General features: G+C 41.8%; 3 protein-coding genes across 5 annotated transcripts in view; all 3 read left to right on the top strand.

Annotated features, from left to right (window-relative positions):
- LOC308377522 (2-oxoglutarate dehydrogenase complex component E1-like) overlaps positions 1 to 45,491 on the top strand; it is a 57,725-nt gene extending 12,234 nt beyond the window's left edge. For 2 of the 3 annotated variants that reach the window (XM_080854213.1, XM_080854214.1), the window contains exons 5-23: positions 15,662 to 15,777; positions 16,080 to 16,234; positions 18,712 to 18,858; positions 22,788 to 22,878; positions 22,986 to 23,165; positions 23,486 to 23,614; positions 24,099 to 24,278; positions 24,503 to 24,655; positions 28,772 to 28,874; positions 29,486 to 29,614; positions 29,713 to 29,863; positions 30,413 to 30,540; positions 31,791 to 31,969; positions 32,104 to 32,175; positions 32,627 to 32,755; positions 33,557 to 33,629; positions 36,965 to 37,128; positions 43,838 to 43,992; positions 44,266 to 45,491. In XM_080854213.1, coding sequence (XP_080710339.1) covers positions 15,662 to 15,777; positions 16,080 to 16,234; positions 18,712 to 18,858; positions 22,788 to 22,878; positions 22,986 to 23,165; positions 23,486 to 23,614; positions 24,099 to 24,278; positions 24,503 to 24,655; positions 28,772 to 28,874; positions 29,486 to 29,614; positions 29,713 to 29,863; positions 30,413 to 30,540; positions 31,791 to 31,969; positions 32,104 to 32,175; positions 32,627 to 32,755; positions 33,557 to 33,629; positions 36,965 to 37,128; positions 43,838 to 43,992; positions 44,266 to 44,386 — 2,555 coding nt within the window. In that variant the 3' untranslated portion in view covers positions 44,387 to 45,491. Of the gene's footprint in view, positions 1 to 1,118; positions 1,164 to 2,098; positions 2,141 to 15,661; positions 15,778 to 16,079; positions 16,235 to 18,711; positions 18,859 to 22,787; positions 22,879 to 22,985; positions 23,166 to 23,485; positions 23,615 to 24,098; positions 24,279 to 24,502; positions 24,656 to 28,771; positions 28,875 to 29,485; positions 29,615 to 29,712; positions 29,864 to 30,412; positions 30,541 to 31,790; positions 31,970 to 32,103; positions 32,176 to 32,626; positions 32,756 to 33,556; positions 33,630 to 36,964; positions 37,129 to 43,837; positions 43,993 to 44,265 lie in introns of all 3 variants that reach the window. The other variant, XM_080854212.1, reaches the window with a different exon arrangement.
- Positions 45,492 to 54,314: 8,823 nt separating this feature from the next.
- Positions 54,315 to 88,602, top strand: LOC308377096 (2-oxoglutarate dehydrogenase complex component E1-like). Its single transcript, XM_080853658.1, has 13 exons — positions 54,315 to 54,742; positions 67,612 to 67,764; positions 71,881 to 71,983; positions 72,595 to 72,723; positions 72,822 to 72,972; positions 73,522 to 73,649; positions 74,900 to 75,078; positions 75,213 to 75,284; positions 75,736 to 75,864; positions 76,666 to 76,738; positions 80,076 to 80,239; positions 86,949 to 87,103; positions 87,377 to 88,602. Exons 1-13 carry the CDS (start codon positions 54,680 to 54,682, stop codon positions 87,495 to 87,497), a joined length of 1,620 nt encoding a protein of 539 aa, XP_080709784.1. The 5' UTR covers positions 54,315 to 54,679; the 3' UTR covers positions 87,498 to 88,602.
- A 10,152-nt stretch (positions 88,603 to 98,754) lies between these two features.
- Positions 98,755 to 131,858, top strand: LOC308376868 (zinc finger MIZ domain-containing protein 2-like). The gene is made up of 20 exons (XM_080853355.1): positions 98,755 to 99,301; positions 108,690 to 108,789; positions 109,507 to 109,621; positions 109,700 to 109,884; positions 111,032 to 111,215; positions 113,292 to 113,495; positions 114,281 to 114,454; positions 114,932 to 115,033; positions 120,604 to 120,787; positions 121,188 to 121,329; positions 122,129 to 122,207; positions 122,879 to 123,010; positions 124,238 to 124,343; positions 124,776 to 124,933; positions 125,074 to 125,141; positions 127,117 to 127,185; positions 127,335 to 127,603; positions 127,966 to 128,117; positions 128,214 to 128,408; positions 129,707 to 131,858. The coding sequence occupies exons 2-20, from the start codon at positions 108,740 to 108,742 to the stop codon at positions 129,812 to 129,814; spliced, it is 2,676 nt and encodes an 891-aa protein (XP_080709481.1). The 5' UTR covers positions 98,755 to 99,301; positions 108,690 to 108,739; the 3' UTR covers positions 129,815 to 131,858.
- Positions 131,859 to 144,179: the final 12,321 nt, after the last annotated feature.

Genomic DNA, 144,179 nt, shown 5'->3' with positions numbered 1-144,179 from the left:
ATAAGTCGAAAATATCAATAGAATATGAAGAAATTATGATGATGATAATGACATAATGACATATTGAAGATATCAACAAAAATTTGCATGGCCACCTGGCCACCTGGCAGCTGGCTACCTTTTAGCTCAAGCTCATTGGTTAAAGGCACCCAGTGCAACTTTATAGGCTTGAGACTCGAAAAATAAACATTTCATTTCTAGTCTTTTTTACACGTAGGAAGAGGCCATTTTTTTACCAGATGTGTTGGTGTGCTATGATGGTGTGTGCTGTTTTAACAGCATAATTACTGTTTTCGTAGCCAGGTTCATTTAAGCAGCCTGTCTCAAACTATGGGCCACAGCGCAGTGTGTAAGCTGATGGTACCTAGAGCCTCTACTGCTAAAGTCAAATAAGGATCGGTGCTTTTGGCACTCGCCAGATCATCTGCGGGACAATTGAATGGAACGCTGACAAACAAAAAAAGAAAACAAAAGTTCACCAATCAAGATATATACTTTTGGAAATAGACTATGTGTGTCATCAGCTATAGTGGCATTCCATAGGGAGTAGGGGAACACAGTGTCCCCTCTTCATTAATTTGTGTGCACTCTTAAGAGAGAAGCAGAGACCACTCTAGTTGCAGAAGACACTTGTTAGTAGGCTAAAAAGAACACAGTATTTTAAACTTGTCCATAAAGTGTCATGCTCTCAGTCACTTGATTATAAAACATGATATTTTTCCTCAAACATAGAAGTCGACTGTGAAACCACTTAGTGTTCTTAATGCAGAATGGATTCATCTAGGTTTAGTCCATTTGAGATCAAACCTCAGAATAGACATATATCTCAATTTTGATAGCGTACGTGTGTGTGTGTGGAAGGGCGTGTAGTAGTTGTTGCTTCCTGATCTAGTTTGATGAGCTTTGTGTGTAGCATACTGTGTGCAGTCTGTAGAAACAATATAGGATGTTCTGATGTGCTGTGAGCTATCATTATCAGCAACAGTGGTGCTAAGCACTCATTTCGTTTCCAGTTCTTCTGCTTGCGTGGCTTCATGAGGACCCAATCAGAGAGTGTTTGGGATACTATAGTTATTAATCCCATCGGATCTCTTTCTTTCTTCTACTGCCTTCCCCAGACATCAGAGTTGTCAAGGAGCGTCTCAGTATTCTTACAGTTGGAGGTAGGCTCTACAGGCCCATGGATGTGCGTATGTCTGTCTTGCGCTTTGGCCAATTCAGAGCTTTTCGTGTGACTTTTAAAAGTTGTAGTCTAGATCTGTACAATCGGAAATGTATTATTTCCAAAGCATACAGCTTTAGCCTGGGTGCCATCCGTTTTGTACGCGTTCCACTGATTGCTGCGTTCTCGCTGAAAAAAAACGTCTGGGATCGCTCGACGCGGTTTGGTCTGGAATTTGAATATACAGTGAGAATATGGCCGAGCGCGCTGATTGGTCCCTTCCATATGCGCCCCAGCGGGAAGGCTTCTCATTATCATAAACATGGCCGACGCGTAAGCCGAAACATGTTCTGGCTTGACCGAGAAGGCGATTTCGTCTGTTCTCGCTGATTTAGACGGAATTTCAAAGCTTAAACGTGAGCAAAATGAGGCACTGAAAGCTTTTCTTTCCGCAACTGGTTTTGGAAAGAGTTTGATTTACCAACTTGTGCCTCTCGTATGCAAGAAACTTGCCGCCGCCCAGCGCTCCCCACATGGTTCAGCTCATTACGTGACATCACAACCAGACCAAACCGGGTCGAGCGATCCCAGACATTTTATTCAGCAAGAACGCAGCAATCAGTGGAGCGCGTACAAAACCCAGGCTATGCAGTCTTTACTTTACCTTATATTTCTAAACTGAACTCATGTAAACTGTGCACTTTGTGTGTTTACACAAAATATTTGAATGGGCATTTAAAACAGAAGGTTTAAGCAATAACCCTCATCAGAGTATTTACAATGAATGCGTATGTTAAATGATTTAAAAAAGTAGATTGTAATATTAGTGGCAGTGTTATCCATACTTTTATTATCAAACATTTACACTTTGGCCTCTTCAGAAAACACAAGCATTTGTGTGTATTTCTTTACTGACTTCCTCTTCTCACTTTCCAGAATCTGATTGTGACTCCCATATTAGGGATGATGTCAAACGGGGTAATGAACATGTTCTCCAAACACATTAGAGCTTTTTCAGCTTGTGCCTGGTATCCAGAGTTTGTTTTTTGACCACACGATTAAAGGTTGCTTTTGTAGGCTTTTTGCATTCGCCTGTGGATGCTGATTTGCTCTCAGTACAGGACACGTTGAGGTTTGCATTGGGCTGTTGATGCTGATCTGCCGTCAGTACAGGACACGATCCTGGTTTGCATTGGGCTGTTGATGCTGATCTGCCGTCAGTACAGGACACGATCCTGGTTTGCATTGGGCTGTGGATGCTGATCTGCCGTCAGTACAGGACACGATTCTGGTTTGCATTGGGCTGTGGATGCTGATCTGCCATCAGTACAGAACACGATCCTGGTTTGCAGTTGTTGTTGTCTTGACTATGTGTATTTAAAGGCATGTTGCTTAAGAAGGATCTTCCTTTGACCTGTTAAGTTGAAGCCTACCTGCACCTTGGAGGGCTCCGTGTGTCTGCCTGTGACTTGGCGGTGGGTGGGTGGGGGCTGGGGGGTCCGGTGCCCTTGGACATTGTACCGATGTGTGGCAGAGTAGGGGTGGGCGATATGAGCTAAAATTCATATCACGATATTTTCCACTGTTCAGACGATATCGATATAATATCACGATATATGAGGGTAAAAAAATCAGAATCACATTTTATTAGCCATTATTAGCTTAATGATATTAGTTAAGGCAAAATATGTCATCATGAAAAGTATAAATCGAATAATGATCAAATTAAATAAATATTTCTCTACTGATATGTGCTACAACTGTAATTTCAGTATGATTCCAATCATTTCAAGCATTTTTAGAATCAGAAATTGCCTAATTTGCGCATTTACTGTTCAAACAGAGAGGAGACATGCGAGGTGAGGCAGCGCTGTAGCGACGAACAGCTCCTGATCTCAGATTGTGCAATCCCCTACTTACTGGGTTGAGCGCACGCCTTTTGCTTTCTGTAGTATTCGTGGACACTTGTATTATATGTCCAGTCCACCATTAAATAGGTTATGTATTTCACGTATGTGTAGAACCTATTTAGTTTTGCTGATCTGACATAAACCCGCAGTGAAAAAGCACTGAGGGGAGGCAAACAGTAGGTTACTTAATGAAGGGGCCGTGCGAGAGCCTGAAACTGGAATTTCAATTGAAACGTAAATGTTAAATAATGGGAGACCAATGCCGGAGCTAAAAGGTGCGCTTCAAACGACGGGGCATAAAATATCGCTATCGACTAGTCATGTTGCTTTTGATAAATGTTGGACCTTAGATTTGGCTTTGGACGAAGAGCGGAGACTAAATATTAGCATGAGCAATATTCATTAACATTACATTGATATCATAGTGAGCCCTTGCTCTGTCGATTTCCCATTATTTCTCTTACGATTGTTATATCTACTGTATATGGAGTCATTTATCATCACACAAGTGGTTGTAATCACTTTGAACCCAAGACGGTGATGGTGAGCTGATTTTGAGAAATTAAACTTTGCAGCTAAAGTTGTGTTTCCTGGTTGTTACTGGTTATCGAATTGCTGTGCTAGCTTAACCTTAGCATAAACGATTTAAATGGAAGAGTTACATTTGCATGAAATGATAGCTAGTTATCTAGCTGATGATATAGTTCGCTCGATTTAACTCATACAATTATAATGGGAAAAGGTAGTAACCCTCAGGGTGCCTTTGCAACTTCGTATGAAAGAGTTCATATTCACACATATTAACACGAGTTCATCACAAGCTAGCAGCTTCAAACTGTATGTAACTTACCTATGTGTGTTAAGAATGATGATATGAAATATGATAAACAACCAGTAGACAATTTGCAAGCTGCCAATTGAATGGTGATTTTACAGGTTGCTGGTGCCTACACCTTTGGCTAAAACAACACGGCGACTCAACTGTCTATTATTCTTTTTTGGTCGGGGATTTTAAAGCAAAACCAGTTCCAAACAACAGAGGTGCCCCCTTTCTTCTTAACCAATTAATCCTCCTTCCCTTGAGCAGCATCAATTTTGGGGTTCTATATCGTTCCTACTGACCGCCAGAGGCGGTGCTTACAGCACATGGATATCATCACACGGAACGTGCAGGTCGAGACTTAATAACAACAAAGTCAAACGTGACCTGGGTGACGTCACCCGGTGACCCCGTGACAGGGGTTAAGACACCGGTGAACCCAGGAAGTGATCCCTTTCACTTCTCGCATTTGCGTTTGGAGATTCATTGTGGACTGAAGCGCCGAAGTTTCGTACCTTATTTGGTTGGGGCCGTGATTTCACCCCCCAAAGAGACTGCGTTTTGGTCAATTGGTTTATATTTATTTCACTGCTTATTTCGCCGTTGCGCTGCCTTATATTTTGAGTGCTCTCGCTCGGTTGGGGCTGGCTGCCTGGCCCTTCGAAGCGGTGTGTCCCTCGCCGCGGGAGGCTGCCTTGGCGTTGCATTGGAGGTAAGGTTGTTTTCTTACCAGTTTGTTTGTAGCGGTGTTTCTTGCCGCTGTTTGATTTATTAGCGATATTTAGTGTCGCCCGGCGCCCTTTTTGTTGCCTTGTAGCTACCTTGTTTGTAGCCTTCTTGGTTTGCCTGTGGGCTGCCCTTCTTATTTAACTTAAGTTACCTTAGCTGTACTAACGCTGACTATTGGGGTGTGCTCGCCCCTGTGTTCTGTTGCCGCCTAGCTCTTTCATTTGTGTTGGTTATTGATAACGTAGCCTTTGTTATCATTATTTTGATTCTGATTATTGGTTGCTTGCAGGCTTAGTCTAGCCTAGCTTGTTTGACCCTTGTTATTTTTTGTAAACCTAATAATATTGTTGGCTTGTGGCCTTGGTTGTCTTTTTTAATTAAGACTAGAATACTGTTGGGGTGCTCTCGCCCCTGGGTGTCTTGTTGCCTTGGTTATCTCTTTGTTTTTTAAGACAAGAAATACTGTTGGGGTGCTCTCACCCCGGTCCTCTCTCGTCAGCTTGTCCCGTGCCTTCGCCAGACTGGTTGACATGGAGTATCTTCACTGCTGCGTGAGCTGCCGGGCGAATCGAGATGGAAGAGGGGCATCGCGAGTGCCCCTCCTGTCTGGGTCTCGGCCACTTACAGCAGGGCTTGACCGACCTTGCCTGCGCTGACTGCATGTGCCTCAGCATGGAGGCTTGCACTGGTGGCTGCGCCACAGGAAGCTTCCCTTACCCCGGCGGTGCAGGGCGCCGTGTCTACTGCAGCGACAGTGCCCAGCAGGCGCCATGGGGTGGCCTCACGCCCCGCCTTCAGGGCGCATGAGTCGCGCTCGGTCCCTTTGGCGGCGAAGGTCCGCAGGATGTCTGCTGACTTGGTGGAGATAAAGGCCCTGTTGGCTCGCCTTCCACCTCCGGCGGACGATGGTACCCCTGCGGCTGACCAGCAGCCCGCGCGCACGCCACCGCCTCCCAATCTGTCACCGGCCGGCCGCGGCCTGGACGAGGTGTCCATCCTGGCTTCGGAGAGCCTGGATTACGATGGGTCTGGGGCCAAGGACTCTGCCTCCCAGGCTGGCTCCCGGGCCACCAGCCATGGCTCAGTGGCAGTGTCGGAGCGTGGGCGCTCCACCATTCAGCCCGCCTTGAAGTCCGCACTGGCCCGCCTGGGGTTGGACTCGACTCTGGCAGGCCAGCCTCAGCAGAGCGCCTTCTTTAGAGGCTCCACGCAACCTTCCGCTTTGGCCGTGCTGCCCTCGGCCCCCTACATCCAAGAGCTTCAGAGATGCTGGACGGACCCCAGACGTTTTTCGCACCTCCCCAGCGAGTGCAGGGCTCTGGCGGACATGCAGGATGCCCCTGCGTATGGCCTCCAGCAGATGCCCAACATCGAGCCGTCTATGGCGGCATTGGTCCTGTCCCCCAACGAGGCTATGCGCCCGGACGCTAGGTGCCCCCGCGCTCAGTGCCGCATCACAGATGATCTGCTTGTCCGGAGCTATGACACGGCGGCGCGGGTGGGACGCCTTGGCAACTCCACGTCCCACCTATTGTTGGCCCTCACCCAAACATCTCGGGACGGCCGTGGGCTCTCAGGAGCTCTGCGAGGCTGCGCTCCAGGCCTTCGCCTATTCAGCGCGAGAACTGAGAAGGCTCATGTCATTCTTGACCCTCGCCCGCCGCCAAATTTGGTTAGCACAGTCGCCGCTGGCGGAGCCGGACAGGAGGGTCCTGCGCTCTCTCCCTGTTGTCCCCGGGGAGTTGTTTGGCCAAGCCGCGCAACAGGCCCTGGACAGGAGCGTTCAAGTCGTCCAGGCACGGGAACAGTATGCCGGTCTGCAATTTCGGACACCGCGATATCGGCCACGTACCCGCCAGGACTCAAGGCGGGCCGGGGACTTTCAACGGCCCTACACATCTCGGCCCTGTGGCGCCGCTCCCTTCACTCAACCAGCCCCTCGTCGCACCTATGATGACCGACGGGGGCGATCTGGACGACGCTGACGTCGTCACGCCGGCGGTCGGCCACTTCTCCAGCGAGCAGCACCGACGCTGGAGAGAGCTGACCTCGGACCCCTGGGTGCTGTTGACCCTCGAAGAAGGTTACCGCATCCAGTTCGACCGCCGACCGCCGAGATTCCAAGGGGTCCGGACCACCACCATGGCCTGCCCGGAGAAGGCCCTCGTCCTCCGGCAAGAGATCTACAGCCTCCTGGAGAAGGGTGCCATCTCTCCAGTCGAGCGGAGCAAACGGCTAGGTGGGTTTTACTCCAATTATTTTCTTGTCCCAAAGAAAGACGGCGGTATCCGCCCTATACTGGACCTGAGGGCTTTGAACTGCCATCTGAACATCCTACGGTTTCGCATGCTCCGCACTGTGGATGTTTTGCACAGCATACAAGCGGACGACTGGTTCGCCGCGATCGACCTGAAGGATGCTTACTTTCATGTCCCGATTGCACCACACCACAGGCAGTTCCTGCGGTTTGCCTTCGAGGGGCAGGTGTACCAGTTTCGTGTCCTGCCCTTTGGCATAGCATTGGCTCCCCGGGTCTTCACCCGGTGTGTGGCGGCGGCATTGGCGCTCCAGGCCAAGGGCTTGCGCATCCTGCCCTACCTGGACGACTGGCTGATATGCTCCCGGTCGGAGGCCCAGGCCCGCTCCGATGTCGCACATGTGCTCTCGCATGTTGCGGAGCTGGGGCTCAGGGTCAACCTGTAGAAGAGTTCGTTGGTTCCAAGCCAGGAGTCTGTGTTTCTCGGCATCCACCTGGACTCAAGGTCGTTGAGGGCTACTGTCTCTCCGGCCAGGATCGTCGGCATCCACCGGCTGCTCGGACGCTTCAGGCGTGGCAGGTCACTCTCCCTCAGGTCCTTCCAACGCCTCCTCGGCATGCTGACCACTGCCTCTTCTCTGGTTCCGCTAGGGCTGCTGGAACTGCGCCCACTCCAGAGGTGGCTGAACGACCTCCGCCTCCACCCGGCCTTGCACGGGCACAGGCTGGTCAAGGTCTCCTACACCTGCGACAAGCTCCTCCGTCCTTCGAGGCAGAGGGCTTACCGCCTGCAGGGTGTCCCCCTGGCTGCCGTCCCTTCCCGGCGGGAGGTCGTCACCACGGACGCCTCCCTGGAAGGATGGGGTGCGGTCTGGCAGTGCCAGACGGCCAGAGGCCGCTGAAATTCTCTGCAGCGGCGGCAGCACATCAATGTGTTGGAGCTGCAGGCTGTCTTTCTCGGCCTGCAACGCTTCCTCACGGGCCTGGCCGGCAGAAACGTTTTGGTGAGGTCCGACAATTGCACAGTGGTGTACTACATCAACCACCAGGGTGGCACCAAGTCCCTCCAGTGCTTGAGAGTGGCCCAGCGTCTGCTGCAGTGGGCCCATCGTCGTCTCCTGAGCCTCCGGGCTGCGCATTTGCCAGGGGCCGCCAACAGTGTCGCGGATCTGCTGTCCTGGCGGGGCTCCGATCCCGGGGAGTGGCGGCTCAACCCAGCGGTGGTCCTCGCCATCTGGGACCGCTTTGGCAGGGCAGAGGTGGACCTCTTTGCTTGCCAGGAATCGACACACTGCCCCTTGTGGTTCAGTCTCCACGGCCCCAGTCCCCTGGGCCAGGACGCACTGCCACATGCGTGGGCGCGGCGACGGCTTTATGCGTTTCCCCCGCTACCACTGTTAGTGCAGACTCTCCACAGAGTTATGGTGGGCCGTCATTCGCTTCTGCTGGTGGCTCCTCGGTGGCCGGGGAGAGTGTGGTTTCCTCAGCTGCTACAGCTTTTGGACGGAGACCCCTGGTGCCTGCCGATGAGGCAGGATCTTCTGTCTCAGCTGGGGGGCCAGATCTGGCACCCGGATCCGGCCCGGATGCAGCTCAAGGTTTGGCCCTTGAGGGGCCAGACCCCTTACTAGGGCTTTGCGAGCCGGCGGTGGTCAACACCATTGCCAGCTCGAGGGCGCCCTCCACCAATGCCCTCTACGCCAACCGGTGGAGGCTATTCTCCGATTGGTGCCTGGCACTGGGCGTGGAGCCTACACGCTGCCCCCCGCCTACCATTCTGCGGTTCCTTCAGTCACTGTTTGACAAGGGTCTTGCACCTTCCACCATCAAGGTGTACGCTGCTGCCATCTCTGCACATCATGCCAGGGTTGACGGACGTACTGTGGGATCCTTTCCTTTGGTGGCTCGCTTCCTCCGGGGCGCTCTCCGTCTGAGGCCCCCCCGGCGGGCACGGGTGCCCACGTGGGATCTGCCTTTGGTGCTGCAGGCTCTCTGCGATGCACCATTTGAGCCCTTGCTGGCAGCAGATGTCGCATGGCTCTCCATGAAGACGGCGTTCCTTCTGGCTATTACATCTGCCAAGCGCGTTGGGGAATTGCACGCGCTGTCGGTTAGTGAGGTCTGCCTGCAGTGGCACCCCGGCGACAGTGGGGTTACTCACAGTGGGGTGGCCAAACCCCTCTTTCCTGCCGAAGACCCTCTCTTCCGGCTTTGTTAATCAGCCTCTCAGCCTGTCTGCGTTTGCAGCAGATCAGGGGGAGAGGTCAGAACTTTTATGCCCTGTTCGTGTTCTCAGGATGTACGTGTCTCGTACTGAGGGCTTCCGTCTGAGTGATGCCCTGTTCCTGTGCCACACCGGACCGAGGAGGGGCCTGGCACTCTAGGCAGAGACTGTCCAAGTGGATAGTGGAGGCCATACGGCATGCCTACGGGCACAGTGGCTCCGCGGTTCCTCGGGATGTCCGGGCGCACTCCACTCGTGGTATGGCGGCCTCCTGGGCTTCGCTGAGGGGCGTGCCCCTCTCTGACATTTGCAGCGCTGCCTCCTGGGCGTCCAGCTGCACGTTCACGCGGTTTTACAGGATTAATGTTGTCCCTCATAATCCTGTCCCGCTGGCGGTGGTTCCTGGCCCGTCCCAGCAACACTGAGTACGGGTAGGCACTCCTCGTGACTTTGTTGGTATTGGTCATCCATGTGCTGTAAGCACCGCCTCTGGCGGTCAGTAGGAACGATATAGAATGATGGTTATGTATATAACCACGGTTCTATGAGTTCCGGATGACCGCCAGAGCTGGCAGTCACTCGGGAGTCTATGCGAGAAGACTTGCCAAGAGATCACTTCCTGGGTTCACCGGTGTCTTAACCCCTGTCATGGGGTCACCGGGTGACGTCACCCAGGTCACGTTTGACTTTGTTGTTATTAAGTCTCGACCTGCACGTGCCGTGTGATGATATCCATGTGCTGTAAGCACCGCCTCTGACGGTCATCCGGAACTCATAGAACCGTGGTTATATACATAACCATCGTTTTCGCTCTTCCTGGATTGTTAATGTTTTCCTCTAAAGTTAACATGCCTCCTAACTGCAGCTGCCTACCACTACATGCGCGCAACAAGTGCATGCGACGTGCGCTCAAAAAAATAGGTCCATATGTTAACATACATTCTTTTATTCGTAAGAACCCATAAAGGTTAGATTAAAATAAAAAGATGTAGCTACTTAGTACTATTACTCAGTTGAAATTTGGAATAAAAAATATTAATGCCAAATTCGAATTTATGAATTATAAATAAATCGCGATATCCATGATATTGCAAAATCCATATCATGGCGTGGCAACATCGCGGTATTACTATCAAACCGGTATATCGCCCACCCCTATGGCAGAGCCAGAGGCTCCGGGTTGAACCTTTTGAACTGCATTGTGATCCTCTGACACTGTAAGCCTGCTTTAGGGTCGTAGAGTCTTCTCACTTTCCTCTCTTCTCTGTACTCACTCTCCTCTCTTCTCTGTTTTCACTACCCTCTCTTCTCTGTTCTCTCTATCCTCATCAGTCATCTCTCTGATTCATATTGAAACATTCTGATCATGTGCAGATGCACTTGAATGAAACCACTTCTTTGTCACCAGCTATTGATGGACCATGGCCATCCACTGTAGTTTGATTCCAGTTGTGCTCTGCTCATTCATTTAGCTGTTTGAGTGCCAAGAATATTTACCATGTTTCAGAGCATAAGTCATAGTAGGCAAAGGCAAAATTCTCTCATTAGCCTGTGCTTGTTTCATTTATGACTTTGTTGAATTACAGGTCCTTTTTTCATTCAGATAATGAATAAAATAGTAAATGATGAATTAATGAAGTAGTAGTAGTAGGAGGAGGAGGAGTAAAAAAAAAAAAAATGCTCTACTGTCTGTCATACACACTGCATGAAATGTGGGATTTACGACAGTCTTCGACCCTGTGTATTGCCGTAGAAGCCCACATTGGTTGAAAGCCCCCCCACCCCTTCCCCTTGGCCAGGCCTAGGTTTTTTTATGTTAATTAAATTGACCTGGATTGAAAACACTTTGCTCCTTGAACGTCCAGTGGTGTAGTCCAGTGTATACGCAGGTATACGGAGTATACCCACTTATTTTTCAGTCAGCATTGGGTATAGGCCTACCCACTTCTCAAAACAGGGTGTTTATCCTGTGCTGTATGAATAAATAAAGAGTAACCTATACCCACTTCTCCAGGGACCACTAGCCTACATCACTGTGAATGTCGATATGTAATGGTATGGTGTTATTGAAACTTACCACGTGTAAAAAAGACTAGAAATTGAACGTTTATTATTCGAGTCTAAAGTTTGTAATGTTGCCTCGGGCGCCTTTACGTGAACAAAATTAAAACGTCACATAAGTCCACTAAACAATTCCCAATTCGCACGCTCCAGTAACAGAAGAGAAATACTTCAGAGGAGGGAGGAATGATAAACCAGGTACTTGGTCGCACCGACAAGCTAGCTCCTTACCAGCAAAGGTGGCTAAGCGGTTAGAAACAGCACCATTAGGTACACACAGTACCACTAACCTGAAGAGCGCAGGTTCGGATCTCACGAAGCTCGCGTAAGATTTCAAAATCTACCTGAAAAGACACAGGTTAGATATTTACGAGTGGCAAACATGTCCCAAGTTGTGAAATGACTATCTCAATATCAGAGTAAGCCAGACTCTGTATAATTACATGCCAAAAGTGAATCTCAAGAACATTACAGAGAGGAAGCTTCGGAATATGAGTGGAACAGCCTCGAAAGTACATTGCAACTCCCGAACTCTGAAAATGAAAGGCAAAGCAAGAATCGTGATATCCCCGAAATCAAAACCCTAAAGACAGAACTCTGAAAACGGAAGGCGAATCAAGAAATGTGATAACCCCGGAGCAAAACCCTAAAGACAGAATATTAATTAAACTAGAATGCGTTTCGTGAACGAACTGCGAGAGTGTGCTTGCTCTGTTGCGGCCATGACAGAGAGAACAAGTGCCTTGGAATTAGTCTCTTCCCCTCCTAGTCTCCTAGAAGAGTGAAGAAAGTAAAGAAGAGTGGAAGAAGGAAAGAAGAAAAGAAAGAAGAGTGGAAGAAAGAAAGAAGAGTGGAAAGAGTGAACAAGAGTGGCTCTGGATAAAGACAGTAAAGAGAGAGTGAAGAGGGAAAATATTGAAAGAAGGAGAAAAAAAGTGAAGCAGAGAGATGGAGTGTGAGAGAAAGTAGAGTGAGAGGGATAGAGAGAAAGAAGGAGAGAGAAAAAAAGTAGAGTATTTGCAGGGCTCTACGCTAAGGTTTTTCCCAAGGAGCACATGTGCTCCTAAATGAAAACATTTAGGAGCACACAAAGAAATTTAGGAGCACAGCAGGTTTTTTTTACGCGGAAGCAAAGCATGTCATACTCATTTGCGACCTATAGTTACAAACATTGTATTTTCCAACGTTTAACCCCATTCATGTTCAGTTATTCCAAAGCAATTTAGCTGGTAAATTGATCAAATTACTGCATTTGTTCATACAACGCTTTGGTTGACCTCTTTTTAATTGTTATTAGTAGTATCTTACATAGCCAGCTTTACTTAAAGTTTATTGTAAGATATAGCTTGTTTGACTTATTGCAGTTAGAGTTAGACTGTAGGTCTAGTATCTAACGTAAGCAACACTTTTACTGTATAGCTAGAGAGCACGTGTATCACATTGGTTTATAGTCTGTCAAATTAGTTCTAGTTATTGGTGTTCGTTGGCATAAAAAGTTAGTCTTCCCTTATAAGCCTATAGTACATCTGATTAGAGCTAGCAACCATGAAAAACCTCTTCTGAAACTAAGAAGGATAACTATGACTAAATGTGACTAAAACTAATATGCATTTTTGTCTTAAGACTGAATCTAAAATAGCTGCCAAAATTAATACATCTCAGTGTTCATTTTGGCAGCTATTTTAGATTCAGCAGCTATTTTAGATTCAGTGCATATTAGTTTTAGTCACATTTAGTCATAGTTATCCTTCTTAGTTTCAGTCTAGTTTTCGAAAACTGAGCACACTACAACAGCTACGCTGTGTCCAGGTACATCCTCAAACGTTTTTCAGATAACCTAATGATTCAAGGTCTCTCATGAATCATTACTCCCAGGACACGGGTTAATGTTAACTCACGCTATCGGCCACAACAAGTTAACCATTCTTTCAGTATAAGCAACTTTTGCATAGCCCCGCACAGCTAGGATAGCTCACGTTACCGTAGTAGGAATACAAGCCTTAGCTCACTATATCCACACAACTAAATTCATGAATTACTTCACAGGTTTACTTAACAACTTGAATTAAGGAAAATGATCCCCCGTTACGGCTAGCTGAAACTGCCAGTGGATACTCCCGTTACGTAGTGTTAGTTAGCCTTTAGCCCCGTACTCAGATGTTACAGCTGCTTAACACAGCTAGGATAGCTAACGTTACCGTAGTGGGAATACAAGCCTTAGCTCACTATATCCACACAACTAAATTCATGAATTACTTCAAAGGTTTACTTCACAACTTGAATTAAGGAAAATGGCGTCTCCAACGTTAACGTAACGTTAATTTATATACTAGCTGCTACGGCTAATACCATCAGTTTCCATTAAAATTTCAGTCAGTACACTGAAAATGCTGCCATTCAACTCACCTTAACGAAGTGGAAATACGGTAGCTAGGTTAGAAACTGTAGTTACTCTTATTCTTTCTCAAAGTTGAATTGAGAGGGACAGAGAAATACGGTTCCTCTTATTCTTTTTCAAAGTTGAATTGAGAGGGATAGAGAAAATGCGGTTCCTTGGATTTGGCGGAGGTGTCAGTGAGAAGCACAGGTGCAAGCCAGTTTAATGAGCCTATTATGATGTCATAATGCACAGAGTTCTGCCATGCAAGTCTATGGAGAAAAAAGGGGATGAAAAAGAGGAATAAAAAAGGAGTGGCAAGGAGTACCGCCACGAAAAGTCATAGCGGCTTGCACCGGATCGAGCCGGACATTTCGGTGTTTGAATGGCGTCTCTATCTCAAACGGGCGAGGAGTAGTTAGCTGCAAGAAAAACGGGGAGAATAAATAAATAAATAAAGAAAACTTGACGATAACAATACTGTGCTTCCCTTCGGGCAAGCACACTAATTATTATCGTTTACATTTTAATTTCGTTTTTATGGGGCAATAGCTGTAAATGAGGGGATACGTTTTGTCAGTTGAAAGCTGACCTATAGACAGAATCTCATTCCGTCTCATCACAAGACGTTTTAATTCAATTCCTTGTCGTTTTCAACCAATGGCTGCAGCAGGGTGTGTGTGGCTAGACTGCTGACAGTCAATATGCTAATAAGAGCATTTCGCACCTCTGTCAGCGGGAGGTGAGAATGCTAAACACATCGGCCCCCCTCCCCTCGCAGGTTCCTTTCCGGGAAATTCCGTTTGTATGCGGCAGACGGACATTTCGGGGGAATGTCCGCGATCAGCCAGGAATGGTGATCATTCGCGGCTGTATCACAGCGTATACGGGCCTGATAATCTTGCTTTTCATGCAGTGACACTGGGGAAGATGCAGTTGGGCTGTGCATTTCATTTCTATTTCCATTTCTATTATGGCTTCCAGCGATTATGGAAACGATGTCATGATAAAACTTGAAAAAAATAAATTAGTGTACTCCAGTGGACTCATTTGGAATTGTGTGATGAATCCACCGACTCATTTTGTCTTGTGCGATGAATCCACCGACTCATTTTGTCTTGTGTGATGAATCCAGTGCACTCATTTTGTCTTGTGTGATGAATCCAGTGCACTCATTTGGTCTTGTGCGATGAATCCTTTGCACTCATTTTGTCTTGTGTGATGAATCCATTGCACTCATTTTGTCTTGTGTGATGAATCCAGTGCACTCATTTTCTTTACAGCGATGCGTTTATGCCTCTCCCTAAAACACTAGAACCACAAAATCACAATTATTATTTTTGCCATTTTCAACAGTTCATTTTATTTGAGGAGTTTACTATCATGAACACGTTGAAGTCAACATAAGCCATAAATAGACTGTCAAACATCTACCACCACCATCAGATTAGGATAGTTTATGTGCTGCTATCTACTATCAGATAAGCTGTACAATGGTACTGTACAAAGATCTCAGCATGTAAATACACTACAGTGTTTTGAAAGCATACGTATCTGCATAATTGTATTTCCGTAATTGTTCTGTATAACTCAACAGTATCTTTTCTGTCTTTTTTTTTTACCTCTCACGATCATTCTTTTCACCCCTTTTACACCATTTCTCTCCTTTTCTTCCTTAAAATAACTGGGCCTGTCTTCTGCGTGTCGTTTGTGTGTTTGTCCTTGTCCTGGTTATCATCAAACAATGCTCTTTTTCTTTACCTTGCATATCTTGTCATCACATTAATAACTCTTTTTGGCATTTTATCGTTTGCTTTTGACATTATTTACACTTTTTGGCGTGGCATTTTTATCGTTTGCCTTTATTATTAAACTCACTGTGCTCCCTAATGAATCATCTTCATTTTGCACTCTCATCTAACCCAACGTTCTTTTCTCCAATGTTTGTCACCCTTGTTTTCTTTGGTTCCTGCTCTCTTTCTGTGTCCTCTCTTCCATCATGTGTGGACTGACTCCACTGTCTTTTCTGTCTCACTATCCTGACATCTGTCTTCTTCTGTTCCTGTGTAACTCTTCCGCTCTCCCCTCCACCTCATCTCACTGGGGTTGCCGGGCTCTCAGGCTTCTATGGTCTCGATGAATCGGACTTGGATAAAGTGTTCCGCCTACCCACCACAACCTTCATCGGTGGGGAGGAGAGTGCACTGCCCCTGCGGGAGATCATCAGACGGTTGGAGGTGAATTGGGTCACCCAGAACAACTGGTTACTTAACACATGCTCTGTTAGATAGCCTGCTAGCCACCACACTACACATACACATCTCAATAACAATAACCTCATCATAACTCAAAATGACAAACATACACACAGTGTACACATGTTTGATGCTCAAAAGCAGGTGTTACACAAAGGTACTGTACAGTGCAAACTGTGGCTGAATATACAGATAAACACACATATAAGTGTAAACCCTAAATGTTACTAATCCAGTCCTCTCTCTGTGCTGCCCACGAGCCCCTAATGTGTGTCTTGTGTTAGATGTCATACTGTCAACACATCGGCGTTGAGTTCATGTTCATAAATGACCTGGACCAGTGTCAGTGGATTCGAGAGAAGTTTGAGAGACCTGGTGGAAGGACCTTCAGCTTAGAGGAGAAGAGAACGCTCATGGCTCGGATGATTCGATCCACCCGGTACTTAAGACTTCCTACTTGAAACAAACACGCATGCTTTGATTTTACAGGCTGACATATCAGAATCAGAATCAGATTTTATTTGCCAAGTAAGTTAGAACAAACAAGGAATTTGACCTGGTGAACTGACTCTCAATGTGCTTACACATATATTACACATAACATACATTACAACACAATACAAAAACAAACACAATACAATACAAAAACAAACAGTGCAATGGTCTATGAAAGTTTGACAAAGTATGTACAGGAGCTGTGAATTGTTCAATAGTGCAAAGAAGAAAGTGGAGAGTGCAAGAAGTGCAGGGATAAATATATATGCTACATGGATAAATATGTATGTTACTTTGAGTTGTTCAGTAGTGAGACGGCGAGGGGGAAGAAACTGTTTTTGTGTCTGGAGGTTTTTGTGAACAGAGATCTATAACGCCTACCAGAGGGGAGGCGTTTGAAAAGTTTGTTTCCGGGGTGTAAGGGGTCTGCAGTGATTTTTCCTGTCCGTTTCCTGACTCTGGCGGTGTACAGGTCTTGGATGGTGGGCAGGTTGGCACCGTTGATCTTTTCAGCAGACCTGACTGTCCGTTGGAGTCTGTTCTGGTCCAGTTTGGTGGCTGAACCAAACCAGACAGTTACTGAAGTGCACAGAACAGACTCTATGACTGCAGTGTAGAAATGGATCAGCAGCTCCTGAGGCAGGTTGTGGTTCCTAAGCTGGCGCAGGAAGTACATCCTCTGCTGGGCCTTTTTGATGATGGTGTTGATGTTGGGTTCCCACTTCAGGTTCCTGGAGATGGTGGATCCCAGAAACTTGAAGGATTCGACAGCCAACACAGTACTGTTGAATATGGTGAGGGGGGGCAGTGCTGGGGGGCTCCTCCTGAAGTCCACTGTCATCTCCACGGTTTTAAGCGTGTTTAGCTCTAGGTTGTTGCGACTGCACCACAGGGCCGGCTGTTCAACCTCCCGCCTGTATGCAGACTCATCATCATCACGGATGAGGCCGATGACTGATGTGTCGTCTGCACATTTTAGGAGTTTAACAGATGGGTCACCTGAGGTGCAGTCGTTGGTGTAGAGTGAGAAGAGCAGTGGGGAGAGCACACATCCCTGAGGTGCACCAGTGCTGACTGACCGGGTGCTGGATGTTGTTTCACCCAGCTTCACCTGCTGCTTCCTGTCTATCAGGAAGTTTGTGATCCACTGACAGGTGGAGGCGGGCACAGTGAGCTGGGTGAGTTTGGTGAGGAGGACTTCTGGGATGATGGTGTTGAACGCCGAACTGAAGTCGACAAACAGCATCCTTGCATAGGTCCCTGGGGAGTCGAGGTGTTGTAGGATGTGATGCAGCCCTATGTTGACTGCATCATCCACTGTGATCAGCACAGACTTTCAGACAGGATGGTGTCACACCGTCTGGGCCTCCGGCCTTCCTTTTCTTTTGTCTTTGAAATAGCTGGCACACATCCTCTTCACAGACCGTCAGTGCAGGGGGGGAGTCAGGGGGGAGGGGGGAGGTGATAACAGGGGGTGCCAATGATTGTGTAGAGTCTGGGTTGGAGCGGTTGAGGGGTGCGAATGTGGGGTGATCAAATCTGCAGTAAAACACATTCAGATCGTCAGCCAGTTGAGGATTCTCCATGGAGCGGGGGGAGGTTTTCCTATAGTTGGTGATGTCCTGCAGGCCTCTCCACACTGACGCAGGGTCGATAGCTGAAAACCTGTTTTTCAGCTTTTCAGAGTAGCTTCTCTTTGCCACTCTGATCTCCTTAGTCAGTGTGTTTCTGGCCTGGTTGTATAAGATCCTGTCCCCACTCAGTCAAAGCAGGCCTGTAGTTCCAGCTTTGACTCGTTGGTCCATTTCTTCACAGTTTTAACCACAGGCTTTGCAGATTTTAGTTTCTGCCTGTAGTTTGGGAGGAGATGAATCAGGCAGTGATCAGAAAGTCCCAAGGCTGCACGTGAAACAGAGCGGTATGCATTCTTAAGTGTTGTGTAGCAATGGTCCAGTGTGTTTTTGTCCCTGGTGGGACACTTAATGTGCTGCCTGTAATTTGGAAGGTCGCGGCTGAGATTAGCTTGGTTGAAATCTCCAAGGATCATTAAAATAGAGTCCGGATATTTTCGCTCCGTGCTAGTTATCTGGTCAGCCAGTTGCCGTAGTGCATCGCTGACGCAGGCTTGAGGTGGAATGTACACACCGACCAGAATAAAGGAGGAAAACCCCCGCGCTGAATAGAAAGTATATGTTCAGGATGTCCTGTAGTGAGGTCTTGGGTTATAACATGGCCTTTCCTAATGTATTTCTTCTTCTCTTTCATAAGAGGTTTTCATGATGTTGAGATGGGAAATTTTTATCTTGATGCTGTTTGAGGAGTCTGTGATTTAAAAAAAAATCTGATTTTGAGCCAACCTAATGTCACAGTCCTTTTTCTACCATATTGTAATATCAAGCCATATGTTCTGCTGTGTTGCAGGTTTGAGGAGTTCTTGCAAAGGAAGTGGTCATCTGAGAAGAGATTTGGCCTGGAGGGCTGTGAGTCACTCATCCCTGCACTCAAGACCATCATCGACAAGTCCAGTGAGAACGGAGTGGAGACCGTCATCATGGGAATGCCTCACAGGTAAACAGAGTGGAGACCGTCATCATGGGAATGCCACCTAGGTAAATAGAGTGGAGACCGTCATCATGGGAATGCCACATAGGTTAATAGAGTGGAGAACAGGTAAATAGAGTGGAGACCGTCATCATGGGAATGCCACATAGGTAAATAGAGTGGAGAATGTCATCATGGGAATGCCACATAGGTAAATAGTAGGGATGCAACGGTACAGTGTGGCCACGGTTCGGTTTGTATCACGGTTTTTGGGCCACGGTAACGGTTCGGTTTCGATATATCAATATTATCCTGCCGCTAACACGCATTAGGTTATATTTGTCTTTTCTATTTCAAGTCAACAAGGTGCTTCTACTCACACTTGCAGAGACAATGCAAGATGCAATTCAATGTAAAAAGGGCACATATTAAGTCAAATCACAAAATGTATTTAAAACAAGGAACACTATTCTGGCCTTCTGTAAAAAAAACAGGCAATATTAAATATAGTAAAGTGCAGTATACTGTAAAGTAATGTGAAATGTAAACATTGACATTATTCAATAAACTCAAACAACAAACATTGTCATTCACACACTTAAACCCTAGAAAATACTTAACTGTTATAAATACACCCTTAAAGAACAACAGAACAAACCTCCTCTCTCCTAGTCACTTCGTACAGTTCTGGAATTATTTTGCTGCTGAAATGCATGCGGGAGGGGATATTAAAACGAGGATCAATGGTCTTTATCCTGTGACGGAATCCCGTGCCTAAAACTACTGAATAGGGCTGCATGTCTTTCCCTATGAAGACGCCCATTGAGTTGGTTATTGCCTTGTGTTTTTCGGAATTATTTGCATATTGTTGCTGAAATGCTGCAGCAATGGATGGTTGTGTTTTCGGCGACAAACCGTGCTGCTCCGCTTATAGTTACAGCCGGGTGATGACGGGGCAAGTGGCTCAACATGTTGGATGTATTACCTGTGGAGTAGGCGATCGTAGTAAAGCAATGCTTGCACACCGTGCTTTGCTTGCTGACGATCTTTTTCCCTTTATCATCATACTCCACACTGAACCCAAAATGTTCCCATACAGCTGATTTGTAAGATGACGGTGCCTTTTTCTTTTCTCCGTGTCTTGTTGACTTGCCATGATCGTGCTGCAACAGGGTAAGTTTCGTTTTCCCCACATGGAGCTCCAGCGTCTGCATTCAGAGCGCTGATTGGCTCTTGGGAAAGTCAGTTCAATTCTGATTGGTTGTTGCATGGTTGTGGAGCGCAGAACTCATCCCCTGAGTCCCAAACAGTCATGGCTATCGCCCAATACATGCGTGCATTCATTATAACCACATATTAAATTAAAAGTTTAATGTCACCCATACCGTAATATCGCGGTTCACCTGGGTCAACCGAACCGAACAAGGCGAACCGAACGGTTCCCTAAAATACCGAAAACCGTTGCATCCCTAGTAAATAGAGTGGAGAACGTCATCATGGGAATGCCACCTAGGTAAATAGAGTGGAGACCGTCATCATGGGAATGCCACATAGGTAAATAGAGTGGAGAATGTCATCATGGGAATGCCACATAGGTAAATAGAGTGGAGACCGTCATCATGGGAATGCCACATAGGTAAATAGAGTGGAGAACGTCATCATGGGAATGCCACATAGGTAAATAGAGTGGAGACCGTCATCATGGGAATGCCTCAGGTAAATAGAGTGGAGACCGTCATCATGGGAATGTGTGAAAGAAATTATTATATGTTATCATGAAGGTTTACACTAAAGGGAATGCTCTAAACTGTTCTGTGTATTGTGTTCTGATTTTAGTCGAGAAGCAGTACTTTTCCACAGAAACCACTTACCTTTAGGAATGTTTATGACATGATAAGAAATTAGGATTGCTCCATTACCTGAGACAAGACTTCTGGTAGAAGCTAGTTAGTAATTTGCAGCTGCATCTTCTTCTTACTCCATGTTGTGAAACCACTGTCGCTGCCAAATGTGAGGACCCGCCTGATGTGAGTCCGCATGCGCAAACTTTGCGACACCATTGTAGTACAACGAGCCAGGTAATGCTGGTGGTGTAGGCTACAGCATGAAGTGAAATGACAAGCGCATTTGTTTACGTTTGAAATCCACCAAGGTTTATGATGTTAAGCTTCATGTTTATTGAATTATTAGTTAAGCAGTGCATTCATTAGCCTACTAGTAACAGTAATACAACATAGCCCCATATGTTGACACTGAGCCTTATGCTGTAAACCGTTGACAAAATTATAAAACACTACGTTAAATAAACCTACATTATGCGTTAAGAGAAGCCAGATACGTTGATATTAAACCATGTATGAGCATGCACGTCTTGGATAGTTTGCTCCTGAGCCTTCTGCCGTAAACCGTTTGTGTTTGCGCATGCGGACTCACATCAGGCAGCGGCGGACTCACATCAGGCAGGGTCCTCTCATTTGGCAGCGACAACCACTGTTAATGATCAATGTATTTTGTAACCACTGATTTTAAATAAAAGGACTGTTTAGGGGAGAAGGAAGGCAGAAGCGATTCTCCGCCTAGGACCCGGGGTGTTAAACAGTCTGTCGAACTTTGCTCTGGTTTGTGGCGTCTTTATTCTGAGGTAACATAGTAAGTGTTTAGGGTTAATTCCCTGACAGAATGCCACATAGGTAAATAGAGTGGAGACCGTCATCATGGCAATGCCACATAGGTAAATAGAGTGGAGAACGTCATCATGGGAATGCCTCAGGTAAATAGGATACTGGCACCACTGCAGACATGGATGCTGTTGGGAGCTGATCGAGTGTGTGACAGTACAGTGAAGCTGCGCTTGCAAGATAAAGTCTGTAAAACTTGAACGAAAATACAACTTGATACAGGACATTGTGGAGAAAGTGTTCTGACAAATATATGTGGACTCATATGGAGATTTATTTTCTTGTTATTAACTCAGTTTGTGTCTGTAAATGGCTTTACACAGGTCTGTGATAGTGGGGGCAAGCAGCGCTGTATAACTGGTTCCTCTCGCATGGATATTAGTCAGTTTGTGCTCAAATGTGGAACATATTTAACACATTTCAAAGTCCTTCAAACAGGAGATGAACTTTTGATGACACTGTGAGGACAATGCATGGCAGACTACTCTAAAACACTCATTGCCCACATGTTTTAAAAAATGAATGTTATTACACACCAAAATGCACTGCAGTGCAGTTGGGTCGGGAATTGTATAGTATTTATTCTGGAGTCACTTAAATGTTTAATCCGAGCAATAACTTTCATTTATTATAATTCCAAAAACACCTCACAGGGTGCTCCATATAGTGAGGTGGGCCTCATGCATTTTGTGGGCCTCAGGTTGAGAATCACTGGCTTAAAGAGTGGGATGAGTACATTGGGATCATGCAGTCTGTGGGCCCCAGGTTGAGAATCACTGCCTTAAAGAGTGGGATGAGTACATTGGGATCATGCAGTCTGTGGGCCTCAGGTTAAGAATCACTGCCTTAAAGAGTGGGAAGAGTACACTGGGATCAGGCAGTCCGTGGGCCTCGGGTTGAGAATCACTGCCTTTAAGAGTGGGAGGAGTACATTGAGATATTGGGATTGACACAATCACCAGCAAGAGAAGACCAAGAGACTGGTCATGGCTGTTGGTACGCTCTCCTCTCTCCCCCTGCAAAAAGATGACTCAGATTTCTTCATTCCGTCAGATTTACATTAGACACTATACATTATTGTGGTCTTGGATCAGTATCGCAATGAGCAACAGTTCCATTGAGATACAGTCTTCTGTGGTAGTACATCCCCCTCCCTCTCCCCCTACTCCGTCCTTTAAAGATGTTTGTTCAGCTCTGGCAGTCCTCACATTCCTTCTAGCGTAATGAGTACTATGTTCAAATGCTTTTTCTGTGTCTGATCTTGTCCTGTCTCTCAAGGGGTCGTCTGAATGTCCTGGCCAATGTCATTCGTAAAGAGTTGGAGCAGATCTTCTGCCAGTTTGACTCTAAATTGGAGGCAGCAGATGAGGTGAGTGCATTTGCCATACAGAGGGCAGTTGACACCCTGTCTAGTTATACCAGCCAACAGGCTGCCATGGTTTGGGCTGATCAGGTCTTTTTGTGTCTGTTTCTCAGGGCTCTGGAGATGTGAAGTATCACTTGGGTATGTACCACAGAAGAATCAATCGCGTGACCGACCGGAACATCACACTTTCTCTGGTGGCCAACCCATCTCATCTGGAGGCAGTCAACCCTGTGGTTCAGGGCAAGTGCAAGGCGGAGCAGTTCTACTGTGGAGACACGGATGGCAAGAGGGTAAAGAGAGCCCAACAGATGGTTCATGCTCTAATAAAGGCCTGTACATAGAGTTACTAGAACATGATGGGCAGTTCTACTGTGGAGACACTGATGGGAAGAGGGTAATGCAGATCCCAACAGATGGTTCATGCTGTAATAAAAGCCTGTACATAGAGATACTAGAACATGATGGGCAGTTCTACTGTGGAGGGAAGGACTGATGGCAAGAGGGTAATGAGATCCCAACAGATGGTTCATGCTCTAATAAAAGCCTGTACATAGAGATTACATGGTAATGAATTGTGACATTAATATTGGAATGTATGTATGTGTTTCAGGTCATGTCAGTTCTGTTGCACGGGGATGCAGCCTTCGCTGGGCAGGGGATTGTCTACGAGACGTTCCACTTGAGTGACCTGCCGTCATACACCACACATGGCACAGTGCATGTTGTGGCCAACAACCAGGTACCTGATCATTAACGCCATCTCAAACAAAGCATGGTGCCAGCTGAGTTCTAACATTGTATGGCGCGAGCAGAACCAGTAGGTTGAGAACTCAGTTCTTGATAGGGTTTCTGAGCCAGGACTACTCATCGCACACATGTCACAGGACTGATGTCTGATGTATAGTGAACTCTAAGGGAACTTGGTGGGAATCTGTCAGTTTAAGGATGGCTAAGCGTTCCGAAACAGGACTGTGTGCGTACTGCAGAGCTGCACCACTGACAGGGGGAAGTTATCAACCATATTATAGTTTTAGATGAATAAAATCCCAATTTTTTAAATCCTTATATAGTCCAGATTTGCTACCTTAGGTACCCAGTGTTATTGCTGAAGTGTGAACTTTCTAGCTCTGTCAGGCCACCAGGAGAGACCTCTGGACGTCTCCGTCAGACTAATCTGCCTTCTGGACGCCTCCGTCAGACTAATCTGCCCTCTGTCTATCCAGATTGGCTTCACCACCGACCCTAGAGAATCGCGCTCCTCGCCCTATCCCACTGATGTGGCCCGAGTGGTCAATGCTCCCATCTTCCACGTGAACGCAGATGACCCTGAGGCTGTGGCCTATGTCTGTGAGGTGGCGGCTGAGTGGAGGGCCACCTTCCACAAGGACGTAGTGGTGGATCTGGTGAGTTTGTGTGTGTGTGTGTCTGCTTCAGCATGCAAACCTTCTGCCCTTCTGAGGAAACTGGAATACCGAGTGGCGTAGCGTATGTCCAGAGTGGAACGTCTTTGTATATTTCATTCTGTCTGTATTTGTGTGTATTTTGAAGACAGTGTTGTGTTTGTGACTCGGTGTGTATTTCAAAGACAGTGTTTTGTTGTCACTCAGTGTTTGTTTGTGTGTTCCAGGTGTGTTACAGGAGGAACGGCCACAATGAGATGGATGAGCCCATGTTCACTCAGCCACTCATGTACAAGCAGATCAAGAAGCAGAAGGGGGTGATGCAGAAGTATGCTGAGAAGCTCATCGAGGAGGGATCAGTGACTAGACAGGAGTATGAGGTAAGAGGATCAGACAGGAGTTTGAGGTAATGATCAGTGACTAGACAGGAGTATGAGGTAAGAGGATCAGACAGGAGTATGAGGTAATGATCAGTGACTAGACAGGAGTATGAGGTAAGAGGATCAGACAGGAGTATGAGGTAATGATCAGTGACTAGACAGGAGTATGAGGTAAGAGGATCAGACAGGAGTATGAGGTAATGATCAGTGACTAGACAGGAGTATGAGGTAAGAGGATCAGACAGGAGTATGAGGTAATGATCAGTGACTAGACAGGAGTATGAGGTAAGAGGATCAGACAGGAGTATGAGGTAATGATCAGTGACTAGACAGGAGTATGAGGTAAGAGGATCAGACAGGAGTTTGAGGTAATGATCAGTGACTAGACAGGAGTATGAGGTAAGAGGATCAGACAGGAGTATGAGGTAATGATCAGTGACTAGACAGGAGTATGAGGTAAGAGGATCAGACAGGAGTATGAGGTAATGATCAGTGACTAGACAGGAGTATGAGGTAAGAGGATCAGACAGGAGTATGAGGTAATGATCAGTGACTAGACAGGATTATGAGGTAAGAGGATCAGTGATCAGTGACTAGACAAGAGTATGAGGTAAGAGGATCAGTGAGGTAAGATGATCAGTGACTAGACAGGAGTATGAGGTAAGAGGATCAGTGATCAGTGACTAGACAAGAGTATGAGGTAAGAGGATCAGTGAGGTAAGAGGATCAGTGACTTGACAGAAGTATGAAGTAATGATCAGTGACTAGACAGCAATGTTCCCTCTAAGCTGCGCGCGCGCCCGCGCCCACGCAGGCCAGTCGAAGAGGCCGCGCAATGGATTTTTCAGACCACATAAACAGGTTTTTTTTTTAGGGTTTAACAATCTGAGCATCAAAGGGGATGTAGGCTAGGTAATAAACATTTAAAATACTGACATGTCTGACAACCAAGTCGGATGTGCGTTAGAATGTTTACATACTAAATTTCCTTTTGCTCTCTTGCTGGTCTCTGCTCCAGCAGTTATAGGCTACCATGGCGAAAAGAAAGGCAGAGCAGGTGCCCCAGAAAACGGTCTGCCTAACGTTTAAACATGAGCGTTTAGATGAAATAGTCCAAACTGACTCAGGTAGGATACAACTTTCAAACATATTTACATAGGCCTATGCTCGGAGGCAAACGCGAAAAGAGTTTGCTCGTGGGAAAACATGCAGTGAACAAAAGTGACATTATTCTGTTTGTCCTTAAAGTTTGTGAGCACTTGGATGCCCGCTTCCCCGAGCAGAGTGGGCTGCCTTTGAGCCGGACACATTGGATCGTGCAGTTAGTAAATTTGATCATGGGCTGAATGACGTGACCAATCTGGCGAAAAGGTTCGAAGCGCTTGTGGAGGAAGCATAATATGCGGTCCCGGGACGCATTTGTCGAATTCAAGTTCATGGTTATTGAAAAAAGGTGATCGCTGAAAAGTGAGCATTTTCCAGATCTGGTACAACTTCGACATTTGTGGCACATTCCAAGCTATATTTTCAATTAAACCTATTAGGCCGTATTCAAAGTGATCTTGATAACTGCAACAACATTTTGACATATGTTTAGTCAGAAAGGTGTGTCTTCCATAGGCCTGCAGACAAGATGAGCCAAACAGCCAGATAGGCCTAGCTCACTCAATGTAATTCAAATGACTTGGAATGTTTTGTAGCTTAGTTTGTTGCAAACCACTCCAGTTATTTTTTTTTTTTTATAAAGGCTACCTTTAGGAAAAAACATACCATAATTACTATATTTATTGTAAAGCACTGCATTTGCATTTTTCTTTCAATGAAGTTCTACTTAAATGTTAGCCTGACGATGTCATACTCATAATTCTAGTCAGAATATGAGTCTGAGACCGAACCATTGGGCTGTGATTATGGGGCGTGTTTCAACGAACCAGGAAAGAAAATTCCTCTTTGCTGAATTGGATACCTAGAACCAATCAGAGCAACGTAGTATTATTACCATCTGATAGATTAAACTTTTACCTGATCCCGTAGGAAGGACGGCAAAAACATCTTTTCAATCGACAAATGCCTTGATCGCGTTTCTCTGTTCCTCTTTCAAAATGAATGCGCTGTCAATATCTGTTGAGATATGCCTGCTCACGTTACTTAATTAGCACTCAAGGCTAGAAGCTACCATTTGTTTCAATGTTTTTTTTGTGTACGCGTTAGCATAACCGATCAATAATGGTCTAGAGTGCATCAATTAAGACCTACAATCTTTGGCAACACTCGTTTTGCGTATACACAACTAACCGAGTCAATGTAGACATAAAAAAAGTTGTGTAGATAGCTTAAATCATATAAAATATGTCCCACTAAGCTCCCGAGACGGCGCCATCTTTGTCCGATGTATAGGCTATTCTATCTATATCTGTCCATCAACGTATAAAGCCCGCCCTTACAATTTTATTGGTCAGATCACTTTTCGGTGGGCTTGAATCCCTCCCAACTAGCTCGACTCCAGACTGAATCTCCCAGACCAAAAATTTTGTGGGCGGAGTTCAGGCTGGTATCCAGGCTACTTAAATGTTGTACCTGCTGAGAAATGACTAAACACCTTGGATGCTTTTATTTTGTGTATAAATATATATCATTATTATCATTCATAACCAGTGAACCAGTCATAACCTCCCTAAACCTTATTTATTTTCAACCAAAGATCCTTTAAGTTCAACTAAACTGACTGGTAAAACACCATCATTAAAACGTTCCAAAGTCCAGCCATTATAAAGGATATTGAATAAATATTAACCTTGTAGACGTATTGATGCATTTGCTGTCATCTCTTTGGAAACCTATGGCTAACGCAGGCTCGTGGTCATTTTCATAAGGTCGCGTGTAGAGGTATATCGGATATATCGGTCGGCCGATGTATCGGGCCGATATTTGTCATTTTTTAATCTATCGGCATCGGCCGATTTAAAAAAAATAAATAAAATATATATATTTTTTTTTCTTGAAGTAACAACACATGAAAACATAAAATGTGATGGATTCAAGTTTTACAAACAATTTTCCCTTCCCTCCTCCCACGGCCCAGACAGCAACCCTAAAATAAAGACAAATCATAGTCTGTACACATACATATATGTATATACATTGAAGAAAAGAATAACTAAAATAATAATAACAAAAATAATGAATAATACATAAAAAAAATGGGGGGGGGGGGGGGGTTCTCTGGATTCCTAGATTATGGATGTTTGTAAGTATTAGGCTCTGTGTGTGTGTGTGTACGGGGGCACGGACTTCAGACTTAAGATACTAGTAGGGGAGTAAAATTGTGTGCATCTACTTATTATTAGTGTGACGCTTTAGCATGCAAATTAATGGGAAAACTTTGAGATATCGGCCCTAAAAATCGGCCCAAAAAAATCGGCAGCCCATACCGGCTATCGGTTAACCCTGACCTCTAAGTATCGGCATCGGCATCGGTTATAGAAAAACCCATATCGGTCGACCTCTAGTCGCGTGGTTTACGAATTGCTCACAGTGCTGAAATGTGCGCTCAGAATAAAAAATATTTGCTCAGTGCTGAAAAAAATTAGAGGGAACATTGCTAGACAGTAGTATGAGGTAATGATCAGTGACAAAACAGGAGTATGAGGTAAGAGGGCTGGTCGCGCTACAGTGTGTCTTGGTTGAGTCTAAAATATATGAGATATTCATTTAAAAGCTTTTTTTTCAAGTCAATTGAGATAACATTGTGAAAACCTGACATTGCTGCAAGTCACATTTTGATATCTGCCTCTGTACTGTTAAATATACCTTGAAGTCAAACATGTGGTACCTTCCCATACAATTGGCATGATGGCTGTGCTCACAAACCCACAAAATGTCCCTGTCCAGAATCTTTTCATAAATACTGTGTTATGTGTAGAAAAGTGCTCAGCACGGTTTAAGTGGTTACACATCCTTGCTACATATGGCCCATGGAGAGATAGACACTTTAGTGATAATGGTAATTAAATTCACCTCTTTTAAACAAATGAAACGTTGAGATGAGTGAAGGCACAAAAATGACAAAAAGACGCTTCATATTCTTCATATATCCTTGTCTTTTCCTTTGTTCAGGAGGAGATTGCTAAGTATGATAAGATTTGTGAGGAAGCACATGCGCGCTCCAAAGATGAGAAGATCCTTCACATTAAGCACTGGCTGGACTCCCCTTGGCCTGGTAAGTAGGGCTTGATGGCTGAAACCATCTCTCACTTTGGGAATCCTGGATTCAGATGAGGATGGGGGAAATCCTTGACCTTTGTTCTGCATTATTAGAAAGACAGCTGGTAACATACTGTAGGTTAGTAATGTATATTTTTTTAAAGACAGCTGGTTACATACCGTAGGTTGGTAATGTATGTTATTACTAAGACAGCTGGTAACATACTGTAGGTTGGTAATGTATATTATTAGAAAGACTGCTGATAACGTACTGTAGGTTGGTAATGTATATTATTAGAAAGACTGCTGGTAACGTACTGTAGGTTGGTAATGTATATAATTAGAAAGACAGCAGGTAACATACTGTAGGTTGGTAATGTATATTATTAGAAAGACTGCTGATAACGTACTGTAGGTTTGTAATATATATTATTAGATAGACAGCTGGTAACATACTGTAGGTTGGTAATGTATATTATTAGAAAGACAGCTGGTAACGTACTGTAGGTTGGTAATGCATATTACTAGAAAGACAGTTGATAATGTACTGTAGGTTGGTAATGTATATTACTAGAAAGACAGCTGGTAACGTACTGTAGGTTGGTAATGTATATGCATGTTTTGTAGGTTTCTTCACTCTTGATGGCCAGTCCAAGAGCATGAGCGCGCCCTCTACTGGCCTGACTGAGGAAGAGCTCTCACATATTGGACAGGTGGCGTCGTCTGTCCCTGTAGAGGACTTCACTATCCATGGAGGTAACAAACTCAAATATGTCTCTTATTTTTGGAATCCCATCACCTTTAAACACAGATGCTTCCTATGCCCTTGGTCACTCTGGTCTTCCTCCTGCCAGGTCTGAGTCGTGTGTTGAAGAGCCGAGGTGAGATGATCCGTAACCGCACGGTTGACTGGGCTCTGGGAGAGTACATGGCGTTCGGCTCCCTGCTGAAGGAGGGCATTCATGTGAGGCTCAGTGGCCAGGACGTGGAGAGAGGCACCTTCAGGTAACAGGGCATACACATCATATCTACTGCACAGATGACAGGGGTTTACAGACTCCATTGGTCTTCAAGTAACAGGGCATACACATCATATCTACTGCACAGATGACAGGGGTTTATTGGTCTTCAAGTAACAGGGCATACACATCATATCTACTGCACAGATGACAGGGGTTTACAGACTCCATTGGTCTTCAAGTAACAGGGCATACACATCATATCTACTGCACAGATGACAGGGGTTTACAGACTCTATTGGTGAAGGAAACAACAGAGAATTTCCACTTGTGAGAGATGGTTCATTACAAATGTGCGGTAGAGTTCAAAGGTCTTACTGCTTACCACTGATGTAACTCATCTGAAAAACTATTTATTGCCACGCATTTCTGCTCAGATAGGGTCTTGATGCTCGTCCTGGTACATTTACAGTGCATCAGGAAGTCAAAGCTAAGGCTTATTTTTAGGTTTTAAATCTCCTCAGCAGTTAATGTGACTTCTTTTAAGCCCTTGCTGTTTTTTGAATTATTGTTGTTCATTTTTGTCCTCTGTCAGCCACCGTCACCATGTTCTTCATGACCAAAATGTGGACAAGAGAACCTGCATCCCCATGAACCACATGGATCCCAACCAAGCCCCATACACCGTCTGCAACAGCTCTCTGTCTGAGTACGGAGTGCTAGGTCAGTGGGTACACCATCATAGTAGGGGCACCTGCACTGAACTAGGGTGGGAAAGGGATGTCTAGTGGGGGCAACAATGTGTTTTTAGTGTGTGTGCACAGCATTAATGAAGACGTTCATGTTAATAATAATAGGCTAAAACGTAAACCAATAGACTACATGCTGTTGATGGGCAGTCTCCTATTTTGCATGACCTATATAGTCAAGTAGGCTAACATTCAATTATTACAAATAAAAAGGACCTTTTTCTGAGCTAATTTACGAACGTTAAGGCTATTAACTAGGGATGTAAAGATTCACCGATTTGCATCGATGCACTGGCATAAAAGTTCACAAGGCAATTACGTCGATTTAAAAAAGTGTGCAAAGGTACACTTTGGTCTGTAGAACTAACTGCAAGGTGTTAGGCAATCCCTGCCATGGAACACCAACACCAATGTACAGGCTTAGTTAGTGTGAATGTGATTTTTGGACAAAGAAACAAGGCACAGATGAGCATGGCCTATCCAACGAGGAACAGGACTGCTTATGGGAAGCCCAGTGAGTGTGTCCAGCTGCCAGCGGAGTGCAGAGCAAGACGGATCATTCTTTCTTTGCAGCCTAGAGGTGGCCCCATACAAGGGGGCAGATAAGTGCCTGTGTTTTACTGAGAGGGAACATACTGTTGCCTGAAGGAGAGTAGCGAGGTCAATCACTGGTTTACCCCACACAGCAGCTAGAACTCTGAAGAGCGTGTTGTTAGATATCAGTCTATTTAACGTGATCAAACTGGCCTCCTGAACTTTTTGTAATCAATGGGATTTAATCAAGGTATTCATTCAGTGTGATTAAATCAAGGTCAAAGTCCTAATTAGCAATCATCCACTCAACTAGTTCCTACCTCTAGACACACCCACTACCTGTAAATTATACTGTATAAAAGATGTGAACTCATGTTAGTATGTTGAAAGAACCGTCGTGCAACATGCGATCGGATTGTCCTGTGACGCTGGAATAAACATATTTCTTATGTTGGACACTTTCCCGAGTTTTCCTGATTATCTGCAAACCTGACCTTGGATCAAAGAAACAGATCTTCTTCAGTGTGGTTGAACTAAGCGTGTATAGAGGCGTCTTCAGCCAGACACGCGCAGACATGATATCCCATACTATCTGTGTTGTACCTCATTCATCTCCTTCAGGGAACAGTGCTTATATGCCTAACCTTACCTTATTGTTCCTCTTGTCGGCCCTCTTTCATGTATCCACAGGTTTTGAGCTTGGCTTTGCTATGGCGAGTCCAAATGCCCTGGTTCTGTGGGAGGCCCAGTTTGGTGACTTCCACAACACGGCCCAATGCATCATTGATCAGTTCATCTGCCCTGGCCAGGCCAAGTGGGTTCGTCAGAACGGCATCGTGCTGCTGCTGCCCCACGGCATGGAGGGCATGGTGAGAGGAGGCGTTCTTTTCATGCGTCAACTCTCACAATGGACATCAAAGAAATATCAGAAATATCATTATTTCCCCCAATTTTTTAATATCTTGCTTTGGTCTGTTCTCTGTCACTCTACCCCTTGCTACAGGGTCCTGAGCATTCTTCAGCCCGCCCTGAGCGTTTCCTCCAGATGTGTAACGATGATCCTGATGTCTATCCGGTATGACAGAACCCATCAACACCCCATCCCCCCACCCCCCTCTATGCTGTATGAGCCAATTTTGTCCTCAGACACATACTCACACTCTCTTAGTCACTCACTCACTCACTCACTCTCACACACTCTCACTCACTCACTCACTCACTCACTCTCACACACTCTCACTCACTCACTCACTCACTCACTCTCACACACTCTCACTCACTCACTCACTCACTCACTCACTCTCACACACTCTCACTCACTCACTCACTCACTCACTCACTCACTTTATCACTCACTTTATCACTCACTCTCTCTCTCTCTCTCTCTCTCTCTCTCTCTCTCTCTCTCTCTCTCTCTCTCTCTCTCTCTCTCTTACTCTCTCTCTCTCTTACTCTTACTCTGTCTCTGGTCTCTCCAGGCTTTATGAGCCAATGTTGTACTCACTCACTCCCTCTGGTCTCCACAGAAAATCAACCCTGAGGACTTTGCCGTCCAGCAGCTGATTGACTGTAACTGGATCGTTTGCAACATTTCCAATCCAGCCAACCTGTTCCATGTACTGAGGAGGCAGATCTTGTACCCCTTCAGAAAGCCTGTAAGTCACAGTGGAGTTTCCAGTTATGTATATCCACAATTATAAAACAATTGGGTTCTAGCGCGTAATTTAGCTGTTTCTGATTGGACGAGAGACGTTCCATGCTATAGGTTAGTCGTCAACATACCTACAGTTACGGGACTTTTCACAGCTAAAAATAAATCAGTCCGCGATGAAACATTCGCATTGATGATAACCGTTAATTCAAAGTTTTCAAAATTCCAAACCAAGACGTTGACAATGGAACTATTTTTTGTTGCGGAAAAACAATGGCGAAATAAACCATTTTTAATCAATAACTTCGTGTTGAAATGTTAATTTGTTGACAGTAGAATTGTTTTATAAAAGCAATATAGCACTCGTTGGAGTGGGGTATAAAGGGATAATCCCACGGGTGTTGTTGCCTACGCCACTCGGCCTTCGGCCTCAATGGCTACGGCCGAACACCACCCGTGGGATTATCCTTTACCTACCCCACTCCCACTCGTGCTATATTGCTTAAATGTACACATGTTTACCTACTGCTTACTTACAAGGAGGGCAGTCTTGTTTATGGGAGCTTAGAATGTGAGGCTTTCCTGTAACTCTAGAATCCTGGGGCAGTTTTAGGCCTAGTATGATAGAGGTTTGTAAGTGTGGGCTGGGGCGTAAGGTTGCAGTAGGAGTGTGCAGACACTCATGCCCTGAGCAGATAGATGATGGAATTGTTGACACATTTGTTATACTACTACATACTTTCCAATGGCCATTTCTATGGACACACATGATTGTCCTTCATGCTCCATATCTTTCTCTTGGCAGCTCATTATTTTCACTCCAAAGTCTCTTCTGCGCCATCCTGAGGCCAAGTCCAACTTTGACGACATGCTTCCAGGTATGAAGGCGATTTGTTTTATACATAATGGATTTTTTTGTTTTATATCTTCTAATGATCTTTCCCTCTGATTGTAATTTATACGGTAAGCAACTGGTTAGACAGGATTTAATGATTTTCACAGTATAAAAGTCAAAAACCTCCTGGTCAACACTACCATCAAAGCATTAGCCACTAAAAAAAATATATACAAATTAGGGCTGGGCAAGTTAACGCGTTATTATCGCGTTAAATCAACAATTAATTAACGCTGACAATTAGTTTAGCGCACGTTAACGCAGGTTTTATTATTAGGGTTCATGCAGCGAAGCTGCAGGAAACCTTTTGTGTTTCTATTTAGGTTTCCTCCGGTAGGAGGTAACCTATTGTTATTGTAGGCTTTCTTATTATGTTAGTACCATGGGAGTCAATGGCAGCCCCTAGAACCATATGGTAACTTTTTGTGAAATTTGGCACACTCATTAAGGACAGTTCCTTCTTCATTCACACCAAGTTTCATGGCTCTCAATACACCACTCTAGCGCCACCAACAGGTCAAAGTTGGACTTTTGTAACACAAGCAACTTTTGAACCGTATGACCGATTTTCAAAAATGAGGTACCATTGGATTCCCTGGATCAAGACGAATTAAACCCACTCTATGGCGTCAATTTCCGGTTATATAGATTTTTCGCTATTTCCGGTTTTATCAAAAACCTTTGAAAGCCTACTCCTCCTACAATTTTTGGCAAATCTTCATCAAAATCACCAGAGATGATATTCAGACCTAACCTCACAAAAGTTATCAACAGAATTTTGATCCTCACAACCGTTTGTCCGGTACAGCCACTCAAATTCAGCTGAAAAGTTGCCAAACAGGAAGTGAAGTCATATCTTGGCAGATCTTTGTGAAATCAACACCAAACTTGATATGTCACTGGAAGACACTACAACATGTTCCCATGTGCAAAGGCAACTTCATATCTTAAAAAATGATTGATATAAAGCAAATTGGATACATTGTTAACGCTAAAATAATGCTTTACACATCAACAGGTCAAAAAGTGATACTCTGATTCAATCACAAGTTCATGTGAAGACACTTGAGAATGTTAAGTACACAAATCTGAAAAAAGTTGACTGTAAGATGAAAAGTGGATTTTTGGTGAATATTTGAAACATGCCTGCTTGGCTAATTTCTAGGGTGATTTTCAGTAGAAGGTCTCTCTCTCTGCGCCTTTGCTCCTCCGCGCGTGTGTGCTCCAGATTATCTCTCTCTCTCTCTCTCTCTCTCTCTCTCTCTCTCACACTCACACTCACACACACACACACACACACACACACACACACACACACACACACACACACACACACACACACACACACACACACGGACAGGCTCCTTTGACACGCGCAAGCACACACACACAACATTTAAGGAAATGTAGGGATGACCACACCCCTTCTCACTCTTAGCTTGAAGCCATGGCCCTTGAGGATCTTCAAAGGAATGCATTTGAAATGTAATATCCCATTGGCAAGTCTGCAGCATGGATCTTTCTATACAGTGACAAATTGTCACAAAAATACATTTTTCCCTGGTTCGCAATGTCTGGAGGAGGAAACTGCCATCGCTGCTTGCAGCTATATTTAGGTTTCCTCCGGTAGGAGGTAACCTATTGTTTCTGTTAGTATTATTTGAATTCTTGTACCATGGGAGTCAATGGCAGCCCCTAGAACCATATGGTAACTTTTTGTGAAATTTGGCACACTCATTAAGGACAGTCCCTTCTTCATTCACACCAAGTTTCATGGCTCCGACAATTGCACGGTGGTGTACTACATCAACCACCAGGGTGGCACCAAGTCCCTCCAGTGCTTGAGAGTGGCCCAGCGTCTGCTGCAGTGGGCCCTTCGTCGTCTCCTGAGCCTCCGGGCTGCGTATATGCCAGGGGCCGCCAACAGTCCGGCGGATATGCTGTCCTGGCGGGGCCCCGATCCCAGGGAGTGGCGGCTCAACCCAGCGGTGGTCCTCGCCATCTGGGACCGCTTTGGCAGGGCAGAGGTGGACCTCTTTGCTTGCCAGGAGACGACACACTGCCCCTCGTGGTTCAGTCTCCACGGCCCCAGTCCCCTGGGCCAGGACGCACTGGCACATGCGTGGCCGCGGCGACGGCTTTATACGTTTCCCCTGCTACCACTGTTAGTGCAGACTCTCCACAGAGTTATGGTGGACCGTCATTCGCTCCTGCTGGTCGTGGAGCCTACACGCTGCCCCCTGCCTACCATTCTGCGGTTCCTACAGTCACTGTTTGGCAAGGGTCTGGCACCTTCCACCATCAAGGTGTACGCTGCTGCCATCTCTGCACACCATGCCAGGGTTGACGGACGTACTGTGGGATCTCTCCGTCTGAGGCCCCCCCCCCCGGCGGGCCGGGTGCCCACGTGGGATCTGCCTTTGGTGCTGCAGGCTCTCTGCGGTGCGCCATTTGAGCCCTTGCTGACAGCAGATGTTGCATGGCTCTCCATGAAGATGGCGTTCCTTCTGGCTATTACATCTGCCAAGCGCGTTGGGGAATTGCACGCGCTGTCGGTTAGTGGGGACTTCCTGCAGTGGCACCCCGGGCGACAGTGGGTAACCCCTCTTTCCTGCCGAAGACCCTCTCTTCCGGCTTTGTTAATCAGCCTCTCAGCCTGTGTGCGTTTGCAGCAGATCAGGGGGAGAGGTCAGAACTTTTATGCCCTGTTCGTGCTCTCAGGATGTACGTGTCTCGTACTGAGGGTCTATGCGAGAAGATTTGCCAAGAGATAGCTTCCTGGGTTCACCTGTCACGGGGTCACCGGGTGACGTCACCCAGGTCACGTTTGACTTTGTTGCTATTAAGTCTCGACCTGCACGTTCCGTGTGATAATATCCATGTGCTGTAAGCACCGCCTCTGGCGGTCATCCAGAACTCATAGAACCGTGGTTATATACATAACCATCGTTTTGTATTTGTTTTGATAACATTGTTTAAGTTAAGAATTACACAAAGTATTTATTTGATGAAACTGCTACAATATAATGATAAATGTTTGCACAACAAATGTTTTGGCACTTTTGTTCATATGGCAGAACATTTAAAATAAAATGCGCTATACACTTCTTTTGAATTGATTATTGGATTTTGCATATAGAAATGCGATTAATCGTGATTAATCAGGGAAATCATGCGATTAATCGCGATTAAAAATTGTAATCGTTGCCCAGCCCTAATACAAATGTAAGATTTGGTGATTGTGTCACAAAAACTAAATGCAATTGTCCAGACACAAATATTTCTCAGAATCCCTCTAACACACCTTTGCCTCACTAGGCACTCATTTCCAGCGACTGATCTCCGAGGCTGGGCCCGCCGCAGAAAACCCAGCAGATGTGAAGCGTTTAGTGTTCTGCACTGGGAAGGTCTACTACGAGCTGAACCGTGAACGCAAGACCAGAGGCATGGAGAACACAGTTGCCATCAGTCGCATCGAGCAGGTATTTTGACCACATCCTTACAGTACATACAGGAAAACCCAGAGGGTAAAAGCAGATGATTCAAAACATGTTTGAATAGCACATCCCCATTGGCACCGCAAACCTTTATCAAACCCACTCATGGGCTCCAATCAAAACTGGTTGCCTCTCTGCTGCTTTAGGCTAAATATCCACCTAACTAGCCTATCAAATGTATCTGTGTAGATTTGAATGCTGAAAATGTGCCCAGTGAGAAATATGGACTAGGAAAATATTAGTAGCCAAATTATTGTTTTGCTTGCTTTATTGGTGTGTTTGTATTGGCATAAAACTTAAGAATCAAGTAAGTAAGTAAGACTTTATTTATATAGCACATTTCATACAAAAGTTGCAATTCAAAGTGCTTTACATAAAATCAATAAAGGCAAGCAGCAGGAGCAATACATGGAGTGAAAGATAAATAAAAATTATCAACATTGTATCAGAACCTGGTGTTAGAACCTGATCGGCTTCTAAAAGCATGATAAAAGGAATAAAAGTCATAAAACCCTTAAAACAGTTTAAAAGAGAGATAGTAAAAATAGTGCAAGTTACAGAGAAATAAATTGTGCCAGATAAAATTAATAAAGTGCTTTGGTAAAAAGAGAGGTTTTAAGCTGCCTTTTAAAGATGCCTAGGGTGTTTGCTTCCCTAATATCAATAATAAGTGTTCCATAATTTTGGGGCGTAATTGACAAAGGCTGCATCACCAATCTTCTTATGACTACTTCTGGTGACCTGTAACAGACCTTTATCTGATGATCGCAGTGTTCTAGCTGGTGTGTAGTTAGTAAGAGAGTTAGCAATGTAGCTAGGTCCCTGTCCATTTAGAGCTTTGTATGTGAGGAGGTGGGCCTTAAAGTAAATTCTAAAGGTAACAGGAAGCCAGTGTAAAGTAGATAGGACAGGACTAATGGGTTCTCTCCTTTTAGTTTTGGTTAATAGTCTAGCTGCAGAGTTTTGAATGAGCTGGAGTCTTTCTGTTGTTTTCTTGGGAAGACCAGTAAAAAGTGAATTACAGTAGTCTAGCCGGCTCGATATGAATGCATGAATAAGCTTCTCTGCATCATTTTGGTTTATGAATGGTCGTACCTTTGCTATGTTCCTGAGGTGAAAAAAAGCTTTTTTGGTCACTTTGTTAATGTGAGAGTTGAAATTCAAATCTGAGTCCAGGATGACACCAAGACTTATCACCTCAGGTTTAATCCACCGGGTAAGACCTCCTAGATTCTTGGTAAGCATCTCTCTTTTTGATTTGGGGCCGATAAGTAGGACTTCAGTTTTGTCCTCATTAAGTTTTAGAAAGTTATTGTTCATCCATTTGTTTATTGCCAATAAACAGTTGGTAATGGAGTTTATTGCTGTTGTATCATTAGGTTCAGCGGAAATATACAATTGTGTGTCATCCGCATAGCTATGAAAATCTATACTATATTCTCTGATGATGTCACTGAGTGGTAACATATAAAGCGAAAAGAGTAATGGACCTAAACAGCTCCCTTGTGCAACCCCGTAGCAGCTTTCATGTTTCTCGGATATATGGTCTCCTAGACTAACATAAAACTTCCTTCCTTTAATATATGTTTTGATCCAGTTCAATACACAGTCAGAAAACCCTATAAGATTTTCAAGTCTATTGATTAGGATGTCGTGATCAATGGTATCAAATGCTGCACTAAGATCTAACAGGATGAGGATAGAAAATTTATTTGCGTCACAGTTTTGTCTTAGGTCGCTAATTATTTTGGTGAGAGCGGTTTCAGTACTGTGATGTTTTCTGAAACCTGACTGAAAGACTTCCAAGATGTTATTTTCTTCCAGAAAGGAATCTATTTGGACTAATACTATCTTTTCTAGGACTTTACTAATAAATGGAAGATTAGATATCGGTCTATAGTTTGCTAGTGTACTGGTATCCAACTTGGGTTTCTTTAATAGCGGCTTTACAACAGCTGTTTTGAAGGCATCTAGGAAAACGCCAGTTCTAAGGGATGTGTTTATGATGTCAAGGACGGGACCTGAGACACTATCAAACACTCGCTTAAAGAATGCGGTGGGAATGGGATCAATATCTGAGGTTGTAGATTTACATTCGATGATGATTTTGGAGAGTTCACTTAGTGTGATACATGTAAAAGTTCTCATGGTTAAGTTGCCAGATCTACTGATGTCAATTTCACCTCCAGTAGTAGTAATACTAGCTCTGATCAATGTTATTTTGTTCTTGAAGAACTGAGCGAACTCTTCGCATGTAGCTGCTGAGGATAGTGGGGGGGCAGGGACAGTGTTTAGCAGCCGGTCAATGGTGGAGAACAGAACTCTGGAATTTCCGGCATTTTCTGTAATAATGTTGGAAAAATAATCCTTCCTTGCTAGACGGATGGTTTTGTTATAGGTAGTTAGTGCATCTTTGTAGATATTGTGGTGGATAGTGGTCTTTGTTTTTCTCCATTTTCTCTCTGCAACGCGACACTTTCTTTTTATTTCACTAACATTTTTATTTCTCAGCCATGGGGAGGTCCTTGTAAACTTCTTTTTAGTTTTAAGTGGGGCTACAGAGTCTAACACCGATGATAAGGCAATATTGAAGTTCTCTACCATTTCATTCAGAGAGCAGTCATGACTAGTTGGCTCATATAGAGCAATCTGCTCAGAAAATCTCTCCATAGCTTCATCGTCTAGATGTCTTTTATGGACTAAGAATTCTTTTGTGGTTTTTGGTAAGATGATTTCCACATCAAAAAGTATACAATGATGATCAGAGATGGGTAGATCAGTTATTGAAATATTATTGATGTTTAATCCAGTTGTTATTACTAGATCTAGTGTGTTTCCGTGCTGGTGTGTTGGATCCATTATGTGTTGAGTTAGGTTGAAACTGGGGGGGAGATTTAAAAGCTCAATAGTTCTAGGGTCTTCTTTTTTATTTACATCGATGTTTAGGTCTCCATTCAGGACTATTTTGTCATATCTGGTGACACATAGTGATAATAGTTCGGAGAATTCTTGTATGAATATTGGCGAGAGCTTGGGTGGCCGATATATAATAACAAACAATACAGTTTTGAGCTCTATAGCAAGATATTCAATTGATGTAAATTCACCTAGCTAATAGGGGTGGGCGATATACCGGTTTGATAGTAATACCACGATGTTGCCACGCCATGATATGGATTTTGCAATATCATGGATATCGCGATTTATTTATAATTCATACATTCGAATTTGGCATTAATATTTTTTATTCCAAATTTCAACTGAGTGATAGTACTAAGTAGCTACATCTTTTTTGTATTTTAATCTAACCTTTATGGGTTCTTACGAATAAAAGAATGTATGTTAATGGTTAATATGTGGACCTATTTTTTTGAGCGCACGTCGCATGCACTTGTTGCGCGCATGTAGTGGTAGGCAGCTGCAGTTAGGAGGCAGGTTAACTTTAGAGGAAAACATTAACAATCCAGGATGAGCAAAAACCCAAAAATTGATGTTGCTCAAGGGCAGGAGGATGAATTGGTTAAGAAGAAAGGGGGCACCTCTGTTGTTTGGAACTGGTTTTGCTTTAAAATCCCCGACCAAAAAAGAATAATAGACAGTTGAGTCGCCTTGTTGTTTTAGCCAAAGGTGTAGGCACCAGCAACCTGTAAAATCAACATTCAATTGGCAGCTTGCAAATTGTCTACTGGTTGTTTATCATATTTCATATCATCATTCTTAACACACATAGGTAAGTTACATACAGTTTGAAGCTGATAGCTTGTGATGAACTCGTGTTAATATGTGTGAAAATGAACTCTTTCATACGAAGTTGCAAAGGCACCCTGAGGGTTACTACCTTTTCCCATTATAATTGTATGAGTTAAATCGAGAGAACTATAGCCTATCATCAGCTAGATAACTAGCTATCATTTCATGCAAATGTAACTCTTCCATTTTAATCGTTTATGCTAAGGTTAAGCTAGCACAGCAATTCGATAACCAGTAACAACCAGGAAACACAACTTTAGCTGCAAAGTTTAATTTCTCAAAATCAGCTCACAATCACCGTCTTGGGTTCAAAGTGATTACTTGTGTGATGATAAATGACTCCACATACAGTAGATATAACAATCCTAAGAGAAATAATGGGAAATCGACAGAGCAAGGGCTGACTCTGATATCAATGTAATGTTAATACATATTGCTCATGCTAATATTTAGTCTCCACTCTTCGTCCAAAGCCAAATCTAAGGTCCAACATTTATCAAAAGCAACATGACTAGTCGATAGCGATATTTTATGCCCCGTCGTTTGAAGCGTACCTTTTAGCTCATTGGTCTTGGTCTCCCATTATTTAACATTTACGTTTCGATTGAAATTCCAGTTTCAGGCTCTCGCACGGCCCCTTCATTAAGTAACCTACTGTTTGCCTCCCATCAGTGCTTTTTCACTGCGGGTTTATGTCAGATCAGCAAAACGAAATAGGTTCTACACATACGTGAAATACATAACCTATTTAATGGTGGACAGGACATATAATACAAGTGTCCACAAATACTACAGAAAGCAAAAGGCGTGCGCTCAACCCAGTTAGTAGGGGATTGCACAATCTGAGATCAGGCGCTGTTCGGCGCTGTTCGTCGCTGTGGCGCTGCCTCACCTCGCATGTCTCCTCTGTTTGAACAGTAAATGCGCAAATTCGGCAATTTCTGATTATAAAAATGATTGGAATCATACCGAAATTACAGTTGTAGCACATATCAGTAGAGAATTATTTATTTAATTTGATCATTATTCGATTTATACTTTTCATGATGACATATTTTGCCTTAACTAATATCATTAAGCTAATAATGGCTAATAAAATGTGATTCTGATTTTTTACCCTCATATATCGTGATATCATATCGATATCGTCTGAACAGTGGAAAATATCGTGATATGAATTTTAGCTCACATCGCCCACCCCTACTAGCTAAGTGATTTTGAACATCAGTTTAGATGAGAAAATAGCTGCGACTCCTCCACCTCTTTTTGATTTCCTAGAAACTTGGTGGAAGCTGTAATCAGGAGGACACGCTTCTATCAAAGTTGCTGTTGCCGTGTCATCATTTAGCCAAGTTTCTGTTAGACAGATACAATCTAAATTGTTTTCTTTAACCAGATCGTTAACCAGAAAGGTTTAGTTATTTAGAGATCTGACATTTAGAAGGGCCAGTTTCATCTGTGGGGTATTAACAGGTAAAACAGGGGGAGATATGTTTGTAGGAAGAACATGGATAGTTTTCAACCTTCTAGAACGAGTTTTGGGTTTATAACCATGCATTTTACCATGCCATTTGCTGTTTATGATGACCCGTATGTTTGATGAAATAGCATGGTGGCTGTCCTATTGTTGTTTTTCTTTGGGCTGAAAGTCCATATTACTGAGTTCATGGGTCTCCACAGCCTCCTCCAGGGCATGTTCCTCCACATTCAGTAGCTGGGTGAATTTTTTTTTAAGTATCTCGCTGCCAGTTTTTTTGTGCAGGATATCAAATGAGCCCATGTGGATGATAATCTTTGCATTGTTTGGTTTATTCTTGAGGATTGTATCTCTGACAACAGTTCCTCGACTGATGTGTTGCTAAGGCAAAGATTTTCTGTCCTTGCAAGTTTGACATGTTCTGTCATGGCATCTCCAACCAAGATAGTGGCCATCTGTGGCGTTGTGTTTGCATTACACACAATTGCTTTATCAGTGGTTATGGGGCCAGTTCTTGGGTTACATGCTCAATGGGCCTCCATATACAGTGCCTTGCATAAGTATTCACCCCCTTGGATGTTTTTCCCTTTTATTGCTTTTATAAATCAATCTTGGTCAATATAAGTTGGCTTTTTTGACAAAAGAAATCACAAAAATGCCCTCTTCAATGTCAAAGTGAAAACGGATTTTTTAACAGTTATGTCAATTAAGTAAAAATATGTAATGAAAAATAAGAAATTGCATAAGTATTCACCTCCTTTAAAGTGACTGACCTTATTCAACGGAGGTCCAGCCAATTGGTACTAGAAGTCTCACAATTAGTGAAATATGGATCAGTGTGCAGTGAATGTGTCTCAAGTGATTGTAGTATAACTGTGTCTGGAAGGTCCATTCACTGGTCAGTATTCAGTAATCAGTATTCCTGGCTACCCTTACACCATGAAGACTAAAGAACACTCTGAGCAACTCAGAGAAAAGGTTATTGAAAAGTATAAGTCAGGGGAAGGATAAATAAAAATGTCCAAGGCACTAGACACCCCAGGAATTCTGTTAAATCCATCATCAAGAAAGGGAAGGAATATGGCACATATGTAAATCTGGCTAGAGCAGGCCGTCCCCACAAATTGAGTGACCGTGCAAGAAGGAGACTAGTGAGAGAGGCCACCAAGACTTCAGAAGCAAAGTTTGGAGAGACTATGCAAACAACAACTTTTGTTTTCATTTTGACATTAAAGAGGGCTTTTTTATTTTTGTGTCAAAATAGCCAACTTATATTGACCAAGATTGATTTATAAAAGCAATAAAAGGGTGAATACTTATGCAAGGCACTGTATATATATATATATATATATGCTCACTAGAGAGATTCTGGATGTGAAAGGCATAAAAGCCTAAAACAACATCTAGCCCTGTCTGAGTGAACTGACTCAAAACACTCATTTGTGTCTCCATTTTTGTTTCTGTCAGCTCTCTCCATTCCCCTTCGACCTGCTGAAGAGTGAGACTGAGAAGTACCCCAACGCTGACATCGTGTGGTGCCAGGAGGAGCACAAGAACCAGGGCTACTACGACTACGTCAAGCCACGCATGCGCACCACCATCGCCCGTGTCAAGCCTGTCTGGTGAGGTCCCCGTGAGGGCTTCATGGCCTCAGACCACTTCATGTTAGGAACTGGTTTTGTCCATGTTCAACAGTCGGATATTGAGATGCACAGCAAACAAATGGATGGTTTTTAGTACAAGTCATCAGAGCAATCTGTTTCCTAATATACATCAATGCACTGTTGAATATCTAAAGCATGATTGAACTATGCACAATGCACATGTAGGGACATTTCTGACCTGTCAATCTTTGTTGTGTGTCTGTGTCTGTCTGTCTGTCTGTCTGTCTGTAGGTACGCTGGACGTGGATCAGCCGCAGCGCCTGCCACTGGGAATAAGAAAGCCCATCTGTTGGAGTTGTCTCGTTTCCTGGACACTGCTTTCGACTTGGACGCCTTCAAAGAACACGAGTAACAGACTCCCAGCCCTGTAGACGATTGAACCTGTGTTCATATTTCACCTCCAAACAGTGTAGATTCTCTCTCTGGCACATCAGGCATTCCCCCACATGCCCTGTGTAATTGTGTGTGTGGTAATGCAGCCTCATTCTGTGTCCACCACGTTTCCTTCAAAATTAACCCAAACAATCTAGACTCAAACTCAAAACATTTCTTGTGTTAATGTCTGCATCCCCACTTTATGGACGAAAGTAATGTTGCATCTACTGTAAGATGGAGTTTTGACTTCCTCAGGAGAATATATATATAATGACAAGGTTTTAGCATTTTACCCCAGGTTTGAACATGGTTTGTGTCTCTCTCTAAAATCCCCCAAATAATCCCCTCATGTTCCGTGTCCTTCATCCCCTGGCTCTCCGTGGCCATTGCCACCTTCATCACCACTTTTAAGCAACGTAAGGCTTTGCATTATTTTGTGCTGTGATATATTTTCTTTATTTCCTTCTGATTGTTTAAGCTTCAATATGAGTATACTATTAACTGTTTGAGGAAACAGACTGCGGGGTGTCAATGTAACATGGTGACACGGTCTTCAGTGGTCTAGTCAGTCAGAATGGAGCAATGCATCAGCATTTAAAAGAGGTAAACTTTCCCTATCACACAGTGAGTTAGTTTGGAATTTGGACAGGCACATGGGTGGGAGCATTTTCCTGGGGTCAGGATAATAGAGTTGCCATAGAAATGGAGGGGTTGTATATTGCGTTTGTGGCCTTGATCTCTGTTTTCTTCTATATAAGATCAACTCTGATCACTATTGAAAGGCATACTGAAGAGTATGTGTTCAACACGTGCACTTCCAACAGTATGATGGAAATGTCTTTTTGTAATGGGCACCTGATCTTGGTTTCTTTTACTGCTCACTTTTTCCTCCAGTGCCAAAAGGTGAAGGGGTGTGTGAATTATAATGCAACAGTCTAAAAAGGAAATCATGCCATTTTAGCTCAGCGGTTAACAATAAACAAATCCTGTGGAGAGAGCAAATGATTTATTTATTTTCATATGGAATATTTTAATTATTTCCATGTTATGTTGCTTCATTGAATAAAAACATTATCTTCTCACTCTGCCTCATTTTGTTCTTGCTTTCTTGTTTGTTTCTTTAGGGATTAATTCAAAATATGAAATGCATTATAAACATTTAATGCAATTAAAGTAGCTTTGTGGGTTTATTACTATTTCTGTTAGTGCATATATATGGTTAAAATATCATACACCTGACCGTTATATTAATTAGTTGCTATTATTGAGCACTTCAACTTACCACTAACCTAATGGGCTACACACCACGTTCTCCCACGTCTTCATATAACAACAAGAGCAATCCGAGATTTCTGACCTCCAGCAAGGGTTGGCGTTGATAGTAAAGCAAGGTCTATCTCTCGGGGCGAATGTCACTTTAGGTGTGAAAACAAAGATCTGGATCCAGATCATCCTGAAATTTTAATGGGGATGTCCCAGGACCAAGATCCACCTCTTGTGAAAATTTCAGAAAGATCCGCCCAGTAGTTTCTGAGAAATCTTGTCCACAGACGGACAAATAAATTAACGGACCCGATCGCATAACCTCCTTGCTGGAGGTAAATATCAGTATTGGTGGCCTTAATGGCCTTTTTATCTTTAATTCACAGCACAGAGTCAGTGTACAAAGTTTTAAGATGCTATTAGACAATAGTTTTTTAATTGAAAACTCTTCCTTTGTGTTGATTCTACATTCATTTGGGGATTTTACATTTAAATATCAAGTTTCAGTCAGAAAACTAAGCTGGATTAATCACAGTAACTTAGTTACCATTTACTGTTGTCTCATATCACTGTCTGAAATAGGTTTTGCCCTTACCGCCCTCTTCTGGTGGCCTGCAATAATGACTCTGGAATGACAGTCAAGCTAGCTTGTTTAATCCAATGGTGTGAGTGTATTTTACTTTCGATTACGTGACTGGTCTCATTGAAGAACATTGGAGCTCAACAAGCTGGAGGGAAATCAGCTTCTTTTAGATCTTTGCGCATGCGTGTTTGTATACAGTATGGTACAATGGGAGGCTAGGTAGGGCTAGATTAGGGGTGGGAATCTCTTGGCACCTCACGATTCGATTCCGATTCAGAGGTCAATGATTCGATTCTAAACCGATTATCAATTCTAAACCGATATAACGATTATCGATGCATGAGTTTGCTACTCAGAGTCTTTGCCACTTCCTACTTTGTGTTTGATGATTGAAGAAAATCAACAGATGAATTACCTTCATTATTTTTTATTAGAGAAAAAGCTTTTCCTTGTCACAATTTTTACTTTCTATGAAGAATGCGATAATCGATGCAGATTGCATTTCAACATAAAATGGATGTGTAAAAAAATATATATAAATACAATTATTTTTTTTTAATTACAAAATTCGATTATGAACTTTTCTGAATCGATACAGAATCGTTTTAGAGAGATTAGAGAAAAATCGAATAATTGATTTCCCCCCCCCAACCCTAGGCTAGATATTGGTTTCAGTAATTATACTAGAGGTGTAACCCTCTATCAGAAAAGGTTGGGATAAACGGTGATTTGTAAATTATCTTTGACCTGTATTACATTGAAAACAATACAACAGCACATTATTTGATGTATTACCTCATCAATTTTGTTGTTTTTTCAAAATAAACACTTAATTCAATTTTGATTCTTGCAACATATTTCAAAACTTGGGACACTTTTATTTGTTGCCATTTCTTTTCACATTACTAAAGATGTTTAGAGACTGAAGTGATGAAGCTTTTCAGATCTAACTTTGTCCCATTCTTCCTGCTAACAAGTCTTAAGGTGTGCAACGGTACGGGGTATTCGTTGTCCAATTTTGCATCTCAACACTCGCACACTCTTCTTCCTCCGCCATGCCTTTGAAATTTGTGCAGAATGTGGTATTGCATTGTGTAATGACCCTACTGATCTTGCCCCGCCCCTCGGTGCTACATCTGTCTCTCCTGCAGGGTGCTGAGTGCATGGGTGGTGCCTAGGAGATAATGGGCAGGTCTATAAAATGCCGGGGTTTGCCGTGGACGGCATCTCTTGCTCTTGCTTTGCTGCTCCGTTCAGTCTGTGGCTTTGCTGTGGGGAAAGCCCTCTCCGACCGCCTAGCTCCATGCCAGCTGCTCGCTCGCTCCCTCCCTCCCTCGGTTTTCACTTTTGTTTGTTACACATTTCATGACATTTTCCTTTTAACTCACTATACCGTGTGAATGTATATATATGTTTTCTATTTATGTAAATAAACCTTATTTATTATTGAACGCTACGATGTGGTCTACCCATTTGATGTCAGGGCTGCTTTGAGCCAGGCTGTCTTGACACATTGTCTTGTTGAAATATGCAGAGGCGTCACTGGAATGGATGTTGCTCCAAAATCTTGATGTACTTTTTTCGGCATTAATGGTGCCATCCCGAAAGTCTAAGTTACCTTTGCCAATGGCTCTGACACAACCGCATAGACCCTGGCTTTTGAACTTGTTGCTGGAAACAGTCTAGATGGTCCTTTACTTCTTTGGTCCAGGGCACCATTTGTCCATTTCTTCCAAAAAAACACCTGAAATACTGATTCATCTGACCACAATACACTTTGCCACTGTGTGATGGTTCATCCTAGATGCCTCCAAGCCAAGAGAAGTCGACTGCGCTTCTGGACACGGTTAACATAAAGCTTCCTTTTGGCACAGTAAAGTTTTAACTGGAATTTGTGGATGTAACTATGAATTGTAGTGCTTGCTTGCTTAGGCTTGCTCCCTTGCCCTTTGCGCACTGAAATTCCTCCAGATTCCTTGAATCTTTTAATTATTTTATGCACCGTAGAGGTTATCCAAATTTGGAATGTGTTGCAGGCCTGAATGGCAGGAATTGATGTAAATTTACAAATCAAATGAAATTGACCAGCCAAAACATGAAATATAATGAGATACAAGTCAATGTAAATGTATAGATCACTGCTTTCTTTTTCATTTGCAATCTCCATATCGTCCCAACTTTTTCTGATTAGGGGTTGTAGCATGCTAACATTAGATAGCTGGCTCAGACACCTTGCAAATCCCCTCAGACTTATTTTTTGTTACAATAACAGGCTTTATTATATTGCACAGTACTCCTTGGTAACATTTACAAAATCTAAGCAAAATAAAGTCAGCTTTTTTTTTAGCCTAGCATTCTAGACGTGAGCATAAACACAATCTGATTGGCTAGGGCCGGTGGTGCCGTATTTGCATGAAATGCGATTTGATTAGTTGACGCATGCGTTGCCGTGTTTACAACTTTCGCCGCAAGCAACAGAATGCAACACAGCCACAATTCACTTTGGCAACGGCTGACTTCACCCCATTAAAGTGAATAGGGATCCGTCGTTAACGTTATCGGATCAACGCATAGCAATGCAATGGTGTGAGCCAGGCATTACAGCTCAAAGCTCAGCCTTATTATGGGGTTACAGTGATGGGGCCGGAACTGAAAGGTTAAGGCCATAGCGCCAAGTGCAGAATTTGTGGATTGCTATGCCCACTGACTGAATCTGGTGCTAGCTCCAGGTGCCAGAAGCATTCCTGAGACTTTTGCTACTTTTTCAGGATTCTCGTCTTTATTAGCAAAATCCTTGAAGAGTACCGGCTTCTTTGAGGTAGCTGGCTGCTCAAGGATGAGTAGATTAGTTTGTGTGTCAGATTTCTTCCACTCAAAATAGGCATTTTCTGTGGTTCTTGTTACTTTGGCCTCTCCCTGTACTTAGTTTTTTTCATATTTTTTATTGAATAACCTCAATTGGTAATACATTTGCTAAAATCATTTGTTTGTTTGTGTACTGCTGAGGCAGGAGGATGGAATTTTATGATTACGTGTCCACCTCTAGCGACCCTGGGTCAAGATAGTTTTACAACCAGACTGAACATGTTTTAATGAGCCAACATCTGGGGCATACACAACTTTCAGCTTCCGTCTTCACTCTCCTTCTGACTGAGGTCAGCAGAGTTCTGCGTAAGTGGCTCCAACAATTAATTTAATGTGATTAGCATCCACAGCCCATAATTATCTCCAGGGGATCTTCCTCTTCTCCAAAGCATGCTAGTTCATCCATAGCCCTAGTTTCCTCTTCTTGCTCGTGAACAAAGCTGGTAACCATTTGCCTCCTCCTAATATAGCCTTACTCCATGCTTTCTAACTGCCACCCAACCTGAACCCTGCTCTATACTGTAATGTGCCTTGGGAATGTTGAACCACTTCTTGTGGATTCCACTTCTTCCCTGGAGCAGTGTTGACTGCTGGATCCTAAGACTGTGACAAAGCCTTTTGACAAGCCGGATGCAACTTCTTTGCCAAGTTGGTCTTAAGTTACTCCAAAATTCCTTTCCTATACAATGCTTAGTTAGACAACGTAGCACCACAAGCCATTTATTAACTGCCTTATTCATGATCCTTTCAAATTTCTCAAACCTCTGAAATAGCAACTTAGCAACATACAGTCAGAGGCCACCTTACACCATTGTGCGTGTCAAAAGCTCAAACTGCAAGCACCACAATTTAAATTTACCAGGCAAGAACGTCTTATCAATGGTATTGCATTCTCTAAGCACTGCAACCTGTCCTCACCATGGAATTAAACACCTGTTAAGCTCTTCACCGGTCTCTCTACTATAGAAGGAATCTCCTCAACATCAACATAAAAGCTCCCTTCCACCAGTTTCCCCTTACTGATAGATATACTTCTACATTTCCTCTTTCACTTTCATCCTTGCTCATTTCAGATAGTCATTCAACTTAGTGAACAGCCGACGGGTACATGAAGCAGACGTTGTAACTTTAGACATGTTATTTATATAAGCTAGGATGGGAGGTAATCGGGTGCCATTCTGCAGCGTCTCACCACCAACAACCCATTTGCCCTCATAATACCCTCCATTGCTATGATGAAAGCCAATAGTGAAATAGTGCATCCAGCCATAATACTGTAATAATTTCCTAAAGTGCCACTAGCTGGCGTTACTAGGAAGGTTACGCAAAAGTGACCAGCGATATAAGCTGCCACCACCTTTAATTAATTCCCGGTCTGGTCCGGTGAAAGCACTTTGAACAATCAGGGGATCTATAGGAGTAACAATTATCTTTATTTAAATTCATATAAAGGCTCACGTTGACCCACTCGCAACACACAACTTTGAGTAGGCTACACAATAACGTCTGAATAAATAGCACAGCACACGTGAATAAGTTAAAGCAGGACACAGCAATTCATAGGTTCTACCACAGCAGGAGTCAATAAATCTGACTTAAAAGACACACTCCAAGAGTCAATAAATATGACTTAAAAGACAAACTTATCCAGTAATAAATACACCGTAGAAAAACATGCAATACTATTACTATAAAACACGTGACAAGGATCAGACTTCAATTACATATCACAGTTGCGCAGCGACCGTCAACAACGCTCACCGAAGGACGCACACACACACAAACAGTAGAGTTATTTAAAAGCGGACTTCCCTGTCCGTGTGCAGCGAGACTCCCCCGTCTCGCTGAAAAGCAGGCCACAAGTCTCTGGTTGCACGCTCGTTAAGGTAATTCCACTGGCGTCCACCTATGCTTTCCTGGCTATCTATGATTCCCCCACTGTCTACCTCCGGGCCAGTAAGTGGTTCCCCGGTCTCTTCAGCGCCGGTGGTGCTAGCCAACCACGAACGCCTCAAGTCATTTTCCCCGTCCGTGTGAAACACCAGCGACTACCTCTAGCGTGCCCTCTCTCGTGTCTCTCGACCATTTCCCTCCACCGCTATTAAAACCCTCAGTCTCATCACATTCAGGTGTGTGCAGCCATTGCTGTCAATCAACGACTGCCGAGTGCAATCAGTGTTGTGTGTCCTGTCACAGTTCATCGTTACATTTTCACCACAATACCAATCTCCAAAATCTGCCACCAGGATGAGGTGTAGTTACTTGGGTTGAAGCATAATTGAATATCCTCAAAATATGCTTTGACTGTCACTGAAATCTTCTCAGGGGCCTGAAAGTGTTGGTATATTTTTTTATACCAAAGATAGGTGGAGACAGCCATTAGCAGCCACACCAGAGAACTGCGCCACTTCCAGTGACAAACACGCTGAAACCGCCATTGACTGCTTAGACCAGGAAGGCAACTGAAGAACTGTAACAGCTGGAAAAGAGCCAGTCACGGCAGAGAGCTTTTGGAACAGTTCACTGACATTTGCTGCCAGAGACGAAGACTGCACACGCATCAGCCTGGTCCAGCATGACATCAACTCCAGAAACACACGTCCCATCCGCCTCCACCCTTGCTGCCTGTCCCTATACTAACCAAGCAGGCAGCAGCAGAGCAGAAGACACAGGAAATGGCAGAGCCAAGCAGTAGTCCGTGGGGAGCACCCGCTGAAAGATGGCTCCTATTGTTTCTGCGTTAATAACCACCATCACAATGAGGTCACCTGCATACATTTCTTTCTTAGGAGGTAGACCATGGAGAGCCATAGGGGATTTGCCCCTTCAGAGCCTACCGACAGCAGCCTCCTGTATTTAGCGACAGTAAGCAGCGATCCCAAGTCTTCAGCAGCAGTGAGCAGCAACCTCCAGTCTTCTTCAGAGGCCACCAGCAAGATCAGTGAATGGGAGTTCATTGGTTCTGAGCTTCTGCAGTGAGATCCGGCTTAAAATCTTGTCCTCACTCAGGGCCAGTCCTCCAAGCGTAGATTGTTGATGTCTGTACATTCGGTTTTAGTGTTCCAATGTCGAGTCAACCTTAATGTCAACCTGTATTTTTAGTTAGCAATGTGGAGTCAATTTAATTTGTAAATACCGTTGTGTGAGCTCCCCTGTGTTTCAGCATGTTTGTCCACCCCAAGTCAATCTGAAGTGTCTGCGTACATCAGCCCGCTCCAGTTGCCATTCTGTATTCAATGTCTAAATACATGTGTGTTAAGAAACAGCAAGAAAGTCAAAGATACGCCTGACTTCGTGAGATTGCAAGACTACTATTTTTTTTTTGTCAGGATCTGGATGTAACGCTCATAGATTGCCTGCAGAAGTAAATAATACTACTCATTATAGGCCTAACAAACAATATTACCATATACCTACAATAGTATATCCCTTTTTTGGCCAATGATTATCATACAAGAGGTTTTAAAGATTCTTCAAAAACATCGAACAGAAGAATGTCCTTCAACTTGTATAGGCCTCGATTATTATGTCTACTAAATGTAGAAGAAGGTATAGGCTAATTCCAACATCCAACACAGCTCCTACATAACCTTCTATGAATATCAGCACGCATGCTTAGGACCAGTGTCCGTCCTGTGCTGCAGTTTCCAAGTGTTTGAAGCTGATTTGGCTGATACAAATGTCATGAGGCTTGTTGCAGCGGCATTATACCTAACCAGTTCAACAGAATCGCATGACAATTTTAACGTTGTCTACACCAGGGGTATTCAACAGGGGGTCCGCGACCCCCTGGGGGTCCGCGGAGGTACTGCAGGGGGGTCGCGAAATCTTTGGTTGATAAGAATTATTTTTTAAATGTTAAAAAAAAAAAAAAAAATTCAACCAATTTTTTTTCCCACAAATTTAAATGTCTTGCGAATCAGAATTGTATTTATTCCCTTCAAATTTACATAAACATAAATCCAACATATTGTAGCAATAAAATTGATCGAGAAGACGTTATCTTTCAGTCTAATCAACACATTCAGCTACCCACAGGAGCTCTCTCAAGCTGGGCACCGTTCACTCACAGCACCTTTCATGCATATACGACAGCACAGGCACTAGCCAATCAGATCGCGTTTCTGCTCAAGTCTAAAGAGCAAGAAGATCAAAAATAAAAGATGGCGGACCAAACTCCATAGCTGGTCTTGTTGGTCTATAAATTGTTAGTTTGACATTTTTTTGCTTAGATTTAAAAAAAAAAAAAAAAAAAAGAGAAATAGACACTGTACAAGTACACTGTACACTGTCAAAAAACATTAATTGTAACTGAAAAATAAGTCTGAGAGGATTTGCGAGGTGGATGAGCCCCCGAGCAAATGTTAGCATGCCATTACCTACAATCTTAACAACTTGCTAGCGGTGTGATTGGTTTGTTGACCTGTCAATCTCACTATAACATCTATGTTGTCAACACAACTCCATGCGCCAGACTCCTCCTCCGTCATCCTTTGGATCGTGTCAGTCAGGAGTTATTGAAAAGAAGATACATCTCACTAATGTGAGAGGATGTGTGCCATCGACAGATGCTTGAGGATTCACTGTCCCTTTTTTATGTATGATGAAATAAAAACATATATCTGTGAATTATTTTAATAAGTTGTAATTAATTGTTAGCTCAGAGTTGTTTGCAAGATGTATGTTTATAAATGGCAGTGGCACGGCCACCCTGTACCTTTCATGTTGTTAAATGTTAAATTAAATTCAATGTTAAAAAATGTTAAGTTAAATTCGTTGTTCAAAAATGTTAGGTTAAATTCAATGTTAATGAATGAATATATTAACCTTTGTATTATTTGGATAGTTTACACAATAACAGGGTAGCTATGTTTATTTGGCACTAGGCCCAGTATATTATAAAAAACATTTTATGCAATTTATATAGTAGCGGGTCCCTGCTCATCTTGCCATCAGTTTGGGGGTCCCTGGCCTGAAAACGTTGAAGACCCCTGGTCTACACCTTTTGTTTTGCCACTACACTAACGTTCTCGTCTCATCAAAATACAGCAGTGTTGTGCAACAGAACGAAGAAGTCTCCAGCTTAAAAGGCCTGGACATACTGGAATGGCGTAAAACACGGATTTCCACTGCAACCTCCTAGGCTGTGGGAGCTGTCATAGCTGTCTTGCTATTTTGGATAGCGGTTTCACAGGCCAGCTGACGTTGTAACGCGAAGATCCTTGAAGATGTACAATAACCTAAACCATTGTAAACTTCAGTCGTTATAGAATTGCATCTTCGTATGCTCGCTTTAATCTTATTTTTAACACCACAACTGACATGGATCAATCAAATGGATACAATTTGTTTACGAACAAGTTTAGCTGTCGTCAATGATAAAAAAGCTAGCAAGCGTTATCATTACTGCAGTCATCCCACGCTAGCTGGATAGCTAGCTTGGTAGCTTGCTAGCTACCTGGATCTGACATGTAAGAAAAGCAATGCCAGGTTACGATTACTAATTAATAGGATCAGAATTTTGCTGTATTAAGACCCCTGGCAGTGAACTGTAGGTATATGAGCAGCGGCCCACTCATCACACCAAGTATTGCCACGATCAACGGTGGACAGGAGTCAAAGGTAAGGTTGCTTTGTTAACGATAATGAGCTGGTTTACCAGCGTAAGCCATCGCTATGAAGTTGGAGTACGATGCATTACTGACGTTATCGTTATAGCTTTAAGTTAGTTAAACAATCTGCTGTCATTTGTATCGGTATCATGTCTGACTTGTCGAAGTTTGTTACCCCCATGATCTCTCGGGTACGGTTTTAACCTGACATTGTCTCGTTGAGTGTAGCTAGTTAGCGATAGCTAACGTTAGTTTGGTTTTGCATTGACACCGAACAAATGTAGCTAGTGAGCTAACTAGCGAGTAGGTTATTATAGCCTTTGCTAAGCTAAGGAAGCGTGTGTTGTATTGCTTGCTAGCTAGCTAGATGAGCTAGCAATATAAATCGGAGATTTACAGATAACTTTACATGCAGAAAATGTTAAATTATTGTCTAGTGTTCACAGCCTCTTCTTACAGTTCGACATTTTTCAGTCACCCTCCGTGATTGCACGGACATTTTATTGTCGTGAGACCATGAAAAGGAAAATGTTTCCCTTGATGTTTTTTCTCCAGACGGGATTCATTGTTAGCGCAGTATCAATCAGCAATGTTAAGATAAGATATTAAGTAGCTCGGGCTAGTATTATTTAGTAAAAACAATAATTGTTAAGTGCAAACTCACTGGATTAAAACGGAGTATTTAAGCGTGACTAGAGTATAGCGGGTCAAGAGGTATTCAACCGACATGGTTTGACCTACCATATCGCGCCCTTGTATAATGGCCAGTGTAAGTTATATTTTTTTGTGCCATTTTGTGTGCAGTAGGCTAAATGTAACAACACAGACAGGATCTATTTGAATGATCTTGCTAATTTATCCGCTGGTACAATTGGCTAAATTTGTCAATAGTAAACCTAACGTTACAGCTTTGTGAGCATATTGGCAGAAGTGTGTAACTTCCGTTTTCCTGAATAAAAGATTATGGACAAATTGCTGCAGATGACATGGTCTCTTAGACGCAGGCTGGCAAACAGGTATCAGCTGTTCACCATATCAGCAAGTACATTGATTATAAAACAGGCTGTTCAGTTCTGTTGTATTGGGATTTAGATCTGTCCAGTTAAGTGTCTGAAATTAGGCATCATTTGTTTGTTCGTCTCTGGGCACACCGTGCCTAAGAGTTGGAGGAATATATCTATGGCCTGTCAGTCGGTGAGCCTTAAAAACCTGCACTTAAGTTCTCATTGCCTTTGTAGGGTGAAATATTTAACTTATGTTAAAGGTGTGCAGATGTTTCTATTTGTTACCATGAGTTAAAGGTGCAGTCCATGATTCTAATACAGTACACTTTTTGTAAAATTAAATTAAATTCTCCTCACGTGTCCCATATAAAAAGCCCTCCGCTGTTTGCATAAAGTACTTGATCTGTGGGAAACCGGCATAAAACTATTCCAGCCCATCAACAGCTTGATTCAAGAGCACGATGGGAGGGGTGTAATTATCAATATATGAATCAAAATATCAATAACCTTTCGTCAGAATTGCAGACTGCAAAGTGGGAGAATTCCGAGTTTGAAGAGCTCTAATTGATGCGATTGCCAAAATGCCAAAATGCCAAATTATGTCAGGACTGAGTTCTTTGAACGTTATCCACAAGGAAACAATGACCACGATCATAGTATATAGTCATTATACTATTAATTGTTTTATTAAAAGGGAACATGGGTGAAATATTTCCAACTCACTGTTGACCAATGTGAGTACAGACTAACGATGTTAATTGTCTTGTAAAGCGAGCTAGCTAGCCAGCCTACTGCTTGTTGCACTCAGAAACTTCAACAATGGGAAACAATCAGGGAAGATGCCTTGGCAAACAGTGTCAACGTAAAGGGAAACTGCAGGATTTTTCCACCTAGGCCCTATTTCAAGATATTTTTTTGGTCCAAATTCTTACAAGGAACAATTAATGATTGCAATTCGTCGCGGCCATATTGAAAACGAAAACGAGGCTTAGCTGGGTCAAACCCGACCGGATATCATTCTCTACTATACGAAGAGTAATGATGGATGGAGAATGGACCACAATTCTTCTGCCCTTGCCCCCTATAACCGCGGTATTAATAGATTCTTTTTTGCAACTCACCGTCAGCATCATGTTTATTTACTTGACTATTATGAAATGCACCAAACATGGAATGTGTGTGCCAAAATACTGTAGAAGGTCAGAACGTGAGCAACTTTTGAACAGCCTCTGAACGTAAGGAACTTTAATACCTTAAAGTAACAGTATTTAGCAATTGTACTTAAAGGTAAGGGTAAGGATTGGCAATCTAACCTTAAAATAACAGCTTAAAAAATGGGGCCCCTACAATGACGTTTAATATGGAGAATGGCCTCTGTGCTATTGCCATACCAGGGTCCGTAGGCATATCACTGCGTTAGTAGCTCCCGAAGTAGCTTATTTGCCGTCTTGTGTTGCACATGCTTGATGTTTGACTGTGTTAGGAAAGTCTTTGACTAACTAGTTTGTAGAGGTGCACCGAAAATCCGGCAACCGAAAAAATTCGGCCGAAAACGCAAAAAAAGACACATTCGGTCAAAAGCCAAATGAGTGGCCGAATCAGAGGCCGAAAAGTGGTGGTGACGCAAAATTATACAATCTTGTCTGATTACACAAGCAAGGAGCACAGGCCACCTATACGATCTCAAAATAGTAAAATGTAACAATGATGCCACCCCCTCTAGCTTTTTATGGGTTGTGAGTTGTTTTGTTTATCTCGCCATGAACCGCGGGAATGTTTAATCGAACGTTCGAAAGCTTGTCAATGAGCGTTTTAATGAAATATGATTGATGCAACTCTCAATGGTTGGATGTAGATAGTTTCATAACGAACAACGGCGTCTAAAAAGATCTTCAATGGTAAGACTTGTGCCTCTGTTGGTGTATCATAAAACGTGAGTTTTATTAAAGCATAGCGTGTGCAATGTGTATCTATTTCATTCCGTTTGTTAACCTTTCCTGCTGTCTGTCTGCCCGTAGTTGGGGATTGCAGGGGAGTAAAATGCTCCACGGCCGAAGTAGATTAGTTAGATGTTTTTAACTTCGGGGTTAATTCCCTTTCCTTTATCTCCCTTCCCTTTACAGACAGCAGGAAAAGTTACAAAACGGAATGAAATAGCTACACATTACACACGCTAAGCTTTATTAAAACTCACGTTACTCACATACTGGTTAACACTGTTACAGCACAAAAATCTTTGTCGCTGCATCCAAACTATGCGTCACCATTCTCCCTCCCTGTACGTGCTTCTCTTAAAGGAGCCGCTCCATTTTACTAAACGTTCTTGCAATGTGAATCATTTAAATGAAAAATATGAAATGAATGAAAAAACACCCAGAATGAATTGAAGGGCATTAATGAAACTGATATCAGTTCTCCAACATTTGAAGATTTCAAATAAACATTTTTCCTTGAAAAACATGTCTAAACATTTATTGTAAGCAGTAGATTTAAGCAATATTTAAAAATAGTGTTTTGACAACTTTAAACGGAACTGTCATTTTCGGTTTTCGGTATTTGGCCAAGTGATTAATTATTTTTCGGTTTCGGCCACAAATTTTTATTTCGGTGCATCTCTACTAGTTTGTCATAGTGTCAAAGTAAGCTCATTTCAACTGGTTTCGCTAGGTTAGTTTTAGCCGCGAACATCTCGTTACCGATTTAGCAATTCCTCCCATCTGTTGCATCTAACTTAGCTACCTTGACCATGTAGGGGATATCATTCTTTCTCATGTAGGGAAATGCCCTCGCTCTCACACTTGCCCTGTCCCTCCCTCTCTCTCTTTCTGACTGCAAAAGCATTGTTATTCACAAGATCATCCCGATTAGAAAAAAAAGATGCCATGAATCACCTGTCATTTTACACATTCGTGCTAGCAATTCTGACCGTATAACTTAGCTGCCATTTGCTAGCTAGCCAAGTAAATATACATGATGCTGACGGTGAGTTGCAAAAAATAATCTATTAATGGCGCAGTTAGAAGGGGCGAGGGCAGAAGATATGTCAAATAATCTATTAATGCCGCGATAATGAGGGGCAAGGGCAGAAGATATGTGCTCCATTTTCAGTCCATCATTACTCTTCGTATCGTAGAGAATGACCTCCGGTTGGGTTACCCAGACAAGCCTTGTTTTCGTTTCAAAATGGCAGTGCGTGTGAACTGTGAACAAGGTAAATCGGTCCAGTATTGAGTTCGAACACTAAAACTGGCAACCGCAAGACGGTGCAGTCTTTTGCTCTTCCACTCTGACTATGACCTACAAGTTGACGTAGCCTAATAATTTTGCTCTTAGATCTCAATGACACAACAAAATAATGACAAATTTCTCTAGTGGCAGCACCAGCATTAGACCGTTAAAGGTTTTTTGTGTCCGACTGCATTTTCTTTTTAAATAGTTTGAATCAATTCATGACATGCATCACTTTATTCTATTAAATCTATTCAGTTTAAATACATTTTCAGGAAATCAGAAAAAAGGATATTATTTTATGTTTTGGGATCTCAAACCCCCAAAATGTCAGGTGGCGCAACCGTCCGTGCAAATGAACAGACTAAAGAAGTATTAAAAAATGGTGTTTTAATGATAATAAATTCAAAGTAAAATACTTTGGCATGATTTTATGTTTGAAACCTTTCAAATAAATCCAATTTTACAAATATCAATACTTTGATCTAGTTGAGATAATTGAAAAACTTTTGTCCAGCAATTTGTAAACTCTCAAATGTCAGGGTGGCACAACCGTAAAAATTGTATTCTGAAGTAGAATGTCAATAATAGTAAACAGGATATTGAATCATCTAGAGGACCCCAACTGACCTTTACGACTGATTGAAAAGGTTGGTAATTTGCTCTCAAATTTGGATAAAAATAGCTACTTTCAACTCCTAGTAAGATTGGTTCACTTTCTATGTCAGGTGGTACAACCAATGTAAAACTAGGGAAATGTTATTTTATCATAAAGCTCTTTTTACATTAAATTATTATATGAATGAACTTGAACTTGAACTCAAAAACTTAAACAGGCGTACAACTAGAGGCCTATTTAATTTGAAATTAGTTGGGGAAATGTCAGGTGGTGCAACCAATCAGTCAGGTGGCGCAACTGCAAGAAATGTAACTATACATTATACCTTATAATATTATTATTAATTATAATATGATGTATAAGGCTCTAAGATTGTCTATTCATTTTCTAAAATGTTTATTAGTTTAATATTAAACATGGTATACAGTTTCAAACCTTTTCATGATTATTTTAAATCATTTTAGATGTCATTATCAACTAAGGAAAAATCTGCACGACACTGGGAGCTCAAAGTTATCTGGCTGCAAGACAAAAACATACCTTGCAAAAAGAAAAGAAAGGTATGACAAACTGTAATGCAAGCCTGGATTTGGTAGTAGATACTTTTATACAGTTGTCAGACCTTTCAAATTTTGGAACCTGTACAGAACTGTTGAAACATTTCAACGATAAGCTCAGCAGCCTAGCTAGCCAAACGCCACTACAATTGGCCACACCAAGCCAAAGAATGCAGGTTTTTTGAAAGAAAGCCTAAGAGAAGATGAGGTTGAGATTTTTCTGAAAACTTCTCCTGCAAGATTCATAGTGAGGTACAGTCTTTCCATTTTGGAGGGAGTCGGAAGCTAGCAGGCTTTTAGCTAGGCATGCGTCCGTGCGTCTTTTGGACGCACTGTTCTAAAATAATAAGAAATTGGACGCACTACTTTTAGGCAGACGCCCTACAGACGCCTTAAGTTTTTCGTCCCTTTTTTCACTCAGTCAAACTTTTTTTAAACGTGTTCACCATAACTCTCAACATGTCACACTGTTCAAACGTTAATGAGCCTAATCACGTTGCAACACGTAAAACAACAGTTTACCGCTATTAGGGGTGGCGAGCCGCATGCAGCTCTTTGCCGGCTGACGTGTGGCTCGGCTCCAGCGCGAGTGCTGCTCACTGACTTTCCTCTTGGTGTACAGAATTTTCATATTCTAAAATAAACATCTAAAATGCATATTTTGCACGAAATACAGACAAAAAGCTGTCCGATTTGAATGGGGAATTTATTCATGTATATTGTGTGATCACGCGATCTTGAGAGATGTCTTCAAGTAACGTTAATGTTCCAAACATGAAACATTCTAATGTGTGCACCCAGTCGCAGAGAGTTACTAGCCAGAATAGCAGTAGCTACTAAAATAATGCCATGGATCCAGCAAAGCGTAAAGCTAAACGAAAATATGAAGATAAACACCGCACGTTCTTGCCTGAATGGAAGGAATTATTTGCGGAGCGAAATGGATAACCCCTCTGCTTAATATGCCAGACGTCACCGTCGCATTTTAAAGCCTCAAACTTGGTGCGCCTGACAGCGCCTTCTCTCCACACACAATGCTAACATAGCCCAGGAGTTCCTAAAGGCACAGAGCTGTGCAAGCACAAGGTACATACTTTGAATTGAAACGTCAGTCAGAGAAACAGACTCAGCTTTTTTTTTAATGTACGAAGTACTCTGAAACGGTCACGTTGGCATCGTATCATTTGTCATGGAATATTGCTCGAGCAAAAAAAGTCATATAGTGAGGGAGTTTGAAAATTGAACAGAGGATAGCTGACATTAACTATAATTAGCACCTATCTCAGCAGATGTCTTCAATATGTTTATTTTTGTGCCATATTTTAAATCTACATGTGTTAATTTCTCTTCCTAAAACCCACTAGAGGACACTATTTTAAAGGTTATTTTCAAAAAAAGGGAGGCAACTGCTGTGATTAGGCTCTTCTCCAGGCACAGTCTGTTTCTCTGCTTTGTTTTGATCACAGTCATTGCAGAGAAGGAGTCCTCACATAAATATGTGGAGGCAAAGGGTATAGCTGCTCCTAAGCTTTCTCTCCCAGGTCAGGGTGCTCCTGCTTCACACATATCCAAAACAAAATCTCAGCGGATGTCTTCAATATGTTTATGCCATATAATAAATCTAAATTAGTTAATTTGTCTTCCTTAAACCCACTAGAGGACACTATTTAAAAGGTTATTTTCAAAAAAAATCTTATGGGGGAGCATGCCCCCAGACCCCCCTAGTTTTGCTGGGTCACCGGGGCTTCGCCGCGTTAGGTTCAATTACAAAATTACAGTCCACACCTGTGTAGCTTATACAACAGCTGGCTAACAGTCCTATGCCACCATCTCTGCGTCCCTTCGGCACAATGAGAGAGCTGTGTGGGCCCACTTGGAGCCAGTGCTGAGGGATGTAATGAGGAAATGCAACCCATCCCCCACAACTTTACACGTAATGAGTGACGGTCCAGTCACCCAGTACCGAAATAATAATATTATTTTTTTGCTCAGCCCATCCAGCTGATATCATTTTTGACTATACAAAGGATGTCCTCAAAGTGATATCAGAACCTTGGAGTAAAGTATCAAACTGAAACATGATACTTTAGAGTGTGGCTTTGTTGTTGATCATTTACTATCAATTACAGTACATCTAATCACTCTGTTGCACTATAGCCTATTCCTATACCGAATGTGATCCTGTGGCCTATATCCTGTTTTTGTCAATTCACTTCCTTTTTTTTAATAGCCTTGATGAATATGATCAATATACAACCTTAACATCAGCAGAGACTGTTAACTTAAATATTTTTGTGTTGTATTTGAAATAAAAAATGCAGTCATTACTACTGTTGTCAGGTGGCACAACTGAATCGTCAGGTGGTGCGACCAAGTAACATTTGTATTTAAGCCTATAAATAATAGATTAAAGTGACAAATGGTTTCAAACTATGATGTGCATAGCTATTGTATTGAAAACATTCATTTTGTATATTCATAAAACAATTTTTCGGTCTTTAAATGTAAAATTGGATGCTTAACATTTACAAAATACCTGGCGCTAGGGTGCAATAATCTTAAATTGTTGTAAATACAAAAAACAAACTCAAAATAATAATCTGGTAGGCACTGTATACAAACGAAGGAACACTTGCTAAAAAAAATCACTTTTAGTTAATAGTAGGAAAATATATATATTTTTACAAATATTTGGTTGCGCCACCTGACATTTATCAGGTGGTGAAATTAAAAATACAGTCAAAAAATGAATTTAATCACTTTGAAAAGTTATTTATCAAATAAGACTTGTTTAAACACATTGCTCCAATTTCAAAAACATGCATTACATCAATTTTGAAAACACCTTTTAAAAATATTTTTTTAAAGCCCTATTTGTCATTGACCCTAAACCATATCATTTGTAGATAATGTTAGGATACTCCACAATCGAGTCGACAGTTGAATTTTGCTTTAGAGTGGCTAACACTCAATTGCAATTCTATGCAAGTTCTCATATTCAGTTAAGAAGTGTGTAAGGCCTTGCTCACGCTGCCAGCCCAAATCTGATTTCTGATTGATTTTTGAAAGTCTGTACAACAAAAAAAAAAAACACATGAAATCTGCTTTTTGGAAATCTGATACAAACCACATTTGAAGGTGGTCGGTTTCTACAGGTCTCAGTCCAGGCGCTCTGGCCATTCAAGTGGGATTTGAAAGTGTCCCATGCGTCACTCCAGCGTCGGAAATACACGTGGGGCAAAGGGCAAAACTGCCCCTAAGAAATATAGTTTTGCCCCTAAAATTACAAGGAGAGGGGCAAAAAATGCCCCCATAATTTTGTGTAATAAAAATGCAATGAAGGTGTCAAACATTGTAGCCTATATGACCCGGTCAGTTGCCATTAAATGTTTTGATTTTCGCCTTGACTGATTGTTGCGTGAAGAACCAAACGTTCTAACAAAAATATTTGGAGCGCTTCCTAATCAGACCTGTGACTGCGAGAGTGAGGAGAAATGAGGATCAGCGCAGTCTCTGTCACCATCTCAGGTTCTAAAAGATAAAATTCACACATCCAGCAACTGTCAAAAAATTAAAGTTAGATTGGCCTGGGCTGGAGGATGACGACGACGAAGAGAAAAAGACCTGATTTGTTTTTCAAGGCATGTCGGGCTTGTGGACAATGAGTTGCCCAAGTCATCCAATCAATCCAGCACAGGCACATTTTTCTGCTGACTTCATCAAGGGGAGCGAAAACATACAGAAATACATGGCCTTTCGTCACCAGGCGCCAAGCAACACGCCATCGCCTACAGTGAATGATAACTGGTAATAATACTTATACTAATAATACTTATACTAATAATACTATTTAGTTTGGTTAAGCTAGTTTAATGTTAGTTAGCTAACGTTAGCTATCTCTGATAGTGCGTTAGCTACAAAGGCTTGCTTGCAAGCTAGCTTACTAGTCTTAACTGTATTTCCTGTAGGCCTACTATGGTAGGTACAACATGATTAAAGGTAACACAAAAATCCATAAATATAATGTGTTATTATTAGGGCTGTCAATAGATTAAAAAAAAATAACTAATTAATCTCACATTTTGAAATTCATTAATCTAGATTAATCGCGATTAAATTATTATTATTATTATTATTTTTAAACTAGTAATCACTCCAGACAGCGTGTATTTTAGACAATGTTGAAAAAACTTTTGTGACAACGCGATTGCTATCGGCAAAGCATCATGGGAAGTTTAAAAGAAAATGTCATCAGGAGAGGGATAAACGAAGAGATCTACTGTAAAGATATTTCTGCTACGTTGTCGATGCAGATTCTAATGAGGCTGTTCTCCACAACAACATGGATTAGACTTCGATGGTTGGACTATGATGGTAGTTTTATAACAATCGTTGCCGCAAGAAAGAAAAAGATTCTCTCGTTTGTTGTGCCTCCTCCGTTGTAGCATACAACGTGAAGGCTTGGCAGATGCCGGTCGTGTGTAATGTGTAGGCTATTTCATTCCGTTCTTGCAATGTGAATAATTTGATTTCATGCTCTTGTGCTTGTTTGTGTGAACAAGTGCATTTATCTGTTGCTGTCCGAGTTCAATAAAGGCAGGCTATTCATTAAAAACGTACGTAAATATGTGATTAGTTTTGAACAGTTGTGACATTGACTGCTTCAGACTCTGGTTCGGACAAAACATTAATGGCCGGTTGTTCTTTGTTGTGACTTCTGTAAAACACCAACGACACCTAAATGAATTAGCTGTTCGGCTCTGGCTTCTGAGTTTTCCAACCTCCCCCCGCCAGAGAATGCTAGAAACACGGTCATGCCCCACACAGTTAGCTAGTTAGCCCAGCTAACATGTTAGCATAAATGCTAGCGAGACCTAGCATGTCAGGGTTGAAAATAGATAGCAAACCTCTTCCATAAAAGATTTGAAACAGGGAAAGAAGAGGTGACAGGGAGAAGAGTAACGTTAGAGCGGGAGAAGGAGGGGGGCACGAACTCAGACCACCCAGGGAACTGTGTGCGTGTGTCAAAATAAAACTCCTCTTTGACGTGTAAATTAATTCCGCACACCGGAAGTAAACAAAGTTGCGTTAACGGCATTAAAATATCTTAATGCGTTAATCGCGGTCACATTAATCTCATAGATTAACGCGTTAACGCTGACAGCCCTAGTTATTATTATAAAAAAAGAAAGAAAAAAACGATTGTTAATAGTTAAATAATGAAATGTAGTAATAACAACTCATAACCACAAAGAAATAAGAATAAAAGTGAATATGATTGTCTTATTTACGTTGTCTGTTTGGTTTTTGTTCAAAAAATCTAAGAAAACACTTTGAATTTGTAGACTAATGCCTAATAGTCTTATTATTGCCATTTGATGACAATGTTCATACAGTTTTAAAGTAACACTATGACACTTTTTGAGGTATGGTTTTATAGGCAATTCGTTTTGGTACCATCCTCTTTCATTTTGATCGCATATGGTCATGTGAGAGACAGATCAAGACCTGTGTCTCTCCCACTAGTCATCCTAGATATGCCCTATTCTATTCTGCAGTTCTGTGTAACGGGCTGGAACACCCTGCAAAAATGGAAGAAAAGCTTTCACATGCATGACATGCCAGGTATACTGCAAAAAGACACCAGTTAGTGTGTTGGCAAGCTTCTATCAGTGTCAGCTGGGCTGTTGGTGGTGGTTACAAGGTTTTTGCATGCCTTTTAGGTAGTTAGCGTACTAGTTTTGGAACAGAATTCCGTATTGCTGCTTTAAGCCTAAATAAGTGTGTTTTATTATTTTGAAGAAAGGTTAAATGTTTTTCACAAGTTTCTAAAAGTGCCCCCAATTTTAATTTTTTTTAAATGCCCCTGGATTTCAGTAAGTGGGGACAAAAATTGCCCCCTAAAAATATGTACATTTCCCACCCTGCGTCACTCACAATCCTACACACAACGACGACGTCAAACCTTTTACCAGAGCGCCAAACAACTTCCATTGAGTCATTGCTTCTATACTGCTTGAGAGCGCCATGGAGGAGTGTTGACATGACAACATGGAGAACAAATGTCCGTTGAAAGATGCCAAAATAAATTGTCTGCTAGCACTTTGGGTGAACTGTGAACAAGGTGAATCGGTCCAGTATTGAGTTCGAACAGTAAAACTGGCAACCGCAAGACGCAGTCTTTTGCTCTTCCACTCAGACTATGACCAACAAGTTGACGTAGCCTAATAATTTTGCTCTTAGATCTCAATGACACAACAAAATAATGACAAATTTCTCTCATTTAGTATGCTGCGGATGAGTATTTTGAAGTTCCAGTTCTGTGCACAGAATTATCAGATGTTTTAGGTGATAGAGCTGTAACTTGGTGTAATCTGCTTTGTGTAGACAATCACTCCGGCATGGGTGGCAGGCGTGTCAACAAGGAAGCTAAAACCCATGGGTGCTAGCATCTGACGCTAGCATGCCACTTAAGGTGTCTGGGATTGAGGTTTATGCACTGCACAGCACTGTACCCACTCACTACCGTTGCCCTCACACCCCTCTTAACCTCAGTTTCATCTGGTTCACGTCACCAATGTAACCTGCGGTGGGTAGAAAGTAGGGCTGTAACGATACACCTACCTCACGATTCGATTCGTATCACGATTCTTGACCCACGGTTCGATACACCCCAAGATATTATTATTATTATTTTTTTTTTTTACCTCGCGATTTTTAAAATATATTTTCTAATTCACATTAGAATAAGTATGAGCTATAACAAAATGAAGAAACAATTTATAACCAAATATTGAGGTTTTTATTACTCAAAGCAATGCTGTTGAAAAACATTCAACAAACTTCTGAAAAAGTAGGCTTGAACATAGCCTGAAAATATGAGGGAAACAAGACATAAATAACCAAATAACTTAAATAACTTAAACTATGATGGCAGTGTATGGCCAAATGTGACAGACCCTAACTGCCACGTATTTTATGAACAGGGCCCAGGCTAATCAAATGAATGAATATCGAGGAGGCAAGAGTTTAGCAAAATAAAACGTTTTATTTCTGTAGTTTAATAAATATCTGGTCACTGGTATTTAATGACATGACAAAAACAGTTCTCACACACGCACACCTTCATACACTGCCATCATAGTTACCCACGATTACCCGCGATATAGGCTAGGTGCACGAAATACTGTGTGGGCTGTTTGTTTCCTGTTTAGCCAGGTGTATTTGAACCTGCTGCTATTCTGAATGTGAGTTTGTGTGTGTGTGTGTCTGCTTCAGCATGCAAACCTTCTGCCCTTCTGAGGAAACTGGAATACCGAGTGGCGTAGCGTATGTCCAGAGTGGAACGTCTTTGTATATTTCATTCTGTCTGTATTTGTGTGTATTTTGAAGACAGTGTTGTGTTTGTGACTCGGTGTGTATTTCAAAGACAGTGTTTTGTTGTCACTCAGTGTTTGTTTGTGTGTTCCAGGTGTGTTACAGGAGGAACGGCCACAATGAGATGGATGAGCCCATGTTCACTCAGCCACTCATGTACAAGCAGATCAAGAAGCAGAAGGGGGTGATGCAGAAGTATGCTGAGAAGCTCATCGAGGAGGGATCAGTGACTAGACAGGAGTATGAGGTAAGAGGATCAGACAGGAGTTTGAGGTAATGATCAGTGACTAGACAGGAGTATGAGGTAAGAGGATCAGACAGGAGTATGAGGTAATGATCAGTGACTAGACAGGAGTATGAGGTAAGAGGATCAGACAGGAGTATGAGGTAATGATCAGTGACTAGACAGGAGTATGAGGTAAGAGGATCAGACAGGAGTATGAGGTAATGATCAGTGACTAGACAGGAGTATGAGGTAAGAGGATCAGACAGGAGTATGAGGTAATGATCAGTGACTAGACAGGAGTATGAGGTAAGAGGATCAGACAGGAGTATGAGGTAATGATCAGTGACTAGACAGGAGTATGAGGTAAGAGGATCAGACAGGAGTTTGAGGTAATGATCAGTGACTAGACAGGAGTATGAGGTAAGAGGATCAGACAGGAGTATGAGGTAATGATCAGTGACTAGACAGGAGTATGAGGTAAGAGGATCAGACAGGAGTATGAGGTAATGATCAGTGACTAGACAGGAGTATGAGGTAAGAGGATCAGACAGGAGTATGAGGTAATGATCAGTGACTAGACAGGATTATGAGGTAAGAGGATCAGTGATCAGTGACTAGACAAGAGTATGAGGTAAGAGGATCAGTGAGGTAAGATGATCAGTGACTAGACAGGAGTATGAGGTAAGAGGATCAGTGATCAGTGACTAGACAAGAGTATGAGGTAAGAGGATCAGTGAGGTAAGAGGATCAGTGACTTGACAGAAGTATGAAGTAATGATCAGTGACTAGACAGCAATGTTCCCTCTAAGCTGCGCGCGCGCCCGCGCCCACGCAGGCCAGTCGAAGAGGCCGCGCAATGGATTTTTCAGACCACATAAACAGGTTTTTTTTTTAGGGTTTAACAATCTGAGCATCAAAGGGGATGTAGGCTAGGTAATAAACATTTAAAATACTGACATGTCTGACAACCAAGTCGGATGTGCGTTAGAATGTTTACATACTAAATTTCCTTTTGCTCTCTTGCTGGTCTCTGCTCCAGCAGTTATAGGCTACCATGGCGAAAAGAAAGGCAGAGCAGGTGCCCCAGAAAACGGTCTGCCTAACGTTTAAACATGAGCGTTTAGATGAAATAGTCCAAACTGACTCAGGTAGGATACAACTTTCAAACATATTTACATAGGCCTATGCTCGGAGGCAAACGCGAAAAGAGTTTGCTCGTGGGAAAACATGCAGTGAACAAAAGTGACATTATTCTGTTTGTCCTTAAAGTTTGTGAGCACTTGGATGCCCGCTTCCCCGAGCAGAGTGGGCTGCCTTTGAGCCGGACACATTGGATCGTGCAGTTAGTAAATTTGATCATGGGCTGAATGACGTGACCAATCTGGCGAAAAGGTTCGAAGCGCTTGTGGAGGAAGCATAATATGCGGTCCCGGGACGCATTTGTCGAATTCAAGTTCATGGTTATTGAAAAAAGGTGATCGCTGAAAAGTGAGCATTTTCCAGATCTGGTACAACTTCGACATTTGTGGCACATTCCAAGCTATATTTTCAATTAAACCTATTAGGCCGTATTCAAAGTGATCTTGATAACTGCAACAACATTTTGACATATGTTTAGTCAGAAAGGTGTGTCTTCCATAGGCCTGCAGACAAGATGAGCCAAACAGCCAGATAGGCCTAGCTCACTCAATGTAATTCAAATGACTTGGAATGTTTTGTAGCTTAGTTTGTTGCAAACCACTCCAGTTATTTTTTTTTTTTTATAAAGGCTACCTTTAGGAAAAAACATACCATAATTACTATATTTATTGTAAAGCACTGCATTTGCATTTTTCTTTCAATGAAGTTCTACTTAAATGTTAGCCTGACGATGTCATACTCATAATTCTAGTCAGAATATGAGTCTGAGACCGAACCATTGGGCTGTGATTATGGGGCGTGTTTCAACGAACCAGGAAAGAAAATTCCTCTTTGCTGAATTGGATACCTAGAACCAATCAGAGCAACGTAGTATTATTACCATCTGATAGATTAAACTTTTACCTGATCCCGTAGGAAGGACGGCAAAAACATCTTTTCAATCGACAAATGCCTTGATCGCGTTTCTCTGTTCCTCTTTCAAAATGAATGCGCTGTCAATATCTGTTGAGATATGCCTGCTCACGTTACTTAATTAGCACTCAAGGCTAGAAGCTACCATTTGTTTCAATGTTTTTTTTGTGTACGCGTTAGCATAACCGATCAATAATGGTCTAGAGTGCATCAATTAAGACCTACAATCTTTGGCAACACTCGTTTTGCGTATACACAACTAACCGAGTCAATGTAGACATAAAAAAAGTTGTGTAGATAGCTTAAATCATATAAAATATGTCCCACTAAGCTCCCGAGACGGCGCCATCTTTGTCCGATGTATAGGCTATTCTATCTATATCTGTCCATCAACGTATAAAGCCCGCCCTTACAATTTTATTGGTCAGATCACTTTTCGGTGGGCTTGAATCCCTCCCAACTAGCTCGACTCCAGACTGAATCTCCCAGACCAAAAATTTTGTGGGCGGAGTTCAGGCTGGTATCCAGGCTACTTAAATGTTGTACCTGCTGAGAAATGACTAAACACCTTGGATGCTTTTATTTTGTGTATAAATATATATCATTATTATCATTCATAACCAGTGAACCAGTCATAACCTCCCTAAACCTTATTTATTTTCAACCAAAGATCCTTTAAGTTCAACTAAACTGACTGGTAAAACACCATCATTAAAACGTTCCAAAGTCCAGCCATTATAAAGGATATTGAATAAATATTAACCTTGTAGACGTATTGATGCATTTGCTGTCATCTCTTTGGAAACCTATGGCTAACGCAGGCTCGTGGTCATTTTCATAAGGTCGCGTGTAGAGGTATATCGGATATATCGGTCGGCCGATGTATCGGGCCGATATTTGTCATTTTTTAATCTATCGGCATCGGCCGATTTAAAAAAAATAAATAAAATATATATATTTTTTTTTCTTGAAGTAACAACACATGAAAACATAAAATGTGATGGATTCAAGTTTTACAAACAATTTTCCCTTCCCTCCTCCCACGGCCCAGACAGCAACCCTAAAATAAAGACAAATCATAGTCTGTACACATACATATATGTATATACATTGAAGAAAAGAATAACTAAAATAATAATAACAAAAATAATGAATAATACATAAAAAAAATGGGGGGGGGGGGGGGGTTCTCTGGATTCCTAGATTATGGATGTTTGTAAGTATTAGGCTCTGTGTGTGTGTGTGTACGGGGGCACGGACTTCAGACTTAAGATACTAGTAGGGGAGTAAAATTGTGTGCATCTACTTATTATTAGTGTGACGCTTTAGCATGCAAATTAATGGGAAAACTTTGAGATATCGGCCCTAAAAATCGGCCCAAAAAAATCGGCAGCCCATACCGGCTATCGGTTAACCCTGACCTCTAAGTATCGGCATCGGCATCGGTTATAGAAAAACCCATATCGGTCGACCTCTAGTCGCGTGGTTTACGAATTGCTCACAGTGCTGAAATGTGCGCTCAGAATAAAAAATATTTGCTCAGTGCTGAAAAAAATTAGAGGGAACATTGCTAGACAGTAGTATGAGGTAATGATCAGTGACAAAACAGGAGTATGAGGTAAGAGGGCTGGTCGCGCTACAGTGTGTCTTGGTTGAGTCTAAAATATATGAGATATTCATTTAAAAGCTTTTTTTTCAAGTCAATTGAGATAACATTGTGAAAACCTGACATTGCTGCAAGTCACATTTTGATATCTGCCTCTGTACTGTTAAATATACCTTGAAGTCAAACATGTGGTACCTTCCCATACAATTGGCATGATGGCTGTGCTCACAAACCCACAAAATGTCCCTGTCCAGAATCTTTTCATAAATACTGTGTTATGTGTAGAAAAGTGCTCAGCACGGTTTAAGTGGTTACACATCCTTGCTACATATGGCCCATGGAGAGATAGACACTTTAGTGATAATGGTAATTAAATTCACCTCTTTTAAACAAATGAAACGTTGAGATGAGTGAAGGCACAAAAATGACAAAAAGACGCTTCATATTCTTCATATATCCTTGTCTTTTCCTTTGTTCAGGAGGAGATTGCTAAGTATGATAAGATTTGTGAGGAAGCACATGCGCGCTCCAAAGATGAGAAGATCCTTCACATTAAGCACTGGCTGGACTCCCCTTGGCCTGGTAAGTAGGGCTTGATGGCTGAAACCATCTCTCACTTTGGGAATCCTGGATTCAGATGAGGATGGGGGAAATCCTTGACCTTTGTTCTGCATTATTAGAAAGACAGCTGGTAACATACTGTAGGTTAGTAATGTATATTTTTTTAAAGACAGCTGGTTACATACCGTAGGTTGGTAATGTATGTTATTACTAAGACAGCTGGTAACATACTGTAGGTTGGTAATGTATATTATTAGAAAGACTGCTGATAACGTACTGTAGGTTGGTAATGTATATTATTAGAAAGACTGCTGGTAACGTACTGTAGGTTGGTAATGTATATAATTAGAAAGACAGCAGGTAACATACTGTAGGTTGGTAATGTATATTATTAGAAAGACTGCTGATAACGTACTGTAGGTTTGTAATATATATTATTAGATAGACAGCTGGTAACATACTGTAGGTTGGTAATGTATATTATTAGAAAGACAGCTGGTAACGTACTGTAGGTTGGTAATGCATATTACTAGAAAGACAGTTGATAATGTACTGTAGGTTGGTAATGTATATTACTAGAAAGACAGCTGGTAACGTACTGTAGGTTGGTAATGTATATGCATGTTTTGTAGGTTTCTTCACTCTTGATGGCCAGTCCAAGAGCATGAGCGCGCCCTCTACTGGCCTGACTGAGGAAGAGCTCTCACATATTGGACAGGTGGCGTCGTCTGTCCCTGTAGAGGACTTCACTATCCATGGAGGTAACAAACTCAAATATGTCTCTTATTTTTGGAATCCCATCACCTTTAAACACAGATGCTTCCTATGCCCTTGGTCACTCTGGTCTTCCTCCTGCCAGGTCTGAGTCGTGTGTTGAAGAGCCGAGGTGAGATGATCCGTAACCGCACGGTTGACTGGGCTCTGGGAGAGTACATGGCGTTCGGCTCCCTGCTGAAGGAGGGCATTCATGTGAGGCTCAGTGGCCAGGACGTGGAGAGAGGCACCTTCAGGTAACAGGGCATACACATCATATCTACTGCACAGATGACAGGGGTTTACAGACTCCATTGGTCTTCAAGTAACAGGGCATACACATCATATCTACTGCACAGATGACAGGGGTTTATTGGTCTTCAAGTAACAGGGCATACACATCATATCTACTGCACAGATGACAGGGGTTTACAGACTCCATTGGTCTTCAAGTAACAGGGCATACACATCATATCTACTGCACAGATGACAGGGGTTTACAGACTCTATTGGTGAAGGAAACAACAGAGAATTTCCACTTGTGAGAGATGGTTCATTACAAATGTGCGGTAGAGTTCAAAGGTCTTACTGCTTACCACTGATGTAACTCATCTGAAAAACTATTTATTGCCACGCATTTCTGCTCAGATAGGGTCTTGATGCTCGTCCTGGTACATTTACAGTGCATCAGGAAGTCAAAGCTAAGGCTTATTTTTAGGTTTTAAATCTCCTCAGCAGTTAATGTGACTTCTTTTAAGCCCTTGCTGTTTTTTGAATTATTGTTGTTCATTTTTGTCCTCTGTCAGCCACCGTCACCATGTTCTTCATGACCAAAATGTGGACAAGAGAACCTGCATCCCCATGAACCACATGGATCCCAACCAAGCCCCATACACCGTCTGCAACAGCTCTCTGTCTGAGTACGGAGTGCTAGGTCAGTGGGTACACCATCATAGTAGGGGCACCTGCACTGAACTAGGGTGGGAAAGGGATGTCTAGTGGGGGCAACAATGTGTTTTTAGTGTGTGTGCACAGCATTAATGAAGACGTTCATGTTAATAATAATAGGCTAAAACGTAAACCAATAGACTACATGCTGTTGATGGGCAGTCTCCTATTTTGCATGACCTATATAGTCAAGTAGGCTAACATTCAATTATTACAAATAAAAAGGACCTTTTTCTGAGCTAATTTACGAACGTTAAGGCTATTAACTAGGGATGTAAAGATTCACCGATTTGCATCGATGCACTGGCATAAAAGTTCACAAGGCAATTACGTCGATTTAAAAAAGTGTGCAAAGGTACACTTTGGTCTGTAGAACTAACTGCAAGGTGTTAGGCAATCCCTGCCATGGAACACCAACACCAATGTACAGGCTTAGTTAGTGTGAATGTGATTTTTGGACAAAGAAACAAGGCACAGATGAGCATGGCCTATCCAACGAGGAACAGGACTGCTTATGGGAAGCCCAGTGAGTGTGTCCAGCTGCCAGCGGAGTGCAGAGCAAGACGGATCATTCTTTCTTTGCAGCCTAGAGGTGGCCCCATACAAGGGGGCAGATAAGTGCCTGTGTTTTACTGAGAGGGAACATACTGTTGCCTGAAGGAGAGTAGCGAGGTCAATCACTGGTTTACCCCACACAGCAGCTAGAACTCTGAAGAGCGTGTTGTTAGATATCAGTCTATTTAACGTGATCAAACTGGCCTCCTGAACTTTTTGTAATCAATGGGATTTAATCAAGGTATTCATTCAGTGTGATTAAATCAAGGTCAAAGTCCTAATTAGCAATCATCCACTCAACTAGTTCCTACCTCTAGACACACCCACTACCTGTAAATTATACTGTATAAAAGATGTGAACTCATGTTAGTATGTTGAAAGAACCGTCGTGCAACATGCGATCGGATTGTCCTGTGACGCTGGAATAAACATATTTCTTATGTTGGACACTTTCCCGAGTTTTCCTGATTATCTGCAAACCTGACCTTGGATCAAAGAAACAGATCTTCTTCAGTGTGGTTGAACTAAGCGTGTATAGAGGCGTCTTCAGCCAGACACGCGCAGACATGATATCCCATACTATCTGTGTTGTACCTCATTCATCTCCTTCAGGGAACAGTGCTTATATGCCTAACCTTACCTTATTGTTCCTCTTGTCGGCCCTCTTTCATGTATCCACAGGTTTTGAGCTTGGCTTTGCTATGGCGAGTCCAAATGCCCTGGTTCTGTGGGAGGCCCAGTTTGGTGACTTCCACAACACGGCCCAATGCATCATTGATCAGTTCATCTGCCCTGGCCAGGCCAAGTGGGTTCGTCAGAACGGCATCGTGCTGCTGCTGCCCCACGGCATGGAGGGCATGGTGAGAGGAGGCGTTCTTTTCATGCGTCAACTCTCACAATGGACATCAAAGAAATATCAGAAATATCATTATTTCCCCCAATTTTTTAATATCTTGCTTTGGTCTGTTCTCTGTCACTCTACCCCTTGCTACAGGGTCCTGAGCATTCTTCAGCCCGCCCTGAGCGTTTCCTCCAGATGTGTAACGATGATCCTGATGTCTATCCGGTATGACAGAACCCATCAACACCCCATCCCCCCACCCCCCTCTATGCTGTATGAGCCAATTTTGTCCTCAGACACATACTCACACTCTCTTAGTCACTCACTCACTCACTCACTCTCACACACTCTCACTCACTCACTCACTCACTCACTCTCACACACTCTCACTCACTCACTCACTCACTCACTCTCACACACTCTCACTCACTCACTCACTCACTCACTCACTCTCACACACTCTCACTCACTCACTCACTCACTCACTCACTCACTTTATCACTCACTTTATCACTCACTCTCTCTCTCTCTCTCTCTCTCTCTCTCTCTCTCTCTCTCTCTCTCTCTCTCTCTCTCTCTCTCTTACTCTCTCTCTCTCTTACTCTTACTCTGTCTCTGGTCTCTCCAGGCTTTATGAGCCAATGTTGTACTCACTCACTCCCTCTGGTCTCCACAGAAAATCAACCCTGAGGACTTTGCCGTCCAGCAGCTGATTGACTGTAACTGGATCGTTTGCAACATTTCCAATCCAGCCAACCTGTTCCATGTACTGAGGAGGCAGATCTTGTACCCCTTCAGAAAGCCTGTAAGTCACAGTGGAGTTTCCAGTTATGTATATCCACAATTATAAAACAATTGGGTTCTAGCGCGTAATTTAGCTGTTTCTGATTGGACGAGAGACGTTCCATGCTATAGGTTAGTCGTCAACATACCTACAGTTACGGGACTTTTCACAGCTAAAAATAAATCAGTCCGCGATGAAACATTCGCATTGATGATAACCGTTAATTCAAAGTTTTCAAAATTCCAAACCAAGACGTTGACAATGGAACTATTTTTTGTTGCGGAAAAACAATGGCGAAATAAACCATTTTTAATCAATAACTTCGTGTTGAAATGTTAATTTGTTGACAGTAGAATTGTTTTATAAAAGCAATATAGCACTCGTTGGAGTGGGGTATAAAGGGATAATCCCACGGGTGTTGTTGCCTACGCCACTCGGCCTTCGGCCTCAATGGCTACGGCCGAACACCACCCGTGGGATTATCCTTTACCTACCCCACTCCCACTCGTGCTATATTGCTTAAATGTACACATGTTTACCTACTGCTTACTTACAAGGAGGGCAGTCTTGTTTATGGGAGCTTAGAATGTGAGGCTTTCCTGTAACTCTAGAATCCTGGGGCAGTTTTAGGCCTAGTATGATAGAGGTTTGTAAGTGTGGGCTGGGGCGTAAGGTTGCAGTAGGAGTGTGCAGACACTCATGCCCTGAGCAGATAGATGATGGAATTGTTGACACATTTGTTATACTACTACATACTTTCCAATGGCCATTTCTATGGACACACATGATTGTCCTTCATGCTCCATATCTTTCTCTTGGCAGCTCATTATTTTCACTCCAAAGTCTCTTCTGCGCCATCCTGAGGCCAAGTCCAACTTTGACGACATGCTTCCAGGTATGAAGGCGATTTGTTTTATACATAATGGATTTTTTTGTTTTATATCTTCTAATGATCTTTCCCTCTGATTGTAATTTATACGGTAAGCAACTGGTTAGACAGGATTTAATGATTTTCACAGTATAAAAGTCAAAAACCTCCTGGTCAACACTACCATCAAAGCATTAGCCACTAAAAAAAATATATACAAATTAGGGCTGGGCAAGTTAACGCGTTATTATCGCGTTAAATCAACAATTAATTAACGCTGACAATTAGTTTAGCGCACGTTAACGCAGGTTTTATTATTAGGGTTCATGCAGCGAAGCTGCAGGAAACCTTTTGTGTTTCTATTTAGGTTTCCTCCGGTAGGAGGTAACCTATTGTTATTGTAGGCTTTCTTATTATGTTAGTACCATGGGAGTCAATGGCAGCCCCTAGAACCATATGGTAACTTTTTGTGAAATTTGGCACACTCATTAAGGACAGTTCCTTCTTCATTCACACCAAGTTTCATGGCTCTCAATACACCACTCTAGCGCCACCAACAGGTCAAAGTTGGACTTTTGTAACACAAGCAACTTTTGAACCGTATGACCGATTTTCAAAAATGAGGTACCATTGGATTCCCTGGATCAAGACGAATTAAACCCACTCTATGGCGTCAATTTCCGGTTATATAGATTTTTCGCTATTTCCGGTTTTATCAAAAACCTTTGAAAGCCTACTCCTCCTACAATTTTTGGCAAATCTTCATCAAAATCACCAGAGATGATATTCAGACCTAACCTCACAAAAGTTATCAACAGAATTTTGATCCTCACAACCGTTTGTCCGGTACAGCCACTCAAATTCAGCTGAAAAGTTGCCAAACAGGAAGTGAAGTCATATCTTGGCAGATCTTTGTGAAATCAACACCAAACTTGATATGTCACTGGAAGACACTACAACATGTTCCCATGTGCAAAGGCAACTTCATATCTTAAAAAATGATTGATATAAAGCAAATTGGATACATTGTTAACGCTAAAATAATGCTTTACACATCAACAGGTCAAAAAGTGATACTCTGATTCAATCACAAGTTCATGTGAAGACACTTGAGAATGTTAAGTACACAAATCTGAAAAAAGTTGACTGTAAGATGAAAAGTGGATTTTTGGTGAATATTTGAAACATGCCTGCTTGGCTAATTTCTAGGGTGATTTTCAGTAGAAGGTCTCTCTCTCTGCGCCTTTGCTCCTCCGCGCGTGTGTGCTCCAGATTATCTCTCTCTCTCTCTCTCTCTCTCTCTCTCTCTCTCTCACACTCACACTCACACACACACACACACACACACACACACACACACACACACACACACACACACACACACACACACACACACACACGGACAGGCTCCTTTGACACGCGCAAGCACACACACACAACATTTAAGGAAATGTAGGGATGACCACACCCCTTCTCACTCTTAGCTTGAAGCCATGGCCCTTGAGGATCTTCAAAGGAATGCATTTGAAATGTAATATCCCATTGGCAAGTCTGCAGCATGGATCTTTCTATACAGTGACAAATTGTCACAAAAATACATTTTTCCCTGGTTCGCAATGTCTGGAGGAGGAAACTGCCATCGCTGCTTGCAGCTATATTTAGGTTTCCTCCGGTAGGAGGTAACCTATTGTTTCTGTTAGTATTATTTGAATTCTTGTACCATGGGAGTCAATGGCAGCCCCTAGAACCATATGGTAACTTTTTGTGAAATTTGGCACACTCATTAAGGACAGTCCCTTCTTCATTCACACCAAGTTTCATGGCTCCGACAATTGCACGGTGGTGTACTACATCAACCACCAGGGTGGCACCAAGTCCCTCCAGTGCTTGAGAGTGGCCCAGCGTCTGCTGCAGTGGGCCCTTCGTCGTCTCCTGAGCCTCCGGGCTGCGTATATGCCAGGGGCCGCCAACAGTCCGGCGGATATGCTGTCCTGGCGGGGCCCCGATCCCAGGGAGTGGCGGCTCAACCCAGCGGTGGTCCTCGCCATCTGGGACCGCTTTGGCAGGGCAGAGGTGGACCTCTTTGCTTGCCAGGAGACGACACACTGCCCCTCGTGGTTCAGTCTCCACGGCCCCAGTCCCCTGGGCCAGGACGCACTGGCACATGCGTGGCCGCGGCGACGGCTTTATACGTTTCCCCTGCTACCACTGTTAGTGCAGACTCTCCACAGAGTTATGGTGGACCGTCATTCGCTCCTGCTGGTCGTGGAGCCTACACGCTGCCCCCTGCCTACCATTCTGCGGTTCCTACAGTCACTGTTTGGCAAGGGTCTGGCACCTTCCACCATCAAGGTGTACGCTGCTGCCATCTCTGCACACCATGCCAGGGTTGACGGACGTACTGTGGGATCTCTCCGTCTGAGGCCCCCCCCCCCGGCGGGCCGGGTGCCCACGTGGGATCTGCCTTTGGTGCTGCAGGCTCTCTGCGGTGCGCCATTTGAGCCCTTGCTGACAGCAGATGTTGCATGGCTCTCCATGAAGATGGCGTTCCTTCTGGCTATTACATCTGCCAAGCGCGTTGGGGAATTGCACGCGCTGTCGGTTAGTGGGGACTTCCTGCAGTGGCACCCCGGGCGACAGTGGGTAACCCCTCTTTCCTGCCGAAGACCCTCTCTTCCGGCTTTGTTAATCAGCCTCTCAGCCTGTGTGCGTTTGCAGCAGATCAGGGGGAGAGGTCAGAACTTTTATGCCCTGTTCGTGCTCTCAGGATGTACGTGTCTCGTACTGAGGGTCTATGCGAGAAGATTTGCCAAGAGATAGCTTCCTGGGTTCACCTGTCACGGGGTCACCGGGTGACGTCACCCAGGTCACGTTTGACTTTGTTGCTATTAAGTCTCGACCTGCACGTTCCGTGTGATAATATCCATGTGCTGTAAGCACCGCCTCTGGCGGTCATCCAGAACTCATAGAACCGTGGTTATATACATAACCATCGTTTTGTATTTGTTTTGATAACATTGTTTAAGTTAAGAATTACACAAAGTATTTATTTGATGAAACTGCTACAATATAATGATAAATGTTTGCACAACAAATGTTTTGGCACTTTTGTTCATATGGCAGAACATTTAAAATAAAATGCGCTATACACTTCTTTTGAATTGATTATTGGATTTTGCATATAGAAATGCGATTAATCGTGATTAATCAGGGAAATCATGCGATTAATCGCGATTAAAAATTGTAATCGTTGCCCAGCCCTAATACAAATGTAAGATTTGGTGATTGTGTCACAAAAACTAAATGCAATTGTCCAGACACAAATATTTCTCAGAATCCCTCTAACACACCTTTGCCTCACTAGGCACTCATTTCCAGCGACTGATCTCCGAGGCTGGGCCCGCCGCAGAAAACCCAGCAGATGTGAAGCGTTTAGTGTTCTGCACTGGGAAGGTCTACTACGAGCTGAACCGTGAACGCAAGACCAGAGGCATGGAGAACACAGTTGCCATCAGTCGCATCGAGCAGGTATTTTGACCACATCCTTACAGTACATACAGGAAAACCCAGAGGGTAAAAGCAGATGATTCAAAACATGTTTGAATAGCACATCCCCATTGGCACCGCAAACCTTTATCAAACCCACTCATGGGCTCCAATCAAAACTGGTTGCCTCTCTGCTGCTTTAGGCTAAATATCCACCTAACTAGCCTATCAAATGTATCTGTGTAGATTTGAATGCTGAAAATGTGCCCAGTGAGAAATATGGACTAGGAAAATATTAGTAGCCAAATTATTGTTTTGCTTGCTTTATTGGTGTGTTTGTATTGGCATAAAACTTAAGAATCAAGTAAGTAAGTAAGACTTTATTTATATAGCACATTTCATACAAAAGTTGCAATTCAAAGTGCTTTACATAAAATCAATAAAGGCAAGCAGCAGGAGCAATACATGGAGTGAAAGATAAATAAAAATTATCAACATTGTATCAGAACCTGGTGTTAGAACCTGATCGGCTTCTAAAAGCATGATAAAAGGAATAAAAGTCATAAAACCCTTAAAACAGTTTAAAAGAGAGATAGTAAAAATAGTGCAAGTTACAGAGAAATAAATTGTGCCAGATAAAATTAATAAAGTGCTTTGGTAAAAAGAGAGGTTTTAAGCTGCCTTTTAAAGATGCCTAGGGTGTTTGCTTCCCTAATATCAATAATAAGTGTTCCATAATTTTGGGGCGTAATTGACAAAGGCTGCATCACCAATCTTCTTATGACTACTTCTGGTGACCTGTAACAGACCTTTATCTGATGATCGCAGTGTTCTAGCTGGTGTGTAGTTAGTAAGAGAGTTAGCAATGTAGCTAGGTCCCTGTCCATTTAGAGCTTTGTGTGTGAGGAGGTGGGCCTTAAAGTAAATTCTAAAGGTAACAGGAAGCCAGTGTAAAGTAGATAGGACAGGACTAATGGGTTCTCTCCTTTTAGTTTTGGTTAATAGTCTAGCTGCAGAGTTTTGAATGAGCTGGAGTCTTTCTGTTGTTTTCTTGGGAAGACCAGTAAAAAGTGAATTACAGTAGTCTAGCCGGCTCGATATGAATGCATGAATAAGCTTCTCTGCATCATTTTGGTTTATGAATGGTCGTACCTTTGCTATGTTCCTGAGGTGAAAAAAAGCTTTTTTGGTCACTTTGTTAATGTGAGAGTTGAAATTCAAATCTGAGTCCAGGATGACACCAAGACTTATCACCTCAGGTTTAATCCACCGGGTAAGACCTCCTAGATTCTTGGTAAGCATCTCTCTTTTTGATTTGGGGCCGATAAGTAGGACTTCAGTTTTGTCCTCATTAAGTTTTAGAAAGTTATTGTTCATCCATTTGTTTATTGCCAATAAACAGTTGGTAATGGAGTTTATTGCTGTTGTATCATTAGGTTCAGCGGAAATATACAATTGTGTGTCATCCGCATAGCTATGAAAATCTATACTATATTCTCTGATGATGTCACTGAGTGGTAACATATAAAGCGAAAAGAGTAATGGACCTAAACAGCTCCCTTGTGCAACCCCGTAGCAGCTTTCATGTTTCTCGGATATATGGTCTCCTAGACTAACATAAAACTTCCTTCCTTTAATATATGTTTTGATCCAGTTCAATACACAGTCAGAAAACCCTATAAGATTTTCAAGTCTATTGATTAGGATGTCGTGATCAATGGTATCAAATGCTGCACTAAGATCTAACAGGATGAGGATAGAAAATTTATTTGCGTCACAGTTTTGTCTTAGGTCGCTAATTATTTTGGTGAGAGCGGTTTCAGTACTGTGATGTTTTCTGAAACCTGACTGAAAGACTTCCAAGATGTTATTTTCTTCCAGAAAGGAATCTATTTGGACTAATACTATCTTTTCTAGGACTTTACTAATAAATGGAAGATTAGATATCGGTCTATAGTTTGCTAGTGTACTGGTATCCAACTTGGGTTTCTTTAATAGCGGCTTTACAACAGCTGTTTTGAAGGCATCTAGGAAAACGCCAGTTCTAAGGGATGTGTTTATGATGTCAAGGACGGGACCTGAGACACTATCAAACACTCGCTTAAAGAATGCGGTGGGAATGGGATCAATATCTGAGGTTGTAGATTTACATTCGATGATGATTTTGGAGAGTTCACTTAGTGTGATACATGTAAAAGTTCTCATGGTTAAGTTGCCAGATCTACTGATGTCAATTTCACCTCCAGTAGTAGTAATACTAGCTCTGATCAATGTTATTTTGTTCTTGAAGAACTGAGCGAACTCTTCGCATGTAGCTGCTGAGGATAGTGGGGGGGCAGGGACAGTGTTTAGCAGCCGGTCAATGGTGGAGAACAGAACTCTGGAATTTCCGGCATTTTCTGTAATAATGTTGGAAAAATAATCCTTCCTTGCTAGACGGATGGTTTTGTTATAGGTAGTTAGTGCATCTTTGTAGATATTGTGGTGGATAGTGGTCTTTGTTTTTCTCCATTTTCTCTCTGCAACGCGACACTTTCTTTTTATTTCACTAACATTTTTATTTCTCAGCCATGGGGAGGTCCTTGTAAACTTCTTTTTAGTTTTAAGTGGGGCTACAGAGTCTAACACCGATGATAAGGCAATATTGAAGTTCTCTACCATTTCATTCAGAGAGCAGTCATGACTAGTTGGCTCATATAGAGCAATCTGCTCAGAAAATCTCTCCATAGCTTCATCGTCTAGATGTCTTTTATGGACTAAGAATTCTTTTGTGGTTTTTGGTAAGATGATTTCCACATCAAAAAGTATACAATGATGATCAGAGATGGGTAGATCAGTTATTGAAATATTATTGATGTTTAATCCAGTTGTTATTACTAGATCTAGTGTGTTTCCGTGCTGGTGTGTTGGATCCATTATGTGTTGAGTTAGGTTGAAACTGGGGGGGAGATTTAAAAGCTCAATAGTTCTAGGGTCTTCTTTTTTATTTACATCGATGTTTAGGTCTCCATTCAGGACTATTTTGTCATATCTGGTGACACATAGTGATAATAGTTCGGAGAATTCTTGTATGAATATTGGCGAGAGCTTGGGTGGCCGATATATAATAACAAACAATACAGTTTTGAGCTCTATAGCAAGATATTCAATTGATGTAAATTCACCTAGCTAATAGGGGTGGGCGATATACCGGTTTGATAGTAATACCACGATGTTGCCACGCCATGATATGGATTTTGCAATATCATGGATATCGCGATTTATTTATAATTCATACATTCGAATTTGGCATTAATATTTTTTATTCCAAATTTCAACTGAGTGATAGTACTAAGTAGCTACATCTTTTTTGTATTTTAATCTAACCTTTATGGGTTCTTACGAATAAAAGAATGTATGTTAATGGTTAATATGTGGACCTATTTTTTTGAGCGCACGTCGCATGCACTTGTTGCGCGCATGTAGTGGTAGGCAGCTGCAGTTAGGAGGCAGGTTAACTTTAGAGGAAAACATTAACAATCCAGGATGAGCAAAAACCCAAAAATTGATGTTGCTCAAGGGCAGGAGGATGAATTGGTTAAGAAGAAAGGGGGCACCTCTGTTGTTTGGAACTGGTTTTGCTTTAAAATCCCCGACCAAAAAAGAATAATAGACAGTTGAGTCGCCTTGTTGTTTTAGCCAAAGGTGTAGGCACCAGCAACCTGTAAAATCAACATTCAATTGGCAGCTTGCAAATTGTCTACTGGTTGTTTATCATATTTCATATCATCATTCTTAACACACATAGGTAAGTTACATACAGTTTGAAGCTGATAGCTTGTGATGAACTCGTGTTAATATGTGTGAAAATGAACTCTTTCATACGAAGTTGCAAAGGCACCCTGAGGGTTACTACCTTTTCCCATTATAATTGTATGAGTTAAATCGAGAGAACTATAGCCTATCATCAGCTAGATAACTAGCTATCATTTCATGCAAATGTAACTCTTCCATTTTAATCGTTTATGCTAAGGTTAAGCTAGCACAGCAATTCGATAACCAGTAACAACCAGGAAACACAACTTTAGCTGCAAAGTTTAATTTCTCAAAATCAGCTCACAATCACCGTCTTGGGTTCAAAGTGATTACTTGTGTGATGATAAATGACTCCACATACAGTAGATATAACAATCCTAAGAGAAATAATGGGAAATCGACAGAGCAAGGGCTGACTCTGATATCAATGTAATGTTAATACATATTGCTCATGCTAATATTTAGTCTCCACTCTTCGTCCAAAGCCAAATCTAAGGTCCAACATTTATCAAAAGCAACATGACTAGTCGATAGCGATATTTTATGCCCCGTCGTTTGAAGCGTACCTTTTAGCTCATTGGTCTTGGTCTCCCATTATTTAACATTTACGTTTCGATTGAAATTCCAGTTTCAGGCTCTCGCACGGCCCCTTCATTAAGTAACCTACTGTTTGCCTCCCATCAGTGCTTTTTCACTGCGGGTTTATGTCAGATCAGCAAAACGAAATAGGTTCTACACATACGTGAAATACATAACCTATTTAATGGTGGACAGGACATATAATACAAGTGTCCACAAATACTACAGAAAGCAAAAGGCGTGCGCTCAACCCAGTTAGTAGGGGATTGCACAATCTGAGATCAGGCGCTGTTCGGCGCTGTTCGTCGCTGTGGCGCTGCCTCACCTCGCATGTCTCCTCTGTTTGAACAGTAAATGCGCAAATTCGGCAATTTCTGATTATAAAAATGATTGGAATCATACCGAAATTACAGTTGTAGCACATATCAGTAGAGAATTATTTATTTAATTTGATCATTATTCGATTTATACTTTTCATGATGACATATTTTGCCTTAACTAATATCATTAAGCTAATAATGGCTAATAAAATGTGATTCTGATTTTTTACCCTCATATATCGTGATATCATATCGATATCGTCTGAACAGTGGAAAATATCGTGATATGAATTTTAGCTCACATCGCCCACCCCTACTAGCTAAGTGATTTTGAACATCAGTTTAGATGAGAAAATAGCTGCGACTCCTCCACCTCTTTTTGATTTCCTAGAAACTTGGTGGAAGCTGTAATCAGGAGGACACGCTTCTATCAAAGTTGCTGTTGCCGTGTCATCATTTAGCCAAGTTTCTGTTAGACAGATACAATCTAAATTGTTTTCTTTAACCAGATCGTTAACCAGAAAGGTTTAGTTATTTAGAGATCTGACATTTAGAAGGGCCAGTTTCATCTGTGGGGTATTAACAGGTAAAACAGGGGGAGATATGTTTGTAGGAAGAACATGGATAGTTTTCAACCTTCTAGAACGAGTTTTGGGTTTATAACCATGCATTTTACCATGCCATTTGCTGTTTATGATGACCCGTATGTTTGATGAAATAGCATGGTGGCTGTCCTATTGTTGTTTTTCTTTGGGCTGAAAGTCCATATTACTGAGTTCATGGGTCTCCACAGCCTCCTCCAGGGCATGTTCCTCCACATTCAGTAGCTGGGTGAATTTTTTTTTAAGTATCTCGCTGCCAGTTTTTTTGTGCAGGATATCAAATGAGCCCATGTGGATGATAATCTTTGCATTGTTTGGTTTATTCTTGAGGATTGTATCTCTGACAACAGTTCCTCGACTGATGTGTTGCTAAGGCAAAGATTTTCTGTCCTTGCAAGTTTGACATGTTCTGTCATGGCATCTCCAACCAAGATAGTGGCCATCTGTGGCGTTGTGTTTGCATTACACACAATTGCTTTATCAGTGGTTATGGGGCCAGTTCTTGGGTTACATGCTCAATGGGCCTCCATATACAGTGCCTTGCATAAGTATTCACCCCCTTGGATGTTTTTCCCTTTTATTGCTTTTATAAATCAATCTTGGTCAATATAAGTTGGCTTTTTTGACAAAAGAAATCACAAAAATGCCCTCTTCAATGTCAAAGTGAAAACGGATTTTTTAACAGTTATGTCAATTAAGTAAAAATATGTAATGAAAAATAAGAAATTGCATAAGTATTCACCTCCTTTAAAGTGACTGACCTTATTCAACGGAGGTCCAGCCAATTGGTACTAGAAGTCTCACAATTAGTGAAATATGGATCAGTGTGCAGTGAATGTGTCTCAAGTGATTGTAGTATAACTGTGTCTGGAAGGTCCATTCACTGGTCAGTATTCAGTAATCAGTATTCCTGGCTACCCTTACACCATGAAGACTAAAGAACACTCTGAGCAACTCAGAGAAAAGGTTATTGAAAAGTATAAGTCAGGGGAAGGATAAATAAAAATGTCCAAGGCACTAGACACCCCAGGAATTCTGTTAAATCCATCATCAAGAAAGGGAAGGAATATGGCACATATGTAAATCTGGCTAGAGCAGGCCGTCCCCACAAATTGAGTGACCGTGCAAGAAGGAGACTAGTGAGAGAGGCCACCAAGACTTCAGAAGCAAAGTTTGGAGAGACTATGCAAACAACAACTTTTGTTTTCATTTTGACATTAAAGAGGGCTTTTTTATTTTTGTGTCAAAATAGCCAACTTATATTGACCAAGATTGATTTATAAAAGCAATAAAAGGGTGAATACTTATGCAAGGCACTGTATATATATATATATATATATGCTCACTAGAGAGATTCTGGATGTGAAAGGCATAAAAGCCTAAAACAACATCTAGCCCTGTCTGAGTGAACTGACTCAAAACACTCATTTGTGTCTCCATTTTTGTTTCTGTCAGCTCTCTCCATTCCCCTTCGACCTGCTGAAGAGTGAGACTGAGAAGTACCCCAACGCTGACATCGTGTGGTGCCAGGAGGAGCACAAGAACCAGGGCTACTACGACTACGTCAAGCCACGCATGCGCACCACCATCGCCCGTGTCAAGCCTGTCTGGTGAGGTCCCCGTGAGGGCTTCATGGCCTCAGACCACTTCATGTTAGGAACTGGTTTTGTCCATGTTCAACAGTCGGATATTGAGATGCACAGCAAACAAATGGATGGTTTTTAGTACAAGTCATCAGAGCAATCTGTTTCCTAATATACATCAATGCACTGTTGAATATCTAAAGCATGATTGAACTATGCACAATGCACATGTAGGGACATTTCTGACCTGTCAATCTTTGTTGTGTGTCTGTGTCTGTCTGTCTGTCTGTCTGTCTGTAGGTACGCTGGACGTGGATCAGCCGCAGCGCCTGCCACTGGGAATAAGAAAGCCCATCTGTTGGAGTTGTCTCGTTTCCTGGACACTGCTTTCGACTTGGACGCCTTCAAAGAACACGAGTAACAGACTCCCAGCCCTGTAGACGATTGAACCTGTGTTCATATTTCACCTCCAAACAGTGTAGATTCTCTCTCTGGCACATCAGGCATTCCCCCACATGCCCTGTGTAATTGTGTGTGTGGTAATGCAGCCTCATTCTGTGTCCACCACGTTTCCTTCAAAATGAACCCAAATAATCTAGACTCAAACTCAAAACATTTCTTGTGTTAATGTCTGCATCCCCACTTTATGGACGAAAGTAATGTTGCATCTACTGTAAGATGGAGTTTTGACTTCCTCAGGAGAATATATATATAATGACAAGGTTTTAGCATTTTACCCCAGGTTTGAACATGGTTTGTGTCTCTCTCTAAAATCCCCCAAATAATCCCCTCATGTTCAGTGTCCTTCATCCCCTGGCTCTCCGTGGCCATTGCCACCTTCATCACCACTTTTAAGCAACGTAAGGCTTTGCATTATTTTGTGCTGTGATATATTTTCTTTATTTCCTTCTGATTGTTAAAGCTTCAATATGAGTATACTATTAACTGTTTGAGGAAACAGACTGCGGGGTGTCAATGTAACATGGTGACACGGTCTTCAGTGGTCTAGTCAGTCAGAATGGAGCAATGCATCAGCATTTAAAAGAGGTAAACTTTCCCTATCACACAGTGAGTTAGTTTGGAATTTGGACAGGCACATGGGTGGGAGCATTTTCCTGGGGTCAGAATTATAGAGTTGCCATAGAAATGGAGGGGTTGTATATTGCGTTTGTGGCCTTGATCTCTGTTTTCTTCTATATAAGATCAACTCTGATCACTATTGAAAGGCATACTGAAGAGTATGTGTTCAACACGTGCACTTCCAACAGTATGATGGAAATGTCTTTTTGTAATGGGCACCTGATCTTGGTTTCTTTTACTGCTCACTTTTTCCTCCAGTGCCAAAAGGTGAAGGGGTGTGTGAATTATAATGCAACAGTCTAAAAAGGAAACCATGTCATTTTAGCTCAGCGGTTAACAATAAACAAATCCTGTGGAGAGAGCAAATGATTTATTTATTTTCATATGGAATATTTTAATTATTTCCATGTTATGTTGCTTCATTGAATAAAAACATTATCTTCTCACTTTGCCTCATTTTGTTCTTGCTTTCTTGTTTGTTTCTTTAGGGATTAATTAAAAATATGAAATGCATTATAAACATTTAATGCAATTAAAGTAGCTTTGTGGGTTTATTACTATTTCTGTTAGTGCATATACAGCCGCGGAAAAAATTAAGAGACCACTTCAAAATTATCAGTTTCTCTGGTTTTACTATTTATTGGTATGTGTTAAAGTAAAATGTACGTTTTTATTTTATTCTATAACCTACTGGCAACATTCCTACCAAATTTCAAATAAAAATATTGTCATTTAGATCATTTATTTGCAGAAAAATGACAATTGGTCAAACTAGCAAAAAAGATGCAGTGTCTTCAGATCTCGAATAATGCAAAGAAAACAAGCTCATATTCATTTTTAAACTACACAATACTAATGCTTTAACTTAGGAAGAGTTCAGAAATCAATATTTGGTGGAATAACCTTGATTTAAAATCACAACTTTCATGTGTCTTGGCATGCTCTCCACCAGTCTTTCACATTGCCGTTGGGTGACTTTATGCTACTCCTGGCGCAAGAATTCAAGCAGCTCGGCTTCTTTTCATGGCTTGTGACCATCCATCTTCCTCTTGATCACATTTCAGAGTTTTTTTTATGGGATTCAGGTCTCGAAATTGGGCTGGCCATGACAGGGTCCTGATCTGGTGATACTCCATCCACACCTTTACTGGCCTGGCTGTGTGGCATGGAGCATTGCCCTGCTGGAAAAAACACTTCTCAGAGTTGGGGAACATTGTCAGAGCAAAAGGAAGCAAGTTTTGGACTGGAGGGTCTCCTAGTTCGTCTTCTCTGATGAGTCCAATTTTCAGCTTTGCCCAACACATGGTAGTCTGATGGTTAGACGGAGACCTGGAGAGGCCTACAAGCCACAGAGTCTTGCACCTACTGTGAAATTGGACTCATCAGAGAAGACGAACTAGGAGACCCTCAAGTCGGCTTTGGTTCAATCCTTATGGTCTTTTACAAACCTCAGCCAGGCAAAGTACAACGTTGTCCCGGAAGAAAAACTTGCTTCCTTTTGCTCTGACAATGTTCCCCAACTCTGAGAAGTGTTTTTTTCAATTATTTTTTTTTAATTACAAAATCGATTATGAACTTTTCTGAATCGATACAGAATCGTTTTAGAGAGATTAGAGAAAAATCGAATAATTGATTTTTCCCCCCCAACCCTAGGCTAGATATTGGTTTCAGTAATTATACTAGAGGTGTAACCCTATATCAGAAAAGGTTGGGATAGTATGTTCAATTAAAATTAAAAACGGTGATTTGTAAATTATCTTTGACCTGTATTACATTGAAAACAATACAACAGCACATTATTTGATGTATTACCTCATCAATTTTGTTGTTTTTTCAAAATAAACACTTAATTCAATTTTGATTCTTGCAACATATTTCAAAAGTTGGGACACTTTTATTTGTTGCCATTTCTTTTCACATTACTAAAGATGTTTAGAGACTGAAGTGATGACTTTGATCTAACTTTGTCCCATTCTTCCTGCAAACAAGTCTTAAGGTGTGCAACGGTACGGGGTATTCGTTGTCCAATTTTGCATCTCAACACCCGCACACTCTTCTTCCTCCGCCATGCCTTTGAAATTTGTGCAGAATGTGGTATTGCATTGTGTTATGACCCTACTGATCTTGCCCCGCCCCTCGGTGCTACATCTGTCTCTCCTGCAGGGTGCTGAGTGCATGGGTGGTGCCTAGGAGATAATGGGCAGGTCTATAAAATGCCGGGGTTTGCCGTGGACGGCATCTCTTGCTCTTGCTTTGCTGCTCCGTTCAGTCTGTGGCTTTGCTGTGGGGAGAGCCCTCTCCGACCGCCTAGCTCCATGCCAGCTGCTCCCTCCCTCCCTCCCTCCCTCCCTCGGTTTTCACTTTTGTTTGATACTTCATTACACATTTCATGACATTTTCCTTTTAACTCACTATACCGTGTGAATGTATATATTTATATATACAGTGGTGGCCAAAATTATTAGAACACCTGACAGATCTGAGAATAATTACCTTTTTTTTGCCTCCAAAACATGATTTAATTTCACAATGTTCATGAAACATGCAGATGGCTGTTCTGAGCACAACAAATATCAGATGAAGTGAGTCCTACTGTTTTTATCCACTTTTAACTTTAATATGTGGTACGTCCACCTTTTGCAGCAATTACAGCAGCACATCTCTCAGGCATAGAGTCAATATATTTCTTGAGAACTTCAACACTTATGTTATCCTATGCCTTCTGCAAGTCAAGCCAAAGGCTTTCCTTGGAATTTACAATAGATCTGTCGAGTTTATTTTCCAACTTGCCCCGAATTGGCTTGAAGGGTTTGAAGTCCGGACTTTGAGAGGGCCGGTCCATCATTTTCGATGTTCCAGCAGATTCCTTGTTGGCGGTAGATCCGGCAATAGTTATGTTTAGGGTCATTGTCCTCTTGGAAAATAAATCCAGGCCCAATAAGACATCTCCAAAAAGGAACTCCGTGCCTCACCAGAATATTGTGGTATACTTTTGTATCCATGATGCCATCAATTTAGCCAAAGTCACCTGTTCCTGAGGCTTAAATTGCAGCCCACACTATAATACTACCCCCTCCTTGTTTAACTGTTGGCAAGAGACACTCATTTTTATATCTCTCCCCCTCACTTCGTGGATCATACACGCTTTGCTTGTTGCCAAACTATTCAAACCTGGACTCATCAGTACACAACACTTAAACCAATCTTTCTTTGTCCATTTCTTGTGTTCTTTTGCAAATTTCAGACATTACACTCAATTCTTCTCTTTCAGTAATGTTTCTTTGCTGCTATTCTGCCAAAAAAGTCCTTCTTCTCCCTGTTTCCGACGGACAGTTCTTGAAGACACTGTTGCACCATTAGTCATTGTGATGTTGATCTCGTCACACTGTTCTTGTCAAGTCTTTCTTCGGTCCTGAAGACTGAGAATTTTGAGATGCTTCACTTGTGAGTCTGAGAGTTTCTTTTTGAAACCTCTCCCCTTTCGGTTCTGGTGCCATGGTGGTCTTAAGTGTACTTTACAGTGCTTGGACTGCAGCTCAAGTCCTTGGCTATGCGGCAGTAACTCCAGCCAGCATAAAAAAAAAACTTTTTTCGAACCCGTTGCTCACCTGTTAGCTCTTTCTTCACCTTAGGCATGTTCAAAGAGCAACATGTGCTTCAAGACTGCTTCTAGAGGCTTTGGATCTATACCTTTTGGTGGTGTGGCCTCAGTGACAAAACCCTGATGTTACCAATCACTTAATGAGCAGGATAGGCCTTATACATTCAAAAGAATCGCATCACAATCAATTTAACCACAATAACACCTGACAATGATTACAAAAGTAATTTGGCTTCTGTGCAGGAACATGATTGTGTGACATTGACAGCGAAATAGGTCTAGCTTGTTTTTGTACGGAAATTGACCTAAATCTCATTATGATGGCTCTATTTTATGGTTTATAGAGCATAATGATGACTTTGTAGATATTTCATTAGTTTTTAGGGTATTTTAATGGCCAATTCAACAAAAACAACTGAAAACTCTTAAATATGCCTAGTGTTCTAATAATTTTGGCCACCACTGTATATGTTTTCTATTTATGTAAATAAACCTTATTTATTATTGAACGCTACGATGTGGTCTACCCATTTGATGTCAGGGCTGCTTTGAGCCAGGCAGTCTTGACACATTGTCTTGTTGAAATATGCAGAGGCGTCACTGGAATGGATGTTGCTTCAAAATCTTGATGTACTTTTTTCGGCATTAATGGTGCCATCCCGAAAGTCTAAGTTACCTTTGCCAATGGCTCTGACACAACCGCATAGACCCTGGCTTTTGAACTTGTTGCTGGAAACAGTCTAGATGGTCCTTTACTTCTTTGGTCCAGGGCACCATTTGTCCATTTCTTCCAAAAAACACCTGAAATACTGATTCATCTGACCACAATACACTTTGCCACTGTGTGATGGTTCATCCTAGATGCCTCCAAGCCAAGAGAAGTCGACTGCGCTTCTGGACACAGTTAACATAAAGCTTCCTTTTGGCACAGTAAAGTTTTAACTGGCATTTGTGGATGTAACTATGAATTGTAGTGCTTGCTTGCTTAGGCTTGCTCCCTTGCCCTTTGCGCACTGAAATTCCTCCAGATTCCTTGAATCTTTTAATTATTTTATGCACCGTAGAGGTTATCCAAATTTGGAATGTGTTGCAGGCCTGAATGGCAGGAATTGATGTAAATTTACAAATCAAATGAAATTGACCAGCCAAAACATGAAATATAATGAGATACAAGTCAATGTAAATGTATAAATCACTGCTTTCTTTTTCATTTGCAATCTCCATATCGTCCCAACTTTTTCTGATTAGGGGTTGTAGCATGCTAACATTAGATAGCTGGCTCAGACACCTTGCAAATCCCCTCAGACTTATTTTTTGTTACAATAGCAGGCTTTATTATATTGCACAGTACTCCTTGGTAACATTTACAAAATCTAAGCAAAATAAAGTCAGCTTTTTTTTTAGCCTAGCATTCTAGACGTGAGCATAAACACAATCTGATTGGCTAGGGCCGGTGGTGCCGTATTTGCATGAAATGCGATTTGATTAGTTGACGCATGCGTTGCCGTGTTTACAACTTTCGCCGCAAGCAACAGAATGCAACACAGCCACAATTCACTTTGGCAACGGCTGACTTCACCCCATTAAAGTGAATAGGGATCCGTCGTTAACGTTATCGGATCAACGCATAGCAATGCAATGGTGTGAGCCAGGCATTACAGCTCAAAGCTCAGCCTTATTATGGGGTTGCAGTGATGGGGCCGGAACTGAAAGGTTAAGGCCATAGCACCAAGTGCAGAATTTGTGGATTGCTATGCCCACTGACTGAATCTGGTGCTAGGTGCCAGAAGCATTCCTGAGACTTTTGCTACTTTTTCAGGATTCTCGTCTTTATTAGCAAAATCCTTGAAGAGTACCGGCTTCTTTGAGGTAGCTGGCTGCTCAAGGATGAGTAGATTAGTTTGTGTGTCAGATTTCTTCCACTCAAAATAGGCATTTTCTGTGGTTCTTGTTACTTTGGCCTCTCCCTGTACTTAGTTTTTTTCATATTTTTTATTGAATAACCTCAATTGGTAATACATTTGCTAAAATCATTTGTTTGTTTGTGTACTGCTGAGGCAGGAGGATGGAATTTTATGATTACGTGTCCACCTCTAGCGACCCTGGGTCAAGATAGTTTTACAACCAGACTGAACATGTTTTAATGAGCCAACATCTGGGGCATACACAACTTTCAGCTTCCGTCTTCACTCTCCTTCTGACTGAGGTCAGCAGAGTTCTGCGTAAGTGGCTCCAACAATTAATTTAATGTGATTAGCATCCACAGCCCATAATTATCTCCAGGGGATCTTCCTCTTCTCCAAATCATGCTAGTTCATCCATAGCCCTAGTTTCCTCTTCTTGCTCGTGAACAAAGCTGGTAACCATTTGCCTCCTCCTAATATAGCCTTACTCCATGCTTTCTAACTGCCACCCAACCTGAACCCTGCTCTATACTGTAATGTGCCTTGGGAATGTTGAACCACTTCTTGTGGATTCCACTTCTTCCCTGGAGCAGTGTTGACTGCTGGATCCTAAGACTGTGACAAAGCCTTTTGACAAGCCGGATGCAACTTCTTTGCCAAGTTGGTCTTAAGTTACTCCAAAATTCCTTTCCTATACAATGCTTAGTTAGACAACGTAGCACCACAAGCCATTTATTAACTGCCTTATTCATGATCCTTTCAAATTTCTCAAACCTCTGAAATAGCAACTTAGCAACATACAGTCAGAGGCCACCTTACACCATTGTGCGTGTCAAAAGCTCAAACTGCAAGCACCACAATTTAAATTTACCAGGCAAGAACGTCTTATCAATGGTATTGCATTCTCTAAGCACTGCAACCTGTCCTCACCATGGAATTAAACACCTGTTAAGCTCTTCACCGGTCTCTCTACTATAGAAGGAATCTCCTCAACATCAACATAAAAGCTCCCTTCCACCAGTTTCCCCTTACTGATGGATATACTTCTACATTTCCTCTTTCACTTTCATCCTTGCTCATTTCAGATAGTCATTCAACTTAGTGAACAGCCGACGGGTACATGAAGCAGACGTTGTAACTTTAGACATGTTATTTATATAGGCCTAAGCTAGGATGGGAGGTAATCGGGTGCCATTCTGCAGCGTCTCACCACCAACAACCCATTTGCCCTCATAATACCCTCCATTGCTATGATGAAAGCCAATAGTGAAAAAGTGCATCCAGCCATAATACTGTAATAATTTCCTAAAGTGCCACTAGCTGGCGTTACTAGGAAGGTTACGCAAAAGTGACCAGCGATATAAGCTGCCACCACCTTTAATTAATTCCCGGTCTGGTCCGGTGAAAGCACTTTGAACAATCAGGGGATCTATAGGAGTAACAATTATCTTTATTTAAATTCATATAAAGGCTCACGTTGACCCACTCGCAACACACAACTTTGAGTAGGCTACACAATAACGTCTGAATAAATAGCACAGCACACGTGAATAAGTTAAAGCAGGACACAGCAATTCATAGGTTCTACCACAGCAGGAGTCAATAAATCTGACTTAAAAGACACACTCCAAGAGTCAATAAATATGACTTAAAAGACAAACTTATCCAGTAATAAATACACCGTAGAAAAACATGCAATACTATTACTATAAAACACGTGACAAGGATCAGACTTCAATTACATATCACAGTTGCGCAGCGACCGTCAACAACGCTCACCGAAGGACGCACACACACACAAACAGTAGAGTTATTTAAAAGCGGACTTCCCTGTCCGTGTGCAGCGAGACTCCCCCGTCTCGCTGAAAAGCAGGCCACAAGTCTCTGGTTGCACGCTCGTTAAGGTAATTCCACTGGCGTCCACCTATGCTTTCCTGGCTATCTATGATTCCCCCACTGTCTACCTCCGGGCCAGTAAGTGGTTCCCCGGTCTCTTCAGCGCCGGTGGTGCTAGCCAACCACGAACGCCTCAAGTCATTTTCCCCGTCCGTGTGAAACACCAGCGACTACCTCTAGCGTGCCCTCTCTCGTGTCTCTCGACCATTTCCCTCCACCGCTATTAAAACCCTCAGTCTCATCACATTCAGGTGTGTGCAGCCATTGCTGTCAATCAACGACTGCCGAGTGCAATCAGTGTTGTGTGTCCTGTCACAGTTCATCGTTACATTTTCACCACAATACCAATCTCCAAAATCTGCCACCAGGATGAGGTGTAGTTACTTGGGTTGAAGCATAATTGAATATCCTCAAAATATGCTTTGACTGTCACTGAAATCTTCTCAGGGGCCTGAAAGTGTTGGTATATTTTTTTATACCAAAGATAGGTGGAGACAGCCATTAGCAGCCACACCAGAGAACTGCGCCACTTCCAGTGACAAACACGCTGAAACCGCCATTGACTGCTTAGACCAGGAAGGCAACTGAAGAACTGTAACAGCTGGAAAAGAGCCAGTCACGGCAGAGAGCTTTTGGAACAGTTCACTGACATTTGCTGCCAGAGACGAAGACTGCACACGCATCAGCCTGGTCCAGCATGACATCAACTCCAGAAACACACGTCCCATCCGCCTCCACCCTTGCTGCCTGTCCCTATACTAACCAAGCAGGCAGCAGCAGAGCAGAAGACACAGGAAATGGCAGAGCCAAGCAGTAGTCCGTGGGGAGCACCCGCTGAAAGATGGCTCCTATTGTTTCTGCGTTAATAACCACCATCACAATGAGGTCACCTGCATACATTTCTTTCTTAGGAGGTAGACCATGGAGAGCCATAGGGGATTTGCCCCTTCAGAGCCTACCGACAGCAGCCTCCTGTATTTAGCGACAGTAAGCAGCGATCCCAAGTCTTCAGCAGCAGTGAGCAGCAACCTCCAGTCTTCTTCAGAGGCCACCAGCAAGATCAGTGAATGGGAGTTCATTGGTTCTGAGCTGCTGCAGTGAGATCCGGCTTAAAATCTTGTCCTCACTCAGGGCCAGTCCTCCAAGCGTAGATTGTTGATGTCTGTACATTCGGTTTTAGTGTTCCAATGTCGAGTCAACCTTAATGTCAACCTGTATTTTTAGTTAGCAATGTGGAGTCAATTTAATTTGTAAATACCGTTGTGTGAGCTCCCCTGTGTTTCAGCATGTTTGTCCACCCCAAGTCAATCTGAAGTGTCTGCGTACATCAGCCCGCTCCAGTTGCCATTCTGTATTCAATGTCTAAATACATGTGTGTTAAGAAACAGCAAGAAAGTCAAAGATACGCCTGACTTCGTGAGATTGCAAGACTACTATTTTTTTTTTGTCAGGATCTGGATGTAACGCTCATAGATTGCCTGCAGAAGTAAATAATACTACTCATTATAGGCCTAACAAACAATATTACCATATACCTACAATAGTATATCCCTTTTTTGGCCAATGATTATCATACAAGAGGTTTTAAAGATTCTTCAAAAACATCGAACAGAAGAATGTCCTTCAACTTGTATAGGCCTCGATTATTATGTCTACTAAATGTAGAAGAAGGTATAGGCTAATTCCAACATCCAACACAGCTCCTACATAACCTTCTATGAATATCAGCACGCATGCTTAGGACCAGTGTCCGTCCTGTGCTGCAGTTTCCAAGTGTTTGAAGCTGATTTGGCTGATACAAATGTCATGAGGCTTGTTGCAGCGGCATTATACCTAACCAGTTCAACATAATCGCATGACAATTTTAACGTTGTCTACACCAGGGGTATTCAACAGGGGGTCCGCGACCCCCTGGGGGTCCGCGGAGGTACTGCAGGGGGGTCGCGAAATCTTTGGTTGATAAGAATTATTTTTTAAATGTTAAAAAAAAAAAAAAAAATTCAACCAATTTTTTTTCCCACAAATTTAAATGTCTTGCGAATCAGAATTGTATTTATTCCCTTCAAATTTACATAAACATAAATCCAACATATTGTAGCAATAAAATTGATCGAGAAGACGTTATCTTTCAGTCTAATCAACACATTCAGCTACCCACAGGAGCTCTCTCAAGCTGGGCACCGTTCACTCACAGCACCTTTCATGCATATACGACAGCACAGGCACTAGCCAATCAGATCGCGTTTCTGCTCAAGTCTAAAGAGCAAGAAGATCAAAAATAAAAGATGGCGGACCAAACTCCATAGCTGGTCTTGTTGGTCTATAAATTGTTAGTTTGACATTTTTTTGCTTAGATTTAAAAAAAAAAAAAAAAAAAAGAGAAATAGACACTGTACAAGTACACTGTACACTGTCAAAAAACATTAATTGTAACTGAAAAATAAGTCTGAGAGGATTTGCGAGGTGGATGAGCCCCCGAGCAAATGTTAGCATGCCATTACCTACAATCTTAACAACTTGCTAGCGGTGTGATTGGTTTGTTGACCTGTCAATCTCACTATAACATCTATGTTGTCAACACAACTCCATGCGCCAGACTCCTCCTCCGTCATCCTTTGGATCGTGTCAGTCAGGAGTTATTGAAAAGAAGATACATCTCACTAATGTGAGAGGATGTGTGCCATCGACAGATGCTTGAGGATTCACTGTCCCTTTTTTATGTATGATGAAATAAAAACATATATCTGTGAATTATTTTAATAAGTTGTAATTAATTGTTAGCTCAGAGTTGTTTGCAAGATGTATGTTTATAAATGGCAGTGGCACGGCCACCCTGTACCTTTCATGTTGTTAAATGTTAAATTAAATTCAATGTTAAAAAATGTTAAGTTAAATTCGTTGTTCAAAAATGTTAGGTTAAATTCAATGTTAATGAATGAATATATTAACCTTTGTATTATTTGGATAGTTTACACAATAACAGGGTAGCTATGTTTATTTGGCACTAGGCCCAGTATATTATAAAAAACATTTTATGCAATTTATATAGTAGCGGGTCCCTGCTCATCTTGCCATCAGTTTGGGGGTCCCTGGCCTGAAAACGTTGAAGACCCCTGGTCTACACCTTTTGTTTTGCCACTACACTAACGTTCTCGTCTCATCAAAATACAGCAGTGTTGTGCAACAGAACGAAGAAGTCTCCAGCTTAAAAGGCCTGGACATACTGGAATGGCGTAAAACACGGATTTCCACTGCAACCTCCTAGGCTGTGGGAGCTGTCATAGCTGTCTTGCTATTTTGGATAGCGGTTTCACAGGCCAGCTGACGTTGTAACGCGAAGATCCTTGAAGATGTACAATAACCTAAACCATTGTAAACTTCAGTCGTTATAGAATTGCATCTTCGTATGCTCGCTTTAATCTTATTTTTAACACCACAACTGACATGGATCAATCAAATGGATACAATTTGTTTACGAACAAGTTTAGCTGTCGTCAATGATAAAAAAGCTAGCAAGCGTTATCATTACTGCAGTCATCCCACGCTAGCTGGATAGCTAGCTTGGTAGCTTGCTAGCTACCTGGATCTGACATGTAAGAAAAGCAATGCCAGGTTACGATTACTAATTAATAGGATCAGAATTTTGCTGTATTAAGACCCCTGGCAGTGAACTGTAGGTATATGAGCAGCGGCCCACTCATCACACCAAGTATTGCCACGATCAACGGTGGACAGGAGTCAAAGGTAAGGTTGCTTTGTTAACGATAATGAGCTGGTTTACCAGCGTAAGCCATCGCTATGAAGTTGGAGTACGATGCATTACTGACGTTATCGTTATAGCTTTAAGTTAGTTAAACAATCTGCTGTCATTTGTATCGGTATCATGTCTGACTTGTCGAAGTTTGTTACCCCCATGATCTCTCGGGTACGGTTTTAACCTGACATTGTCTCGTTGAGTGTAGCTAGTTAGCGATAGCTAACGTTAGTTTGGTTTTGCATTGACACCGAACAAATGTAGCTAGTGAGCTAACTAGCGAGTAGGTTATTATAGCCTTTGCTAAGCTAAGGAAGCGTGTGTTGTATTGCTTGCTAGCTAGCTAGATGAGCTAGCAATATAAATCGGAGATTTACAGATAACTTTACATGCAGAAAATGTTAAATTATTGTCTAGTGTTCACAGCCTCTTCTTACAGTTCGACATTTTTCAGTCACCCTCCGTGATTGCACGGACATTTTATTGTCGTGAGACCATGAAAAGGAAAATGTTTCCCTTGATGTTTTTTCTCCAGACGGGATTCATTGTTAGCGCAGTATCAATCAGCAATGTTAAGATAAGATATTAAGTAGCTCGGGCTAGTATTATTTAGTAAAAACAATAATTGTTAAGTGCAAACTCACTGGATTAAAACGGAGTATTTAAGCGTGACTAGAGTATAGCGGGTCAAGAGGTATTCAACCGACATGGTTTGACCTACCATATCGCGCCCTTGTATAATGGCCAGTGTAAGTTATATTTTTTTGTGCCATTTTGTGTGCAGTAGGCTAAATGTAACAACACAGACAGGATCTATTTGAATGATCTTGCTAATTTATCCGCTGGTACAATTGGCTAAATTTGTCAATAGTAAACCTAACGTTACAGCTTTGTGAGCATATTGGCAGAAGTGTGTAACTTCCGTTTTCCTGAATAAAAGATTATGGACAAATTGCTGCAGATGACATGGTCTCTTAGACGCAGGCTGGCAAACAGGTATCAGCTGTTCACCATATCAGCAAGTACATTGATTATAAAACAGGCTGTTCAGTTCTGTTGTATTGGGATTTAGATCTGTCCAGTTAAGTGTCTGAAATTAGGCATCATTTGTTTGTTCGTCTCTGGGCACACCGTGCCTAAGAGTTGGAGGAATATATCTATGGCCTGTCAGTCGGTGAGCCTTAAAAACCTGCACTTAAGTTCTCATTGCCTTTGTAGGGTGAAATATTTAACTTATGTTAAAGGTGTGCAGATGTTTCTATTTGTTACCATGAGTTAAAGGTGCAGTCCGTGATTCTAATACAGTACACTTTTTGTAAAATTAAATTAAATTCTCCTCACGTGTCCCATATAAAAAGCCCTCCGCTGTTTGCATAAAGTACTTGATCTGTGGGAAACCGGCATAAAACTATTCCAGCCCATCAACAGCTTGATTCAAGAGCACGATGGGAGGGGTGTAATTATCAATATATGAATCAAAATATCAATAACCTTTCGTCAGAATTGCAGACTGCAAAGTGGGAGAATTCCGAGTTTGAAGAGCTCTAATTGATGCGATTGCCAAAATGCCAAAATGCCAAATTATGTCAGGACTGAGTTCTTTGAACGTTATCCACAAGGAAACAATGACCACGATCATAGTATATAGTCATTATACTATTAATTGTTTTATTAAAAGGGAACATGGGTGAAATATTTCCAACTCACTGTTGACCAATGTGAGTACAGACTAACGATGTTAATTGTCTTGTAAAGCGAGCTAGCTAGCCAGCCTACTGCTTGTTGCACTCAGAAACTTCAACAATGGGAAACAATCAGGGAAGATGCCTTGGCAAACAGTGTCAACGTAAAGGGAAACTGCAAGATTTTTCCACCTAGGCCCTATTTCAAGATATTTTTTTGGTCCAAATTCTTACAAGGAACAATTAATGATTGCAATTCGTCGCGGCCATATTGAAAACGAAAACGAGGCTTAGCTGGGTCAAACCCGACCGGATATCATTCTCTACTATACGAAGAGTAATGATGGATGGAGAATGGACCACAATTCTTCTGCCCTTGCCCCCTATAACCGCGGTATTAATAGATTATTTTTTGCAACTCACCGTCAGCATCATGTTTATTTACTTGACTATTATGAAATGCACCAAACATGGAATGTGTGTGCCAAAATACTGTAGAAGGTCAGAACGTGAGCAACTTTTGAACAGCCTCTGAACGTAAGGAACTTTAATACCTTAAAGTAACAGTATTTAGCAATTGTACTTAAAGGTAAGGGTAAGGATTGGCAATCTAACCTTAAAATAACAGCTTAAAAAATGGGGCCGCTACAATGACGTTTAATATGGAGAATGGCCTCTGTGCTATTGCCATACCAGGGTCCGTAGGCATATCACTGCGTTAGTAGCTCCCGAAGTAGCTTATTTGCCGTCTTGTGTTGCACATGCTTGATGTTTGACTGTGTTAGGAAAGTCTTTGACTAACTAGTTTGTAGAGGTGCACCGAAAATCCGGCAACCGAAAAAATTCGGCCGAAAACGCCAAAAAAGACACATTCGGCTTTCGGTCAAAAGCCAAATGAGTGGCCGAATCAGAGGCCGAAAAGTGGTGGTGACGCAAAATTATACAATCTTGTCTGATTACACAAGCAAGGAGCACAGGCCACCTATACGATCTCAAAATAGTAAAATGTAACAATGACGCCACCCCCTCTAGCTTTTTATGGGTTGTGAGTTGTTTTGTTTATCTCGCCATGAACCGCGGGAATGTTTAATCGAACGTTCGAAAGCTTGTCAATGAGCGTTTTAATGAAATATGATTGATGCAACTCTCAATGGTTGGATGTAGATAGTTTCATAACGAACAACGGCGTGTAAAAAGATCTTCAATGGTAAGACTTGTGCCTCTGTTGGTGTATCATAAAACGTGAGTTTTATTAAAGCATAGCGTGTGCAATGTGTATCTATTTCATTCCGTTTGTTAACCTTTCCTGCTGTCTGTCTGCCCGTAGTTGGGGATTGCAGGGGAGTAAAATGCTCCACGGCCGAAGTAGATTAGTTAGATGTTTTTAACTTCGGGGTTAATTCCCTTTCCTTTACCTCCCTTCCCTTTACAGACAGCAGGAAAAGTTACAAAACGGAATGAAATAGCTACACATTACACACGCTAAGCTTTATTAAAACTCACGTTACTCACATACTGGTTAACACTGTTACAGCACAAAAATCTTTGTCGCTGCATCCAAACTATGCGTCACCATTCTCCCTCCCTGTACGTGCTTCTCTTAAAGGAGCCGCTCCATTTTACTAAACGTTCTTGCAATGTGAATCATTTAAATGAAAAATATGAAATGAATGAAAAAACACCCAGAATGAATTGAAGGGCATTAATGAAACTGATATCAGTTCTCCAACATTTGAAGATTTCAAATGAACATTTTTCCTTGAAAAACATGTCTAAACATTTATTGTAAGCAGTAGATTTAAGCAATATTTAAAAATAGTGTTTTGACAACTTTAAACGGAACTGTCATTTTCGGTTTTCGGTATTTGGCCAAGTGATTAATTATTTTTCGGTTTCGGCCACACATTTTTATTTCGGTGCATCTCTACTAGTTTGTCATAGTGTCAAAGTAAGCTCATTTCAACTGGTTTCGCTAGGTTAGTTTTAGCCGCGAACATCTCGTTACCGATTTAGCAATTCCTCCCATCTGTTGCATCTAACTTAGCTACCTTGACCATGTAGGGGATATCATTCTTTCTCATGTAGGGAAATGCCCTCGCTCTCACACTTGCCCTGTCCCTCCCTCTCTCTCTTTCTGACTGCAAAAGCATTGTTATTCACAAGATCATCCCGATTAGAAAAAAAAGATGCCATGAATCACCTGTCATTTTACACATTCGTGCTAGCAATTCTGACCGTATAACTTAGCTGCCATTTGCTAGCTAGCCAAGTAAATATACATGATGCTGACGGTGAGTTGCAAAAAATAATCTATTAATGGCGCAGTTAGAAGGGGCGAGGGCAGAAGATATGTGGTCCATTCAAAATAATCTATTAATGCCGCGATAATGAGGGGCAAGGGCAGAAGATATGTGCTCCATTTTCAGTCCATCATTACTCTTCGTATCGTAGAGAATGACCTCAGGTTGGGTTACCCAGACAAGCCTTGTTTTCGTTTCAAAATGGCAGTGCGTGTGAACTGTGAACAAGGTGAATCGGTCCAGTATTGAGTTTGAACACTAAAACTGGCAACCGCAAGACGGTTCAGTCTTTTGCTCTTCCACTCTGACTATGACCTACAAGTTGACGTAGCCTAATAATTTTGCTCTTAGATCTCAATGACACAACAAAATAATGACAAATTTCTCTCATTTAGTATGCTGCGGATGAGTATTTTGAAGTTCCAGTTCTGTGCCAACTGGTGCACAGAATTCTCAGATGTTTTAGGTGATAGAGCTGTAACTTGGTGTAATCTGCTTTGTGTAGACAATCACTCCGGCATGGGTGGCAGGCGTGTCAACAAGGAAGCTAAAACCCATGGGTGCTAGCATCTGACGCTAGCATGCCACTTAAGGTGTCTGGGATTGAGGTTTATGCACTGCACAGCACTGTACCCACTCACTACCGTTGCCCTCACACCCCTCTTAACCTCAGTTTCATCTGGTTCACGTCACCAATGTAAACTGCGGTGGGTAGAAAGTAGGGCTGTAACGATACACCTACCTCACGATTCGATTCGTATCACGATTCTTGACCCACGGTTCGATACACCCCAAGATATTATTATTATTATTTATTTTTTTTACCTCGCGATTTTTAAAATATATTTTCTAATTCACATTAGAATAAGTATGAGCTATAACAAAATGAAGAAACAATTTATAACCAAATATTGAGGTTTTTATTACTCAAAGCAATGCTGTTGAAAAACATTCAACAAACTTCTGAAAAAGTAGGCTTGAACATAGCCTAAAAATATGAGGGAAACAAGACATAAATAACCAAATAACTTAAATAACTTAAACTATGATGGCAGTGTATGGCCAAATGTGACAGACCCTAACTGCCACGTATTTTATGAACAGGGCCCAGGCTAATCAAATGAATGAATATCGAGGAGGCAAGAGTTTAGCAAAATAAAACGTTTTATTTCTGTAGTTTAATAAATATCTGGTCACTGGTATTTAATGACATGACAAAAACAGTTCTCACACACGCACACCTTCATACACTGCCATCATAGTTACCCACGATTACCCGCGATATAGGCTAGGTGCACGAAATACTCAGTGTGTGGGCTGTTTGTTTCCTGTTTAGCCAGGTGTATTTGAACCTGCTGCTATTCTGAATGTAATTAGCGTCTACACGGACCTGGTTAGGTGTTGCACCTAGTGAATCAGCGTTACGATAAAGAAGGACGTGTAGACACTAATTACATTCAGAATAGTGGCAGGTTCAAACACACCTGGCTAAACAGGAAACAAACAGCCCACACTGAGTATTTCGTGCACCTAGCCTATACAGGCTACTGGCAACAGTAACACACCCACCAAAAAGAGCTATAAGATCTGGAATAACCAAACTCACGCACACGAACCAGATAAATCAAACGTGTTACAATGTTTCAGAACACTACACACATTAGTGAATAGCTGCCACACTACTACACCACGTATTATGTTATGCACTTCCACACAATGCGCACACTTGGGAACCACTACAAACTGAATGTTAGGGTTACACAGTAACCCCGTACATCACAAGATGGCCGTTAAGTAACGAAAGCACACACACACATTCATACAAACAAAATACAGAAAGATCCAAAGAAAGTAACATAAAGTACTGGTGGCTCTCTCACAGCCTATTAACTCAAAACAATTTAAGTACTTTACTCCGGAGAGGGAGAGGGAGAGACAGCTACGGAGCAATTAACGCACACACTTCTATTCTCCGTGCAGAGCAGTCCTCCAGCGACAAACAATCCGGCAACCACGCGCCAACAATTCAAATGGCCGATTCAAATGTCATCTGAGGTAGCCATTGCGCACAGCACACGTGTAGGCTTACTAGCGAACCAAACTTTTTATATCATGTGACCGCTGAGGGCATGTCGCGGTTCTGCCTCCTCGCATCGCGATGCAGGTTCGTGGCCCAGAGTGTTGCGATTTCTCGGTTCGATCCAATATCGTTACAGCCCTAGTAGAAAGCAGTTTCACATCAAACTTGAACACACAACCGTGGGCAGGAGACGTTGACGTGCTAGCAAGGAAGCTAAAACCTGTCTAATAAGATGTCGAGTGAGGTTTTTTCACTGCACAGCACCGTACCTTCTGGCTAGCATTATATACATTTCATAGCAAACCGTGGGTGGGAGTGAAGAGTTGTCTGTAACCATGGATACCTTTCTATAGTCGAACATGCTACTTGAGGCAAGCAACACAATTAGGGATGTGAAGCACAACCCTAGTCTGGAAAGCAAGGTCCTTAAATGTCTCCAAGTTACGTGAATAGGATCTGCTAACATAGTTGGCATTGCTCTGTAGCCAGCTGAACTGTTAGCAGTGATAGCTTAGTTGTGCTTTCCCGTGTCTGGCAACACCAGCTAGCCTGGTCTAGTCTAAGATAGCCAAAGTTTTATATTGTATTGTCTAGTAGTACAACAAAGAGTCATGACACCTGAGGCAAGTTTTTTGACCAATCCAACTTTCTTTCTGACCATGTCATGTCATACACTGACCGCAAAGTCACCCCAGCTACCATAAAACAAAACTTTAGGCTAACAGCTGAACTGATAGTCCGTTTAAAAATGGGTTCACTCATGAGATGTCAGAGTAGAGGTGAGCGGTGTCAAGCCCCTCTCATTTCGGTTGTTCTTTATTAAGCTTCAGCTAAGAATAGTGTTAACTTACCTAGTCTACCAAGAAGGTCATGTGTTCGATTCCCGCATGGGGCGCTGTTGGTTCTATGGGGCAGGTCCTCCCCAGACCTTCAGTGCTCAGGTGGGCTATCTCCCGGGCCTTTCTGTGTGGAGATTGCATGTTCTGGCCTCAATTTAGTTCTCTGCTTATCAGGATGACATTGATGTTTCCAGTTGTTTTGTGTTATAGTGCATAGCTGCATCGTCAGTTTGGACGAGGAACCTTAACCAGTCTTTTGAAAACTAAGCCAAACCAGTAGGGATGCACGATATTGAATTTTAGCCGATATCCGATATATCGGATATCGGCTAAAATTCAATATCAGGTCTCAGCTTTTTAATTATTGAGAAGTCTCTCCTGTACAGGAATTAATATAATTAATGTGTTAATAAACTAGAATTAATCTGTTATTATGCTAGGGTATTGCTGTAAATACAGGACTTTACAGACTTGATTTGTATCATTTTAGAAATAGACATTCACTCATGAATCATTAAAATATGGCAGATTTATTTATATTTTCACGTCACAATTTTCATACTTGAACAGTACCTCCTTGAACTTGAACAACTACACTCTGGAAATGCAGCTTGGCTTACTTGGCAAGCTAACGTTGATTAAGTGACTTACATTTTAATAACGTCGCTTCTAGGATTTCTAGACTAATCTATGTAACGTTATTGCCAAGTTAGCTGTATAAATTCCATATATGGAAAAGTGAGCCATGTACAGATAGCGTGGGCTCGTAACATAACGTTTCACATCGCGTCAAATGAGGCATCATCAACTTCTCTGGTGTCACGTAGCATGCAAGCTAACAAGCTAGTGTTGGCTAGCTAACTCCAACAGGTAATGTTGTAAAGAGAGGTAATGTTGTAAAGCGTGGCACGCGGTCTGCATCTATGCATGCAACCTACGTTATGGCCAAGCTGCTTCTCCTCCTCCTTGTCCTGAAAAGTTTTCTGACAAATAGGCATTTTGTCATCATCCTCTGATACTGTGAAGTAGGCTACTGCCACACAGCCGACGCTCATAAACATTTGCTTCGTGTGCGCATAATTTACACGTCACCTTATCGGCCAGGTATATCGGCAGAAATTTTTCATATCTGCAGATACCGATAATTAAGTTTTGAAGCCGATATCTGGATCTTCTTCATTGACCCCAACTAAAACGGAACGAAACATGGGTGTTATGATTGATGACCAACTTAATTTGTTTGAGCATGTAGCTTCTGTCTCAAGTGCTTGTCTGTTCACACTGTATAATATTTGGAAGATCAGACCCTTTCTCGCACAATATGCTACACAACTTTTGCAGGCCCTGGTTATTCCTAAACTAGAATATTGCAATGCAATTTTAATGTTCCTGCCCTGATTGCATCTCTCACTTTCGCCTATAGGATAGCCAGTGGGTTGGTACCAGCCTATTTAAATGCTATATTTGAACTCCGTTCCCTCTCTACAACACCTCCGAGGAGTTTTTGTTGTCTTTGCCATCTCTCAGCAGTAAGAGTCTCTTTGTTCACAGTACCTTGGGGGTTGACTGACCTAGTGCTGTCTCTTCCAGCAACTCACCTTTTTAAAGAGCATTTGTCTAATTAGTTCATTTGTTCAAGGGATACTTTATAAATATAATCATAGTTTTGGTAGTATTATCAGGATGATAGGATAAGAATCTATGGTTTATCTTAAAATTATAGTTATTGTTTTATGAATTTAATGTCATTGTGCTTATTATAAAATGTTCTCATTGTTGTTTTTACTACAAGCAGGTTGCTGCCAACGGTCCTTTAGCTGTCTGTCCAGTGCATGCGCTAAAAACCAAATACAGTGTTCGTACACAGCCCTGGCTTTGTGAATGTGAAACAAACATAGAGGCTCGGAGCAGGCCATAAACAATCCCACCCAATCAACATGGTGTTTCAGGAGCATAGAGAGGAGGGGAGGGAAATTTGATTTCCTCAAATATTGATTTCCTCAAATATTGACAACCTTTTGTGAAAGTGAGTGGCGGACTGCATCTTTAAGTGTAGATGGCTACTGATGAGCGGCTACTGGCTACTGATGAGAGGAGATGGCCTATGTCATATTTAAGGCAAGGATTACATGATTGAAAAGGCTGCTACTGACAAGAAGTCTAGGGTTGCAATCATAAGCTCTGTGGCAGCTGCAGTAGGCCTTCATTCAGTTACTACCATAGTCTAATTTGCTTCACCTCAGAGTTAAGCTGGTAGGTAGACAGAAGAAATGTGTGAAAAATCCTGTTGTATTGGATACTGATTGGGATGTTTACTTTAGCTACAAACCACAGGTGCATAACTTTCCTGCTGCTCTACTGAAGGCATCAGTGAGATTTTCCTATCAGTCAGTATAAATGTCAGTCAATCTTAAAAGCCTACTTTGTGTATGGAGTAATGGGCACAAGCATGGATAACATCTTTCCATGTTTTGCAGGGAGCCTGTAGGTTGAGCAGAGTTGGGCGTGTCAACCCCCACTTCCTCCAATGATCCCCATCAATTCCATGAAACCTGGGCTGCCTCCACCACAACACAGGTAAACAAAAGCAACCTCCACCACAACACAGGTAAACAACACACAACCATGTTGATGGGAACCAAATGAATGGTTAGCACCAACAAGTGGCATCAAGACTTTTGATGAAATGATGCTGAGCATAGCCTGACATATCAACAACATAAACATTAGGAGGGGTAATGTTAGTCTACTATTTGAGTTGTGTTTTGTTACTGCAAAAACATCTTTGAATCTGCTGCATTCCTCCTCATGCTGCTATTACACATTTCATCTTAAAATATCGGATGAGCTGAGAAGATGACCCCCTCAGTTTACTTTAAACAAACACACACCAAAAACACAACATCGGCATAGCTACACACATACAATACAATACAAATAAATGCACAAAAGAAAACCGAGAAAGTTCAATGTTTTTGTCATCATTTCCATTATTTGACATGCCATTTGGGGGTAAAGCGGTGGTATTGTTTCAGTAGAGGAATATATAGATATTTAGGCAGGTATCATATCAGTCATACTTTTGGTATTATGACGACACTAATTAGTTCAATTACCCATGATGACCCTTTTCACCACATTGCACATGATATTATTAAACTGTTAGCCTACAGGTGGGAATAAGAGTGGCAATTAACTACATGGTAAAACAGTTGTTTACTATTTACCATTATAAAAGCTTATTTTAAATGTCTAATTTAGTTTGACCACAATAATTTTTTTGCCTGTTCTTAGTGACAGCTCCTACCCATATGACCCTGCGTCCTGGCAACAACAAAACAATCAACAACCAGGGTCCCTCTCTGTGGTCACCACGGTGTGGGGTGTGAGTAATCCTTCGCCAAATCAGGTAATTTCCTTACCTATTGACTAAATGTCTCCAGATGTTTTGTGCCAACAACAGTAATAAGAAGTCCTGACTTGACAGGGACCTGTTGGATCAGGTGGGAATCACGGGGGTGGAGCTATGATGTCCAGCGGAGGGCCGGGTGTGAACTCTGCTCAGTTCATGGGACAGCAGGGGTACCCTGATGCCAATAAGGCCTACATGCAGCAAGGTGTCTATGGGAGAGGAGGCGGAGGATACCAATCTGGCCCTGGCTATGGGGGGAGGTGAGTGTGTCTGTGTGTGTGTGGCTTGTGGTTTGTTCCATCTGCACAGAGATGCTAACTAACAGCAGATGGCTACAGAGGCATTGCTAACGCATATGAGTTTGTTTGAGTTTTGTTCATTATTATTCAAGTCAAAAGTCAAGTATACAGCTAAGAATTTGTATAATAACAAGTTTGCTTTTAATAGCAACACAATTTTTGTTATTGTTTCTAATTCACATCTTCCATTTAATTCCTGTGATAACAATTAGTCTGTTCACTTTTTCTACTAGATATTTTGTGTAACTTGGAAGTCGGCAAGTAATATGTTGCTACGCAACACCTGAATCTTTAAGAACTATTTCTTTCTCAGCGGAAGCCACAAAACTGCAACAAAATCACTCAAAAAGAGATATTTTGGAGGAATGTCTTTTATCGTTTTGGCAACTAGTCGTATTATAAGCTGTGCGTTGACTTCCTGTCCCGATTTATTCTCCTATACTGACCGGCGGACTATACATTATCCCTTACAGATAATAATGAAGAATGTTCTATTTTGTTGTCATTGTGAAATAATTTTATGAAAATAGATAGAAAAGATTTTTTTTTTTGGAGAATCACTATTAATGCTGATAACCCTAAAATAATTTGTATCATTACATCAAACGATTCAGGTGTCTGAGTACATAAGAGGCTAAATGTTGAGGGTAACCACAGTTGTCATAGCAACCAGAGGCTGTGGTTCCTTAAAGCTTTTTGTAGCATGTACTTGAGGTGACATTAATTCAGACTTGGGGTAAAACTTAGTCTTGGGGTAAACGTAATGTGGGTGTTGGGGAAACCTTGTTGACTGAAGTAGACAGGGGAAAAGTTATCAATTGCGAGAAATCTTTCATGGGTCCACAAAGGAATACACATAATTTGAATACATACCACATGTTGCGTAAATGCAGTCTTAACGGGTGAGAATTCCATATTTTTGAGTAGATGTCATCTGTCAGATTAAGCAATACTAACAGCTGTGTTCTCAAAATGTTATGACACACTGCCTACCCAGACTAATGGCGTTATGCAACATGGAAAATGTTTTTAGCATACTATTACACATGATCAAATGTTTTCATTTGAACAAATTGTCAATCATTGACTGTAACTTTCCCATTGTCAGTTATGCTGGAAACGGAGGGGGCTCTATGGGCATGCCTCCCCACGGGGCTCGCTCTCAAACAGACTTCACACAGGCTGCAGCTGCCGCCGCTGTAGCCGCTGCAGCTGCCACGGCAACAGCCACAGCCACAGCAACTGTTGCCGCCATACAAGAGAAGCAGAATCAGGAAATGAACTATGGCCAGGTAGAGAAGATACCTGTTTTCACAGTTTTTAGTTATCTGCCTAGCTCCATGCCCAAACATTAGCTGATTGTTACCATATTTCCATAATCCACATTTTTGTATTGTATGAATGTGATCAGTATTTCATCTGTATTAATGCATGATTCAGACAACAGTTTTCCATAGCACAGGAATGTAGTGTAGTGCACCCTCAGGGGCTGTCTTAGGCAGTCTCTTGCCCGTTTCCCAAAGCAGGTCTAAATGACAGAGTTAAGCAGCGATTGTGTGCACAAGACCAGACTCCATTCTAAATATATGGGAAGAAATCAGTAGCTCCACATAGGATGGTCAAACAGACATTCAAATATTGATTTACTCATTGCACATGCACCAGCTTTGGCAGCACAGTTATTGCTAGAGTTCCAGTGGATATAAACATAATGGGCCTCATTCTCGATAATTTTCAGAAATTCTTCTGAAATGTTTCTTACACGACTTCATAAAAACAACGTAAGGGAAACACTTCCGCCGCATTCCTGCACGCTTGAAAATGTGCTCATAAGCAGCCGAAGTCTTCTCAGCTGTGTTCCTCCGGATTAGTTTCTTATATTGATGCGCGTTCTCGTGAAAGTGGATTTGCATACATACACGCCCCGCCAGCTCCTTATTAGGGCACGCAACCATAGACACGGGTGCTGTCGGAATCTCCCGAATCCACACGAAAGCACCTCGTGAGGAGAGTCATGTCTAAGCGGAAAGCGAGCTTAAAACGCAGATCTTACTTAACCGGTGCAGACGTGGAGGTACCGCAGGCCGATAAGTGTCCATTCTATTCCACTATGGCTATTTTAACGCGATTGGGTTTAGTGCTTATTTATTCATTCACTTACATTTGCAGTGTTCGTGTACATTTACATTCACATTCAGTCATTTAGCAGACACCTTTGTCCAAAGCGACATACAAGGGAGAGAAGAGTCAAGCTACGAGCAATAGAGACCTAGTGTAACAATAAATACTACTTTACATAAGAAAAACTTTACATAAGAAAAAAAAAGGTAGAAAAGAAAAAAGAAGTGCAGTAATGCAACTGCTGTAAGTGCAAGTCAAGCACTAATCGAAGTGTCAGTTAGGAAGGGAAGTGCTCTCTGAAGAGTTGGGTCTTCAAAAGCTTCTTAAAGGTAGAGAGGGACGAGCCTGCTCTGGTAGTGCTAGCTAGGCATTTCAATGGTTTCTCACAAATTCAGCCGTTAACCCTTCGAACACGGAGAGTTTTTTCAAACGCATTGAGGAATCTCATTTGAGAAGACTCTGGCAAACTTACAACTGCTACTTCGCATTCTGAAAGTCTTCTGAAGTTACAGAAGAAATCCCAGATGAGAAAACTATCGAGAATGGCAAATGTTTTCCTAAATCCAACGAAGTGGAGTTCAGAAGAGAGTCCTTCTTAAATTCTTCTCAACTGCCTTCGAGAATGAGGCCCAATGTTCCGTTTGAGGCAAAACATCAGTTATACAGGGCAGGAGTTCAAGGTGATATAAACATAATGTTCACTTTGAGGAAAACATCAGTTATACAGGGCAGGAGTTCCAGTGGATATAAACATAATGTTCAGTTTAAGGTAAAACATCAGTTATACAGGGCAGGAGTTCTAGTTCCAAAAGGGGTCTAGAGGGACATCCACAGTGGAGAGAGAGAGAGGGGCAAACACTAGCATTGCTTTAAGGGAAAAAAGCGTTGTGCAGCGCAACATCAAACTATATAAATGGTAGAAACGGTGTTGTTTCATTTGAAAATACATCGGTATACTTCATCAGGTCAATATAGCGGCCAGCCCTAGTGAATATCAGTTGTGGCTGACATAGATTCTATGTCTAGCCTTCCACCCAAACTTTCCGTTTTAAGTTGCACTATGTCTCGGCTGAATGAAATAAGACGATTGGTCAAGGCATTTCATGGGGACTTTGAGTTTAAAAGTAACTTGTGTTTAAGGGTTGTCAGATATTTACATTCGTCATCCCTCTATCAAAGTTAAACACAGAAATTCAGAAAAAAAGTTTGATATGTCATGCACAACCCACTCTTGTTTGTATCCCCAGATGGGTGGCTCTGGGCCCTATGGTTCCCAGTTTATTCAACAATCTGGGTCTAGATACCCTCCTGGCATGGGCCCTGCTCGACCACCCTCAATGGGTCCCATGTTTGCCCAAGCTCAGAGGATGCAGCATCACCCCCAATACTCTGTAGGGCAGCAGGGGCCCCAACGACTCCCACAGGGTCTCAAACGGCCCTACAACGCAGAGGTATGTCTGGTGGAAATAACATGGAGTACTTCACAACACAAAGGGCTTCTTGTCATGGGTGTACCAAGACTGCTGCTACGTGCTAGGTCTATGCAGAACGTGCTATGTGCTAGGTCTCTGCAGAGGTGCAAAAGTCAGTTCTGAATGTTTAAGCTATGTACAGGTGCAGCAGGCCAGGCTGGGAGTACTAATGCTGTTTGTGGGAATGACATATGGGAAACAAAATGGCAGTATCCTGTAAACGGCGCTATGTGAGACGAGGCCTAGATCAGGTCTAATCTTGGCACCAGTGTTTCTGGTTGCTGGTGATTATGTAAGCAATGGAACCAAGACATTTAGCAGTGGAGCGTTAACAGCAAGAGGGTCGCCTTTTTGATTGACTAAAGGGGGGAATGTGTATAGTGTAACATGGCTTCATTTGAATTTCTTGTTCAGTTAACTTGATTCACTGTTAACTGATTCATTTTTAATTCGAATTTCGATCACCTATAGTGTATCGTTAATGTATTTTGATGATTCAAATTGTATGCATTGCATCCATTTGGGTGGACAAGATACTGCATATAGTCAGATTCAGGCTTAACAATCAATCATTCAGACTTCACATGATACAGTACATAGTCAGATCCACGCTTGACAATCAATCCTCCAGACTTGAAACTAAATGAAGATCCTTCCCATTGTCATACATCAAGTCTCTTCTCGTCACTCCTTGGCTGCCCTTTGTTTCCCTTCCATAACCCATGCCCTTTTTCTAAGCACCGTTTCCTCCCCCGCTGTTGAAGGGATATCCTGGTCCCCCGTATGGTCAGGGTCCAGGCCCAGGTCCTTACCCCGGGCAGCCCATGCAGTACTCGGCCCAGGCCTCCGCCTCTCCCTCCTACTCTGCTGTCCAGCAGCAGCAAGGCAACATGGGGCAATACCAACCTGCGCCTGGCAACCCTGGCCAGTACTACAAGGTAAGGGTCAACATGGAATGGTAAGCAAGGAAAACCCCCTTTAGAAAGCCAGACCAGTGTATGTAGACAAGGCTGAGCGTATTAGCAAATCTTGATTTAAAAAGGTTTGAATGCGATTTGATGCTTTCTATCACTGTCTATTATTTGTGACTGGCGATTTTGTAAGTAGAGGAATACACAGAGAGGGACTTCAGTGTACAGAGCCAAGTAAAGATGTTGGAGAGCTCTCAGACAATATTATGACAGTAAGGTCCAACCATAATATGGTTGTGTTGGGTCCAATCATGATAACAGCCACAATCACCGGCAGCAATGCAGACGCTTAAAAGCAATTTGTTAATCATGCAGCCAGACCAAATAAGATCTGTGTGTGTGTGTGTGTGTGTGTGTGTGTGTGTGTGTGTGTGTGTGTGTGTGTGTGTGTGTGTGTGTGTGTGTGTGTGTGTGTGTGTGTGTGTGTGTGTGTGTGTGTTACAGACAGAGCAGTTCAATGGACCAGGCAACACGTCTCTGAACACATTAGTGGGGAGCGCCCCTGGAGGACCATACAACACATTTAACCAGGTCACAGTCAATGGGGTAAGATATGAACACGTACTACCTTACCAGAAAACAAGAATGTTTTAAGCACCAAAAATAGTTTAAAACACCATATGTTTTACCAAGGTTTTAAACTTGATATTCACTGAATGGAAAAGGCTACTCCATGGGCTGAGGAATTTAAAACGTATTAGCCATTTATTTATTTTTGGAGTTTTCCACTTAATATTTTAGGGCTGCATGACAACTACAAATAACTGAAAGCATTGTTATTGAATCGGAACATTCAGGGGCTTCACTGTCTACGTGTATCAGGTTGATCATATACACTGTCTACATGTATCAAGGACATCAGGTAGAGAGATCAAACAGGTTGATCATATACACTGTCTACATGTGTTAAGGACATTAGGTAGAGAGATCAATAAGGTTGATCATATACACTGTCTACATGTGTCAAGGACATCAGGTAGAGAGATCAATAGGTTGATCATATGCAAAAACCATCTTTCATCAAATCATTATTTTTAAGCGAGGCCACATTGAAGATGAGGATTCAGCAAACGGGGGTAATGTCCGCGAGTTGCTATCTGTAATTGGAAAATTTGATAAAACCGTTCAGAAAAAGTTAGATAACAACCCGTCAAATGCAAAGTATGTGCACCATGACGTGCAGAATGAGATCATGAATGTAATGGCAGAAATGATTAGGAAACAATTAAGGGATGTTTTAAGCATAGTTTTGTGTGCACTTTTTGATCTCTTATTATTGTGGTTTTAAAATAATATACACTTTTTGAAAGCATTTCTGACTCTTTGCCTGTTTAATTCTATCTGATATTCTAATCTGCCGTCTTTAGTTAGAAGTGTATTGAACTTGGTATGTTTAGTTTAATTTGTCGCACATGGTAGTGGTGACCTGGTAGTCATCTGGCGCAAACTTTAATCCACACACTGAAGTAAGTGAAGTATTTGGGATTACGTTATCTATAACATGCTGCATCAATTTTGACCGTCGGAGATGAACGCGGCTTTGTGCGCGTCCGTCAGAAGTAGCCTAATGATAATAATAATACGATCGATTTGAATGACGCTATGTACCCCAAAGACGCGTTAGAGATCAAACGTGTAAACATATATGACGATATGGTGGGGAGGTGTTGTAGTAGAGAAAAATTAGACTCATATGCTATCACCCTAATTTCCTAGCACCCTCAGTAAAACGCCGAGCACCCCCATAGCACCACCAGAAAAAAATCTCTGGCGCCACCACTGCCGCCAAGTAAAGTCTCTTCAACGACAGCCAGGATTATAGCCAAGGAGTTAAACTCAAAGTAAATGATGCAAGGAGGGAAATTGTAAGTACAGGTAGTTACAGAATGTGGCTATCTGTAGTTGTTAACGATTGTTACCTGTGTAGCGCCCCTGTACTCAACAAGGAGCGTAATAATATATTATGGTTCAGCTATGATTGACACAATATCCTTAAGGGCTAATAATAGTAGGCTCGGCATTTGAAGGGGGAGAAAACTGACTAATCTATCTATTATAAATACAATGTTTTTATTAAATATAATTATATAATAATAATAATAATAATAATAATAATAATAATAATAACAATCATACAAAAGAAAAGAGAGCTCTGTTGATTATCAAATAAAACAATTAAACAGACAAAACAAATAGTGTGTGCAGTGGTGAAAATCAGTGTATGTGAGGCTTAGCTTGCTCCAGTCCAAGTAGTTCAGTCGCTCTTTGGGTAGCTCGCCATCCAATGTTCTCAAGGTACATCAAAAACTAATCTGCGTACAGCAGGTCAACAGAACAATCAGCAATCAACAATTAACAGTCAAAGAATCTCAAATCTAATGTTAAAATATTCAAAGGGATCGCACTGTGCGCGAGCCGCGGAACATTCCACTCCAACGGCCCCTCTCCAACGTCTGTTATTTACATTTACCTCCTTAGTAAGTTAATAGCCTATAGTTAATTCCCAATTCAATCATAACACCTTTATACATTCCCCAATTGACCGATCGCGAAACTCCTCCCTAGAACGGCCCTTGCCCAATCATACCTTAGCAACGGCTACTAAGAGAAGAAGGTCCGACAACTTTGAGGTCTGAGCAGCGTGGTTAAACAGTGTGCCTATGGGACTTGTAGGTATGACATGAGGTACCCTGAGAGCTTAGAGGGATACGTCGGTTTTTTTCCGCTTCCCCAAAGCCCAAAACACAGGCGCAAAAGTGCCAGCTGTGTATTAAACAGTGTGGTCACCCCACACCCAACTAAATATATTGCAAAATACACATAGTCTGCTCCAAAGTAAATTAAGCTGCTTGCTGCCAGCTAGCTATCGCTAGGCATGATGGCTAACTATCTAGTTGAGAGAGAAAATCCCCCAACAGTTATGGTCCATGAATACTTGTATTATTACCACTAGAATAACATAACTAGTCTATCCAACCAAAGTGTTCATGTTAAAAAAAATAAAATGTTTATGTATGTGCCTGTCTAAATGTCACTGTTACTGTCTGTATGATTGCTCGCAGAGCTGTTGAAGCTATCGACAGCAAACGCCAGCATTGAACAAAACTTTTAACGAACACTTTGTAGTTTGTATTTATGCTTAATACAACATTGAACAGAACTTTTAACGAACACTTTGTATGTATGCTGCTGGCGTTCGCAATCACCAGCTTTGATAGCTCAGCGTGCACATTTACAAAAGGTTACTGACGGTAACATCAGCATTGCTAGCTAGGATAGTCACCATACATACCTCCAGAGTCTCTCGCCAGAGACGGAATAAATAATAAGAATAATCTTTGGAGGTTATTAGCTAGCTTGAAATATTGTATTCAGATCTTACCCAGTGGTGAAATAACATGACTAGTCTACAAGGTTGTGCTGGTTGCATTTCAATGAAGAGGTCGTAGGGTTTCTATTATTTATTTTTTTATTGAGACCTGTATGCCTTTGCTTCAATTATTGTTGTGTCCACTTCGTTGTTGATCTTAATATTTTGGATATATCCTTCCACTACATATTGCAGTCCCTTTTGGCTTGATCTGGAGGATACCGCGGAGGTATTACTCCAAAAATCATCACTCATACTGACAGTTATAGCGATCGTACCCGTACTTGCCATGGCTTTAAGGTTGACAGTTCCGTGAATTGTGTCGGACGTAGCAACAATAACTAGGGGGCGGAGCCCTGGCGATCGGTCAATTCCCCTATACAAAGACATATAACTCCGATTCAATATTAACCCTTATAACATACAACATATATCATTCGTGATTCAACAATAACAACTATAATTTCCCAGATTCAACTATCCCGAACCATTTAACTCCCGATTCGATAATAACACTAATATTCTCTTTAACATACACACATATCAATCTACATTTAACAATACTATATACACAAACATTAAAAGAAAATTCTCCGATTGGTTTTAATAATTTACAATGGCTAAATCAAACGGTCAGTTTAATTACTCACCGGAGATCCGATCATATCAACAGTTCACGTCAAGTTCAGGTCAAGTTCACGTCAAGGAAATTAAGTAACAAAGTAAAATGATTTAAAACAAAGAAATATGAATGGATAAGAAAAACGATTTAAAGGTAAAAAAAAAAAAGAGGGTTTCGAGGAGAAGAAATCAATTGGGGTGTATCCAGGGTGTCAAAGAAAGTAGTTTATGAAAACAAAACAAAAGATCTCCTTGGAGACGGTCGCGTGAAAGAATTACACGCGACTAATGACTATTCTACCCACTTATTCAGGTGGGTTACACCTGCTTAAATGTAGGTTTACTTGAGTTAAATGAAAGGGAATATTGTAGTTGGCTATGTGAACACTAAGCTAGCTAGCTAGTTTGTTAGAAACTGTCTCCAGTGAGTGTGAACGAGCGAATTCGAAATACAAGAAATAACTATCGACATCTCTCTATTCTTTGCATTAATATATCTCTAGTATTTCGGATCAATAATATCAGTCCCTAATGTTGTTGTTTATAATCAGTTAATGCTAGTGAATCCTTGTTTGACTTGATTATAGTGAATGCATTGGGTGCCTTCCATTTCAGCCCATCATACAATAATTATCACTTGATAATTAAGATGTAGCCTACATGAAATGTGTTTTAAAATTTGTGTTATTCATGTTTTTTCCATTGAATGTATATTTGACATTGAACTAGTTCATCTTTACGTCAGTGATATAGTGTCCAAATGAGCATAAAATATCACTGGTATGTAGAAACTACACGGACAACAAAATAGATATAAATGTTAATCAAAATCTTATTCCCCCCTGCCCATAATAAAACAAGTAAACAACTCAAAAGTTGACACTGTTAGGTCCATTCTCCACCCATAGTGTCGAAATGAGCATAAAGTATCACGTGGTAGCCCATGTATAAAACTACACGGACAACAAAATAGATGTAAATGTTGATAAAAATCGTATTCCCTTCTGCTCATAATAAAACAACTCAACTCAAAAGTTGATACTTTCCCTTTAAGAATTAGGATTTGGGAGCGGATATGAAAGCTAGTTTATCCGTCTTTCCTTTACAAGCAGGAAAATTATTTCTCTTATTTGAGAAAAGTACATATGTGTCGTCAAATTTCACTGTGACCCTGAAATTCTCTCATTTGTGTTATCATAAATTGAATGCAAGCAAAACTACAGAGCAAAATCACACTCTTTCTGACTAAATCAATCTATGAACTGTCTGAAACAATGGATATCTGTGCGCCCAAATGGGCCCCCAAAAAATTGCTGCGCGCCTTCCACGTGCAAACATACAACTCCCCTTGGGGCTAAGCCCCCCCCCTTCTTTGAGTCCTAGAAACGCCCCTGATTGTTAATACGGGTGTATTGATGTTAAATGCTCCGGAAATATTAATAAAGTCTGTTGTACTCAACTATGTTAAGGTGATGCAATGCTCACTTATACTGCCTTTCTGTATAAATATATGGTTCGAGAGCCATGGCGTCATAATGATGGTATTAAGAGGTGGATTCACTCAGTTTAACTGGCGTGTAGGACATCGCTGAAGGCCTAGTCTTGAAATGCACGGACCGCACTGGATGGTAGTGAATACAAATCCAAGCTTATGACATTTTGATTCATACCACTCAACTATATGTAGCCTATGCCAGCAGAACGGAATTCAAATTACTTAGCGCAGTTATCGGACAGTGTCAAACATCGGCCATTCTGTTGAACAATCAAAATGCTGGGTTAACATGACAACGCGAACGTTTGCCGATAACACACGCCGTCCGTTAATTATCACCGTAACAAACCAGAATACAATTCTCATCTGTGCAAGAATTTCTTCTGTGAACTGTATAAGAACCTATAATCAAGTTGTTTGACTACAAAATCAGGTAGTATTGTTGTACGGGAGTACATTTGAGCAAAACATGCAATCATATTTGTGAATAACTTTGTTATAAACTTAGATATGTTTCACTGGCCATTATTCAGACACGGAGTAGTTTGTATGTTTCCAGCGGTTCTCTGATTTCAAGTTAGTTTAATCATTTCTCCAACAATTAACATAATTCGTTTTGTCCTCTTCTAGCCTGGTAGAGCATTACCCAACTACCCAAGCTCACCCCTGCCGGGAAACCCCACACCTCCTATGACTCCAGGGAGTTCCATGGCTCCCTACATGTCTCCCGGCCATGATGTCAAATCCCCTTACCTGACTGATGTCAAGCCAAACGTCGCCACCCTGCAGCCTCCAGCACCACCGCCCACTACAGGTGAAGGACCAATACTACAGGCTTGCAAAGTGTGCCTATGCTGGACACTGCCTAAACCTGTTAAACCTATTTTCTCTAATCAAGAGGAGAAACCTCATTCAAAAACTCAAGTAAAGAAACTAAAGCACTTTACTGGTCTGCGGTAGGTTTGAAATAAATGTCATGATAAACCTGCAGTCAAACTTGCCAATATTACCAGCACAACCAGCTGGACAAGAAGGCAGTGATTTCTTAGAGAGAGCCTAATGTGAAATGACTGAATGAATTAGTGTCTGTATTGTATTAGTTTCGTCTTTTGTTAAAAAGCCGAGTTTGGTACTCATCACTCAGCTTGAATTTGAAAAACAGAATTGCAGAAATTGATGCTCACTAAGTCTTCCTCCTTTAACCCCCCATGCAGCCAATCTAATAGACGAACTGCGGCTTACATTCCCTGTGCGTGACGGTGTAGTGTTAGAACCGTTCCGTCTGGAGCACAACCTGGCTGTGAGCAACCACATCTACCAGCTCCGAGAGACTGTCTTCAAAACCCTTATGATGAGGTAAGCAGCGGGTGGTCAGGTTTAAACTACTGTTCTGCTTTGCCTCAGTAACATACGTAGGCTCCTTGGTGTGTCAGACTTAAAGGTGAGTCCTTGATTATAGTCATCCCACTCTTTGCCAAATCCAGCGAAATTCTCTGTATGTTTCTCTAGCTGTCTGTCTAGTGTGTGCTCTCCCTGATTCACTCTGATGGATATTCCTGGCTCTGTAAATGGGAAAGAGACAATGAAGCTCTGACTGAGCCACACACTGTTTAAAGGCCAATCAACACGTTGCTTCAGGAGCACAAATATCAACAACCCGTCACAGGAATCGAGCACTGCACCTTTAAGAACATGGTTAAACATGGCTCTAAGTTAACCTGACCAAATGCATCACAAAGACGGGGTTTTGACTAGATGCCCCGATACGACTGTGTATGGTTGGATTCTGATACTATTTTTCACAATACTGTATCGATACCTTGACTTCTAACGTAACGTGAATTAATTCATTATTTCACTGTGTATTCCCCATGGGTCTTTGTAGACTGTTAATATTAATGAAGTACATACTTAGTACCAGTAGATTGCAGTATCAATGAGATTACAGACTTGGGTCTTCTGATCATAAGGGGTATCATATTAAAGGTGCCTTGGTTTTGAACTAAAAGCTTCATACTATTACTACTCTGTGATATTGAGATGTATTGTGACGTGACTAGATAATACCCACCCCTTGTTTTGGCATGCTTACATATGACATTCTTCATGTTTATAATTTTGTATTCTATTCACTAATGTTAAATTTCAATCTCAGACCGGATCTGGAACTGCAGTTCAAGTGCTACCACCATGAGGATCGACAGATGAACACTAACTGGCCAGCCTCTGTGCAGGTCAGTGGGCAACCCTGTCTGGGTTAGGGATAAAGCCATTGTTTTTTTCTAGACAATCAAAACATGTTAAAAATGGAAATTAAATCAGATAGAGATGCTGTGTATAAGATGCAACAAAACCATTTTAATGAATGTGAAATGTATTTAATGTCCATTACTTACTTCATGTCAAAGAACACGTACCCACAAGAATATGCAAACTTGAAATAATGCAAGTCTTCCCCAAGATGATCACAAGCTTCAAAACTAGGCTAAAGCCAGGGCAGCTGTATTTAATAGCCTAGGCTCGGCCAAGTTTAATATTCTGGCTTATTCCACATAACCATTATATCTTTTTCCTTGTCCTTTCACCTATTGGAAGGATTAACCCATTGCTCAGCTAAGTCAGGTATATTAATGAAGATCATTTATTTTCTTACAATAGAAAAACGGTAAACATTCAAAGTCTCAGAAATGAGAAATGAGAAATGATCATGACAGGTCATTGCCTTAAACGAGACTATAATGAACTCGTGGAATCCTGTCAAAGAACTCCACTATTGTTGAAAAACTATTATGCTATATATTTTGTTTTTTACAGTATGAATCTTGTTGACTTTTTCTTTCAAAATTGTGAGAAAATACATGCGGTTTATACCCCAGGCAACATTTCCAAGCGTTTTATCTCTCAGGTGAGCGTGAATGCTACTCCACTGACCATTGAACGCGGGGACAACAAGACTTCCCATAAGCCCCTCTACCTGAAGGCCGTGTGTCAGCCAGGGCGCAACACCATCCAGATCACAGTCTCTGCCTGCTGTTGTGTGAGTACAACTTAACGTTTATCATTCGATCAATGAGTTATTCAACACTATCCAGATCACAGTCTCTGCTTGCTGTTGTGTGAGTACAACTTAACGTTTATCATTTGATCAATGAGTTATTCAATGTCGGCTAACCAAAAAACAAGACATTATGGAGTAACCACAACAGCCAATAGCCGTGATTGCGAATATTTTTGGCCTCAAGTGCAACTATACAGTTACAGCATTTGTCTTGTGAATACAAAAGACTCCACACTAGACCCTTTTCTTCTGTATTCAAACATTTAGCGGCATATTTATGAAGGGTGTTTTTCCTGTTACACGTGTCTAACTTGTCTAATCACACGATGGTCAGGTGACTAATAAGGCCCTAATTTGCAAGCGTTTGTATGTAAGTCACCTGTGACGAGTAAACAATGAAAAAAGAAAAGCTGTAAGAAGATGGTCTCGGTCAACGGGGATTTGGAAAATCTGCTGATAGGAGCAATCCTCTTGGAAAGTTTGATAACAAAAATGTCAAGGCACGCTACAGAATTTCCAAAGATTAATTTAACCGTCTTCTGACCTTTTATAACATTTACTAGATGAGGAAATGTATGAATAATGAAAATATAAAATTTCGAAAGTGAAATGTGCACTCATTCTTTTTGGACATGCTGGCAACATCTCAACAGCAGTCTAGCCTTAAAACTGTACTCACCCAGCATGGTGCATTTGAAAGGCTGTGACGTACAGGTGACTGCTTTTGAACAGTGATCATTGTGGATGAGCCAAGTCAGACATGGCCAGCAAAACAGGTGTTGATCATCGCTCCGAAATTGCACTCATCGCTGCTGTGTGCTTACAAGCTATGTTTTAAGACTAAGACGTTGATGAGAAAAACGCAGGCTAAACATCCTTTGTAAATATCCGTTTATTTTCTTATTCAAACATTGGCTACAGCTGTGTATGTGTGGATAAATATGGATACACAATCAGTTAGGTCTTGATGGAGAAAATGAGTAAACTATTGATTGAGTGAACACTGCCATCTACTGACATCCTCTTCAGTTCCCTTTGTATGTATTCTTAGCTCAGTGTTTATAGTTTAGAAGAGCACTGGTTTAGCACTACATCTCAAAGAGCATTGGAGAACGATTCGGGTGTTGACAAGTGTCCTCTTTTGCCTTATTTTCTTGTGTGTGTGTGTGTGTGGACTCTTTGACCATGGACATCATATCTCCCCAGTCCCATCTGTTTGTGCTGCAACTGGTTCACAGACCAACAGTGCAGTCAGTACTTCAAGGTCTGATGAAGAAGAGACTGCTGCCTGCGGATCACTGCATCACAAAGAGTGAGTTTCTACCTCACAGTCATTAGAATGCTCACATTTGGAGTGGTTGGATAACACTAAACATTTTCCATTTGAGAACTACGGGTGTCATGTATGAAACGTTAGTAAAGTGAATTTGTGTGAAAACCGATAGTAGTTAGCTTCTTTATGCGCAATGTTTTGTTAGCTCCAGTTAAGTGTAGTAGTGTGTGCGTAAGTTACAAATGAGCTGTAAGTTACAAATGTCTTCTGTCGTTTTGGCAAGTATAATATAAATAATAAACCGTATAAGAAGCGGGCAACTATACAGTACATCGTATAATCAGCGGGATAATGTATTCAGGACTCTTGTCCCGTTGGAATTATTTTTTCGATAATGACCGCCCGACTATACATTATCACGTACATAATGAAATATCAGCATCACACCTGTGTTGTCCTTTGTTTCTTCAGTTAAGAGGAACTTCACCAGTGGCACGATACCAGGCTCTGTGGGGCCAAATGGAGAGGACGGGGTGGAGCAGACGGCCATCAGGGTGTCCCTGCAGTGCCCAATCACATTCCGCCGCATTCAGCTGCCAGCACGTGGCCATGACTGTAGGCACATACAGGTCAGCAGGCACCGGATTTACTATTGGACTTGCAGGCACATATGGATAGTCTATGGTTTAGGCATTATTGGTGTGTTTCTGCCCCTAAAAAGCCTTTGTTTCATTTGAGAGTGATGATCTGTTCTGGTCTGTCTGTCTAGTGTTTTGATCTGGAGTCCTACCTGCAGCTGAACTGCGAGAGAGGAACCTGGCGTTGTCCTGTATGCAAGTGAGTCATCACTTTAGTTAATTGCTTTTAGTCTGCATCACAGTTGAAAGTTGGTTTTAAGAAGCAAAAGTCTGCTTTGACAAGTCTTCAACACTAGATATCATGGTCTGTTGAGTTACAGTAAAGTGAGAGATGTACAATTGTTTTAATTCTAGCTCTCTGTTTTTTTATTCTGGAAATCTACTTTCCATTTAAAATAACAACCGATTTCTTATTATTTCCAAGTGTCCTGTAAATGCCAGTCCGTTGTTAAAGCAAATGAACATGCAAGTCACTGTTGGAAGTGTTCCTGTGTATAACATAATGCACATTATAGGGTATGGTTTATAGTCATGAGTGAATGATCCTGTGTATAACATAATGCACATTATAGGGTATGGTTTATAGTCATGAGTGAATGATCCTGTGTATAACATAATGCACATTATAGGGTATGGTTTATAGTCATGAGTGAATGTTCCTGTGTATAACATAATGCACATTATAGGGTATGGTTTATAGTCATGAGTGAATGATCCTGTGTATAACATAATGCACATTATAGGGTATGGTTTATAGTCATGAGTGAATGATCCTGTGTATAACATAATGCACATTATAGGGTATGGTTTATAGTCATGAGTGAATGATCCTGTGTATAACATAATGCACATTATAGGGTATGGTTTATAGTCATGAGTGAATGATCCTGTGTATAACATAATGCACATTATAGGGTATGGTTTATAGTCATGAGTGAATGATCCTGTGTATAACATAATGCACATTATAGGGTATGGTTTATAGTCATGAGTGAATGATCCTGTGTATAACATAATGCACATTATAGGGTATGGTTTATAGTCATGAGTGAATGATCCTGTGTATAACATAATGCACATTATAGGGTATGGTTTATAGTCATGAGTGAATGATCCTGTGTATAACATAATGCACATTATAGGGTATGGTTTATAGTCATGAGTGAATGATCCTGTGTATAACATAATGCACATTATAGGGTATGGTTTATAGTCATGAGTGAATGATCCTGTGTATAACATAATGCACATTATAGGGTATGGTTTATAGTCATGAGTGAATGATCCTGTGTATAACATAATGCACATTATAGGGTATGGTTTATAGTCATGAGTGAATGATCCTGTGTATAACATAATGCACATTATAGGGTATGGTTTATAGTCATGAGTGAATGATCCTGTGTATAACATAATGCACATTATAGGGTATGGTTTATAGTCATGAGTGAATGATCCTGTGTATAACATAATGCACATTATAGGGTATGGTTTATAGTCATGAGTGAATGTTCCTGTGTATAACATAATGCACATTATAGGGTATGGTTTATAGTCATGAGTGAATGATCCTGTGTATAACATAATGCACATTATAGGGTATGGTTTATAGTCATGAGTGAATGATCCTGTGTATAACATAATGCACATTATAGGGTATGGTTTATAGTCATGAGTGAATGATCCTGTGTATAACATAATGCACATTATAGGGTATGGTTTATAGTCATGAGTGAATGATCCTGTGTATAACATAATGCACATTATAGGGTATGGTTTATAGTCATGAGTGAATGATCCTGTGTATAACATAATGCACATTATAGGGTATGGTTTATAGTCATGAGTGAATGATCCTGTGTATAACATAATGCACATTATAGGGTATGGTTTATAGTCATGAGTGAATGATCCTGTGTATAACATAATGCACATTATAGGGTATGGTTTATAGTCATGAGTGAATGATCCTGTGTATAACATAATGCACATTATAGGGTATGGTTTATAGTCATGAGTGAATGATCCTGTGTATAACATAATGCACATTATAGGGTATGGTTTATAGTCATGAGTGAATGATCCTGTGTATAACATAATGCATATTCTGGTTTCTAGTTTATAGACAGTTATGTCTTCCATGCTCACTTCTCTGTATGTTTATCTTCTCCCAGTAAAACTGCATTGCTGGAGGGATTGGAAGTTGACCAGTACATGTTGGGCATTCTGATCTACATCCAGAAGTAAGTGTTCTTCTGTCCAATGATCAAAAACTGTGCTAACTGAAGCGTATCTGGTCATAGTCATGGATGCTGTCCTAACTGTCCCTTCCTCTCCTGTGCTTTCTGTCCTCCCTTCTTCCTCTCCCTCTCCTACCACAACCCTCTTTTAGCTCCGACTATGAGGAAATCACAATAGATCCCGTGTGCAACTGGAAGCCAGTTCCAGTCAAGCCCGACATCCACATCAAGGAAGAGTCTGATGGGCCTATTCTGAAGCGCTGCCGCACCGTCAGCCCCAGTCACATGATCCTGCCAAGCGTCATGGACATGATCGTCTCCCTGGGTCCTGCTTCAGGACCGGCACCCAACTCAGGCTCAGGACCTAACCCCTCCTCATACCCAGGGGGCGCTGGAGCGGGGCAGGACTACAACTCTCCAGGTAGATGACACACATTGAACAACGTGGAATAAAATGTATGAGACACAAGTGTTTTAGAAAGCAGAGTCTGCAGTTCTTGCAGAGGGTGGTAGATATTTAAACTCAACAGCCAGTCAAATTTCACCCTTGATACTTTGACTCCTATGTCATTTTATTAGCATCAAAAACAGGGCATATAAAAACCATGGTGATATGAGCGCACTATGTACAGTGGCGACTAACACAGTTTAACATTATGCTGTCCATATGCATGTTGATGTGCGTGTGCCATACACCTTGCGATTTAAAATCAGGGGCAGTGTATTATGCTAGTATTGTGTTATTTAAGATAGCTCACTTTTTTTTTCCTCGCGTCATTTCAGGGTTCGCCAACCAGTCCAGCTTCTCAGAGTTCCAGAACTCCCCTGGAACTCCAACCCTGAGCGAGTTCTCCACTGGACGTCCATCTATGTCCTACCAAGCGGACCTTCCCAGAGGGGCAGACAAGCAAGGAGGAGTTGCTCCATCCTCTCAGGTCAGGTTTGCATCAGTGGTAGATGAATGGGATTAACATGTGGCTGTTTTTAGGAATACATTCAGCTTCAATGCAGGTGTTTGTGCTCTCATCCAGGTGGCCCATTCAGGCCGAATGGACGCCCACAATTCATTGCAGAGGCAGCAACAGCAGCAGGGTGTACACAACAATGCTGAGGGGTCAGGAGGGCCCCTGCCTCCGCACGGCTCCCAAAACCCACGGATGAACCAAGAGGGCTCCTTTGGATTTGGGGGCCCCTCAGGAGCAGAGATGGCAGATCCTGCTCTGGATGTAAGAAGATTACATTTCCGTTATTAACTTTTTCTTGCGTGACAGATTAGCATGAACAGACATTTTTATATGAATTACGACATTATGAAAACATTTACATGCAAGGTTTTTTTTCCATTCTGAATTAAATCATTCTGATTAAAATGCTCCATTCACTGTTTACATCATATCTGAATTCTGATCTGATCGAATGTGAGTTTATATGGGAGTTCCCATGGTGTGCACAGGATAGTTTCTCGACACTCAAGATGAGTTTTTTGGGTGTTTTTATCATGATGTTTCAAAAAAGTTCTTACCAAATATAGTTCAAAAGTTAAGTCTTTTAAACAGAACAATTATTTTAGCAAGCAGTTTAATTACGTTTCTGTTGGGATTGTATGTTTACATAGCTACTAGTCGCATATATATTTCTTTCAAATAGATAATCAAAGGATTAATCCAGCTCTTTCAATCCAGTTGTTCAGATCTGCATCAGTTCATTCTGATTACGGTGGTTACATAAGGCAGTCTCATTCTGATTGGATTCATAGTTTAACTATCACCGGAATATTAGCCCCATGTAAACACGTCTACTGACAAATGAAAACATTGTTGCGGGCTAAGTCTTACCTCTTCATGGCAGTTATTTATGGCCACGCTCAGTTGAATGAAGCACCCTGCCACACTGCACACATCAAGGGGAACTGGTTGGAGGAAAATGACAAAGATGTCAAGGTGTTTCCTCGACTACTAAATTTCAATCAGTTCCAGTGTGATGGAACGACACGCCTGGTCTGTAATCTGCTCCACCTTGGATTTTTAAGGACTTAAAGAACCTGATACTAACATTTTCAACTTCAACTGCCAATAAATAATTTCACTAAAATTAACAAAAACTGATGGCTGCTCCTGAGGTTAATGACATACCACACTATGGCTTGCAAGCAAATAATGCAACTTCTGTCTTCTCTGGTTTAAACCGCTCCGGTTGCGACTGGAAATTTTGTCGTTTACTCTATTGTAGAAAAATTACTGAGCTAATGTTAATAGGGTCGATTCATTCAAGAATACTTCATGCCACATCCACTAATTATTTAACCCATTCATGCTTGTTTGTATCAATGGAATGGTCATAATATAGGTATCCCTGCCTATTTTCACTGCACAGTTGCTGATGCACCAAGCCCATTTGCGATGTTCGTTGCCCTTTAAGATTAGAGCCCTTTGAATTCTTTCCCTTCTCATGGTTATATTTGACCTCTGACCTTTTGTTGTCTTGTACAGCTTTTCACTTCTATATATTTGCTTCTCTTCTCTAGTTGCTCCCTGAGTTGACCAATCCAGATGAGTTGCTGTCATACCTTGGTCCTCCAGATCTCCCAAACAACAGCAATGATGATTTGCTCGCTCTTTTTGAGAGCAGCTAAAAAGGACTTCATTCACATTGTTTTAACGTCTTTTCAAACCGTCCTCCAACCTAAATGTGGTGTGTGTGCGTGCGTGCGTGTGTGTGTTCATGCGTGCTCACACATATTTGGTTCTCTCCTTTGCCTATCTGAAGAAGATATACAGTGGCTGGCAAAAGTATTCAATCCCAGTGAAAGTCATCACCATTTTCAGGTTAACCAAAGATACTTACACATTTTTCCAATCAGTATTTTAATTGTGAACACTGCTACTATAGTATATTTCTAAAGGCTAAATAGGTTATTTGTCTACTAAAATAAATACATTAAATATTCTACTTGCATAAATATTCAACCCCTATTTAATAATACACCAATGTAGAGAACCCCTTTGCTGCATAAACAGACTAAAGTCTTTTAAGTGAGAGGGTAGCAGTTTTGCACTTTCTTCAGGGGTTTTTCCCCCCCACTCTTCTTGGTAGAATTTCGATAGAACATCTGGGTTGAAGAGATGGCAGTCCTAGACTGCATTGCAACAGATTCTCAGTAGGAGTTGGTTCTGGGCTTTGACATTCTAGAATCTTCCCTGTAGTGTCACTCTTGTGTTACTCTAGAGTTAGCCTTGAGCCTTGGGTAGTTGTACTACTGCAAGGTTATTCATCTCCCAAGCCTTACTTTTACAACAGGCTCCAGTAGGTTTTCTTATCATATTGTGTAGAATTTATTTGGATTAATTCTCACTTCAATTCTAAGAAAATCCCCAGTTCCAGGAGGCAAGAAATATCCCCACATCATGATGTTTCCTCCACATTAAATTACTGATTTAATGTTGGTGGTGTTTCTTGAGGCATTGGCAGTGTAAGATTAACGCCACGTGCAGTGCTTTCAGGATTGGCCAGAAAGCTATGTTGGTCTCATTTGTGCTAAAGCAACCTCCATACATGTTAATGTTGATCTTCTTAAACAATGGTCTGCAACTCTCCAATACAGTCCAGTTTTCTGAAAAGCTGTCAAGATGTTTGACTCCTGTACCTCCACCCAAATTGCTATGAACTATGTAGATTTTCCAGGGTAATGGCGGGACTATGGCTGGCCTCTTCTTCCTTGGATGCTTTGTACGGACAGCCTTTCCTACAAAACCATCTGGTTGGTGTAATGCAACTTCCACTTTATTTGTATGGTTCCAGTGGTGCTCAATTGGACATCAAAACACTTGGATATTTTCTTTGAGTATTTTCCTCACAAGCATTCAAATCACACTGTCTCTCTAGTCTTCATTTCCTCTGTTACTTCCCAACCCTTAGACAGAGTGGTTTTATATCCAGAAGGAGATCTCTACTGTAACCACTCATGGATGATCTCTATTTACAATTAGTTACGGTCAAGTAAGTGGCACCTCTTTATCATTTGCCAATGATTTGTCATCTACCTTAATCTGGAACTCAAAAGCCCAGGGGTTTGAATACTTATGCTTTTCATAAGCATTTTCATCTTTATTTATTTGTAATGTTTGCAGACAAATAAAATAAATTGCCTTTGGAAATATACTAGAGCCTAAATGTTCGCAATAAAAATACTGATTGGGAAAATATGTGTAAGAATCTTTTGCAATTTGTGAAAATGGTGAGTCCTTTCAGGGGGGTTGAATACTTTGGCAAGTCACGGTAGAATCTAAGAATGTAATGAATATTGATAAAGATGAAGTTGGTTCACTGGCAAAGTGGGAAAGCAAAATTTAAAATAAGTTTGTTGACACAGTGGCATATATCTGTGTTGCTGTGTCTATTTGAACTCTGATAATATTTTAATGTTTTATATCTGTACAACTGCCTCTTGTAGCTTAATTTTTACTCACAGCTTTAGCTGACAAATTGAGGTATTGCTCTCCTGTCTGTGTGTGAGTGTGGAGAGCTCATTTCTCACATGTATTGTACATTTAAATCAGTGCAGTTGTAAATTGCATAAGTGCAATGTGTATGGTGGACTTGCTCAGATGCCCTTGTGTGGGTATTGGTGAAGTCCACCTTGAACCAAGAAAAATATTCTTTTTAATTTAATAAATGGGAAACAGAACAAACGCCTGGGTCTCATGTTCCATTGTATTCTGTAATACGCATGTGTGTGGACTAGCAGACAAATGGGGCCTAAATGACCTTTGAAATTGTGGAGTAGAAGCACTGTCGTTTTACCCAACCCCAAACTCCATAATTCAGTACCCCTCTAATCCCCACATTCTGGAGGCTTTTGAATTGGTTTAGACATTTCAAAGGGCATTAATACTGTAATCATGCCCATTCACATGTAGTCCACATTTCATCTTGGTTATATCGAGACATTGCGATTGTAGCAGGCCTGCCTGCACTGTGGGGCCAGTCCAGATTGAGGATCCCACAGCGCATTTGGTCTTTGCTCAGCCAAAGAGGACCCATAACTTCTCTGCTCTCTCTCACTCCCTGGAGCTGCTAGAATTCCATTGAAATATCTCACCCAGGACTAGGCAACATGGACCAAAAATCAAATGCCGGTAATTTTAGGCTGAATACTGACATATGATTATATATTACACACACACACACACACACACACACACAAAGACAGGGTTTTCTGCCCCTGTGAATTTTGAGAAAACCAAGGGACCATTAAAATACTTTAATGAGAAGATTAGAATCAGATCAGTAGTTGTAAACCATGATGTCTTGGTGTTGGGCACCTGTGTGGGACTGAGGCGGCCACCCCACGTTTTGGAATGTGCGCTAACGAGTCGGTGGTAAAGTCGGGGAAAAACGGCGCAGGAGATGATAGCTTTCTTATACAAATATATTATGATTTATTTTACAGTGGAATCTCTCCCGCAACCCCAAACATGTATACAAAACAAACAAACAAAAATCCAAATGTACTCAAAAGTACTCACAAAAACTAGGCAAACAATATTCTCTACACTTCTCAGCAGGTAAGTTCTCCTTCTCTCATGCTCTCCTTTGAAGGAATGAGGCACCCTTTAAATAAGGCTGCCACTTGGGCTAAATTGGTCCAATCACTTGGACTCAATCATTGTAGTGGGGGAGCCCTCCCCACATTAGTCCACTGGATAACATAGTCTGGGGATATCCATAAACCCACTTCCAAGTTAACCAATACACCCAAACCATACAGTGCCACTTGAAAGTATGTGAACCCCTTGAGCACTAAGAGTTTTCTGTTGTTTTAGCATGATTTTTCATTTTTTTTCATCACCAATTTTCCATAGATGAAATGTCAGGTTTATGTTTATCATTTGCATGTACTTGTTTGGAGGGAATTGTTTGAGTAGCCAAAAAACTACATGAAACATGGAATTAGTCCATTTCAAAAGTAAGTGAACCCCCAGCTGAATTGGTCAAGTCAAGCAGGTAACAGATTCGGTGAAACTTATTTGGGTGCTTAATTAGTCAATTAAGCAAACCGATCAACTGAGACATCCTTAGGGAAAGGTTTGGGCAACACAGATTAAAAGAGAGAGGAAACCAACCAAACTACTGTAGTGCCAAGGTGTACCCACACAGATCCACCATGCCGAGAGGAAACGAGATATCCGAGAACATCAGGAAGAAGGTACTGACAGCCCATCAGTCTTGGGAAAGCTATAAGACCATCTCCAAAAGATTCCAGCTTCATCCATCCTTCCAAGACAAAGAATTTAGAAATGGAGGGCATTGAACATGACCGCATCTCTGCCTAGAAGTGGACGCCCATCAAGACCGTCACCAAGAAGCACCAGAAGAAGAATAAATCAGGTAAAAGTCAACCCACACATCACCTCTAAAGAGTTTCGGACCTCTCTGGCAGCATCTGGGGTAAATGTACATGGGTCTACAATCAGACGGAAATTGAATGGACATGACATTCATGATCGGGTTGATAGAAGGAAGCCTCTGCTCTCAAGAAAGAACAAAACTGCCCGTTTCAACTTTGCCTGAGAGCACTTGGATAAACCAAAGGCCTTCTGGAAGTCCCTTCTTTGGACAGATGAGTCCGAGATAGAATTATTTGGTCACGATCAAAACCAACAATTTTCGTCTGATTGTAGACCCATGTACATTTACCCCAGATGCTGCCAGAGAGGTCCGAAACTCTTTAGAGGTGATGTGTGGGTTGACTTTTACCTGATTTATTCTTCTTCTGGTGCTTCTTGGTGATGGTCTTGATGGGCGTCCACTTCTAGGCAGAGATGCGGTCATGTTCAATGCCCTCCATTTCTAAATTCTTTGTCTTGGAGGGATAGATGAAGCTGGAATCTTTTGGAGATGGTCTTATAGCTTTCCCAAGACTGATGGGCTGTCAGTACCTTCTTCCTGATGTTCTCGGATATCTCGTTTCCTCTCGGCATGGTGGATATGTGTGGGTACACCTTGGCACTACAGTAGTTTGGTTGGTTTCCTCTCTCTTTTAATCTGTGTTGCCCAAACCTTTCCTTAAGGATATCTCAGTTGATCGGTTTGCTTAATTGACTAATTAAGCACCCAAATAAGTTTCACCGAATCTGTTACCTGCTTGACTTTACCAGTTCAGCTGGGGGTTCACTTACTTTTGAAATAGACTAATTCCGTGTTTCATGTAGTTTTTTGGCTACTCAAACAATTCCCTCCAAACATTTACATGCAAATGATAAACATAAACCTGACATTTCATCTATGGAAAATTGGTGATGAAAAAAAATGAAAAATCATGGTAAAACAACAGAAAACTCTTAGTGCTTAAGGGGTTCACATACTTTCAAGTGGCACTGTATATTACATTATTGACACTCCTTGCTTACACATAGTATTAATATACAAACATACACTTCACGTCAAACACCCCTCATGCCATCACCTGATTGAGAAGGTAGCTAGCAGAATGGAACAGGTGGCTAGTGAAATGTGAAGTGTAGTGTCCATGAGTCCTATGTCTCCCGCTCGTGCGGGCAACATGAGCCAAAGATAGGAGATTTCACCCCCTCACAACACCACAGAGCACCTTCAGAGGTAGAGTCCATGCTTTGGTGGGAGGGGGCGGACTTGGTTTAACTGATAAACTATAGTTTAATGTGAGTAGCTATGCAAATGTTGTGTGTCAATTAATATCATCTGTCGGTTAACGATGGTTGGAAGAATCTACGATTCGCTTACCACTAGATTGATGATGAGTGGTTAAGATCAGTCACCTCCTGACTGGAACGGAAAGCACAATTTTTTTGATGGTCTAATACTAGGACCTTTACTTTTTTGTTGAGCTTTGATGTCGATATCCTCACATTTTTTAACAATCGTTTTTTATATATATAATATATAAATATATTCTGTTATGTTTATAAATGTATATTATAACTTATAATATATATTCTGTTATGCTTAAATCTCAACTGATTTATAAACCAAACATTTGCAAATTATTTCGACTAAACACACAACTGACTTGTCAACCGAACTTAAACTACCATGCTTGGTAGTCAAACTATTGACCTTGGATTGGCTGTTTATTTCACATGGGGTTTAATTTTGACAACACGCATTTAACCCATCCAGGGTAGTGATACACACAGTGATACACTCAGTGAAGCACACTAACCCGGAGCAGTGAGCTGCCTTTGGCGGCGCCCGGGGAGCAGTGATCGGGGTTAGGTGCCTTGCTCAAGGGAAAGGAGAAAAGCAGAAAAAAAAACAATAATGGATACTGGTAGGTTGCCAGAACAGAGAGCTGAAATTGAAACTACTTAAAGTAGAACGCTGTCTGTGATCTGCAGAAATCACTGTGTGCATTAACAATCTGCAAGAAAGAATGAATGCGCATGCTATAACATTTTGGTGTGACAAATCAAATGTCTAGTGATGGCAGGAAGATAGGTGCCAGATGGAGGATTTCTGTATGCTGAAGTTGTTCATTGAGGCCTGATCTGTTCAATTCTGCAGACCTGTGAAAACAGACCAAATGAACAAAGCACTTGTTTGAGAAGTCTTTGTCATGATAAATAAGCTGGAAGAAATGGCTGGGTATAACATGACCAAGTATTTATAGCTGAAAGTAGTCGTGCAGTCTAATACACAAGTCCTGCAATGAACCTTTGCTTTATGAAGGTTATAATATTCTACATTAGTTTAAACTAATTTAGAGAGCTGTTGATTAAAACCGTATGTTTATTATAAAGGCTGCCGTTTGCAGTGCTGTTGAAATGTATTGCGTTGTGCTGACAAGTGTTTCTATTATTTCAACCACTGCATGCCAATCAGGGGGGCTGGGCTAAATACAGAAATATATTTGTGTTTAGTTCAATACAGTTCAACAGCACCACAAACGACATCACCTAAGATGAGTATACAGTTGATTCTCCACCTTTCAGACATTCAACCACCATGATGAAATACTGCATTACATTATTACATTTCTAAAGGACTTCATTCAGGACTTCAATGTGTTCACATTGACTGCAAGAAAGAAAAGAAATGAAATCACAAGATGATTGAAAAAAGTAAAATATACATCATCAAATACTTACATCATCTGTCAGCCAGTTGAAACTCTGTCTCAGTCTGGAATGTGGCTTGGCATCTTCCAATGTTTACCACGACCATGTCCTTGTTTCTCTGTTCCATTTGTACCTGATGGATTGGCAAGCATGTGGACAGAGGTAAAACCAGCATTTACTGAATGAACTATATTAAATGTCATTCATACATTTTAGGCGCGTAACCATCATTTTATAATAAAAATGCATAGCCTGCGTTTGACAGAAGGTGGACAAAGGCAATAATAGAAAAATATGAGGCAGGCAGATGATTCATACTTAGAATCAAACAAGAGCCCACAGTGAGGATAGTCTAGACAAGGAGGGGAAGAAGGAAGCAAAGTGAGTGGGTAGAGTTCAGCTGCCAATATGCGTTGATGTACTCGATGGATATGTCGATGAGGAACAATGTTTCCCTGTTGTTAGATATACAGTGCCTGACAAAAGTCTTGTCACCTATCCAAGTTGTAGGCACAACAGATGATAACTTGACTTGTAGTTGATCAATTGGAATCAGAAATGGCTTCTGTGAAAGGCGAAGGCCTTTAGATTATGCTTATTATACCAACATAAAGTTGTGTATCATTAATTGAGTTTTATCATGTAATAAGGACAGACAGGTCAGATTGGGTTTGGACAAAAGTCTCGTTGCATACACAAAAAGATTTTTTTTAATTTTTAATTTTACTTTGATAACACAAAAATGCTACAATAACATCAGAGCATAAAGTCATGGTGCCTTGGAAAAAACAAATAATATTGTGTATGACTCCCATGAGCTTGGAGGACTGCATCCATATGTCTCAGCAATTACTCAAATAACTAATTGATGAAGTATGGAATGGCAAAGAAAGCAGTCTTGCAGGACTGGTTTCATCTTCCAAGCCTCCTCCTTCATCCTACTTCAGACATGCTCAATAATGTTCTTGTCTGGTGATGGGCTGGCCAATCCTGGAGCACCTTGACTTTCTTTGGTTTCAGGAACTTTGATGTGGAGGCTGAAGTATGAGAAGGAGCGTCATCCTGCTGAAGAATTTACATTCTCTTGTGGTTTGGGATGTAATAGGCAGCAATAATCTCTTGATACTTCAGGCTGTTGATGTTGCCATCCACTCTGCACACCCATACTGGTTGTAACCCCAAACCATTTTTTTGCCAAAACGATAGACAGTGGAAAAGTGTCAGAAGGTTGATTTTTTTTCTGATGAATCATCCATTAAACTGCATTACGATCCTGTTGGAACCCGCATGGACCCAAGATTCACCCAGAAAACAGTCAAGTTTGGTGGAGGAAAAATCATGGTTTGTATGGGGGTGTGCAAAAGATCTGCAGAGAGGATGGCAACATCAGCAGCCTGAAATATCAAGGGATTCTTGATGGCGATTACATTCCAAACCACAGGAGACGGCAAATTCTTCAGCAGGATGGCGCTTCTTCTCATATTTCGGCCTCCACATCAAAGTGGATGCAGTATGGATGCAGTCCTCCAAGCTCATCTGAGTCATATATGATATTGTTTTTTTTCCCCAGGGCACCATGACTTTATGCTCTGATGCTATTGTAGCATTCTTGTGTTATCAAAGTAAAATTCAAAATTAAAAAAAATATTTTTGTGTATGCGACAAGACTTTTGTCCAAACCCAATCTGACCTGTCTGTCCTTATTACATGATAAAACTCAATTAATGATACACAACTTTATGTTGGTATAATAAGCATAATGAAGAGGCCTTTGCCTTTCATATGAGCCATTTCTGATTCCAATTGATCAACTACAAGTCAAGTTATTATCTGTTGTTCCTACAACTTGGATAAGTGACATGACTTTTGTCAGGCATTGTATTCTGCGTGCTGGTTCAAGAGAGGAGTCGCCGGACGAAGCTTCTTTTGTAGCAAGATAAGTTTACTTGGTAAATGGTGGTACAATACAGCCGTTAATGCAATGCAGTCAAAGATGATACATTCAACACCAAGAGCTGGAGAAGGCCTTCTGTCTAACATCAGAAATGTTCTAGCTTTTAACCTCTTGTTCGATGATGTCACCCCGGGTCGAAATAGATCCCCCTCCTCTCCATCATGGGATGGAGTTTCATATCATAGTCTGGTGCTCTCTGTATACAGTAGAGCACCAGGCAAGTGTGGTTTGGCCCTTGCCCATATAAGCACATTTGCCCTTAACTGCTATTTTCTGCTCACATTTGTCAAGTGCTCCTTCCTGTTCTAACAATACCACCTTTTTCTTACAAAGATGTCAAGTGCTTTCCTCCTTATCTATCTATACCACCCTTTAGACCACTTTCTTGCACTGACTTACAAGAGTTATGGCCTCCTGTTTTCTGCTGCGCACCTGCTTGGTCTTTATATTTTCCCATGTGAACCTCGCCATTTTTCTAATGCTATATGGATATATGTTTGATTTTATCTTACACCATCCATCAAACTATCATCTGCAAATCTAATAATAATCGTAAAATGATGATGAAAAGAAGAAAGGGAAGATCATAGCGTACACCTTTCTTAAATTTTTTAATAGTCCAATATTGTTCAAGGTAGATTATAAAATTAACACTTTTATGCAACCTGCAACAAAGACTTTAGACACTAGATTTGAGGTCTTTCAAATAGATTATTAGATTATTATCATTATCATATTCAGTTACATCTCTCATTATGTCCAATTCCGATTGGATAGGAAACAAGTGTTCAACAATAGTAAGTAAGTAAGTAAAGTTTATTTATAGAGCACATTTAAACGCAGCTTGCACTGACCAAAGTGCTGTACATAGTGCATTAGATATTGAAAGAATAATAAAATAAGACAAGATAAAATGGAATAAACTAAATAAAATAGAATAAACATAATAAAATGGAATAAATCAACAGACAACACTTAATTACAGACATAACAGGGTGAGAAAATTAGAACACAGGGAAGGCCAATGTAAAAAGGTGCGTTTTGAGCCTGGATTTAAAAAGTGTGGTTGAAGGGGCATTTCTAATGTGAAGTGGCAGTTGGTTCCACAGCTGAGGGCCGGCAACAGAAAAGGCACAGTCACCTTTTTGTTTAAGCCGGGACCGTGGGACATGGAGGAAACCTTGGCTGCAGGATCTGAGGGACCTGGGGGCTACATGGGGATGAATGATATCAGCCATGTACAGTAGCTGGGGGCCAGACCATGGAGAGCCTTAAAAACCATGAGCAGTATTTTAAATTGTATCCTTGACTGGACTGGAAGCCAGTGCAAGGAGGCTAGGACAGGTGTGATATGCTCACGTTTTTTTGTGTTGGTGAGCAACCTAGCTGCAGCATTTTGGACCATCTGAAGCCGTGCCACCAGTGTCAGAGGGAGACCAAAATAGAGGGAGTTACAGTGATCTAGACGGGAGGTTATGAATGCATGGATGACTTTTTCCAGATCATTGTATGATAAAACAGACTTAAGTTTGGAGATTATTCTTAATTGCTAAAAACTGGTCTTTACAACAGATGCGATTTGCTTGTCCAGGTTAAGGTGGGAGTCTAAAATAACACCTAGGTTACGTGCATGGGATTTCACATAGGGGGCCAGGGGACCAAGGTTGGCAGGGATGGAAGTTTTGGATTTTGAAGGCCCAAAGACAATAACTTCAGTTTTGTTATCATTTAACTGAAGGAAGTTGTTAGCCATCCAGATTTTAATTTCTTCCAAACAGTCTAAAAGAGGCTGCATGGAGTTGCGGGATTTAAGTGGGATGTATAGTTGGGAGTCATCTGCATAGAAATGGAATGAAATATTGAATTTCCTGATGATGTTACCTAGAGGGAGCATATACAGGCAGAAAAGTACTGGACCCAAAATGGATCCCTGGTGTACACCGTAAGACACAGGGGCAGAGGATGAAGAGTACTGGCCTATGGATACAGAGAAAGATCTTTGGTGGAGGTAGGAGTGAAACCAGTTTAGAGCTGTACCCTTAATGCCAGCCTGCTGTTCAAGTCGCTGTAGCAGTGTACCATGGTCTACAGTGTCAAATGCAGTACTAAGATCCAAAAGGACCAGAATGGCATTATCACCTGAGTCAAGGGTGAGCAACAGGTAATTTGTCACCTTTAACAGGGCTGTCTCAGTGCTGTGACGGGCTTTGAAACCAGATTGAAATGGCTCTAGGATATCCGTTGAGTTGAGGTATGGAAGCAGCTGTGTTAACACCACCTTCTCCAAAATCTTTGACAGAAATGGCAGTTTTGAGATAGGCCGGAAGTTATTGGGACATTTTGCATCCAGATTATGTTTCTTAAGCATAGGCTGGACAACCGCATGCTTGAAGCATGAAGGAACGGTGCCGGTGACAAGGCAGGAGTTAAGAATAAATTGAACGGAGGGACCAATAGCATCAAAAGCATCTTTGATGATCTGTGAAGGGATGGGATCGTGTGGGGCTGTTGATGGTTCATGTGATTTACAATGTCCCATAGATCAGTGCAGGACACTGCTTGGAATTTATCCAAAGTAGCTGTAGCAATGGGGAAATGGGGTGAAGTGTCAGATACAGCAGGAGCAGTGAACTATGCTCTGATGCGGTTAATCTTCTCAGTAAAAAACGTCAAGAACTCTTCACAGCTATTGGTAGATGCGTCAACCTCTGGAGAGACTTGGGGGTTAACAATTGAGTTTATGGTGTTAAATAGGATTCTAGGGCGATTGGAATGCCTGTTTATGATCAGAGAAATGCTTAGCCTTGGCTTTTTTAGCTGTAGCTTGGAAATTGGCCAGGGAATTTCTGAATATTTCTAGAGAGACTAGAAGGTGGTCTTTTTTCCACTTACGCTCAGCTCTTCGGCAAACCTGCCTTAGGTGGCGGGTGGGGCTATCAAGCCACTGTTGAGGTTTAAAATTTGGACGTCTGAATTTAAGAGGGGCCACAGTCTCAAGGATAGCTGAGCAAGATGTGTTAAAGAGGGATATTAGCTCATCAGGGCTGGAGCAGGGGTCATGGGCAGTGATAGAGGCAGTTATAGCATTTCCCAAGTAACATTCAGAGAACTTATTTGCAGTGGTCAAGTATGTTGAACAATGCAACGGGATAGACAATCTGTCAAATTTGGCACCCATCTTTTCAATTCCACCTCGACTGTCATTGGTTATTCTCACTGACGACAAAGGCAAAGTGCATCTGAACTTCAATGCACTCTTATTGTGCAGGGCTCTATCTTCTATTTTCTATATAACCGCACACTCTCATTCTGTTTGCACATTGACTGTCTCATTCATATCATAATAAGCTTTAGGTACAAGTTTTTGTAATTGTTAAGATTCTACATTTCTAAAATGGTTTACAACTTTTTGATTAAGGTGATAGGTGATTAACAAAAAGCAACTCATCTAAGAGATCGTCAATGATATGAGCTTGCATTAACTTGCAATGTGTATTATCCACCTTACTGCATGATGGTTAACCTGCTAGCCTATCGTGTATCGACCACAAAAGGAGTTGACTGGGCCTAAACCCTGTGGCACACATAGGTTATACTGATTTAAAACTTAGCGCAACCACAGAAATATGTTCCATAGCTGCAGCTCACTCACTTACCTTGCATGCTCACGACAAAGTACAGAGATACTGTATATGAACATAGTATTTAGCCTCCACACAAGTTTGCATCTACTATGGCTATAAATTACTTCATTTTGTTTATTTTTTGTTCAATCATCAGTAACCCGGTTGTTCGTTTCATCATTAGTATTATTATCATTGTTGTTGTTTAATAGAACCACTCATCAACCCAAGCCTATTATAGGCTCACAATAATGAAAGCGATCTGCGACGTTGACTGGATGCACTTAAGCCGTATTCAGAAAACCTCTGATTTGTTCCCCTTACATGTGTCACAGATCTGATTGGTTCCCCTTACATGTGGCACAGATCTGATTGGTTCCCCTTACATGTGGCACAGATCTGATTGGTTCCTCTTACATGTGGCAGTCTGAACAGGAAACCCTGAGAAATGCTAACCCTGTTCAAAACTATTTTCCAAAGGGAATAACAAAACTCCTGTAAGGAAAAGAAGGGAAAAAGAAAAATTGAAGTCCCAGAAACTCCAGTACTGATTTCAACATGGGCATGTAAAGAGGGAAAAACTCCACAGCTAATCAACAAAATTATCCATCTTATGCATGACTTATTCAAACTACCGGCTCTCACGGCATCCTGTTCATTCCCTTCCCATCGATTCCCAATTCCCATTCCCGATTCCTGTCCACATGTCAGTGTCGATGGACCACTGGTTCTTTGGACATTATTATTTCATAATTATGGAGTCCATCATGTAAGTATAATTGTTTGTTTTACTCTTGGTTTCACAGTTTCCCCAGCAGCATCAATCTGAGGGGGCCTATTCTGGGGGAAAATGACATCAATGTATACCATCTATACATTCTAATACCTGTCAGCGGTCAAAATGTCAAAAGACCATTTTAGTGATTTACTTCATAATTGAGTTATCCCTGTATCAAATTGACCACATTCTTCATATCACCTGTAATCCGATTTCCATATTTCCGGTCTTGTGTTAATAAAAGTTTTTGTATGTATGTATGCCTATGGTTTGGATATCATTATTTGTATTATTATTATTAGTAGTAGCAGTAGTAGTAGTAGCAATCAATGTTATTTTCTGTATAATCTGTATTGTCGATTTGCTGAATGTTGTTCTATTGTGTATTATGCATTTTTGTTTTTACTTTTCAAATAAGCTTAGTACTATACCATACCGTACCTTTAACTACGTATGTGATTTCAATTTTAATACAATCTTCCCTGTAGTGATTGACACCCTCTAAGTAAACCTTCACATTAAGATGTTGTTGGCTGTTAGTTCAATGTCTTATTGAAATAATGTACTACTGCTACCATACAATATGATTTTTCAGCTTAATATCTCCTTCAGTTTCAAACTCTTATCTTGTGAACTGCAACCTTCAGATACCAAACACGCACTTGTCGCAGAGCCAGTTGCACATTGAGACCAGTGTTATATATTTCTATTTGTAGTTGTGGCAAAAATTAGGCGTTGTAAAACACTTAAACTGTCAATCAGTTGTACCTATTGCTGTGTTGTATTTCTGATTGTGCCATAGATCTGCTTCCCCAGGCAGTGAGGGTGAAGAACCGTTTCCTCTTTACCCTGCTGGGGATCAGACGCAAACTGTCTTGATAATGTCTCAGGCTTGGTATTCTTGGAAAAAAAATATTTCTGGGATTTGCACATTTTTACTGGAGATTAATTTGAGGCTACAGCGGAATTGCCTCTCACGGCCCTCACCTCCTCTAAGCATCCATTTGTCTGGAACAGTGAGGTGAACAACTGCTCCGGCCCTGTGCATTCCTGACTGGTCTGCCTAGTTTGTGTTAGAGGTTGACACTTTAGATTTGTGAGAGGGAGTGATCCTCTCCCAGAGGTCTTCCCAGGACAATAGAGTGCATGCTTGTGCATCAACAAAGAGAAATGACGTGATTGGAGACCAGGAGTTTCTGGCTGTCAAGCTGGCCATAGAATAATGGAGTCATTGATTATGGGGATAGGAGCCTCTTTCATTGTGTGGACTGACGACAGGAACCTAAACTATCTCAAGTCGGCCAAGCGTCTCAACTCATGTGATGATGATGCCCACCATTCTGTGTGAGTGTGCTGGGTCTTCCGGCCGCTGTAGCGGGGGTACTGATATCCAATGGCCTTTGGTGCTCAACCCTGCCACTGGACTTCGACGGAATCACTTGGGCTACTTCTTAGAAAGTCTGGCTCAATGCGGGACCCCTGTTCTTCTTCATCCTGGCAATTATTCACTGGTAGGTTTCAGTGAAGCTTCCTCTCTCAATCCATAA

The sequence above is a fragment of the Sprattus sprattus genome, assembly GCF_963457725.1.
Source record: "Sprattus sprattus genome assembly, chromosome: 16".
Taxonomy (NCBI): Eukaryota; Metazoa; Chordata; class Actinopteri; order Clupeiformes; family Clupeidae; genus Sprattus; species Sprattus sprattus.
This window is presented reverse-complemented; position numbering and strand designations above follow the sequence as displayed.

Excerpts from the sequence above, each read along its gene's own strand:
- LOC308376868 (XM_080853355.1), top strand. The coding sequence starts at position 108,740 with ATGATCCCCATCAATTCCATGAAACCTGGGCTGCCTCCACCACAACAC. Across the intron at positions 111,216-113,291 it reads AGGAAATGAACTATGGCCAG|ATGGGTGGCTCTGGGCCCTA; the intron begins GTAGAGAAGATA and ends TTGTATCCCCAG. Across the intron at positions 127,604-127,965 it reads GCAGGACTACAACTCTCCAG|GGTTCGCCAACCAGTCCAGC; the intron begins GTAGATGACACA and ends GCGTCATTTCAG.
- LOC308377096 (XM_080853658.1), top strand. The coding sequence starts at position 54,680 with ATGAGCAGCGGCCCACTCATCACACCAAGTATTGCCACGATCAACGGT. Across the intron at positions 72,724-72,821 it reads GGACTTCACTATCCATGGAG|GTCTGAGTCGTGTGTTGAAG; the intron begins GTAACAAACTCA and ends TCCTCCTGCCAG. Across the intron at positions 87,104-87,376 it reads GCCCGTGTCAAGCCTGTCTG|GTACGCTGGACGTGGATCAG; the intron begins GTGAGGTCCCCG and ends GTCTGTCTGTAG.